The sequence below is a fragment of the Azolla caroliniana genome, unplaced genomic scaffold, assembly GCF_043228905.1.
Source record: "Azolla caroliniana isolate FFs.n. ecotype wild unplaced genomic scaffold, voAzoCaro1.0.p SCAF_15, whole genome shotgun sequence".
NCBI lineage: Eukaryota > Viridiplantae > Streptophyta > Polypodiopsida > Salviniales > Salviniaceae > Azolla > Azolla caroliniana.
This window is the reverse complement of record NW_028230450.1, coordinates 1,755,052-1,891,236: the sequence shown is the minus strand read 5'-3', so window position 1 is coordinate 1,891,236 and position 136,185 is coordinate 1,755,052. Positions and strand designations below refer to the sequence as shown.

At 39.7% G+C, this 136,185-nt stretch overlaps 11 protein-coding genes across 12 annotated transcripts; 7 read left to right on the top strand and 4 right to left on the bottom strand.

The window, feature by feature from the left end:
* Positions 1–20,721: 20,721 nt before the first annotated feature.
* On the bottom strand, positions 20,722–21,135 carry LOC147854316 (uncharacterized). The gene has a single exon (XM_087331520.1). It carries the CDS (start codon positions 21,133–21,135, stop codon positions 20,722–20,724), a length of 414 nt encoding a protein of 137 aa, XP_087187646.1.
* A 4,603-nt stretch (positions 21,136–25,738) lies between these two features.
* LOC147854315 (BAG family molecular chaperone regulator 4-like) lies at positions 25,739–29,298 on the top strand. Its single transcript, XM_087331730.1, has 4 exons — positions 25,739–26,157; positions 26,777–27,033; positions 27,539–27,685; positions 28,889–29,298. Exons 1-4 carry the CDS (start codon positions 25,878–25,880, stop codon positions 29,072–29,074), a joined length of 870 nt encoding a protein of 289 aa, XP_087187856.1. The 5' UTR covers positions 25,739–25,877; the 3' UTR covers positions 29,075–29,298.
* A 1,373-nt stretch (positions 29,299–30,671) lies between these two features.
* On the bottom strand, positions 30,672–36,278 carry LOC147854314 (uncharacterized). Its single transcript, XM_087331728.1, has one exon. The coding sequence runs from the start codon at positions 36,191–36,193 to the stop codon at positions 30,791–30,793; it is 5,403 nt and encodes a 1,800-aa protein (XP_087187854.1). The 5' UTR covers positions 36,194–36,278; the 3' UTR covers positions 30,672–30,790.
* Positions 36,279–40,146: 3,868 nt separating this feature from the next.
* Positions 40,147–45,944, top strand: LOC147854313 (uncharacterized). Its single transcript, XM_087331519.1, has 6 exons — positions 40,147–40,212; positions 42,619–42,879; positions 43,324–43,589; positions 44,278–44,399; positions 44,488–44,570; positions 45,642–45,944. The coding sequence occupies exons 1-6, from the start codon at positions 40,147–40,149 to the stop codon at positions 45,942–45,944; spliced, it is 1,101 nt and encodes a 366-aa protein (XP_087187645.1).
* A 7,253-nt stretch (positions 45,945–53,197) lies between these two features.
* LOC147854312 (putative N-acetyltransferase HLS1) lies at positions 53,198–55,847 on the top strand. The gene is made up of 3 exons (XM_087331309.1): positions 53,198–53,501; positions 53,754–53,899; positions 54,841–55,847. Exons 1-3 carry the CDS (start codon positions 53,286–53,288, stop codon positions 55,826–55,828), a joined length of 1,350 nt encoding a protein of 449 aa, XP_087187435.1. The 5' UTR covers positions 53,198–53,285; the 3' UTR covers positions 55,829–55,847.
* A 5,111-nt stretch (positions 55,848–60,958) lies between these two features.
* On the top strand, positions 60,959–64,073 carry LOC147854311 (pentatricopeptide repeat-containing protein At2g27610-like). Of its 2 annotated transcripts, none has more exons than XM_087331243.1 (2): positions 60,959–61,114; positions 61,188–64,073. In XM_087331243.1, the coding sequence occupies exons 1-2, from the start codon at positions 61,029–61,031 to the stop codon at positions 64,030–64,032; spliced, it is 2,931 nt and encodes a 976-aa protein (XP_087187369.1). In that variant the 5' UTR covers positions 60,959–61,028; the 3' UTR covers positions 64,033–64,073. The 2 variants fall into 2 exon arrangements, with proteins under 2 accessions (XP_087187369.1, XP_087187368.1); XM_087331242.1 differs by having other exon boundaries at positions 61,173–64,073.
* Positions 64,074–74,208: 10,135 nt separating this feature from the next.
* LOC147854310 (uncharacterized) lies at positions 74,209–76,397 on the top strand. Its single transcript, XM_087331517.1, has 3 exons — positions 74,209–74,755; positions 74,868–75,266; positions 76,004–76,397. Exons 1-3 carry the CDS (start codon positions 74,288–74,290, stop codon positions 76,229–76,231), a joined length of 1,095 nt encoding a protein of 364 aa, XP_087187643.1. The 5' UTR covers positions 74,209–74,287; the 3' UTR covers positions 76,232–76,397.
* Positions 76,398–96,672: 20,275 nt separating this feature from the next.
* Positions 96,673–106,590, top strand: EDA25 (CCAAT-binding factor). The gene is made up of 17 exons (XM_087331716.1): positions 96,673–97,874; positions 99,517–99,592; positions 99,737–99,859; positions 100,093–100,168; positions 100,264–100,332; positions 100,420–100,500; positions 100,587–100,658; positions 101,048–101,140; positions 101,781–101,909; positions 102,071–102,154; positions 102,765–102,908; positions 102,999–103,088; positions 103,270–103,352; positions 103,447–103,586; positions 103,886–103,985; positions 105,012–105,246; positions 105,323–106,590. Exons 1-17 carry the CDS (start codon positions 96,905–96,907, stop codon positions 105,962–105,964), a joined length of 3,207 nt encoding a protein of 1,068 aa, XP_087187842.1. The 5' UTR covers positions 96,673–96,904; the 3' UTR covers positions 105,965–106,590.
* Positions 106,591–108,866: 2,276 nt separating this feature from the next.
* Positions 108,867–110,394, top strand: LOC147854308 (uncharacterized). Its single transcript, XM_087331717.1, has 2 exons — positions 108,867–109,060; positions 109,454–110,394. Exons 1-2 carry the CDS (start codon positions 108,920–108,922, stop codon positions 110,162–110,164), a joined length of 852 nt encoding a protein of 283 aa, XP_087187843.1. The 5' UTR covers positions 108,867–108,919; the 3' UTR covers positions 110,165–110,394.
* Positions 110,395–110,922: 528 nt separating this feature from the next.
* LOC147854307 (protein translocase subunit) lies at positions 110,923–111,945 on the bottom strand. The gene is made up of 2 exons (XM_087331718.1): positions 111,753–111,945; positions 110,923–111,651 (listed from the first exon to the last, which is right to left on the bottom strand). Exons 1-2 carry the CDS (start codon positions 111,870–111,872, stop codon positions 111,496–111,498), a joined length of 276 nt encoding a protein of 91 aa, XP_087187844.1. The 5' UTR covers positions 111,873–111,945; the 3' UTR covers positions 110,923–111,495.
* A 2,029-nt stretch (positions 111,946–113,974) lies between these two features.
* LOC147854306 (PHD finger protein ALFIN-LIKE 1-like) lies at positions 113,975–118,032 on the bottom strand. Its single transcript, XM_087331064.1, has 5 exons — positions 117,436–118,032; positions 116,776–116,808; positions 116,305–116,527; positions 114,596–114,752; positions 113,975–114,418 (listed from the first exon to the last, which is right to left on the bottom strand). Exons 1-5 carry the CDS (start codon positions 117,533–117,535, stop codon positions 114,098–114,100), a joined length of 834 nt encoding a protein of 277 aa, XP_087187190.1. The 5' UTR covers positions 117,536–118,032; the 3' UTR covers positions 113,975–114,097.
* Between the last annotated feature and the right edge of the window lie 18,153 nt (positions 118,033–136,185).

Below are 136,185 nucleotides of genomic sequence, written 5' to 3'. Positions count from 1 at the left end.
TGGTATCTGCATCAGCCGACATATCCGAATCGGTGAAGCCGTCGAGTTCGGGCTTACCGGAGCCGAATCGGAGGCACACGTTTGTCGTGCCCTTCAGGTATCGGAGTATCCACTTGGCCGCGTTCCAATGCTCTTTGCCGGGATTGCTCATGTACTGGCTCACCACTCCGACTGCGTATCCAATGTCCGGTCTTGTACACACCATTTGTTGAGAAGCAAGCTCAACATGGTATGTGATGCTTATGAGAAATAAGCTATAGTAGCTATTTAGCTACTAGTGAACAAAAAGGTAAAACAGCTATTTAGCTAGTGACAGCTAATTAGCTAGTGAACAACTATTTAGCGACTGACAGCTAATTAGCTACTGGCAGCTAATTAGCTGCATGTGTAATAACTTATGACTTAGGTAAAAGTAAGTGAGAGTGAATAGAAAAGTAAGTAGTAAGAAAAAACAGAGAATAGTGAGTAGAGAACTCTTAGAGAGTGTGAGAGACCAGAAGACTGACGAGAGCAAGTTGAGCTCTACATGTAATAGAAGAAAACCATTTTGCTACTATAGAGGTAAGTCCCCTTTCCTTTCTCTGTCTGTTTAGAGCACGCTAACGATCCAGCACACTACGATCCGCCGCGCATACATAAGAAGAGCTCGAGTGCCTTCTTCACGTTTTCTTAACATGGTATCAGAGCAGAGTAGCTCGTAAGGAAGAGTATAGCAGTGCCTTAATCTGAGAAAGTTATTTCTCTGGTTGCTGATCAGAAATCAGAAAGTTACTTGTTGAAGTAACTAAAGCAAAACCCTGGTTTTTTGGAAGGAAAAAAAATGGCTGCAGAAAATGTAGGCCAAATGGTCACAGAGAAATTAGATAAAAACAATTTCCCGGCGTGGAAATTCAGAATGACAAACTTTCTGATGGGGAAAGGATACTGGGATTACATTGAAGGAGACCTAGAAGAGGCTCCGGAGATCCCAGAAGAAAATGCCACAGCAGCACAGATTAAAACATTTAAAGATTGGAATCAAGGGGCAAGGAAAGTAATGCATTGGCTATCACTCAGCATCTCAGATTCAATGCTTGGGCATATACAAGATGCTAAGCTCCCAAAAGAAGCTTGGGACAACTTGGTAAAACTGTTTGCTGTGAACACAAAGGCTAGAAAGCTCCAGTTAAAGACTGAGCTAAATACCTTGGAGAAAGGTAAGATGTCAATAATTGAATATGCCCTAAAAATCAAGAGTATATGTGAATCACTTGCTTCTATCAATGTGAAGATAGAAGATGATGACAAAGTGGAAATATGCTTAAGAGGCTTAGGACCTCAATACAAGAGTTTTAAAACTTCTATGCTCACAAGGGATAGTACCCCAAGTTTTTCAGATCTGGTCTCAATGCTTGTGGTAGAGGAAAGGAATCAGATGGATGATGCAAATAAAGGAAACTCAGAGAACGAGGGGCAAGCCCTCTATAATAATGCCGGAAGAGGCCGAGGAAGAGGCCATGGAAGATTTGGCTCAGCAAGAACCAACAATAATGGTTATCAAGGAAGAGGACAACAAACCATTAGAGGAAGAAACAACAACAGAGGCAGGGGGAGCAACCGAGGTAGAGGTAAGCAAACTTATGTAAATGATGATGGCTGCTGGTATTGTGGTAAACCAGGCCATACACAGGCTGAATGTTACAAGAAACAAAATGATGAGAAAAGAGGAAAAGGACAACAGAGTAACTATGCCTCTACTAGTGAAGATTGTGAAAAGGAAGGTGGTTTTGTAGTGCAACATGAGATAGCAGCAGTGGCTGAAAGCTCACAGAAATGTAATGAAGAGTTTACGTGGTATGTAGACTCGGGGGCATCTAACCATATGACTGGACATGCAAATTGGTTTGAGAGTTTAAGAGAACCAGAGGTTCCTGGTTATGTACAAACAGGTGATGACACAACTCACCAAATAAAACATGTTGGAGATATCCCATTGTGGGAAGAAAGAGGAAAAACCAAGTATATGTTGAATGTGATGCATGTTCCAAACCTTGCTAAGAATCTGATTTCTGTTGGACAGATTGTAGAGCAAGGTATGCAAGTGAAGTTTAAGCAAAGTGGATGCTATATAGAAAAGAATGGGAAGCTCATTGCAAAAGGAAAGAGACAAGGAAGAATGTTTATCTTGGATGTAGAAATGCCCAAACAGATTTCAGCCATGTTTGCAAATGGAACGAGTGTAATCTCAGATGTGGAAATGTGGCATAAAAGGATTGGCCATATAAGTATGCAAACATTAAAGAATATGTTGAGAAAAGATGCAGTGGCTGGACTGCCAAACTTGAAAAAGTGTGAAATGGGAAAAGTATGTGAAGCATGTCAATATGGTAAGCAAAACAGGTTGCCATTCCCTCATGAGAGACATGTAAGCAAAAATCTGTTGGATTTGGTACATACAGATGTATGGGGACCAACAAAGAATGCATCTATTGGTGGATGCAGATTTTATGTTACATTTATTGATGATTGTTCACGGAAGACATGGGTGTACTTCATGAAGGAGAAAAGTGAAGTATTTGACTGTTTTCGTAAGTTTAAATGCATGGTAGAAAAGCAGGCTGGTACAAGGATAAAATGTTTGAGATCTGATGGAGGAGGAGAGTATTTCTCCAATGAATTTTCTGTTTTGTTGTGTAATCAGTTCACATGCCGATATACTCCACAGCAAAATGGAGTTGCTGAGAGAAAAAACAGAACTTTGGTGAACATAGCAAGGGCAATGATGACTGAGAAGAACATGCCATTATACTATTGGGCAGAGGCTGTAAATACAGCAAATTACATTTTAAATAGATGTATTACATCAGGAGTACATGAGGCAACTCCTGAAGAGTGTTTTTATGGCAGGAAGCCTAGCTTACAACACTTGAAAGTGTTTGGATGCCTTGCATATGTACATGTGCCTGCAGAAGTAAGAAGTAAGTTGGATCCAAAAGCAGAAAAATGTATCTTTGTTGGATATTCAGAAGAACAAAAAGGGTACAGATGTTATAACCCTATGACTAAAAAGATTGTGACAAGTCGAGATGTGATATTTGATGAGTTGGCTAGTTGGTACAGCCCAAAACAGAATCTAGAGACTGATGAAGACTGTCAAGATGAAGACAAAGACAGATCAGAAAATGTAGAAGACTGTCACAGAGATTGAGACAAGGTTGGACAGCAAAGTCCAACATCAACAGAATGTTCTGGACCATCAAAAAGCTCAGATGGTAAATCTGATTCAAATTCCTGGAGTGGAAAAACTGGACAGAAAAAATCTGATGACAAAAAAGGAAAACAGAAAATGCCAGAGTATGAAATCCCGGATGACCTATCAAAAAACATGGAAGATGAAGATTCAGATATGTCTTTGGATGATTTCCTTGGAATACAGGAAATGAAAATCCCTGGTATGGAAAAGGCAATAAAGAATGCAAATCAGAAACTGAGAAGATCAGATAGAGAGAAAAAGACTGTGGAAAGATTTGGGTATGATACATATATGGCTATGCACTATGCATATATGTCTAAGGTGGTACAGATCCCTGACCCAAACAGCTTTGAAGAAGCAAAATCTGAGAAGAAATGGATGGATACAATGCAAGAAGAGATTGATGCGTTGGCTGAGAACAAAACATGGGATTTAGTGAAGTTACCAAAAGAGAAAAATGTGGTAGGCTGCAAATGGGTCTACAAGACAAAGCATGACTCCAATGGGAATGTAAGTAGACATAAAGCAAGATTGGTTGCAAAAGGATATGCCCAGATGCAAGGGATTGATTATGATGAGACTTTTGCACCGGTTGCAAAGATGGCAACCTTGAGAACACTACTTGCTGTAGGAGCAGCCAGAAAATGGATTTTGCATCACATGGATGTAAAAAATGCTTTTTTACATGGTAACTTGGAAGAAGAAGTGTATATGAGTCAACCACCAGGTTTTGAAGATAAGAAACATCCTGATTATGTATGTAAGCTGAAAAAAGCTCTCTATGGACTGAAACAGGCACCAAGAGCATGGCACAGAGAACTGTCAGATTCTCTGAAAAATCTTGGTTTCAAAATGTCAAAAGCTGATCCTTCTTTGTATGTAAAAAGTGAAAATGATTGCATTGTTATTATTCTGATTTATGTAGATGATTTGATTATTGGAGGAGATTCCGTGGATGAAATAAGAAAGTTGAAAAAAAATCTGGAAATGCAGTTTCATATGAAAGATTTGGGAGATCTGAGATATTTTCTTGGTATTGAAATCATCAGATCTGAAAGTGGTATATGTATGTTGCAAAAACAGTATGCAACAACTATGTTGAAAAAGTATGGTATGCTTGGATGCAAACCTATTGCTGTACCACTTGATAAAAACTGCAAGTTGAGGGCTGATTTGGGAGCCAAGATAGAATATGTAAACATGTACAGGTCTATGGTGGGCAGCCTTATTTATTTGACCATAACAAGACCTGATTTGAGCTATGCAGTTGGATTAGTCAGCCAATTTATGCAACAGCCAACAAAGCCGCATTTGGACTGCATTAGAAGAATTCTGAGGTATGTAAAAGCTACTCAGAACTATGGATTGTTTTACAGGGCTGATTTGGACATAAATCTGGAAGGATATACAGATGCTGATTGGGCTGGAAGCCAAACAGATAGAAGATCCACAAGTGGATATATCTTTACATTGGGAAGTGCAGGTATTTCATGGAGTAGCAAGAAACAGGCTACTGTTGCATTGTCTAGTACTGAAGCTGAGTACAGAGGAGCTGCAATAGCCACATGTGAAGAAGTATGGATCAGAAGACTGCTTGCTGATCTGGGAGTATATATAGATGGTGCTGTCACAATCTGGTGTGACAATATGAGCAGCATTCAGCTTGCAAAGAACCCAGTGTTCCATGCAAGAACAAAGCACATTGAGGTGCATTATCACTTTGTTAGAGAAAAAGTGATGGAAGGTGAAGTTGATCTGGTGTATGTGAATACAAATCAGCAGGTTGCTGATATCCTTACGAAGGGATTGAGTGTGGAAAAGCATACACAGTTTCGGAACATGATGGGAGTTGTAAACATTGATGAGATGGCTAAAAAGCAGAATGGAAAAGAAGATTGAAGAGAACCTCAAGCGAGAATAAGTTGAGCTTGAGGGGGAGTGTTGAGAAGCAAGCTCAACATGGTATGTGATGCTTATGAGAAATAAGCTATAGTAGCTATTTAGCTACTAGTGAACAAAAAGGTAAAACAGCTATTTAGCTAGTGACAGCTATTTAGCTAGTGACAGCTAATTAGCTAGTGAACAGCTATTTAGCGACTGACAGCTAATTAGCTACTGGCAGCTAATTAGCTGCATGTGTAATAACTTATGACTTAGGTAAAAGTAAGTGAGAGTGAATAGAAAAGTAAGTAGTAAGAAAAAACAGAGAATAGTGAGTAGAGAACTCTGAGAGAGTGTGAGAGACCAGAAGACTGACGAGAGCAAGTTGAGCTCTACATGTAATAGAAGAAAACCATTTTGCTACTATAGAGGTAAGTCCCCTTTCCTTTCTCTGTCTGTTTAGAGCACGCTAACGATCCAGCACACTACGATCCGCCGCGCATACATAAGAAGAGCTCGAGTGCCTTCTTCACGTTTTCTTAACACCATTGCGTACATCAAGCTTCCGACGGCAGAGGCATATGGCACTTTCATCATGTCCTCCTTCTCAGCCTTTGTCTTGGGGCTTTGCTTGCTGGACAGCTTGCAGTTTGCCGGGAGGGTCGATCCGACCAGTCTTGCTTCCGACATGTTGAACCGTTTAAGCACCTTTGTCACGTACTTCTCCTGTGACAGCCACAACTGCTTCTTGCTCCGGTCCCGGATGATGTGCATCCCTAGTATTTGTCTCGCCGGACCCAAGTCCTTCATTGAGAAGGTTCGGTGAAGAGCCTTCTTCAGCATCCGTATCTTGACCTGGTCCCGTCCGACGATCAACATGTCGTCCACGTACAGGAGGAGTATTAGAAAGTCTCCTCCTTCGAACTTCTTCACAAACACGCAGTGGTCGGACTGCGTTTTGAGGTACCCTTCGTCGGTCATGAAGGAGTCGAACTTCCGGTACCATTGCCAGGGAGCCTGCTTCAGTCCGTAAAGGCTCTTCTTCAACCGGCATACCAGGTGCTCCTTCCCTTTCTTCTCGAATCCTTCCGGTTGCTGCATGTAGATCTCTTCTTCGAGGTCACCGTGAAGGAATGTCGTCTTCACGTCCATCTGTTCTACCTCGAGGTCCATGCTTACCGCTATGCTCAGCACCGTCCGGATGGAGGTCATCTTCACTACCGGGGCAAATATCTCGTCGAAGTCGACGCCCTTCTTCTGCTGAAACCCCTTCACCACGATCCTGGCTTTGTATCTCGGGGGGTTTCCGGCATCTCCCGGTTTCAGCTTGAACACCCACTTGTTTCGAAGTGCCCGCTTTCCTTTCGGCAACTCCACAAGTTCATATGTGTGGTTCTCATGCAGGGAATCCATCTCGTCCTGCATGGCACTCAACCACCTGCGGCTCTGGGTGTCATGCTTTGCTTCTTCAAAGCTCTCCGGCTCCCCCTCGTCGGTTAGCAGCACGTGCTCTGGTTCCGGAAATCTCCGGGGGGCCCTTCTCTCTCTTAGAGGATATCTCCGTTCCGGAGCTTCCGTAACCGGTTCTTCCGATTCTTCTTCATCCGAATCCATTTCGGGATCGGGGCCGGTTCCGGTATCATTTTCATCTTCTTCGGCCGGTTCTGTTTCTTCACCGTCTTCGGCCGGATCCTCGAGTGCTAACCGGTCCCTTGCCGGTCGGGACTGCTCCTCGTAGAGTTGATCCTCACCGGTCGACTTGGAGCTCTTCATCTTCTTCTCCGACTCCCAGTCGGCGAGTGTCTTGTTCTCCATGAAGATGATATCACGACTCCGGAATATCTTCTTGTCGACCGGGTCCCATACTCGGTAGCCGAACTCGTCATCGCCGTAACCGAGGAATATGCATGGCCGGGTCTTTGGATCTAGCTTTCCTCTCCGGTCCTTTGCCACATGCACGTATGCGAGACACCCGAACACCTTCAGATGCCGGTAGGATACTTCCCTGCCGGTCCACACTCTCTGCGGCGTGTCTCCGTCCAAAGGTACTGAGGGTGATATGTTTATCACGTATGTCGCCGTCGAAATTGCCTCAGCCCAAAACCCCTTGGGTAATTTCGCATGCGCCAGCATACTCCGGACCCTCTCCATTATGGTCCGGTTCATCCTCTCGGCCAGCCCGTTCAGTTCCGGCGTCTTCGGCACAGTAAACTCGAGCCGGATTCCCTTCGAGCGACAGTACTCCGCGAACTGCCCCCGGTATTCCCCTCCGTTATCCGCTCGTATCGCTTTCAGCTTCTTGCCGGATTCCCTTTCCACTCTCGCGTGGAGTTCTTTGAAGACGCACAACACTTGGTCCTTTGTCTTCAACGGTGCCGTCCACAGCTTCCGGCTGTGGTCATCAATGAATGTCACGAAGTACTGGGCTCCGCCATGTGACTTCGTTTCTACTTGACACACGTCAGTGTGCACCAACTCCAATGGTGCGCTACGTCTCGTCGGTGGCCTTGAGTGGAAGGAGGTTCGGTTCTGTTTACCGGCCAGGCAATCGGTGCACTTCTCCAGGTGCACATGCTTCACTGGAATAAGGTTGTCTTCTGCAAGCCTCTTCATCCCCTTCTCACTCATGTGGCACAGTCTCTTGTGCCACAGCTCACCGGCAGTGTCGGCTGCCACGTTCAACTCCTCCGGACACAACCAGGCATTCATAAGGTACAGTGTGTTGACTTTCCGGGCCCGAGCCACTATCAGGCTCCCCTTGCTGAACTTCATTACGCAGTTCCGGATGCTACCTGTGTAGCCTTCATCATCTAGCCTCCCGGCCGAAATCAGGTTCAATCGAACCTCCGGAACGTGTCGGACATCCTTCAGCAACATTTTGCATCCGGTCGAGGTTGTTAACCACACGTCTCCTATGCCGGAAATCCGGCACGTACCTTCATTTCCCATCCGAACGCAGCCATGCTCACCGGCTGTATAGGATGAGAAGTATCTTCTTTCCGGGGTCAGGTGGAACGACGCTCCGGAATCGACTGTTGGAGACAAAGTCGTCTGTGCGGAAGATCAAGAAGCATTCGATTGCTATTGAATACCTGCGTATGACAGTTTGTAGGTCGTTGCACAGAGAGAGAGAGAGAGACAGAGACAGAGAGGCACAAAAGACTTTCTTATTCCATAAAGCAATAATACAACATCCAACCTTACAAAAAGGTTACAAGGTCACTATATATAGTGACCGACTTAGGGCAACTACCCTTTATGCTAATTACATAAATGGCCAAAACGGGATAGTGTGAATACGTCCATTATACACATGTATTCGACACTCCCCCGTAATGGGCGTATACATGGGTTATCTAAGATTACAGGTATAGACTTAGGTTCTCGGACATATCAGCTTTGTTCGAGTCGGCAGGGTCCGAAGGCAGAAGACCGAACTGGTCGGGTCGGAACAGTTGAAGCCGATCATTAAGGAACTGATGTCGGTTGTCGGAAACCATCCTACTCTGTGTCCGGCTCTAACCGGACTGGTTTGTCGTTACGCCCATCTGATGCCGAAGAGACCGAAAACGGTCTGCCGAAAGACACTTGGTCATTCCATCTGCGACATTGTCGGTTGTGGATATTTTCTCTAGACCGATTTTCCCTGAAATGACGCAGTCCCGAACGAAGTGATATCGAACGTCGATATGTTTGGAGGCGTTGTGGTGAACCGGATTTTTCGACAAGGCAACAGCACCTTGACTGTCGCTGTAGACAACTGGAGCCGAGTCATGGTCGACTTGTCGAAACGTGTGCGCCAGCCGACCGAGCCACAAAGCTTCTTTTGCTGCGTCGGACGCAGCTACATATTCTGCTTCGGTCGTTGAGGTCGCTGTGCACTCCTGAAGTTTCGACTTCCACGAGATTGCTCCATTGCCGAATTTGAAGCAGTATCCGGTTGTTGATTTCCGACTGTCTATACAGCCGGCGAAGTCCGAGTCGGTGTAACCGACTACGCCTGAGGTTCGGTTCGGACCGAAAAGAATGTCGTGGTCTTTTGTGCCAGCCAGATATCTTAACACATGCTTGACTGCGTTCCAATGCGATCGGCCAGGATTGTGCATAAATCTGCTAACGACTCCTACGGCGTGAGAAATATCAGGCCGTGTCGCGACCATCAGGTACATAAGGGAGCCGACTGCCGGTGCATACGGTACCGACTTCATATCTTCCCCCTCCGGACCGGATGTCGGGCAGTCTCGCTGAGAGAGCCGAAGATTCATGGGGAGCGGGGTTGAAGCAGATTTGGCTGATTGCATGTTGAAGCGTTCTAAGACACGTCGGATATAGTCGGTCTGAGACAGAAAAAGATGTCGTTTATCGCGATGCCGACTAATTTTCATGCCGAGTATGTGTCGTGCCGGACCGAGGTCCTTCATGGCAAACTTCAACCGCAGTTGCCGAATGAGATCGGCAAGTTCGCCCGCGTGGCGTCCAGAAATTAGCATGTCGTCCACGTAAATGATGAGGAAGATGGGTGATCCATCTTGAGCTGTGTTGGTAAAGAGACAATGGTCCTCATCGCTTTTTGAGAAGCCGATCGATTGGATGAAGTCGTCGAACTTCTTGTACCATTGTCGCGGTGCCTGTTTGAGGCCGTATAGACTCTTCCTGAGTCGGCAGACTAGATGTTCTTGGCCAGTTGCCACGAAGCCTTTTGGCTGCTCCATATAAATTTCCTCGTCAAGATCACCATGGAGGAATGCTGTTTTGACATCTAGCTGAATCAGCTCCAAGTTGTCGGCTGCCACTACGCCGAGTAGAAAACGGAGGGTTGTCATTTTCACCACTGGTGAAAAAATCTCGTCGAAGTCGACGCCATATTCTTGTCGGAAGCCCTTCGCAACTAATCTGGCCTTGTACTTTGGGGTGGTCGAATCAGACGTCTCTTTTAGTCGATAAACCCACTTGCAAGGAAGAGCACGTCGATTCTTAGGTAATTCGACCAGATCCCAGGTCTTGTTTGCCCGAATGGAGTGCATTTCCGACTCCATCGCCAGATGCCAGGTGGCTGAATCGACAGAAGTCGATACTTCTTCGTAAGACGTCGGTTCGCCGGCGTCGGTGAAGAAAATTCCAGGAGAATACCTCTCCGGAGGTTGCGACAGTCTCTCGGATCGTCGAGGTATGATTGGACTGGTCGCATCGGGTATCAAGGTCGGATGGTCCGAAAGCGGATTGTTCTGCTGTGCCGAGTCGGGGTTGTCCGAGTCGGTAGTGTAAGGTTCAGCTACCCGTGAAGCTGACCGTGTGTTGAGAGCGGGGCCTTCTTGAAGGGTCGGCACATCGGAAAATGTTACCCTTCGGACTTCGATCGGTTTTTCGACTGATGGATTCATAGCCGACTCGTTGAACACAACGTCCGAACTTCGAACGATTTGTCTGCGTTCGGGGTCCCAGAGTCGGTATCCCATTTCGCCGTCGGATCCATATCCAAGGAAAATGCATTTCCTGGACCGAGGTGCAAGTTTTCGGCGATCATCTTTCGGAATAAGGGCGTACGCCTCGCATCCGAAGATCCTCAGCTTGTCGTAATTCGGCTTACTGCCGATCCATAGTTCCTGAGGAATTTGAAGTCCTAGAGGTCTACTTGGCGACATATTGATTATGTGTACTGCCGTGAGTAGAGCCTCTGCCCAGAAGCCATCCGACAGTCCGGAGTGTTGGAGCATGGAAACTATCCGTTCTTGGATTGTCCGATTCATGCGTTCGGCAATCCCGTTTTGCTCCGGACTGTGTGGTGCCGTAAATTCACGTCGGATGCCGCGTTGTCGGCAGAATTTGACGAATTCTTCGGATTTAAACTCTCCCCCATTGTCTGTCCGAAAGCATTTCAGCTTTCGGTCGGTTTGATTTTCTACCATAGCGAGCCAATCGGTGAAGATCGAGAAGACCCGATCTTTGGTGCGAATTGGATAAGCCCACACCTTTCGAGTCGAATCGTCAATAAAAGTGACGAAGTAAGAGGCACCGCCGAGAGACTGATGCGGCATTGGGCCACAGACGTCCGAGTGGACCAAATCGAGAGGTCTCGTTTCTCTTGGTGCTGATGTCGGGTGTGATGCGGCTGCTTGTTTGCCATACTGGCAATGCTCGCAGAATTGATGGTCCGAGAAGGAGAGTTTGGGGATGTATCCGGCTCTAGATAGGTGCGTGATGCCGGCCTTGCTGAGGTGTCCTAATCTTCGGTGCCATAGTGATGACACAGGAATATCCACCAAAAACAGGTTACCCTCTCTGAGCGTAACATGTAACGGATACAATGAGTGTATCTTGGGTCCTCTAGCAAGCAGGAGGTTCCCCCTGTGGAGTGTCCACCCTCCCGAAGAAAAACCGGCACGAATGCCGTCTTCATCTAGTTGTCCGACTGAGATCAATGGCCTTGAGAGCTCGGGTACATGTCGGACATTGTGGAGTACAAGTGTAGAGCCACCTGCAAGGTTGAGCTCTACTGTGCCGATTCCGATGATGTCACAGTGTTGTGAGTTGCCGACTCGAACTGAGTCGGAGTGACGGATCGTATATTGCCGAAATTGGGATCGATGAGGAGTCACGTGAAATGACGCGCCCGAATCTAAGAGCCATGTGCTCGATTCTTCAGTCGTGAGTAGAACTTCTGATCCGACTGGATTTTCGATTGATAGTATATTCGGGTCGTCCGGTAGTACATCAGCTGAGAAGCTGACGTAATTGATCTCCTCATGCCGGCCACTCTTCTTGTTGTTCTTGTTCTTGAGTGCGCGGCAGTCGGCTTTGATGTGTCCGGGTTTCTTGCAATAGTTGCAGATTCGGTTATCCCGTGACTGGCTCCGTCTTCGCTGATTGTTCGGCGGCCGTGAGGAATCTCTTCCTCGTATGTTCGATCGGTCTGTCGAACCTTGTACTACATAAGCGTCGTCTGTTGAGTCTTTGGCGAAAGACTTTCTCCGAGCTGCTTCGGTCAGGATTGCGCTCGTGACTTCGGAGTATTTAACAGCCGTGGTTGACGCGTTGCACACGGTTGTGACGAAAGTTTCCCATGATGAGGGAAGGCTGCTCATGAGTATCATTGCTCTGAGTTCATCCTCGATCGCCGTCCCCTGTGACGAGATTTGGGAGCTTATGCTTTCGTACTCATTGAGGTGTGCTTGAACCGAATCGGATTCTTTCATCCGCAAGTTGTAGAGGCGCCGGATCAGAAACATCTTCGTTGCGGCGACCTTCTTTTCGTAAGTGTCCGACAGTGTTTTCCACAGTTCGAATGTTGTCGTACACGATTGCACCGTAAAGTATACCGATTCCGATAGGTGCATCCGAATCGTGGCGCGGACAATTCTGTCCAGCTTCTGCCACTCAATTGGTTTGTATCCTTCTGGAGGTTCTTCATTTTCGATGGGATCGATTTGCCCCTTGACTATGAGATAGTCCTGCATTTGTTCCTTCCAGAAGTTGAAGTTCGATCCATCGAACTTTCGTAGACTCATTTCTGACGAGCCGGATGTTGATGCCATCAAGTTCGGTTTTGGTTGACAAAGCTCGGTTCGGAGTTGACTACGAGCCTTGTTGGAGTGCAGCCGGTTGGCTCACCCGATATCGCTCTAGTCGGATTTGAACCCGAGTCGGTTCGGCTTCGGAACTTGCTCGAATTGACTCCGGTAACTTGAGGGACAGAACCGACTGGTCTTCCCGAATGTTGCCGAGTCGGAGTGAGCCCGGTTCGCTTCGGATATATATGCCGAATACCGATTATTGAAACCGATTATCTGGACCGATTCTGCTTCGGGTGACTGCAGCAACGAGAGAGACGGATCCAACTGATCCTCCCGAATGTCGATCAGCCAGATGAAGCACGAATTTGGGTTGTTGTCAATGTTGCACAAGGGGATTTCACCTCGAGCGGTTACGATCACAAGGAACGGAGTACAACCTGCTGGCTTACTCCAAGCAAAGATGATCTAACGCGATGAGATGCAGGCCTCGTTTTTCTTCTTCTTCTCTCTTTTTCGAATGACGCAGGAAACCGAATGCTGAGACGACGGCCGACAGCGGATTGAAGGACCGACTACTGTGCAGGCTCTGATACCAGATGTTGGAGACAAAGTCGTCTGTGCGGAAGATCAAGAAGCATTCGATTGCTGTTGAATACCTGCGTATGACAGTTTGTAGGTCGTTGCACAGAGAGAGAGAGAGAGAGAGAGAGACAGAGAGGCACAAAAGACTTTCTTATTCCATAAAGCAATAATACAACATCCAACCTTACAAAAAGGTTACAAGGTCACTATATATAGTGACCGACTTAGGGCAACTACCCTTTATGCTAATTACATAAATGGCCAAAACGGGATAGTGTGAATACGTCCATTATACACATGTATTCGACATCGACCACCCAGGTAGTCTCATCGCCGGCAATGTTTAGTTCACCTTCTTCGGTGATGAGCATGATCTCCTCTTCACTTGCCGCGAGTGTCGTCGTTCCTTTCCGGTCCTGCCCTCGCCGATCCGAACCATTCCGGTCCGTGGCTCCCCGGTAAGCACCGTTCCGTTCCGAAGACTTCTTCGAATCGGTGTCGTCGGCTCCGTTGTCTTTTCGGTAATGCCGACAATTCTTTCGGAAGTGCCCTGGCTTCCCACAGTGGAAGCATGTGGGCCTTCCTCTTGACTGCGACCGGGTCCCCGACTTCTCCCGTCTTTGCGGACTCCGGTTCCGTTGTCTTCCCCGATCCGATTCGGTAAGCAGCATCTTCGGATCGGAGGCCGGTTCTTTATCTCTCCGACGCGCTTCTTCGTTCAAAATGCTTGTCTTTACCGTTTGTAAGGACAAGTTATCTTCGGTGCAGGAGGTGCTGAGAGTCACCACCAAGTTCTCCCAGCTTTCCGGCAATGTACACATCAGCATGATGGCTTGCATTGCATCCTCCAACGGGAACTTGATCGCCGCAAGTTGGTTCACGAATCCCATGAACGTGCTTACGTGTTCCACCATACTCTCGCCGTCCCGGTACTTGAGGTTCACTATCTTCCTCATCAGGGAGGTCCGGTTCAACGCATTCTTCCTCTCGTAGAGGCCCGACAGCTTCCGCCACATCTCATATGCGTTGGTGTCATTCGCCACATGTTGTAGAACGCTCACGTCAACGTATTGCCGAATGGTTGCAACGGCTTTCCGGTTCAGAAGCCTCCATTCCGTCTCAAGTACCCCCTTGGGTATTTCCGACCTGTCGATCGGTTCATACAGGTCCCGAACAATGAGCAGATCCTCCATCTTTATCTTCCAGTCGGCGTAGTTCTGCGCATTCAGCACCATCATCCCCGGCTGCCCGCTGCTGCCGCCTTCCATTTTCTGCACTGCAGTCGCTCTGATACCAGATTGTTAGGAAATCGACGCTTTCCAAAACCTTCACCTCTCGGCCACAACCGAGGAAACACGAATCAATGCAGAAGTAAATCAAAAAACACAGAGAGAGACTCGAATGCACCGGATTTAGCGTGGAAAACCCTAGACGGGAAAAACCACGGGAGTGCAAGACTCCAACTATCACTATACGCAGGGAATGTACAATGGCGAGCTGCAAGGCGACGACCTTGAGCTCGCTGTCCTCGCCACAGGCGGCGGTATTACACAGAGGCGTCGACCTCTTCCTTTCTCTCTCTCTCTCTCTCTCTCTCTCTCGGCTGCTCTCACTTCGCTCCCTCTAAGTGGAAAACAGAAAAAAATGAGCAACAACAACAAAACTGTTTGCCTTAAGTCATATTTATACACATATGACTTTCGGGCTATTTACAAGTATAGCCTCGAGGGCCCTTGGCAAACATATTCACAAATATGTCCCCGCATCCGGATCTCTCTCCGGGTACATTCGTCATCCGGCTCCGTAGCCGGGGTCTTCATCATCCGGAACCGAAACCGGGTCTTCATCATCCGGATCCGAAACCGGGTCTTCATCATCCGGATCCGAAACCGGGTGGTCTTCATCATCCGGTTCCGATACCCGGACACCTGACCATCCCATCCGGAGGGACCGTAATCCCAACAAACAACAACAACAACAAGAGCCAGAGCAGCCACAACAGCCATAGGAGGAGCAGCAATAGCAGCCAGAGCAAGAGTGGCAAAGCGAGGAACCCTCGAACCTCTTGAACAAAGCATTATGGACATACTTGATGAAGAATAGTGGAGCTAACCCGTGGGTTCGACGTACAATGTATTGTCCCACGGGCGTGCCATGTGTTGGCCAGTGGCGGCCAAGTATGGAAGGAGGAAGAGGTGAGTTGGTTCCTAGAGTATAATTAAATAACTAAGAATTATGTTAGGAACGGACGGTTCCGGAAGAGGTATGCCGATTCGGATCCGGATCGATTCATAGCCGCTTGCCGATTAGGCACTGTTTTGTAGCACAGACCGGATGCTTATAAAAGGATCCGGATATAATTGTATGAACGCCGGAACATTAATATAAGAGCGTGTTATTATTGTCTATCTGATCTTTATTCCATCCCGCGTTTAATGTATTGATCTTACTCGTGTAACACTATGTGTTGTGAATCAGATCTCAACCGGACGTTAACCGGTTGAAGCCTATAGGAGTCGAAAATCCTTACCGCAATCACCCCTTTGGTGAAGTGATCTAGAAGGACACCCTGTGTTAGTGGCTAGTCCGGCCCAGGCATAACATTTAAATGAGGACACGGACAATAAGGCATGGAGAGAGAGCATGTGTGTGTGTCCAATATGTAAATGAGGAGGGTGCAATAAAGCATGGGAGGACAATGATTAAGGCATTGTGGGGACAATTACTTAATGGAAGTAGTGCACTTAAAAATCCATTTTCTTCAGGCCTTCAAGACGAGCATGAAACACACCTTATTTATATGGGCACTATCATAGACTGACATATTCGCATTCGTGGGGTTTCCCATTCAAATGCAAACGAATGAGTGATGCATGGTCGAGTAATGAATGGTTTTATAATATTCTTGAGACCATTTCGTATTCTCAAATATTGCGAATATCATGCATGGAGAATATCACGCATGTGTCAATCTATGGGCACTATCATCTAATAGAGAACATTGTAATTTTTTGTACAAGGGTTACTTGTGTCTACTTGATTATTATGTTGGCTTAGAAATGAGAGATTACCCTATCCATTTAATCTCTTGTTTCGTTTGGGAGTCAAATAGGTGGGAGGTGTAATTGAGGCTTGATCTCAAAGGATTTTGGAGTCTATTGAAGTGAGACTATTATTATGCATCTTTTTCAATTATGTTAACTTGATACAAACTACAAAATATAATATTGATTCAAGTTCACCTATACAAAATACGAATAGCAACCATGGGTTGATTAACGTTTATGGGGACAGATGTCGTTTTTACAAGTGATTACTCATCTCTTGTAACATCTATCCATTGAGTCTTTTTTATGGCTATCATTTAATGCTAAACAATATATGTACTTAGAACGTAGATGGTGGCAGACCTTTAAACCTAGTTGGCTTTCTAAATCACCACTTCAAGCAAAGGTCATCATTTAAAGAGTATTGATTAGGGTTTTGCCTTTGGGATAGCTCTAAAGAGATGTTGACTACCAATATCCAATTGCTTCTTTTGCATTGTTGAAGTGGAATGTAGTAGTCATCGTTTCATACAATGTATGGTTTGCTTATTTTATTTGGGGTTACATTTCTTTGATTTGGCAAGTATTTTCACATTGTTATTTGATGACAAGACTATGGGTGTTTGCATAATTCACTGAGGTTGACCCAAACTCGGAGATGGATATCATTTTTCCTATTTCTGCGATATTGGGGAATGCATCATAATTGAGGTATGTATAATGTGTTCGTAGTTGATGGTAGAGACATGAAATTACAACATATCTACAAAAGTTGAATTGAGTACTAATGTGGCATCGGCTTGACTTGAATTTTATTTTTATTTTTTTTTTTCAAAGTAAAGCTACTTTCCCATTAGTTAGGAAGGATTATTACATAGAGTCTATAAGGAGATTTATACACACATCGGGGAGACTTCCTCCGATCAAGCCAAAGAAGATGAGCCACTTACATTGCCTTGCGGCCTAACTTAATGTAAGAAGCTACCTATATCCAAGGCGATGCCCTTCAATGTTGCCTCGTACGAGTCGGCTCTTGGGGCCTACACCGAAGAGAGGGTGGCAGGTGAATAGGAAACAACCAACGTGGGGGCTGGTAGTTCCACCTCGGGCCACTCCCGCCTTGCATCACCATAGGTGTGTTTCGCCATTTCTGCCAAAAGCGCAAACGGGCAGTGGTCACGTCGTTGGAGTGGCTGCAAACCTCTTCCAGTTGCCCTCGTAGGCAGCTGATAAGCGCGAACCATATGTCCATGATCACTTCCTCCGGGGGCCGTACCGTACCTTGGAAGACCTTGAGGCAACGCGCTTTCCATATATACCACAAGGTGAAACCTGCGATCAACATCCAGATTTTCGGAAACTTAGGGGATGCGGGCTGCAAGCCTCTTTCAAAACGGATCTTGACGATTTTGCCTCTCGTGCATACATAGCACCAACTATCCGCATTGACGGCGTCCGTCCACCCTTCGACCGAGTGATCAATCCATGCCGCAGCGCTCCACGAGGCTGTTCCTTCAACTTCACATGCCACAAGGAGGCGAGTCACTCTATCCCATACCTTTTGAGCTTGAGGGCAATCCCACAAACAATGTCTCAGAGACTCAATAGGTAGAGAGCACAGTGGGCAGCCTAACGGGCCGCCACGTTTATCTAACCATTCGCCAACGGGCACCACATTATGACCGATCTGCCACCAAAAGAGCTTAATCTTTTCAGGCATGTGGAGACGCCAAAGACCCTTCCAAAAGGCAATGAGCGCCTCATCGGGGATGCCCAATGTTCGCCAGCCGTTGCGAAGGGGGCCGCCTCGCTGCAGTTGCAAAGTCCGACCCAATTTAGTGGTGTAATCAAAGAAGTGGTGGAGTCTATCGTCATGTTTCCATCTGAAATCCCCGGGGTCCCAATCCAGATCGACAAGGGGGCGACAACCGTATACCCTTAACCTCCAATGGGGTTCCACCTTAGCAACATCCGGGTCTGTCTTCCAGATGTTATCAATCTATGCCACCACTCGGATTGGGTGCCAAGAGCCGCTGCTCTGGCTGTCCCCAAAAACTGTATCACTCCCCGATCCGCTCATGCCCTTTAGCGACTTGACCATTCCAGCCTCGTCAAAGAGACCGAACCATGCATGTTCTCTCGCCTCCCCCATCGGAACCCTGTCAACTGCCTCAGCTATCAGTCTCCGCATTTTCGTAGCTCCCTTGAGGGGAGGGAAAAGGTCCTCTTGGGCTCTTCCTGAATCAGCCATGCGTCTCCAATCGTCTATAGATAGGAGGCCTGTTTGTGCCAACTTTCCCCATGCTAGGCCCTTAAGTTGCCCTAGCATCGTGTTGTCATTCGTTCGCACATGAGGATTCCAGAATAGTGGCTGTCTAGTCCATTCGGTCAATGTCTCCGGGGTGTGCTTGACCAAATGTTGTCGTATATGGCACCATGCCCGCAAGATGGAGTTCGTGACCCTATCCTCCGGATGGCAAGCCAGCCTGGGTGGGACTCCACTCGTGCAGCACCAATTCAAGGAGTCGGGCCAAGGCCTACCATACTTGGGAGTCCCTACTTGTAGCCTGTTGCGAAGAAGTACCTTCCAACACCCCTTACCTGGTAGGAGGCAGCGAACCACCATTTTAGCCAGCAATGCACGACTCTGCATTAAGGGGTCTATGAGGCCAAGCCCCCCTTTGGCCCGCGGTTGCGTTAACCAACACCATGAGACTCTGGCGGCAGCCCTTGGGTTGTCCTTACCTGACCATATAAACCCCCTAATGGCAGCCTTAATCGCGTGCAAACCTGCAGGGTCCATAATCCAGCATGAGACTGAGTGCCACATGGTAGCGAGCAGCACTTGGTTCGCCACAAGGACCCTACCAGCGAAGGACAATTTAGATCTACTCCACTGGTTCAACTTCTTACTTATTTTGGCGCGTACGTGGGCCAATTGCGCTCCCTTGGGGATTGACCTCCCCATCGTAAATCCAAGGTACTTGAAAGTCGTCCCACTAGGGACCCACGTAAAATCGGCATGGGGTTGCCATCTTGGTGTCTCCTGTTCGCTGAACCATAGACCTTGGGTTTTATTCCAATTGATCTTGGCACCAGCCGCCTGACAAAAGTCCTCGACAAGATGTTCAACCCGCTGTAAATTCTCCTCATCACCTTGCAAGAAAAGAACCGTATCGTCGGCATATTCAGATAACAACAAATCTTCAGTCACATTGGGGATGGGCAATCCCTGCAACCCGCTAGTTGGTGCTTGTAAGTAGGCGGAGAAAGCCTCGGTTATAAAGAGATAGAGATATGGGGCTAGGGGACAACCTTGCCTCACTGAGCGTTGTAGTTGGAAGGCGGGTCCCCTAGATCCAGCCATCAGCACGCTACTCGTAGCTGTCCGATAGAGTGCAGAAGTGCAATTCCTCCATTTTTGAGGTAGGCCCAAAGCTCTCATCACATTTTCCAAAAAGGGCCATAACACCCTATCGTAGGCCTTCTCGAAGTCTAGCATCAGAATAGCCGAGCTCGATACGGAGCGACCGGCCAATGCCATAGCTTCCCAAAGAAGCAACACATTATCAAAGATACACCTGTTCTTGACAAACCCAGTTTGATTGTCGTGTATGATGTCCGGTAAGAAGCTTGCTAATCGCTGAGCTAGGACTTTAGCGAGTATCTTGTATGTCGTGTTAAGGATCGTGATTGGACGCCATTGGCACAACTCTAGGCTTCGCTCTTGGGATTTGGGGATGAGATATATCATCCCCTCAGCCAGACCAATCGGCATCTTTCCTGAGGACCAAATCTCTTGGAAACCGGCTTCCAAGGACGGGATAACACATTCCCAATGAATCTCGAAGAAATCTCGTGAGAGACCATCGGGACCGGGGCATGCACCCCTTCGCAATCCCCTAAGTGCCTCCGAGAGCTCTAAACGAGAGATGGGACTATCGAGCACAACTTCCATCTCTTGGGTTACCTTGGGGTGAATGCAAGACATCACCCGATCAGCCAGCTCCGAGTTTTGCCGCACATGCATAGGTGCGAGGAGGTCACAATAGTATTGTGTTGCCATTTCCAGAACCTCAGTCTTGTCCTCCGTTATTGAGCCGTCTGGTTTTCGCAGCCCGTGTATACGTCCACCACCACCCTTGGGTGCCTTGTAGTGAAAGAAATGTCGGTTGACCTTGTCGTCTTTTCTAGCCCACCATGCTGCGTTTCTTCGAAACAACATTCGGTTCTTCTCCAAAGTCCTTTCCTGTACCTTCATCTTTGCTTCCTCCAGTTTAGCTCTAGACCATTTGCAACCAGGGTCTACCTGTAACAGCCGTTGCGCTGCCGCAACGGCCTTCCTTAATTTTGTTTCAATGGCTCTAACCTGTTGGAGGGCGCGCTTGGTCTCTTGTTGTAAAAAGGAGGAGGAGAGGGCCAATTTTTTTTGCAGATCTTCGCTGGCTGATTCACTGCCCATGGTGTCCTACCATATACTCTGTAAACCGGCCTTCACCTCTTCACTCTTCATGATCTTTATGGGGATCTTTACATTGAGACTGCCCTTGCTATCGTTGGGTGGGTTAAGGTCTAGTCTCACCGGCTGATGATCTGAAAAGGTAAGGCTTGCCAAGATAGCAAAGGAGCCCCCGAGCTCTTCGAGGGATGAGCTGATGTATATGCGGTCTAGCCGTGCAAGACTACCGCCCCTAGCATTCCCGACGGCTCTAGAAAAGTGCAGCGAATGTGAGCTTCGCCTAAGGGAAGAGCCCCATGTATCCTTCACCCCGATTTTGCCAATTAGGAAAGCCCATGAATCCAGCTCCGCACCATAAATAGGCCTCTGGGTCCCTCCTTTCCTATCTCCCATGTGCTCAGTCATGTTGAAATCACCTGCCATTACCCAAGCCTCGACATTAGGTAATGTTGTCGCTAACATCCTCCAAAAGATTGCTCTCTCGGGGGCTGAGTTAGGGGCATAAATGTTTAGCACCCCAATCTGTAGGCGATTCCATTTCAGAAGCACGTATAAGGCCCGACCCTCCACCAGCGTGCCAGAGGATGTTACTTCGTATCGGGCCTTATCGCTGATCGAGATGCAGACCCCTCCTCTTCGGTGGAGGTCACCCTACGCAGCCGACCACCATGTGGTCCACCCACCCGACAAGGGGTTTACTAAGCTCTGAGTTCGCTCTTGCGAGAGGTGGTGTTCCTGCAAAAGCAATATGTCAATATGGCCCCCTATATTAAGGGGATTCAACTCCTCCTGAAGTCTTCTACACTCTTGGTGTTGTCGGCCTCCACCAAGGCCCTGTACATTCCACGTTAGGATCCTCATCCGAAAATGGTGACGTTGGCGCCCATGTTCGGGCCGATCCCCATGTCATGGGGCAAACTAACACCTGTTTCGGGGGGTATGGTCTCCACTGCAGGCTGCAAATCCCCTACAAGATTCTCAGCCGGTCGTTCCCGACCCGCTTCAAATAGCTCCCGCGATACATTTGTGCTCCGAAGCGGTGGCACAACTTGCATCCCTCTATCTAACAAAGTCGTCGCCAAACCAGGTGTTGGTCTTCCTATCTTACCCTTTTCTTTGTCCTTGAGCTTGCCCGTCCAGATCCACGATTTCACTAATCTGAGGCCACTACCACATTCACGTTCCAACGGGAGGGGGGGTTGTGCCAACTTCTCTTCCGGGGTGGACGGTACAAGTTGGGGTTGCATCTCCATCGGGGTGGAGAACACGAGTTCGGGCTCCCGCGGGGGAAGGCGTGAGGAGTCGCACGGGGACAACATTGATGCCAACGCTGCTGGGTCGCCATCCCCTAACCCTTGAAGAAGTGTAAATCTGTTGGTAGCTCTCACCTGTAGGTCGGGTGCCTTGGCACTCCCAGAGAGGATCTTTACTCGTTTCAAGGGTTGCTCGTCCACACTTGCTGGTGACAAGGTGGCGGGACTTCTTTCAAAGGGGTGGTCATGAAAAAGGGCGGGAGAGGAGGCACCTAGGCCTCCAAGTTTCCCCTTCTTCTTAACGGGTAGCCAAGGAGCTTCTTCACCCTTGGTTGTCCCGACTTTGCCCGAGGGTCGTGGTCCCGAGCTTCCCTTTCCAATCTTACGAGGACACTCCTTAGCTAGGTGTCCTGTTTGTTTGCAAATGAAACACTGCCCCGGGAGTCCCTCATAAACCACTTTTACCACTGTGAGGCCTAACTCCTCAGAGTAGAGTCTAATCCTTGATGGAAGTCCATGGAGGGAAGGCACCAAGATACGCAACTTGGGCACCTCCGCGACTGTGTCTGCCATTGACGCTTTTTGAGGGTATGTCATCCCTACTTGTTCGCCAAAAAGAGGGAGCAGATGGTACAAATGTGGAGGGAGGCCAGGAAATGTTGCGGTGATCACCCTAGGGTTGTTGAGTTTCCGTAACTCTTCGATCGGATTGAACCCTGGTGACCATGGTTGGAGCAACACCTTGCCGTACTTCAGTTCGAGTACCTTGAGCTCGACCAATGGTTGCGCCAGCGAGTCATTACCTAATTCAATGTGGAAGAAGTTTTTCCCTAAACCCCTGACACTCTTGATTACCGGCATGTTCTCCAACACAGCCACCTGAAACATGTCCCGAACCATGCCCCGACTTGGTCTACCTACCAGAAACCTACATACGAATGAGGTACGCCGTAGGCGTTCAATTTCTTCCGCTAAGACACGGTTAGCCTCGGGGGACAGGGTAATGGCGAGATCTGATCCACCTTCTTCATCAAGCAAACTGGGCGCTGGTGGAAGCTCGATTCCTCCCATCATAGTGAGTTATGTGTCTTGCGAGCCTAGGTTGTATGTGTTGTTCTTCCCTTCCCCCTTTGTTTTGTGTTTTTTTAATGTGTTACTTTGCGTTTTTTGGTTGGGGGAGGGAGGGAGGATTGTGTGTGAGAGTACCTGGACAGCAATTGGCGTTGTGCTCCTCCTCTTGCTCTGTTGGACAGCGCGCGTGTTCCTCAGTGTGCACCTACTCCTGCTCCTGCTCGCCTTTTTCTGCTGCTCCCACTCCACGCTCTGCTGCGTTTGCTCCCGCCAACGCTCTATTGCTTATTACCTGCGGCTTGACTTGAAATTATTTCCCTGATGGATTGTTTGTCTTGCCTATTAGTGATCTAGAATGTCCCACTACTTGTGTGGTGATGACACCACTCATTCGAGGTACATACTAGTGTTTTTCACATACGTTTATTACCATAATTGTGTGCATTTACTATTCCCGGATAAATAGAAGAGAGAGAGGTCAAAAGTGGAGGAGAAGAAAATTGCTTATACATACTTTTTCCTTTAGTACCTTTTTTTTAAACATTTGAGTATTTATATATTTGTCTTTATTTTTTCTTTAAGCTTTATAATTCTCTTATTGCTACCTTGGGCCAACATTGGTATCGTCAAACAATTTACTTAACTCAAGCAATTGTTTAATATTTAACATCAATAAGTTTAGCTAAGGACCAAATCTATTCTCTGTTGACGGTTTGATAGCAAACTTGGAAATGGATCATTGAACTCATTGGGATCATCTCCTCCTTGCCCAAGGATCTACACTTGTGTCTACATTTGCCTCTAACTATATCAACACACTTCACTCTCTATAGCTATTTTGTCTATTTGTTGCCTTTGTGTGAAGACATGTGGCATATCCTTTTCACGCTTGATAGAGGACATCCAAGACCCTTGCTAGATCCACAATGACGTGGTTTGGAAGAAGTCTAGGTTCAAATGATTGACTAGAACTATATAATTTAAAACAATAAGTTAAAATCAAGGGCAGAAGGTCATGTAAACATTAACTTCTTTCTACTCATTAGATAGCCCTGAAAAAATCACATTGATAAAGATGAAACATTAACCTACATCTGATTTTGTCATATTTGTTTCCCATAATCCTATGATATCGTCAATCTCAATGAATCTATATCTTGATGTCCTCAAATAATTAGATATAGGATATTGATATTTTATGCATTTACAAAAAGAGCACGCATACTCACATACCACAAAACTCCACTTACAACAACCTAGTATGTTATTTTTCTAATCATGATTCATGAACAAGACTCAAATCTCGTCATTGACTAGATTACAACCATTCAACTTGATTTGTTGATTTTTGTGGCGCCTATTCACAAAGGCGCATATTTCAATTAGTATGGTTCTCATGTCAATTTGTTAAGATAGAAAGACGATCACTTTTTGACAACAGTTAGCAAGTTGATTATAGTGCCAATCTGTTCTCGTAGTTGTCACCAATCAACCCACGATTTGATTGACATTAATTTCTACTTTCTTGGGCCTACACTCTTATGCACGCACATGTACCCAAGTGCAAATGTTTATTTTTCTCTCCATGTTCTTTTTAACGATCTCCATTTCCAATAGAATCGGTTTGTCGTGGAATTGGTAATTGTGCATTCGAGAAAAGTTTGAAGTCGGCAGCAATTCCCAAATAATCCTTATCCAAAGACCTCCCTTGGGGGGGGGGGGGGGGGGGGGGGGGGGGGGTTGTTATTCTTAGTCAAGCGAATGGCAATGTGAATGTTGCAAAATCATTTTCTAGGAGAAAATTTAGTAATTCACTTGATCTCAAACAAATTTATTACATTTTATTTTCCATTACAGAATATTGTTCATATGTGGCTTTTTCTTTCATGTTCCGAATGTTTATACGAACAAGTGTATGCTTTGCCATACTAGGCTTTTTCACGGAATATATTGTTGTTGGAAGCGCCAATGTCATTCGAGAGGGATAAAGAATAAAGTTCATGATTGAAGCGCAAAAGGCAAGCAAATGGGAAGAAACCGAGTATTCTAACAATGGTAAGAAAATAGGTTTCTTTCGTGAAGAAGGGAATGCCACCGATAAATTATTGCTAGTTTTGTTTTTTTTTATGACGCCTTTTCCCATATAAGTTCTAACTCGAAGACTGATTGAATTGATTCACGTGTTAACGAATGTGAGCACGACACCTTAAAATGTGGTACATACCGGAAAGCGACATACTTATCAAACCGTGAGCTCAATGAAAGCCATTGTATTGAGAGCAGCTTTCATCGGTCGCGAGCGACAGATCCGACAGCCGGAATCCGTTTCGTGCTATCCCAAGCCGAGTCTGTTATGTCCGCAAGTGACAGGCAGGTTGGGCAGTGGACACGTATACCGACTTGAGGGGAACCCAACAGATCTCTCGCGTGCCACCAGGCCAGTCCGACAACGGATATAGCCTCCAGGGCTGCAGGCAGTAGTGGATGGGCCGGCCGGCCGTCTTTACGAGGCAAAGGGGGTGAGCGAGCACGTGTGTGTCAGGCCTCGGGTTCCTCAGAGCCAATGGCCTTTCGCCACGTAAGCTTTGTCCTGCCCAGAAGTGGGCTGCCCAATCAGAGTGCGCCACGTCAGGGCTCCTGCCAAGTCAGGCCAATTGGATAAGACCGGTCATTCTCTCTCTCTTCTTTCTCTCTCTTCTTTCTCTGGCTCGGCCTCTGCACACAAAGACAGAGACAGAGACAGAGACAGAGATCTGTATCTATCGAGCCATAGACAGAGCAGGCTCTCGAGAGACAGACAGACAGACAGACAGACAGAGACAGAGCGTCAAACAGACAGAGATGAATAATGCGAGGGGCTTGCGACGACCTTCTTCTCCTGGATCTGATCATCATTCCCATAGTGCGCATGAGTGGGAGCTCAGACCTGGTGGCATGCTCGTCCAGAAACGATCGGATCCTCCCCCTCCTTCTTTTCCTTCCTCCTCGTCTTCTTCTTCTTCTTCTTCTTCTGCTCTGAATCGTTCTTTCAACCCATCGGCGGAGGCTCCTTTGCTTTCCCTCAAGGTCTCCTATGGACAACGCCAGCATGATGTTGCCATCCCCTCTGAAGCTACATTTGGTAAACCCTAATCCTCGGTCAGCATCCCTCCCTTATTCTTTTCTTTCCTTTCCTTTCCTTTCTGCCATCTCTCTACACACTTCTCCATTTTTAAACCTCCCTTAATATTGTTTGTTTCATTCTGTGCTTTTAATAAAATAAAATAAAATAAAAGATTTGATCCTAATTTCCTTTCACAATTTAATCATTGTTTCTAATAATCATCCTGAATCTTTCAAATCTGTTTTCCCTGTTTGGGTTATTTCTTTCATAAGTTTATTTCGTGATTATCTGATCGCTATGTTTTGCAATGACCCACAAATTTACCTTTTTTTTGGCTAAATTTCATGTTAAATTTCCATTCTCGTCTCTAATTCTTAATCTCTTATCAATCATCATAAATTTGTTCTCTTTTGTGTGTAATTGCTATGTTTAACAACCATCCAATGCCACTTTATGTGATTGATATCTTATCGTTATGTCTAGCTTACTCTCAATCATCCTTACATTTGCCACATTTTGTCTCTAATCTTTATGTCTATTTAACAATATTCTTAAATTTCGACTTTCATTTACGTAATTGTTCAAATTATTTTTTTGTTTTCGTTTAACATTTTTCTTTATTTCGGATTGTATGTAGGTGAACTGAAGGGGATTCTAGCACCTTTAACTGGACTACGTCCTAGAGAACAAAGGCTTCTTTTCCGTGGAAAAGAGAGGGAAGATTCAGATTTCTTGCATATAGCTGGTGTTGATGATAAGTCGAGGATCACTTTGGTAGAGGATCCTGCCAGCAAAGAGAAAAAATGGGAGGAAATGAAAGGAAATGAGAGAATATCGAGAGCTTGTCAAGCAGTATCAACTATAAGAGAAGTGATAGATAAGCTTGCATCACAGGTAAAGTGATGAACCTTGTATAAGATAACACATTCATTTAAATCAAATGGTAATTGATTAATTTAAATGATAAGTCATTCCTTTAAATAGAAATGTCGCTAATCATTCCATTATAACGATAATTCATTCCTTTAAATGAAATGTTGCTTATTGTTCCATGAAAACTATAATTCATTCCTTTAAAGCGCAATGCCAATCGATTTGGTCAAAGGCTAATTCATACCATATAGTGTCGGGTGAAAACATTGCTCTCATTCACTAAAGATGCACGATGAACTTTGCATTGTGGATAGTTTAGAAAGGGAACAAAATCTGATAGAAACATACATGTTTGTATATATTTGTGTTTTGTTCATAAATTCTGATGATTTTATGCATTAAAGCAAACTGGCACCAAATTGTAAAGAAAACTTTCCTGAACACTGATATGAAATGAAGTTGGAATCATATAACATACATGTGCTTCGGTTATGGATCTAATACTTGTTTCTTTTGTATTGCATAGGTCAGCTCATTGGAGATGACAGTGAATGGTGGAACTAAGGTTGTAGACAGTCAGTTTACAATGCTATCAGAATTATTGATGAGGGAGCTTCTAAAGTTGGACACTGTAGAAGCAGAAGGAGAAGCAAAAGTGCAGAGGAAAATTGAAGTAAGTGGCTTTATGAAGGAAGTGTGATCTATACATTACTGATGAAGTATGAAGTTGATAAATCCACATTGTAGAACAAAGAGTTTAAAGGTGATTAACTTGACCAAGAATCCGTCTTAGGCACTGGATCATTGTTTTTGGTGTATGGGTTCATTTTTGTGGATTCTTGGTGATGGTTTTTTTTATTATGGATGCAGTATAGACTTTTTATTCTGAATTCTGGGTTACAAATCATTGTAATGGAACATTGAGAACCTTTTTTTAAAACTTTTGCTAACAGACCATGTGTCTGTAAAACAGAGGTGGAAATCTATCCCTTGATGCTTTCCTATGGAAGTAGTCTTTCTAGTCTCATTTGTTGATATGATTACCACCAGCAAAATAGTGAGATAGCAGATCACCTATGGGGAAAGGATATAATGAGATCACGCTTAGGTAGTAAGTTTGGGTGGTATGGGACATAGTCCTACAATTCCAATACTTAGTTCTTGGAGGGAGTCATGGTGCCTATTGTTAAGAGGTTCATCAGATTTATGTTCCTAGGTGGTCTTGTAGCTTGGGGAACCCTTAGGGTTCCATTCACTTTATCACTTGCTCATTTCCTTGTATCAATGGTCAACATGTAAAAGTAACCAACCCATTATATTGATGGTACACATTTCAAAGTTTATGGGATGCCACTAGTAAAGTTCTTCTCCGATTAGTGCTACCTTCCCTCAAAAAATAGACTATTGAAGCCTTTCACGCTTGGCTATTGTTATTAGGTGTAAATGCGACTAGGTATATAAGTTTCTCCACTCCTTCCTAGAACATTCCTGAAGCTTCTCTATAAAATAAACAATGAATTACACATATCTAGAAGATAATAGTATCTTGAATCTTCCAAGCTTGGTATCCTAATAGATAAGGTGCCAATAATCCTACAAGTCACTTATTGAGTTATGGTGGGAGATGATCCATTTAGTGATAGAGTTCAAGAGGGGCAGCATAGATATGCTGCAGACTAAGTTCCAGCTTATCATCTGAGAGAGAGAGAGAGATTAACTTTCACTAGAGTCTGAACTTGCCTGTGAGAGGAAGAAAGTTAATGGGGCAGGATCTTCAATGTTCTTGTAGTACAATGCCGTACAATTTGCACTGTTGTTGATGCTCTCTGCATTGATCTTTCATGAAGTATTTTGACAATGTGGTAGTTATACGCAGGTACGGAGGGTTCAAGGTTTAAGTGACAGGGTTGATCAGTTGAAGGTGCAGAACAGTAATCCCCTTCGTAACAATACTGTTGTGGTAACTAAATGGCAAACATTCAACTCAGGTGTTGGCAGCCTCTCAGCACCTCCCCCATCGAGATCATCAAATGTCAGTACAAATTGGGAGCTTTTTGATTAGATTTTACAACAAAGTGCAACTCTTTACAGGGCAATGCCAAATTTGAAATTGCAAGAATTATTTGTGGACTTGGGAATGATATAGCCGCTGCAGTGTGTTCCCAAAACATCTATATATTAATGTCAAAATTATCACTGTTTATTTATGTACTGAACACCTTACCATAACACAGATGCTGGCATATTTTTCTTACATAATCATATAATTAGACCAAACATTTCTTATATTTTTTCACAATTTTTATGCAAACAGGATGCTGTAAACACCTGTGGGAAGAACAGGTTAAGTTGGGAGGTAAGGTTTGATTCCTGGACATAGATCTATGAGTGAGTTACATGGGTTATGTATTTTGGAGTTTGGCAAAAAATTATCCTCACGTCGCTCTATATTATAATGACCTCAATGGGGTAGCTTTGGAGGGAAAGCATGGTTTCAAAACCTGTTTATGTTAAAGCATTAGGTTCTGTGGTTTTATGTAACGAAAGAAAAAATCACATGGATGCTCTCTTTACTGGGAACTCTAATTATTTACAAGCTTGAAGCTTGCAGTAATAAGTTCTGTAGTTTTATGTACCACAGGAAAACTCTGATAAATTCTCTCGTAGAAGAATGCTCATGAAAGGGGATATTTGTCACGTAGAGAAAGATATTTAGATTTATTGTCAAATCACTTAGTTTTCAATTTAAACTATCATAAATATAATTGGCCTGGGTTTGACAGTTCAAACTGTTAAGAAGACTATACATTGAACTTGTTTGTTGTAAATGTAATGTCTCCCAAGATTTCTTGAAAGCTTAAATTTGGGAAGATTTTAGGCTTGAAGATGATTGAGTTAAAGAGTGTTTGTATTATCAGTAAACTAAGTCCAACTCCTGTATGTTGACAGTGATATGTAGTCACCATAAATGTTTCATTTCAGAAATATATGGCCATACATGTGAGGTAGCTGGAATAGAAACTTTGTGGAGCTTTGTCAAATGGAAAGCTTGCAATTAGGGTAAGGGGTAGAGAGTGTAGCTTAAATTTAGTTAAGGTTGTTAAATTCAGGTAGAGAGAGACTTACCACTATAGAAGTGATGCATGGGATTAGGTTCCAGACAAGAAATTCTATCGATGCTTCTTTTCTGAATATTGCATCCCAGTAATAATGAATATTCAAATGAATAAATCACTGAAATTAGAAAATAGATTGGTTTTTTCCTTTATCCCATTTGTCTCAAAATGGGACACATTCAAAGGCCTGATGATTTCTGGAAGTAATGTTAAACGTTTTTCGCTGGTTTCATTCTTATATTTTCATCTGTTGCACATTTGCGTACTACGCAAAAATGAATATGGTTTTTATATCCACACCTGCAAATGCTCACAAAGAGGAGATATCCATTCCACAGATTAGCCATGAAAACCAAGGCATAGCTATACCACGCTCAAGAATGATCATGAGCAACACAGAACAGAGTTTGATTGCAATTAGTCCTCCTAAATCAACATACAAGTGAGGGAATTCTCCAGTGTATATGGGAAATTTTCCCTTGATTAGTTCTTGAACACAAATGTACATGATGTTCCTAGTGAAGATTCAACCCATAACTGGAAGGCACAAAAGCAACATTCTCGTCCATACTAAACATCATTATGGCCCACCTTGATTCCTTTCTTTTGTGGTTTCACATTTAAGATTTCCAGTTTTAGGGTTAACGTTTGCATTTAAGGGTTTAATGTACATTCATTATGTAATCGCCAAAAACCAGATCCATATCCATTCCTTGCTTGACAGCTAGAGTATGTATTTCCTGAGCCTTATCCATGGATCCTGTGCTAACGCAAGCTTTCAAGCCAACGAAGAAGGCAATGGCATTTGGACATATGCCCCCCATTTGCATTTGCTCAAAGCACCACAATGCATCATCACCAAGCTCATTCTTTACATATGCAAACATCAATGTTGTCCACGTAACTACATCCTTTATGGCCAATTTGTTAAATACATTCTCAGCTTCCACGAGAGAACCATGTTTCCCATACATGTGCAATAATGTGGCCCCAATCATAGGGCTCCCTTCCAACCCAAACTTTACCAACTCAACATGGATTTCCCGACCCTTGTTGAGTGCTCCTATCCCAATGCAAGCGTCTATTGTGCAAATAAAATTAACCTCATCTGATACCACACTTGCCAATTTCATCTCATCCATGCAACTTAAAGCCTCTTCAATAAAACCAGCATATGTATACCCTGAAATAAGAATTGTCCAAGAGACAATATTCGGGATCGGCATCTTATTGAACACTTTCCGTGCATCGGCAAAGGCACCGCACTTTGAATACATGTCGAGTAGACCATTCTTGATGTAAATATCCATGTCAAACCCTAGTTTTACAATCTCTATGTGCAATTCTTGCCCTTTCTCAATTGCATCATAATTGCTTGAATGTTGATCTTGCACTGTGTAGTTGAGAAATGCAGCATCATGATGACGGTTCTCTACTTGTTGGGCATCGTCCACCATTTGTATGCATACACAAGCCTTCAAACTGCAGTTAAAGGTGATGGTATCTGGAGATATGCCATCCATTTGCATCTGATCAAAGCAACGCAATGCTTCGTCTCCATGCATGTGCCTTACATATGCAAACATCAATTCTGTCCATGTAACAGTATCTTGCTCGGGCATCTGAATGAATACATTTTCAGCTTCAACAAGAGAACCACAATTTGCATACATGTTCAATATGGAGCCTCTAATGATCAGACTCCTGTCTAATCCGAATTTCAATATTTCGATGTGGACTTTACGACCGTTATCTATGTCACCTATCATAATACAAGCTTCTAAGGTGGAACTGAAATTAAATTCATCAGGTAACACATTATCTAAACGCATCAGATCCAAACAACCTAAAGCCTCTTTGGTAAATCCTGACTCCACATACCCTGAAATAAGAAACGTCCATGAGACTATGTTTGAGATTGGCATCTTATCAAATACTTTGTTTGCCTCAGGAAAAGCGCCACATTTAGAATAGACTTCAATTAGACCACTCTCAATGGAAGTGTCCACATCAAACCCAAATTTTAGTATCTCTATATGAAACACTCTGCACTTCTCAAGGGCATATCTGATTGTATGGCGTCCTACAGAGACACAAGCCTTCAAAATACAGATAAAAGTAATAGCATCTGGAGATATGCCATCAATTTGCATTCGATCAAAACATTGTAATGCTTTATCTGCAAATCCATTCATTACATATGCAAACATCAATTCTGTCCAAGTTATTACGTCTTGCATAGGCAATCGATCAAAAATATTCTCAGCTTCTACAAGAGGACCGCAATTACCATACATATCCAATAAGGCACCTCCAACAGTGGGAATCCCTTCAAGTCCGAATTGTAAAATTTGAATGTGAATTTGATGGCCTTTATCAATGTCTCTTATCATAGTGCAAGCTTCTAAGCTTCGTATTAAAGTAATATCTTCTGGTGGTAAACCATCCGAATGCATACAATCCAAGAAACCCAATGCCTCTTCACCAAATCCACAGTCTACAAACCCCGAAATAAGTGCAGTCCATGAGATTATGCTAGGAATTAGCTCCTTACTGAATAACTCAGATGCTTCTGCCAAACAATCACATCTTGAATACATACTAATAAGGCTAGTATGAATGTAAGGATCTACATCAACCCCAGTTTTTACAATCTCAGCATGCAACTCTCTGCCCCTATGAATGGCTTTCAAGCGTCCAGAAGCTTTCGAACCATAGACGAGAATTGCAGCATCAGGAGAAATTCCTTGCATACACATTTGATCCAAATGGTCTAGGATTTCCTTCCAGCGTCCATGCGCTGCATACCCCATAATAAGTGTAGAACAAGTTTGAATATGCCATTGTCCTAACCCATCAAAGATTCTCTGTGCATCTTCAAACAAGCCATGTTTGAGATATACCTCCATCAGATTACGGGCCATGAAAAGGTTGGACTGAAATCCAAAGATAACAACCTCATTGTGAATATCCCGAATCTTAGGTAAGGATCCTCTGATAGTTTTATAAGCCTTCAAGCAAGTGGCAAATGTACCAGAATCAGGCAAGACACCTTCCACCTGCATCTGCTCAGAAATTTGAATAGCCTCCGCACCCATCTCTTGGTAAGCATATCCCTCGATGAGGACATTCCACAACATTGTATCATGAAGAGGGAGGTTATCAAAAGTATCTTGTGCTTCCTCAAGTGACGCAGATTTGCTGTACATTTCCAACAGTGCTTCACCGATGTAGATGTCCCTTTCCAACCCCAATTTTGTAATATCCATATGCACATCGCATTCCATCCTATTTGCCCGATTGCAGGATCTTAACACATGGGTATAGGTCACATGATTTGGATATATGCTTTGACGTTGCATTTCTTTCAGACATTTATAAGCCTTCTCACTATTTCCACACTTCACATAAACATGGATTAGTGCATGCCATGTTCGTAGGTTCCTACAAAGAAGCTTATCAAACACACCTTCTGCATCTACAACCATACTGAATGCAGCATACATGAGCAACAAATTCTCTACAAGAAGATCATTAGTCTCTAGTCCACACATGAGAATCCTGGAATGTATCTCCTGACCTTGCTCTATAGATTCCAAAGTACTGCAAGCTTTCAACATTTGACTGAATTCAATATGTTGTGGAGAAATACCATCCTGCTCCATGAGTCTATAACTGTGGAGTACTTCCTTATGAAACCCACAATCAACATAACAACAAAGCAATGCACTCCATGCGCCAATATCTTTAACTATCAATTTGTCAAACACCTGCTGCGCTTCTAAAAGGCAACCACTTTTTCCATATAGATCAATGAGGCTACGTCCAACAAGAGAATAACTTTCCAGCCCCTTTTTGACAAGACATGCATGAATATATCGACCTTCATTCACCTTTTTCAAATTACTAGAACATTTCATAATGCATATGAAGGTGAGGTCATCAGGGGAGACACCTTCTACTTGCATCTGTTCAAGATAACCTAAAGCTTCCTTCAGGTGACCAATTTCTGCATACACTGCAATCAGAGCAGTCCAAGCAACAACATCTGGGTCTTGAAGCATTTCAAAGAGTTCTTGCACCTCTGTGATTAACTGGAAATTACCATACATTTCAATCAAAGCAGTTCCAAGATAAGGATCAATTTCCATTCCATCCCAGACTATGTAATTATGTATCTCTCGGCCTTTATCTATGTCACATAGACTCGCGCATGCTTTCAAGCTCAACGAAAATATAAGGGCATCGGGTGGCACATTTTCTGTCAACATTTCTTTTAGACATAACAATATTTCTTCATTGAGCCCATGCTCAGAATATCCTGAAATAAGTGCACCCCAGGAAGCTACAGTTTGACCAGGAAAACTATTGAACAATTTTCTAGCTTCAATAAAATTCCCAAATTTACTATACATCTCTATAAGAGCAATAGAAACTAGTGGATCTCTTTCCATGCCTTCTTTCAATATGTCAGAATGCACTTGAGAACCAGTATCTATGGCACATCCAATCCCACAATATTTCAAGATACAGTTGTATGCAACTGCATTTGGAAAAAGACCATCTTCTCGAATCTCTTCTAAACAACCCACTGCTTGCTCATAGCATTCATATGCAATGTATAATGAGACAAGAGCTGCCCATGAAACAGAATCTTTCACAGTAAGCCTATCAAACACGCAGTGTGCTTCTTCAAATGACCTACAATTAGCATATGCTGCAATCAAAGTGCTGCAAACGAATGGGTCTTTTTCATATCCCCGTTTGATGATCTCATGATACATTTCTTCAACAAATGAGACGGCTCCTAGATTACCACAAGCTTTGAGGCTGCAAACAAATGTGAAAGAATTGCCAACCATGCTCTTTGAATGCATTTCCTTAAAACATGCCAGTGCTTCCTCATATAACCCATGTTCTACATACCCTGCCATAATTGTACTCCAAACAACTAAATCACAAACTTGCACTTCATGAAACACATCCTGTGCTTGGATTATCGAACCAAATGTAGCATACATATCTATCAAGGCACTTGAGATAAACGGATCACTTTCAAAACCCTCCTCGATAACCAAACTATGTATCTCTTGGCCTTTGCTCATATCTCCAATACTGATACAAGATTTCAAGGCAAACATATATGTGATATTGTTGGGAGAGATACCCTCAAGTTGCATCTGAGCTAAACAAAACAATGCAATTTCTCCGAATCCAGATTCCGTATATCCACCAATGAGAGCAGTCCATGTGACCACACCCCGAATTATTATCTTATCAAAGACCCGTTGTGCATCCATTAGAAAACCAAATTTTCCATACATATCAACCAAAGTATCCGCTAGATATAAATCACTCTCAAATCCCTCTTGAATGATCTCATGATGCAGCTTCCTACCTTGATCAATGTAATTCATCATCGAGCATACTTTCAATAAGGGCACGAATGTATGCCGACTAGGATGTACACCTGATAACTGCATTCCCCCCCATATAGAGAGAGTGTTCTCAAATTCTTCCTTCTCAGTATATCCTTGCAAGAGAGCTGTCCATGAATGTTCATTGTGATAGAGCAACTTATTGAAAATTTGATGGGCTTCACAAACATTTCCACATTCAACAAAAGTGGGGACAAGATGGTTTCCGAGCTTATGATCTGCTTCTAGACCATTGCCACATATATGCAAGTAGAGAGTGTGGGAATGCTTGAAACTCTTCCTTTTTCTGCATTCTCCAAGCAAGAGGATATAGTTATCAATTGAGAACACGTGTGTGGGATCATCTACAAGGATGGTAAGAGCATGCTCAAGGGTTGGAGGTGGTTCGAGGGTTTGTTGCTCATTTGGGGAGCTGGATCCTCCTCTCAGATGGACTGATGGGGTACGATGACGACGACGAGGAAATGGATGAGGAGGTAGATGATGCTGCTGCTGCTGCTGCTGCTGATGATGATGATGATGATTGATGTGTAGATGGGCTGAACAGGGATTTGCTCCGGCGACAAAGACGATGTCACAATTCAAGAATTGGAAACCATGTGCCCATTGACACAGAGTCACCATCATTTCTGGCTATAATCATCCATGGAATATCTTTTCTGTGTGCAATGTGAGTGAGTGAGTGTGTGTGTGTGTCAACTCCCCTGCCCGAGAGCACTAACTCTCGGCTAGGATAGTCAAGCCATTGCTCTCTCTCTCTCTCTCTCTCTCTCTCTCTCTGTTTCTGTCTCAGTCTGAAAAACCGTTTTCTCTTCCCTCCTTATCTTCTTCATTCCATTCATTCATTGCTCGGATAGTGGTGGTGTCCCCACATTCGCCCACCATAATCTCTCTCTCTCTCTCTCTCTCTCTCTCTCTCTCTCTCTCTCTCTACCTTCTTTTACTTCTTCGAGCTCCTAAGCAGAAAAGATGAAATGAAATGACCCCTTCCTGACAACTAAATTTAGTGATCCTGATGACCTATGCCTCCTTCCTCCATACATGTATGTCACCACCAAAGTTGATTGACTCGCGGCCACTCTCTCGCCAACCATAAGAAATGATCATGGGGCCAACCATAAGAAATGATCATGGGGTTGCATCGACATAGACTGTCCATATCTTCTCAACTCTGAGCAACCTGCAATAGACGAGGAGGATTATTTGTCTCGATGTTCTATCCGGGGAAATTTCATCGCACTTGCCATTTGAACATCTCATGCAGACACAAATTTCGATGCCGATTATGCATCTCACTATTGATCGACGACCATACTTGGCATGTTAGGTAAGACACGAAACACCCCTCTTGATCATGTCTTTATGTTTGTATCCCTACTTTATCGATGAGGATGCCAATGTGCGTGTCCAACATTATGGGTGTTCAGTGTCAAGGATATAGCTTTGGGATGTTGTGGACATGGCAAGGCTCAAGATATCGAAAAGGAAATGGAGGCCTATCATATGTGAGTCAAAAACCTATCACAAATTTGATACGAAGGCCCATCAACACAAGGGGATTCTATGTAGTGTTATGTGTGTTGTTTGGAAAATCTAACTTTATTCATCACTCAAGTTACTTGTCTAGTCAAGGATGATTATGGTAATATGTTGGGAAGAAGGACCAAGATTAAATTGGGTCCTAGCGGTTGATGATGCATTTGCAACTAATGTTGGTATTTGGTTGAACTTTAATCAATCCTCCAAGTGTCAACTTAGACATGACAACAGTTATGTCAAGATTTGAACTCTTGACCTCTTGTATTATAGTCAAGTGTTATATTGTAACCAACACATCTAAGTACATAGTCATGTTATGTATATCTTCATAAATTATCTATTCACGTTCTAGAACTTTCTAAAAACTCCTAGAACGTATAGAGATAGACATGGTGAGGAAGATACAAAATGAAGGAATATTGATGACGGTAACTCTGGAAGCAAGAACGATGACGATGGTAACTCTAGAAGCAAGGGCGATGATGAAGACGGGTGATGCTTCCAGTTTGAAGGGATTCAAATTGTCACGGACACACCAACCATGGACTACGACGAAGCACAGAGGACACAAGGCTATGATTGATAAGGCTAAAAACATGGAACTGGAAGTGATGATGCTAGGAACTCTAGAAGCTGTGAGTAATTAGAGAGCATGAAGACAAATATGAAGATCAAGGGGAAAATATGGCATGAAACAAGGAAAACTAGATTGATATGTTAGTGAATGGCGTTGAATCCCTTTAAAGGGAGCAAGGAGATTACAAGTATTTATACATGTTTGTGGTTTCTACATGTAGTTCCATGCATAGAGGCATTTTCATGTAGAAGCTTATGGAGGTTTCTGGAAGCTTCTAAAAACTCCTAGAACATGAAATAACTAATATACTAAGTTAATTATCCTCTCCTTTACGGTCGCCTTTTCGAAAGCATGGTGTAGGGGTGAAGACAAAGATGAAGATCAAGGAGACAATGTGAGGTGAAACGAGAATACTATATTGATGTGTCAATGACTGGTGTTGAATCCCTTGAAAGGGACCAAGGAGGTTACAACTTACAAGTATTTATACTGTTGTGATTTGAAGTACATTAGAATATAGAATATTCTAGAACCGTCTAGTTCTAGAAGTTTCTAAAAACTCCTAGAACATGAATAGATAATCTATGAAGATATACATAACACGACTATGTACTTGGATGTGTTGGTTACAATATATTGATTATAATACAAGAGGTCAAGAGTTCAAATCATGATATAATTGTTGTCATGTCTATGACATTCCTTTTCCATCTCTATCATCGTATGTGTCTTTTAGATTCTTCTCATCCTCCACATCTCTATCTCTTAGTTTCTTCTCGTCATCATCTCTATCTTTCAAATTCTTCTCATCCTCCACATCTCTATCTCGTAGTTTCGTCTGATTGTTGTCTTGTATTTTAGTTTTTTCTCATCGTCCACATATCTATCTCTATGTTTCTTATCATCATCATCCCTATCTTTGCACTTCTTATAATCTTCCACATCCCTATCTTTGCATTTTTTGTCATTGTCATCCTTCTCCTTGTGTTTCCTACCGTTTTCATCTCTATTTATGTGTTTCTTATTATCTTCGTCCATTTCTCTACATTTCCTATCACCTTCATCCTGTCTCTATGTTTTCTATCATCCTCTGTATCTATGTTTTTGTGTTTACACAGATCCTCAAAATCTCGATATGTGTGTTTCTTATCCTCTTCATCTCCTTCTCTATTTCCATCATTGTCGTAGTCAAAGTCGTTGCCTCCAAAGACGCTTCATCAACATCATTCACTTCATTGCTTCGTCTTCGACATCATCATCTTCAGCCCTCTTGTTGTCGTCATCAACACTACTTTGCCTAGCCTTCATCATCATCAAGTGTTCTAGTTCCCGGTGAGGACCGTGCAGGGTCGCTCACGTCCGTTAGTGTTCGTGTCTCCGGCAAGGACCACACATGGTCGCTCATGCCCGTTGGTGTCCCAGCTCCCGGTGAGGACCGCACATGGTGGCTCACGTCCTTTGGTGTTTGTGTCTCCGGTGAGGACTGCACATGATCAATCACGCATGTTTGTGTTCCAATTCTAGTTCCTGGTGAGGATTGGACATGGTCTCTCATGCCCATTCGTGTTCTAGTTCCAGTTCCCGGTGAGGACCGCACATGGTCACTCGCGTTCGTTGGTGTTCGTGTTTCCAGTGAGGACAACACATGATTTCTCACACCCACCACTTCCCGTTCACCCGTACACCGTGCTTTCGAAAAGGCGATCGTAAAGGGGAGGATAATGTCACAGACTTGACAACAATTATGTCAAGATTTCAACTCTTGACCTCTTGTATTATAGTCAAGTGTTATATTGTAACCAACACATCCAAGTGCATAATCGTGTTATGTATATCTTCATAGATTATCTATTCACGTTCTAGGAGTTTTTAGAAAGTTCTAGAACTAGAAGGTTCTAGAGGGTTCTAGAATATTCTTCAAAATATTCTCAAGAATATTCTAATGTACTTCAACTCACAGTATAAATACTTGTCACCTCCTTGGTCCCTTTCAAGGGATTTAACACTAGTCATTGACACATCAATATAGTATTCTCGTTTCACCTCATCTTGTCTCCTTGATCTTCATATTTGTCTTAACACTCTCCATAGCTTCCTAAGTTTATAGTCTCATCTTGCACAACTTTTAGAGTTCCTAGCCTTGTCATTTCCTATTCCACATTCTTAGCCTTATCAATCATAGCCTCGTCATCTATGCTCTATCATAGTCCGTGGTTGGTGTGTCCATGACACCAAGGATGTTAAGGAACACGTTTTGAAATCAATAAGAGGTGGTACGTTAATGTTCCAAGAGATCAGTAATGCTTGTAATAGGGTTTTTCCTTCTTTTTTTAATTTAAACCATGTATGGCACGAGGCATTCTCTTCTTTTAATGTCTTGTCAATTGGAGCAAGAGCTTATACATCTAATGAATCCTTCTTAGCATATGTAATAGTTTTGGAGGGAAAATTGCAATGGGTCTCTATGGAGGATGACCTTCTCAATTTAGTAGAGTGGAAGCCTATTAGGGTGGTTGCAAAAATAGGGAAGGTATGTATTATTGATCTCCATCCTAAAAATGTAAACCCTCTGTAAGATATTTATGTTTGTGGTAGTAAACCCTTATTGGAGTTAGAGTGGGATCCATCCGAATGGTGGTGGAGAGACGCTAACGATAAGATGGTTTCTTTCTTTGACTACTCTGTAAAATTAGGTAGGTAATTCCAACGAAGGAAGAATCCAGTTATGTCGGTTGCAACTAAGGTATGTTTAAGTACTAGTATTCCTATGCATTCGGTATTGATGTTTTGGAAATGGTCGTGGGCTCTGCAAATTCCTCGCAAAATCATTACATTAAGATAGGTATATGTCCACTATGCACTTCCATTCAAAGTCCACTATGCACTTCCGGTCTTTGAATGGATGCATAGGGAAGAGGGATTCATCAAAACTTACTCTTTTTGGAACTGTATGGCTACATGTTCAATTTGGAAACGTATGTTGCGTCTCTTTGATGTTGCATATGGACCTAATGTGATTACATGGGGAAATGTCTTTTGGATGGATGTAGATGTGGATAAGCATAATTATGAAAGGGAAAAGATATTATTTACCCTTCAAACTAGGGGAAGGCGAGTTAAGAACATACCATATTCATGCTCAAATTGGTTGAATGTAGATGCCACAATATGGGCTACGATATCATCGATGGTTTGGTGGAATATTTAAATAGATTGATGCAAAAATGTGTTTCAACAAATAAAGCAAAATCTTGTTCATTGTGTGAAGGAAATTTGGGGGGGGTTCCAATTGATGGACTTTTGTGTTATGTCTATCCTCTTATGATTTCCAACTACAATAGAAACATTTATTATTATTGTTCTCACGTTATTAAATTGGAGTTTATTGGTAAAAAAGTCACTTGTTCTTTAAAGTCAGCGCATTTGTTGTTTGCTCATGTCTTTGATTAAGAATCCTATGAAAGTTGATGTAAAATGAATTTTGTTCTTCCATTTACCTACTTTAAGAAAGGAAAAATGTTTACTAATTAGATTACACTATAATTCATCTTTGATTGATCCGGTTTTATTTAGAAGCTTGTCAATGTTGTCACACACCTCTAGCCATAAGAGATGACGAAATGTATGGAAACATGGATACTCAAATTTATTGTTTTCAAGAAGAGGCACAAGAATGATGAGTGTGCATGACAGTTTCATGCTATAAACCTTAATAAACTATAAGCATACAAGCCACATTACCAATATGTGTTATTTCCTTTATAACCGAACAATCCTTTGTTATAAATAGGAGTTATGCCTCTTTGGATCTAGTGTTCATTGTTTTCTTGATCTTGTTTTTGGTAATTATGAAGACCTCTCTGACTCTCCATACTTGTTTGACTTATTCCTCTTATTTAGGTCACCTTAGTTTTCCTCATGATCATTACCATCTTGTCAATCTTATTGCCCCTCTTTTTGCATCTATAGCATCTCCCTATACTAGTTTAAGGTGTTCTAAACACTACAATTTTGTGTGATAGTAGAGCATTCATGTCAAACATACATTGAGGTTGTTTGGAACTCGTCATCCTAACTTAAGGTTGGTATGCCTTCTAGATGGAAGGCATACTAGTACTATAATATGCATGTCAACAATAGTTGTCCTAGCTACCACAATTTAATGTGATACTATACCATCCATAACAACTCTAAGATGGTTAGAAACTATGTGTATTGAACGTACAACTTGATACGCCTTCAACTTGTTGGAAGGCACAACATTATGTCGAGAACATTTGTTTGATTCGTGACATCTACAATATTGGTAATTCCTAGGGGCTTTGTTTTAGCATCGACAGCTACCAGTTTATAACAACCAATAGAGTTTTGATATTGGGTATTTAATTCACTAGCTAGACATTCATATACACATGTGCATATAGTGTTGAAAAGACTTTTTAAACATTCCTTCACTCTCTCTTTTTTCCAAAATGAAGCTACTTTCCCATTAGTTAGGAAGGATTGTTACAAAGAGACTGTACAAGGAGGCTTAAACATTCCTTCACTCTTGTTTGAGTGGTATAAGATCAATCTATGCTTATTTTCTTTCAAGCTCATTATTGTTCTCTTTTCTCTTTAGATTTTGTTTTCAATATTTTATAAGCTATGGTATTCATCCAATTTATCTATTTTGTGTGATTCTTTATCTTCACGTTGTCTTCTCCCTCACTCTCTTGTAGAATTTATTCATATATTGAAGACATAACAATGAATTTAAATGTTTCTTTTTCATATCTTCCTCTTACTGGACCTCATGTTTTCGTTTATTGCTTTTAACTATTTGAATGCCTAAGTGATATTATAAATGTAAGAGATATAAATGAATATATGCTATTCCTATCATGATGTTTGTCATTATAGTAAAAACTATGACACTCCTATATGGTTATGATAGGTAACCATGGATAAGGAGATTGGGGGTCGACAAATTGTGAACCTAAGGAAGGGTGAGACTGGGAAGGACAAAGGTTTGTTGGAGCTACAAGTTAGAAGTAGTGTCGAATATCCAATTCCACCTGGACGTGATTGTGTGGTGGTGCGCTTAACACATCGACCAATCAACCCTAGTGACCATAATAGCATATTAATCGGACGTCTCCTCCCACTTTGCCCCTCCCCTGTCCCTGGTTGTGAGGGCTTTGGCATAATACATCAGGTTTTTGGTCATCTATCAATAGTGTGATTGTACAATAGTCATTGGTTTCTTGATTATTTGTTATTGTGGTATAAGTATCCATCGAAATGCTCTTACGCAATTCTTAAAATGTTAGTACATCTTTGAATTATATTATACTTTTCAACGTTATAAGCTTACTAAAACATGAGTATCATGACCAACACATTGCAAATTTCATCGACATTCTCACATTATTCAAAGGTACTTTAATATTGATGTGTAGTTTTGTCCATCAACTTGCATATGAAAATGTACATTATAAATTATAGTATGTTGTGTGGTCGACTTCTACCATTCATGCCTACAAGGTTATGTTTGCTTAAATTTAGAAAATTGGAAGTTCGGTTTGATTAAAAGTAGAGAAAATATAATTGGATTATGATTATGTCATGTATGTGACTCACTAAATGTTCAAAGATGTAGATTGGTGAAGATGTGACAAGGTTCAAGGTTGGCCAAAGAGTGGTCCCACTCATTATGATAAAGTACTACGAGACTGGATATGGATCTTGGCAAGATTACATCACTTTACCCGAGAGCCATATTATAGCAGTGCCATCTGATATTAGTGATGAAATAGCATCCCAATCAATTATTAATCCATGGACGGCCTTTGGTTTGCTTGATGATATTGATGCACCTCAAGGGGAATATATCTTACAAACTGCAGCCGCCTCTGTTCTTGGCAGGTAACATATGTAAATGCCTTAATGTAGGACTCTATGTTAGTGATTAGTTCACTCATTATTGGGAAGTTGAAAATTCCTCACAACTTCTGGAAACATTGACAACTACCTTACACCTAAAGATAGAAATAGTGGCTAACTTATATAGTACGAGATTTATCCATAAATGCATGCAGACCATCCTTTCAATTATGAAGCCTATCTCAAAACAAGTTTGGAGATCGTATGAGTATCAATAGAGTTGTGTTTATATTAGAGGTAGAAAAATGTCTTTTATTATCAACAATCTAAATCTCAAAAAATATAGAAGGATACCATGATCAAAGTGATGTAAGTGTAACAAAGAAACCAACTTCCAAGTTCTGTGAGTGGAGCCCAGACTCACAAGAAGAATGCAAATTTCTTTTTTTGATTTTGTATAGAATGCAAGTTTTCACATCATGTTTTAGTGTAACATAATGTCTTATTTGCTTATCAATGCAACGAAATGTAAATAGACTCATTGATCAACATTATATCATGGATCAATTCAACTTATATATGTAGAGTATGTTTCCAAGGCACCTTTTACATACATTTTCATGTTTTGTGCAAAATCTATCTATAAATGACTCAATCGACAATATTATGGATTGATTTATACATAAATTTTTCAACAGTACTCCATTAACATGCATTTTGTTGTTAAAAGGCAATTTATACAATTAGCAAAGCATAAAGGGATCAAGACCATCAACTTAGTAAGAAGGGCAGAATGTGTTAACGAATTAAAGAGCCTCGGAGCAGATGAGGTTATAAACATTGAGTGTGAAGGTTCGACGGCAATCTTTATGTTTTTATTGGCATTCAAGATTGTTAACCTTCGAGACAAGTTTTATATTCAATACCATATTTTACGTAGATATTACCTTAAGAGTTAAGGAGATAACAAATGGGAAGCTAGCTTATGCTGCAATGGATGCTGTAGGCGGAACTTTGACAAAGGTACATAATTCATATTCTCTCTATGCTTTAAGTTTTTTTTATTTATGTGCCCATCTAGTTACATGTGTGCTTATTATTTGCATATGTTTTATGGTGCAACAAACTCAACTTAGAGCAACTCATTTGCTTTAGAGAGGTGTATTTCCACATTTGTGTCACATTCACAAAAGTTTTTGACTACTTGCAGTCATTTGGATGTAAGCCAATCGATGGTTTTGGTAGTTGATCCAAAACTAGTGTATGTACATTCTTTTGAGGAATGTGGGTACATTAAGTTTGTAAATGACCTTTTCACATAGATAGTATAAAGGCAACACATATATCCATGTATCCAACACAAACCTGCCTAAAGGTATCATTTCTTCTTTCTAGATCGTTCCTTAAATTTAATGTTCTATATAGATCAAGAATGATCAAATTGATGAGTAATCCATAAGTATGTTTGCTTGCTTTCTGTTTTCTCATCCATTTTGTCAATAATCGCACTCATAAGTGTACATGTATTACAATAGACTAAGTGTGGATACATGGATATACCCAATCTTAGTACACACATGGCTATAGGTACAACGACATGCATGCACACACACACATCTTTATATGCATGTTTAGCAAATAGTTATGTTAATACATGTACAAAATTGCATATGCACTTGTTTGCTAATTGTATCTATTGTGCAAGTGCTATAATATATGTACATTTGCATAGACTTGCGTCTCTATGATTATGATTTTCTATGTATGTATATATGTCCACTAAGTTGGATTAAATTTTAGTTTTGTCTAGTCAAAGTTAATATGTTCACAAGAGAACTGAAGTAGGATCCACTCATCCCTTTAACATCCACATGGTAGTCAATGATTAATAGCCCCGTGATTGTGTCATTCCATTTTGCGTAAAGATGCAACTAATAATTCATAGCACTTGATGATTGTGTACAAAAGTCTTCAAAATTCCCTTAAATTTATCCTTGTGTTATGTCGAACATCTAGTGCATTATTGCCTCTACAGAGATTTCATGGGGCATGATGTTATGTTTCGTATCTATTACTCACTTACAAATCCTACAGGATGTTGCGAGTAGTGTGAGGGATGGAGGAAAGGTATTCATATATGGTGTTCTATCAGGATGGGAGATAATGTTGAGAACACGTGATTTGATGAGGGGTGTCGATGTACGTTGGTGGATATTGACAAACTACGTGAACACAGATAAAAAAAGAGAATACATAGCATCACAAGTAATGAGCTTATTACAACAAAAAATAATGCAACCTCTTGTAGGGAAAATGTTCAGCTTGGAAAATTTCAAGGATGCCTTACTTGAGTCTAAGAGAGAGGGTCATGGTGGCAAGGTTTTGTTAGTTGGATAAAGAATCTACAAAAAGAAAAGTATGCGATGGTCCAAATGTGCTTTATACCAAACCATCAACATTGATATAAATTAATGTGGCTTCATTTAATTTTCTCCACCATTGATCTTTGTGATTCTTGGCTTAGTAAAATTGGCATTATTTTCGATCAGGATTGTCCTCAAACCTAGGATGCATGGTAGTACAGTTTTGCACTCTTTGCAAATGTTTAAACATCACTTGTTGTGCATGATCAGTTTTCACATTCATGATACACAAGACATGTGAATACTTCTTTACTTTTGATATTCGCTATATGGAAAATGAAATTCATATACATGTATCCCCTTACCCTAAGTATACAAATCTTTTAGGAATTTTAGGGGGTTAGAAAAGAATGAAATGGAATATCATTTTTAAATAGCAAACACATTGAGCCATTGATATTATTTTATCCTTTAAGATTATTATACCTAGAGAAACAGCATGTTGCAATCTAAATTGGGTATTTAAACATAAACTTACTGATAATGTATGAGTAAAATGGTGCATGGTTGATTACCGTCTAGAAGAACAATATATTGACATTTCAAATTACTACAACCCATAATAAATCAAGTGACATAGTTTAAGACTTAGTCCCACTAGTTTCAACATTTAGTATATTGTGTCTTCTCAAAATAGTAAGACATGAAAATTGTGTGTTTTGATGATGAAATTTAGAGACTTCATGGGGCCTTAATGCTCAATTTGTGGTCTAGGTAATGAATTTATTTAAGATTCTCAATTATGATTTCTGGAATAATAGAAAATGTTGTAAAAATGATCTTAGCCAAGAAATCCAATGATATCATCAACTGACATGCATTATAATGAAAGTATGCACTCATTCAATTTAAACCATGACCTTTCCAAAGAAAACTATTTTCAGTTGGACTATTTTCATACAACAATTAGATGGTTTTTGAACATTCAAATGAAGACATGCATTATAGACATATTTGTCCTACAAATCACAAACAATCAACAACAAGATGACATCCATTTAAAACATGGATGGATGTTCCAAGAAGCATAATGTCATTGATTTATATGATTTTTTGGTGCTGAATCTTGATACATACATGTTGCCATGATAATGAATGAAACTCCCACTCATGCATGTAACCAACGATTCTAACGCCAAATGCAAGCTTTTACATCATTCAATTATGTTTCCTTGTTGATCTATGGGATTTTCGGATGATGAACCTAGATGCATCATGCATGGGAAGATGATTGCACGATTGATGATAATGCACAAACTTGTGGTCTCCATGCATGTACCCCCAATCTAAGACTTGAATTTGAAGCTGAATGTAAGGTTTCACATCTTCAAGAATGTGTATGTGTATGTGTATGTGTATGTGTATGTGTATGTGTATGTGTATGTGTATGTGTATGTGTATGTGTATGTGTATGTGTAATGTGTAATGTGTAATGTGGATGTGGATAGAATAGTCCATGGAATCATATGAGTTGGCCATGCACTCTATACTTTAATAACTGAGTGAGACATTAGAAGAAGCAATCTAAGATTCTCTAATCATCAAGAGGGTGGCAGAGATCTGCAGAATCTTCTTGTTATTTTCTTTCTTTCTTTCCCAAAGAAATCTAGACTGTTAATTTTGATTTCCACCCCCCCCCCCCCCCCTCCTCTCTAAAATAACAATAATGATTTGACCCATATTTCTTCTTACTTTCTTATTTTTATCCTTCAAAACATAGAAATGTTGATCATATTTACACTCTTCATACTCATAATCTCACTTCTCACCTTCGACATGACTCGTCGTTTGTTGGGGTGCATATCTTGCGGCCTTTTCAATGATTATTTTTTTGTCGAAATTTTAGCCTAGTTTGGGTCTGGATTTTTTCCCTACACCTGAAATTTCACTTTGGTCGAGGTTTTAGGTTAGACCATACCTTGCCTCATAACCCCCAAGTCACACCTAACTTGTTTGTACCAAATGCTCAAATATGACTTCAATGTCAAATAATCGGGGTTGGCACCTTAAACTCAAGTCAATAATTAGGGAAGATCAAAGACTATATATTATCAAAGTCAATGGATTGTATAGATAATTTAATTGAGCTTGACTCTTAAGGGTAGTTGTGGAAGGTCTCCGTAATGTATGATGCCTTGAGTTAATCCTCGATTGTTGATGTGTCAAGATGTACCAACCTAAAATAGACCAATTGTTAGAAGGAAAGAAACTCGCCCTATGTGAGTAGTATGAAGAACCAAGGGTGTGGGTAAAGGTTAAAAAATGGTATCTCATATTGTTACATCGACAATCAAGTTTGTAACATTGTGCTTATGATGAAGAACAAGGAACATCAAAGTGGAATTATATTTCAAGCCACGTGATCTTCATGAGGACACCACACTCTAATGGGTTGTGCATGAACTTAATAAACCTACCATATCATTGATTATGGTAGCACTTAAAGTGTTAATGCACCAATCACGTGTTATCATCCATATGCAATTCAAAATCAAGACAATCAATGGACCTCCACCACAATCATAGCCATGACTTTCAAATTGAGAATGGAGGAGAGAAGTCAGTCTATCCTATTGACTACATTTGCATCATCAACATCAATGGCAACTTTATAATGATTAACAGCATGCAACACTATGATGCATAAATCGTTTATAGTTATATGGCAACGCTTCACATTGTCAATTAATAAATGCACAAATCTTAAATAACTTATTCATATTAGACAAGGCCCAAGCTCACCTTTTTGGCAAAAATGGTCCTTACTTAACGATAGGACTCTTAAAACAATGTATAAGCCAAAAATGGTCACACTCCTTGGATCGAAACACGAGAGACTTCTTAATATGCTCTTTTCAGCCTTGTAATATTCATGCTATCGTAGTCCTAGGGATGATAAGACATCCTCATTAGTCTCCCTCCCTCCCACTCTCTACCCCAATTTGGAAATCTAGGATGAGGAGCACCTTATATTATAGTGTCAACCATGCATAGTCATTGAACAATGTGCCTGAAATTGCCCAAAGCACCAAGGCCTTGCACAAGTACTTAAGTTTATCACACCAACCCTACTTCTCAAGCACATATATATGCTCTACACTTAAGCATACTAAGCAACTATAAGAAAATCATAAGAGCATGTGAATGTGACTACACATTGTCTAGTTATTGACTAGACTCTTTTGCAACTCACATTTGGATCTTATTAGTAATGCTATTAGTTTCTATAATATGATAATACTTCTCTCTCTCTCTCTCTATCAATTTTTGAACCTAGGGAAAACAAAATAAACGTTCGTCATGCCATGGGCCCACACATCATGCCTCGCAAAACTTAAGATATGGAATACATGTGTTCTTCCAAATACTTGTAATTTGATATCTCTATAAAACATACTTAGGAATCAAGATAGATACATAAAACATCTATCAAAAGTTGGTTGGGCAAGCTATCACTTCTCCAATTTGAACTCAAAAACCTTCCCATGTGGCAAATAAAGATTTGTTTCTTCAATGCAATATTAATTGAAGACTTGATATGTGGGAAGTTATATGTATACCCCCTCAAGATGGAACAACATTTGGGTAACATGCAAAAGATGTTTTTGGTAGAACTCACCTCGGAGTTAAGGTAATCACTCCTCATTTCCAAGTTATTACTTGAAACTAATAGGGTGGCAAGCATTAACTAGAAGGTCTCATGAATGTTGCATTAGCAACAAACTTGGGATGTTAGCAACAAAATGTAGAAGGAAAGCAAAATAAGATTTAGAATCTTTGAGCTCAGTACATAATAAATTATCAAAGAGATGAGATATGGAGATAGTACTCGAACTTCCCATTGATGAGATGCTCACTATGGACCTTGAATAATGCTACTTTAGATGTAGTTTGGCAAAAAATCAGATCAGGATGACAAGAATAGTAAATTGCAACGTTATTGAGCTCACATGATATATGGTAACATACCTACAAAACATTATGGGTGCACCTAAACACATTTTATAGTCATGCTTTCAAAATGAGATAGATGACCAATCCCCTCAACATCGAACTTGAAATTGAAAATGGAAAATGGAAAACCCTCACAATATTAGACCACTTTTGCACACTTTGGCCCCAATCAAGAGGCTGATTATGGTGCACATATCATACTACAATATGATTCTTTAGGACCATGTGCTAATGTTTCCACCCATTAATTATCTAATCCATAAAACTCTCACGAATTCTTAGGTTAGACACCCCCTCACACGCGGAACATATATACGCTCTGCATTTAAGTTTAGGGTCTACCACAAGAAAAAATATATGAGCCATATCATGTGGTTGTCTGCTCACCCTGACAAAGAATACTCTTGTATCACTCATTCCAAGTCTTATAGACAATGTTTTTTGGCTTGCCAATTCACAAGGCAAAATTTTATAAGAACTCGTGCTAGTTAAAACTAAACAACTTGCAAGTGGGCACAACACTAAATGAATATTAGGTAATGCATTTCCTCGTTAAAACTTGCGTGTGTTTGAACTTCGTCCATGCTTTATCTTAGTCATATAAACTCAATAATGATGTCATTGATAAACACATTGACACTGTTCTATATCTATAAAAAGTCTTGGTAATATTTTGCTTAGTAGGAAAAGACAACTTGGGAGTCAATGGTTTTGAATTTTTTAACGAATATTGACTTCACAAGTACATACTTGAAACATACACCATGTTTTATGTGAAAAGACCAATAATTTGTTTATAATGCATTTTTGAGTGATGAGCATTGGAACCACATTGATATAGAGGATAAAAAATGGGTTAAAATGTCAATTGTATGATCTCAAGGCTCACAATCAATGAATAATGTTTCACACCCATTTTCTTGGAAAAGTTATCTTAGTTTATGTGGATTTATGTATTTTAATATATTTGTCACTATATTGTTGTTTCTAGGAGAAAACAATGGGGGCAAAAATTGCATGAGTAGTAGATCTTCATTATGGAGGTGACAAATTACTAGACTCAATAGTCTCTTGTCTTATTCTTTGAACTTCAATAAACGATAGTAAAATAATAATTGATCTATTTGACACATCGAAGAGACACATGAAAGGTATCTAGCTTCGGTCAAGGAAATGAAATCCACCTTCAAAATTGGTAAGAATTGAGTAGTTTTGTGTGTAAGTATTGTATGATTGAGGAATCATTGTGAGGAGAGCATAACTCACCATTTTAGATGTACTTATCTTTAACCTTTTGTGACCATGGCGATAAATCATAGATGTTCCGGACCTTTTCTTTTCTTTAAGATCCATATTTCCTATGCTTAGAACTAGGGAAAAAAATGACCATTAGCATCATAGTGCCAAGTTTGCGAATTTCGAGTTCCCTCGTAATTTGTTTTATTTTCAATTCATGTGCCCTATCTTCTTGATTCAACTATTCATGCATCTTACCGATAACATGCCTCAAATGTTCTTGGTCCTTGTATCATTAGTCACGACCTGCAGAGTCGCAACCTTTGAAAGGAATCTTATCGGAGACCAAAATAAAAGAAAATGAAGAGTGTCTTTTGGGTTCCACATGAAGATTTAAATGTTGAACCTTGGAGTTGCTTTGGGGTTTGAGCTTCATTACACATATGCTCTCACAACACCCACTTGCAACTATGCTCCAACTTGGTTGACAAGAATGTTCATTTTGCCCAATATTTTATGTTTTAGGTAGATGCAAAACATAAAAAGACAACTAACTTTTATCATTTGTGTGGATAGAAGTATCTATAGTATATATAGAGAAAGAGTAGGAGAATAACATGTTAATGTGCAACACATGTGCATATTGTGTTACATGCTCATGCACAAGGGCGCACTAATGTGCACACATACTAAAACATAACATCAAACCCATTACGCAAGTTAGTACCCACCATGTTAAGGTTACAAACCCCGAAATTTACCACTACATTATCATGTTGATCTAATATCTATAATAACTTATGTATGAACAACTCACACAATGAATGCTTGCAAAGGGAGGCTCATTGCTATGACTATATACCAAATAATGAATGCTGACAAGGCATGTTTGTGAATGTATAAGCATAAGTTCATGGGGACATCTACATTCTCCTCTAAAGATATATTAAGGCAATCATTCCACATTGGGCTTTAACATGTAATTGTTAAGCATATATAAGTAATATAATGTATCTAAAAGCGCTCAACAAATCCACATTCTAAGCATTTGATGCGAATGTTATACCATGACAAGAAGATTAACTTGTCTTTGGACGGTATGGATGAATCATGACACTCACGAGAGTCCAAAAGCTGTGAACCAAGTGGATTGTAGCCTAAAGAAGATATTATAGGTATATATGCATCTAAATTCTAATACTTGTCGCCATTGGTATTTTTCAAGTCTACCAAAAAATATGTGGAAAACATCTACAAAATATATGCTACATACATAAGAATCTGGGGTATGTGCAAACATGTATCAACCACAGTTTCCAAATAGCAAATCTTTTTGTAATCTGTCTTATATGGGGAAAGACCACATGAACATAGGTGTGTGTGCTTGTGGGTGCGCACACTTGTGTCCAAATACACACATCGATGGGTGCATGTGCTATGGATCAATTAAACACTTAGGAATCGAGACGATTTACTGTATATACCCATGTGCCCATGGGTGTCGACTCGTAACCAAGTTTTTGGTCTACAGAGCCTTAGTACTTGAGTTAGTTGTTAAGAGAATCTATTCTTCTTGCTCTGCACTCTTAAGGGTAGTACCTTTTTTGTTGCTTTTTCTGTTTGCTTCCATGCACGTGCTAAATTAAAATCATCTTCTATTAGCACGTGTGACTATTAATATGCCCTCCATGCACGTGCAAGAAAAATACTTTCTTTTTTGGAACTAAATTATTGCTTTCATTCACACTAAGTAGATTTCCTCTTTATCTTCAGTGTTCACACACACACACACATCCCGATTCCCACCCCTTAGTAAAAGAAGAAAAGCAAACAAGAAAAGTCACAACTATAATTCATATGCGTGTGAATAATGCTACTAAGATATTGCTATTATTATTACTAGGAGAATTTTGATCTAATAAATGCATATAGTTATGTGAAGAGTTATTTGGGGCTTTTGACTTGGTTAGTTCTGTTTTTTTGGCTTATAAAAAGGCATGCATAGTTCTTTCACTATTCAATCAAACCTCTCTGTGTGTTTAGTATACTTGAAAAGATTATTACAATCAAATCTGAGTAGCAAGAGTAAATAACATAAGTTTATATTAGAGTTAATCCATTAAGCATGGCCATCAACAATGTTCATATGAACTCAATAATGATCAATATTAGAGCTTATGAAGAGGCCATAGATTTGAAGAAAGCCGATGAGTTAGAGAAGGTTTGTGAGGCTGGCCCATCTAGTAGTACCAATGGTGGAAAGAAAAAGATGTCTCTTTTCACTGACCTCCTAGGTGACCCGCTTTGCAGAATTCGACAATACCCCTCCTTCCAAATGCTAGTAAGTCTCACTACAAAGTCTTTATCAATCTATGAGTTCATCTTATGAAGTTTTTCTTGTACATAATATAATATACTATATCAATGTTTTAATTCATTTCACTCATACCTTCAACAAATGCATAAGTTTCTAATAAAATCATGAGCTCTACTATGGATACCTATTTGTAATTTTAGTGGTTTGCCATATTAGTTTGGTTATAAGATGTATGGAATACTCGATGCTCATGTAAATAAACACATATAATTCTAGGTGGCGGAAACACTACCCGATAAGAAGATGGTGGGGGTTGTGAGAGCAGGAGTGAAAGAGGTGGTGTCGTCGTGCACTACCGATAATAAACCCACTTTTGTGTCCATTGCATATATCCTTGGACTTAGAGTACATCCTACATGCAGGTATATATATATATATGCATACCATTATAAGTAATGCTTTCATATGACTATAAGAGTGCTTTTAAGCTCTCTTCAACTTGTTGATTTCTTTAGTCCACATTTTTTATAACAAGTTCATCTTTACTAGACTATTTTGCCACCTAGCCAATATTGTTATCCCCTCAAATATTGACATTTCTTTGATGTTTTAATTAGTCATGCTATATTGTTGTTACTTTGGATGTTTGGTTATATGGATCCTATTATCTCCCGATGATTATTTTATAGACATTAATAACAAATTGCTAAGAACTTTTTATATAAGCATGTTAGTGCTAACATGTAGATTATGCTCATCCCATAACATCAAATGTTGAAAATGGATGCGAGAAAACAATATTTTGCTAGACATGCATGGAGCCTCACATGCCATCGATCGAAGTTCATTATATCTCCAACATTGTCTATAGGGGAGAAAACAATGGTATGAGTGTTGGCCATTATGTGTTGCAATACTAGACCTCATGTCTTTGGGCATTTTGTTCTTTAATAATGTACCAATATTCCATCTCATGGAGTCATGGTAACCACACCACCACAACTGATTTATACGATTGTAACCAACTAATGCTAGCATGTATACCTATAGTTATTGAGTTTTGTGAGGTTTTGTATAACTTCAATCCTTATTATGTATTGTGAATTGGCGTGAAGTGAAGTTTGAAGATTCGATTGGCATTTTTACGAGCGAGGGCACTTGAGGATCACTCCCATTGACTATATATATTATTAGATGACAAGAGGCTCTTAAGTATGAAATCAAAGGCTTGAAACTTATGTCGAAAACATCCAACTCCAACCATATGGTGTTTGTAAATTTAGTAGAAAATGCCTAGGGAACCTCTATTGAGTGACTAGTTTCTTGTAATGATATAACATGTGATATGTTTTGTTAAATATAGGAGGATGGGCATTGGTGAAGGCTTGGTGAGGAAGATGGAGGAGTGGTGCCGAGACAAAGGGCAGGCGGAATATGTGTACATCGCGACCGAGAGAGACAACGAGGCGTCACTCAATCTCTTCACAAAGAAGCTGGGCTACATCAAGTTCCGGAACCCGGCCATTCTCGTGCAACCCATCTACGTGGCGGAAAAGAACCTGAGCTCCCGAAGCATCGGAGCTTGTCAATTCAGTAAGAAGAAGAAGAACCGGAGGACTACGAGAGGTGGTCATGTGTCGGTGGTGGAGTTAAATGCCGAAGAGGCGGAGAGGTTATACACGGGCGATGACTCCGCGTGTGCAAGATGGGAATTCTACCCAAGAGACATGGCCACTATACTTGCAAGCAAGCTTCATAAAGGAACATGGCTAGCCTCCTATACCGAATCCGAATCCGAACCCGAATCCGATCCATCCGAACCCAAACCTGAATGCCGAGACTCATCGGAGCCGTCATCGTGGGCGGCCCTCAGCTTGTGGAAATGCAATGAGATCTACCACCTCCAGATGAAAGGAGCATCCCTATGCGTCCGGATGGCCGCTGCCTTCGGGCGATTCGCCGGCCGCATCCTTGAGTCGTGCTCCCGTGGCACCGCCCCTCCCTTGCCCACCCTCCCCGACCTCTTCGACCGCCCCTTCGGGATCCAGCTCATCTATGGCGTGCTCTCGCACGGGCCCCGCGGCCCAATCCTGGCACGCCACTTGGCGTGGCACGCGCACAACCTTGCTAGGAGAGATGGGTGCGCGGCCATCGCCATGGAGATCGCGGGGTGTGATCCGCTTCGCCAATGGATGCCACATTGGACCGAAGACGAGGACCTTTGGTGCCTCAAGCACCTGAACACGAGCACGAAACCATCGAGCCACGACCCCGCTGCCCACGTGTCGGCATCCGATTGGTCCATGTCGCAACCGCCCCCTTCGCTCTTCTTAGATCCTCGCGACTTTTGATCGGCCCCTCCCAAACCCCCCTTGCTGGTTTTCTATGTGTACTTTTTTTTTTGCTAAATAGCTCAAATTGAATCTTACAATTCATCGACCCACACCCGATCTTGTTTTTTTCCTTTGACAATCTTATGATCATCGGCTATCGGGTATCGAAATGTTGATTGAATCAACATTGAATGCCTTAGAGTGCATTTGTTGATACACATGTAGGAATCCGACAATAGAGACGGACATTGGCATGCATAACAAAAACCAGCTAGTAGGAGCCACATATTGATGAATGTAATAAGCTTGGATCCACATCTTGATGAATGTCGGACACTACGTAAACTAATAGCTCCCATAGACATTGAATTTCAATTAGGTTTAGGTTTAGGTTTAGGCCAATGAGACGTTTACAAAAGTCTTCTAGCATTGCTCGTTGCTCGTGCGACAAGGCCTTATTGCGAGCTAGGGTAAAACAAGAGACTAAGACGTTTTGCATTTGCATCCGGTTACTAAAAAACATTGATGATGTACCTGATGCATTGTAGGAGTTTTCGTAATTAATTGACCTTCTAACTTAAATTTCAACCAAAATATTTGGAAATCAATTAATTGTGGATTTTAATAAGGAGCATAGTAGTGTTTTTCTCTCTTAGGCCATGCTCACATTCTACTATCCTAGTAATCTAACTATATGAGTGATACACCTCTAATGTTTGCCACACTCTCTTGTTTTCAAAAGAATGTTGATTAGGAAACATAATTAGCCCAAATATATTTGGTGGTATGTCATCTACATAGTGGCAAAGTTCCCCAACTATTTTTATGACATGTCTAAAGGTTCATAATGGTCTCAACTTGGGCCATTACATCTACCAAAGTTCTCAAAGTTTGGGGAGAATTATTTGCCACTGGTTTTGTATTTCCAACCTAACAAGACAACTGACGAGAACAAGACCTCAATAACATTTGGTTATGTAAGCATGCTTGTAGGGCTAGGAGTTTTTGAGGAAGTGAAGATCGATTATCTAGTGATCAAGTCATGTACTCATTTTCAGATAAGTAAAACGTTTACTACTTTCTCAAAGGAACTAATGAGGAAAGATATTTTTGCCAAGGGATTCTTCTAGATTTTGTAGCTTTGAACTATTCTCCTTGATGATTGGATCATCTTCAAAGAAACATATGACTCAAAAAAAGCTTTAGATGTTGAGTGTGTGTGTGTCATGATCATCCAAAAGAAATATGTTTTGGGGTACTTCAACCCAAGACTATGATAATTACTTATCATTACCCCACTCAACATGCTCTATTGTATTCATGACAACCATTGGAACCTTCTATATAATAACTATTATACCCTTTTGCATGATGGCAAACAAACACGCTAGCCAAGTGGCAAGAATAGATGAAGGCTAAATGCTAAGCATGCATAGAATTAGAGATGTTATTTATAGGAGGGTTTTAACCTTGAGAGACCATTCGGGTTCAAACCCACACAACTCAACATAAAAACAATACTAAATAGGAATAGGAAATGTAAAAGAAAAATAATTAAATTTCTCATTTTATAACCTTTGAATATGGGTTGTCGAGATCTAGGGGGGGGTTCCCAATCTAGCTTTGTAGTAATTGTGTTTTCTATTTCCATTTGCAGATTTGACAACACCACATAAGTTTCTACATCCCCTACTAGTGTACCCCAATCTTCTTTTGTAAGAAGATTCGCTTAGATATGAATTATGGAGAGTTGAATAAGGTCCATTTTCATAACATGTATGCTCTCCCATTGACCTCAAGTCTTTTTAGCACATCTTAATAGGAACAAAATATTCCACACCCTAACTTTGTTAGGATTCGTCTCAGGGATGCTTGGAATACTATTTTTGCATTCATATAAACAAATCAAGTACATAGTTATGGCTTTTAGTCTCATGAGTGTGCCAACAATTGTTTCATATGTGGCAAATGTTATGTTTCTAGATCTCCCTAATATCTTCACCATCATCATGATATTATGATATTTTTAGAGATTCTAGAGCTGGCATGCTATCCATGTTTGCAAAGTTTTACAATTGTTGTGAGAATATGCTAGAGAAGTGTAGTTCCAACTAGAACCAAGTGGAATTGTTGGGCATACTGTATACATGGTTTTGCCAAAAATTCTCTCTAATGATTCAACAAAGATTTAAATTGTTTTGGAGTGGGAGACACCACTTTTAGTGCATAATGTCAAGTATTTCTTGGGATTTGCAAATTTACATTGCGTTGTGGGGTCGAAATCCAACTTCTTCATCTCTCTATTATATACTTCTTATATATCTCTTAATTCACTAAATGCCATAGTAGAATGTAGGGGTTGAACCCATGACCACCTGGTCTCCATTGGACAACCTTACCAACTGAGCTACATCCATCTGGACTCTCTCTCTCTCTCTCTCTCTCTAACACACACACACACACACACACACACACACACACACATCTCTACTCCATTATGTGAGAGTTGCCATCATGTTCTTTAATTATTCACATTGTGTCAGAGGATGAGGGTGTGAACATCATAACCCATCTACTCCATGTGTTGTGTTTGATGCCATCATTAAAGAATAACTTGCTCATATGCATCTATGCATTCGACTACAAATGTAGTAAGGCTACTCAACTCGATTGTGGGGCTCACCATGTTTTTATTTTGAGAATATTGGAAGAAGTCAACATAATGTGAAGAAGAAATTGTAATCAATAAGATGGATAAAGAAATGGGTAGTTATATCCCTTAGTGAATTTTGATCACAACTTCGCATCATAGAAGAACAAGATGCACCAATACCTTGTCATACAAGGCTATTGGGGATACATTGAAGGGGACCTCGAAAAGTTGCCCGAAATAATGGACACCAACTATCCAGGATGTACTACCTCATAACTTACATTGTGTCAGAGGATGAGGGTGTGAACATCATAACCCATCTACTCCATGTGTTGTGTTTGATGCCATCGTTAAAGAATAACTGGCTCATATGCATCTATGCATTCGACTACAAATGTAGTAAGGCTACTCAACTCGATTGTGGGGCTCACCATGTTTTTATTTTGAGAATATTGGAAGAAGTCAACATAATGTGAAGAAGAAATTGTAATCAATAAGATGGATAAAGAAATGGGTAGCTATATCCCTTAGTGAATTTTGATCACAACTTCGCATCATAGAAGAACAAGATGCACCAATACCTTGTCATACAAGGCTATTGGGGATACATTGAAGGGGACCTCGAAAAGTTGCCCGAAATAATGGACACCAACTATCCAGGATGTACTACCTCATAACTTGTATCCAACACCACATGCTTGGCTATGCGATATCTAAAGAAAGGAAGCATGTTAAAACATAATTATCTTTACCACCAACACAACCACTCACAACCCTCAACTCCAACAAGAGTTGAACAATATTAAACAACAGAGTATGCCAATCAATGACAATACCCTTAAGATCAAGTCATCATGTGATTTGATTGCCTCTATAGGTAGAAAGATAGATATATTTTTTCAACATGCATAAAGAGGCCAATATTGACCTACAAGAGCTAAGTACATACTAAGTTTTCTTAATGTGTGTCTCCATCCTAATAAGGGATATTTATACTTTGAAGTACAAAGTCTTGATATGGGAATGAAGCATACAAGTATGAGGTCAACCTATTGGGTGTTTTGTTTAGTGTGACACTCAAATAATCACCCCCTCTTAATATGTCATCATGGTTTTCACGAATTGCTATATATGTTGAGCATGTAAAAAAAGGGGTATTCATCCTCTACTAGCCCTCCCTCGCATAACTTACATGCTTTTATATTGATGCATTTTGACGCCATAATGAAACTTCAATATCTAGTTTGTGTACTCCAATACAAAGAAGTGTGAGGCCTCTGTCTTGGTTGTCTTTCATATTGGTTTGGTATGTTAAGGATAGTCATTTTTACAAGGGAAAAAACACATTTTTTCAATATTTAATCTATGTCACCGACGAAGTAAAATCAAAACAATGGGATAAAGTGCACAACCACGGATAGCCAAATGCTCTACACACACTCAAATGGCAATTTAGACCATGGAAGACGAAGAAGATTGGGCAACAAATAGGACAATGCATAAACATCCAACTCCTAACATGATAGTTGAAGCGGAAGCGGAAACCCTAAAAGAAGAGGGACTTTTGAAGGTTAAGAAAATCACCAAAACAAATGTACTGTCAATATTATAGTAAGAGTAAGCTTGACCATATCGAGGTGGATTGTTGTAAAAAGAAAAGCGATACCATCAACGGTTAGAAAATCACTAATTATGTTGCCAATTCTGATCCTGATGGCTAGTAAGGCTTGTTTGTGATGAAGCACAAGGAAATCACTAGCAAAGTCAAGGATGTATGGTTCATAGATTCAAGTGCATCCAATCACATGAGAAGTCATGGTAAATAGTTCCATGATCTACTAACACCTGAGCAATCTAGTTACGTATTACGAAATCGCCAACAAAGGTGACGAAATCAGGAGATTTCTGGAGGTTTATGATTATGAAATGGCCAATAAAGGTGCAAATGAGCTACACATGGTGGCTCAATTCAATTGAATGGTGATTGTAGAGGTTCGAGTAAAGGTAACGAAATTTCAAGAAAGATTTCATGTAGATTGGAGTGGGTTTTGTCAAGCATTATTAGACAAGTATATGCTTTGATGATAGCAAGTCTACACTTATGAAGAAGACCTTTCTCAAATGGACCGAGAAAGGAGGGAAAGGTTTCTCGGTATTAGAATTACTATGAGAATTTGAGAAGTACAATGATTGAGAGCTTCTTTAGTTAGAGAAAGCGGGACAAGAGAGACAAAGCGACCGTTCGGAAACAATGAAGACTTACTGGATTATGTGTTTTCTCGGGCGCTTGCGGGGTCTGAATAATTCCTCATCGAGGACTCCGACACGGTGATTCAATTTCGTTTTCGTCCGGCCAAGTGTGAAACCAGACTTCCCAAATTCCTGGGATGCAATTTCGTCCGCCCCAGTGTGAAACCAGATTTCCCAATTTCCTGACAATACAAATACATATCCTCTGTTTCTGTTTCTGTTTCTCTTCTCTGCGTTTGTGGGCGAAGAAGGATGAGGAGCTATGGCGTCTCAAGGCTTTCTAATACCCCGCGGGTTTAAGCTCGTCGATCCGTCATGAGTTCCTGCATCGCCATACCCACCACACTGCCCCTGCTTGATTTGGATCATCGACGCCATGCCCATAGAGCCCTCCCTTTCAGGTATCTTCTTCATCCCTTGTCCTTCCTCTTTAAACCATACAATCCCTGTCTTCACAAGATTTCAATCTTGCAGGGATCCCATTTTACAGATCGAATCTAAGAGCAGAGGCGCATATGAGAATCTGCGTGTTAACAACACAGGAGGCATGGAACAGGATACACATTTCAAGGTAGAAATGCATCGACATGATTTCTCTATGTATACTGAAACTATTGTTGAACATGTAAGCCTTGGAAAAACTAAAGAAGCATTTGAATGCTACGAGAAAATGAGACAACTCAATGTGACACCAGATAGTTTCACATTTGTTGCTCTTATAAAAGCATGTACAAGCAAACGTTGTTTGCTTCAAATGCATGCTCATTTGATTGAATGTGGATTGGAGCTGAACATGTTCATTGGATGTTCTCTTATTAACATGTATGCCACATGCTTTTGCCTATCAGAATCTTGTATATTATTTGATAAGATGACTATGAGAAATGTAGTGGTGTGGAATGCAATTATCACTGGGTATGTTAAGTCTGAATGCATTTCGGATGCTTTGGTAGCTCTTGGGAAAATGAGAATTCAACATGTTGACCCTGATGAAGTCACATTCATATGCATTCTCAAGGGTTGTGCCTCCGTTGCCAATTATAATAAAGGTAGAGAAATGCATGCCTATGCCGTTGAAAATGGCCTTGTATTGAATGTAGCTGTTGGGAATTCCCTTATCGACATGTATTCTAAGTGTGGTAATTTAGAAGATGGATGCATAATTTTTCATAGCATGTGTCAAAGAAACATGGTAACATGGAATACCCTCATTTCGTCACATATCAAGCATGGATATTTTCACAAAGCTATTTTCTATCTGGAAAGAATGCAGGAACATGGTTTCAAGCCTGATTCGGTTACTTTTCTCTCAATTTTGAAGCTTTTGTCCAGCTTTGGAGATTCTGAGCACGCGAAACAGGTACACATGGCCATACTTGAAAGTGGTTTTGAGAGTGTTTTGAATATTAGTAATGCAATCATAGATATGTATGCTAAATGTGGAGACCTAAAGGCTGGCAATAATATGTTTAATAAAGTCGCAACACCTGATGTTGTGACATGGACATCATTGGCCACAGGGTACGTACAACATGGGTTTTACCAAGAAGCGTTCCAAATTTTCAACCGCATGCAACAAGAGGGTATCCAACCATTGGAGTCTACCTTTTTATGCACTTTAAAAGCTTGCTCTGTTCCAGAAGGTTTGTGCCAAGGTAGGCATATTCATGCTCATTTAATTGAACTAGGCATGGGTTTAGATGTATCTTTGGCTAATACGTTGATTGATATGTATGGCAAGTGTGGGAATCTCGAAGATGCATGTATCATGTTTAATAGGATTCTAACACAAGATGATGTTAGTTGGAATGTATTAATTGGGGCTTATAGTGAGCATGACAAAGATAAGGACATCCTCAAGCTTTTCGAGCAGATGCAATGTAAAGGAACTAAACCAACTACGACAACATTCGTTTATCTTCTGAAAGCTTGTAAGAAACTGGTTAAAACATATCATGGTTTATGCATACATGCCCTTATAATTGAATGTGGGTTTGAGGAAAATTTATATATTGGCAGTGCTCTTGTTGGCATGTATGCTGAATGGGGATGTGTGAGTAATGCATCGATAGTCTTTCAGAGATTACCCCGACTAGATATTGTAACGTGGACTTCATTGATGTCAGGTTATATAGAGTATGGATATTGTATGGAAGCTCTCCATCTCTTCCAATCTATGCAAAAAAGGGGTCTTGAACCAACGCTAATTAGTATATCATGTGCTCTACAAGCATGCATGAAAATGTCGGCCTTGGAACAGGGAAGACAGATCCACATTTATATCATAGAAAGTGGAATAGAAACTGCATTCATTGCTGGTGTTCTTATTGATATGTATGCAAAATGTGGTAGCCTTGACATGGCAGATGCAATATTCAATAGAATTCAAGGAGAAAGCATTCTTACATGGAACGCCTTGATTGGAGGTTATGCTCAACATGGGAATCATAATAAAGCTTTCCAACTCATGGTGGATATGCAAGAGGCAGGATTGAAGCCAGATGAGGAGACACTTCTTAAGGTCATGTGCTCATGCCGAAGAATGGGGTCGATCAATCAATCATGTATGTTACTCAAGGCTATCATTCAAGATCATGGAATCTTCCCCACTATCAAGCATTATAACGCACTGGTAGATCTCCTTGGTCATGCGGGACTATTGAATGAAGCCTTGGACTTGCTCGAAAGCATATCGATGGTGCCTGACGTGATTGGTTGGACTTGTTTGCTTAGTATGTGTAGGAAATATGGAAATGTACTGGTAGGAAGGATATGTTTCGACCGAGTTGTTGTTCTTGAGCGTGGTAATGCGGCACCCTTCGTCCTTATGTCGAGTATCTATACATGTTTAGGCCTTAAAAAGGATGCACACGAGGTTGAAGAACTAAGATGTAGAGCAAATGCTTGGAAAAAACCAGGTAAAGCCTATACTCAAGTCAATGGGCAAATTCACTCTTTCAATGTAGGAGATAGGAGCCACTCCGAAACAAATGCTATATATGCTAAACTTAATAGCTTGAGCATTGAAATGAAAGACCGTGGATATGAGCCACAAGTAGACTTCTTGCTGGACAAAAATTCAGAAGACGTTGAAAGCCTTCTTTGTGGACATTGTGAGAAGCTGGCAATAGCATTTGGGCTGATTTCTTCAACACCTGGCACAACATTGCGTGTGTCGAAGAATCTTCGTATGTGTGCTGACTGCCATTTAGCAACCAAGTTCATATCAAAGATTGAAATGCGAGATATTATAGTGTCAGATGCATATTGTATTCATCACTTCCAAGATGGGATATGCTCTTGTAAAGATAACTATTAAAGTGTAATATAATATTAACATTCATTATTGTTCTTTACTAATCTAGGCTTGTGCACAGCAATTCTTGCCTTGGGTTATGTGCTTTGTAGGCCCTGGCACAACTATTCTTTATGTAGATGAGGAGATTGGTTCTTATTAAAAGACCTGAATGGAAGAACCCTCACGGTATCATCATAATACTATAATTATTTCAATAAAAAATTCACCAACTTGTACTGCTTGTGCAATCTTTTTAAACTTAGTGTTGGGTGATAAGTATTCAATCTTGAGGTAATGGAAAGCAGAAACAGCATTACTCTTAGAGTACCATCGAAGAGCAAGAGGCCAATGAAATCATTCTCGAAGATCTTGCAAGGAATGAAGCTTTGCAATCTTTCTGTAATCTGCAAAGAAGGTGCTATAAACAATCCTGCTTCAATACAAGTGGGTGTGGATTTGGGATTATAAACTGCATGAAAATATGGATGGATTCTCATGACAACTATAGCTATATTTTGGTGCTTTTGAGCGTCATTGATGGTAGCAATCCTATACAGTTTCATGTGATTAATTTAAAACGACCGAGTTAAAGGCATGTTTTTGTTAAATAAAGGGAAGAGTACCAGGATACCCCTGGAAGTTCATCTATTTACCAGAATGCCCCTAGAAGTTTCAAATTTACCAAACTACCCCTATGTCCAAAAAATTACACTTTATAAAATAATTATACACTCAAATATTTGGTAAATAGGGTTAGTTTGGGTCCATTTCTTCCATCTTTGGTAAATAGGGCTTGTAGATTTGAGTGTATATTACTTTATAAAGTGTAATTTTTTGGACATAGGGGTAGTTTGGTAAATTTGGAACTTCTAAGGGCATTTTGGTAAATAGACGAACTTCCAGGGGTATCCTGGTACTTTTCCCTTAAATAAATTCACAAGGGTACCTTATTGAAATTGTAAAATTCAATCATGTAAACATGATGGTGTGATGGTAAAGCTTGTGCTTTGCTACATAAAGCTACACTTTCAAAGGGCCATGCCTCCCTCGCGGCTATGGAGACATAGCTTCTTTTTTGTAAAGATTACCAAACTACTTATTGCATTTTCTGAAATTACCATAATACTACCTTCTTTACTACATTGATTATTTGTAATTGAATTAGCTTTTCTTTGATTGGGTTGTTTGCTACCAATTAGATAATATTTGGAAACTACTCAATTAGAACCGAGTGATTAGGTGATTAATGACATTAATTGCATAATTGGGATTAGAGCCAATTCAAGATATTGGATGAAACCAAAAAATTGAGCTTATTGAACGTTAGTAATGGAAGATGAATATAATTAGGTCAATCAGTATTGATAAAGATTACTCACTCCTTTAAGCTTATTGTTCAATCGATTTTTCACCCATTGCTAATTGAGTCATTAGGCGTTTAAGTGGGGGTCCTACTGTTCTTCATCGTAATTGACTTGGCTCGTAGATGATTGCATTTTTTGAAGTGCTAGCCCATACAACTCAAATACTCATCTCTTTCATTTCACAAAATCGATGATTAACTTGCAAATTTTATTTCTTCACTATCCAAAACACTCCCTTAACAAAAGCTTGGCCCAATTATCTAGAATTCGCTTCTCAAAGACCTTCTCGAGATGTGTTTGTTATCCGATATCTACTTTTTGTTAAGTCACTTGGACTAAAAATGCAGTTTAAAAGTAGGGGTAATGTGGCAATTTCAGAAAAAATAGGGAGTTCTCTAATCATTCCACATTGGAGTGTTGGAAAAACATTTGGTTATTCTAGGGGTATATTGGTGTTTTCCTTTTTGAAAATCTTTTTGGTGTCACTCTTATGGTTATAAAATCTAGTTTTTGTACCTGTAAATAATTTATTACTTTTATATGTTTATATCGTCAAAACGGCGATGTGTTAGGGCTTTGTGATGTACTAAATTTGGTGCCCTTCTCTAGAAAGATTTAATGAACATGTGAAGACAATATTTACCCCCTTGTTTCTTAACTCTTGTTTGTTTACCATGTAATACAATGTTTAGGAGATTGTAAAATGTCATTTCACTAACTAACGCAACATTTAGTGTGTGACTCTTAGTTTAGACCCCTTACAAACCACAAATTGACATGATTTGGAAAAGATTATCTATTAGCATGGGGCTCATGAAAAGCTCAAGAATTATCATGAATGGTAACATTTAGGGCATTTCTGTACTATAAAAAGTGGGCGAGATATTGATTTTGTTGAATTGGCATCAATAAATGATGCTTTGAAACATTCAAGTGGCAAGGAGTTGTTTAACGGATTTATTAAAGGAACTAGTGTTCCAAAACCATGGGACACCATGCTCATAATCACTTGGGGATGTTATTGGTAATGAGAAACTCCCAAATATGAACAAATTTTATGTTCATAGTGCTCATTTAAGACTTGAATAAGAACACAAACACACCCACGTTTGGGAAGCTTTCAAATTATTTGTTGATCCATGGGATGTTAAAAGAACAAGCATAGTACGAGATGGGAAAGCCCTTCAACAATTGATCAAAGTATGTATATGTCTTTAATGGAAACCTATGTACACAATCCGCATGGTAACACTACTACATACATAAAGGTTTTCGATAGTCGATTGACCACGGAAACTCTAGACAAAAGATCACGAGCAAAGGGAATAGTTTATGAAATTCCGACACGTTCACGGCGAGGTGGTTGGTAAGATTTGTTTACGAGGCAAGGGGTGAAGTCACAAGGTACAAGCTTCTAGAGTGGCACTATTTCTCTGCGATAAAATCACCTTGTAGATATAGACCGATAGTGGGGAGGAAGTGAAGGGGTGGGAAAGATGACAATAAGCATTAAGGAGGGAGTGAGGAGTAATGAGAGGGAGAAGGTACATTGTTCCTTGGAATTGGCGACACGGTCGTTTTGTGGTTGGAGGAGAATCCCATGTAGATATAGATATGTGGTCCCACGCACACCCTATACTCACTCGACAGAAACACACATTAAACAGTAGCATACATGTCGTGTACACATCTCAATCAAGATTATGCACATACATAACCTTTAGACACATGGATATGCATTGGTATATCGCTACATTTTTATATTTGTTATGTACATGATATCATGTATGTATTATTTTTCGCATAGGCGTATGTATGGACGGTTATGTGTTGAGAGACATATTTGGCACGAAAGACGGCCAAATTAGAACGGGCGCTCTGAATGGCCGGGCCGGCCGGTCCATTTGCTTCTGTCCATGGATTGCCCAAAAGCCAAGTGTATGTAGCATGTGCGTCCCATTTGTCCACACACACACACACACACATGCATGCATACATATATACATACATTACGTACGTATGTACCTACATACACTAATACATACATACATATATACATACATTACGTACGTACACACACTAATACATACATACATATATACTTATATGGATACATACATACATGATACATACATACATACATACATACACAAATAGATGCATATATACATATTTACACACACACACACACACACACACAAATTCATGCATAAATACATACATACATATGAGGGAAAAAAAACATAGTTACATTTTTGTTTTCTTTCTTTCGCTTTTTGCGTTTTTCCCTCATGGGGGGCAATTAAATGTGAACGTGAGAGAACCCGCCGACGTCAACAAAAAAATGCCCGCACGTCCACGTCAAAACGGCAGACGTCAACGTCGAAGTTGACGTCAACGTCGAAGTTGACGTCAACGTCAACGTCAGAGGAGCCCAAAAATCCGCATGGCGGACGTGAAAATGACACCTGCCCTCTCATTAATTAATTAAATCGCGCGCCATGACGTCACCCCCCCCCCCACACAAATTCGCCTCCATACTGTTTTTTTTTCCCTTCACCTTCTTCATTCTTCATTCTTCTTCTGCTTTTCGGATTTACTGACCATTTCTCATTGGGCCCACTAGTTCTGATATGACTAAGTAAGTATATATGTATATCATATCTGTATATGTATACATATAAATATAAATACATACATACATACATAGAGAGAGAGAGAGAGAAAGGCCTCCTCCTCTCACTATGTATTTGTGCATTAACCATCTCCACACACTCGCTTATACCCATTGGTATCATCATACACACACATAGCTTGCCTAACCTCTCTTGCCAATACCCCCTCGCGGATGTACCGTAGACATATATGTTTTTGCGTGTGCTCGGCTTCAAGCTTGGTTTTTATAGTGGGACACCGATGCATCGTAAATATATGCATATAGATAGTATGGTGATAGTATGGAGATTGAGGGGGGAGGGGGGGGAGGGGGGGAGGGGATCGATGTATCGTAAATATCCCATGCTCTCTATGCCCAAAGATTGTCTTCGTACCCTCGGTTAGATTGCGTCGATGTCATTTGCCTCGAAACAAATCTTTCAAGAAATATACGACCACATTACGAAGCATGCATTGTTCATAAATAAAGTGTTAGTTAAGTCCCTTGTTATTGTGATCTCGATAGGAGGCATTACATCGTTCGTAAATACACTGAGTTAGTTACTCTGCAAATAAGCTCTTCCCTTGTTATTGAATCCTTCTTGAAATAGCAAACGGCTTTTCGATATTAGTGTTGAGATTATACCGCTCATGTGAGTTTTTTATTAGATACACTACTTTTTTGGTTAATGTTGAGCTATAATTCAACACCCTTTGGCATCCATGAACCATCATGCTCTGTTAGGTTCTCATAACATGAATAAGAAATTTAACTCGACAACAACAAAGGTGATTTCTTTTGTTAAAAGTGGAGGGGTGGAGGGAGTAAAATTGATTGGATTCAAGATCTAAACGACGGCATTGAATCCATAACCTAATTAAGATGGTATGGAAGTAAATGCAAGTGGGCCTATAATGTTTTAGAGTAATGAAAAACCATAGGAATCATACCCAAAAAGAAGCAATAACATGTTGGAGTCTACATTGCACGGATGCAAGAGCATTGGTACTAGGATATTGGGAAAAAAATGTAAATTCCTAACATTGGAAATTCTACATAAACAATATGTATCATTCTAGATCTTTTGGAACATTTCGTATTGCATTGCACACACGATAAACTACCACAAACTATGAAAAATGTTATCCTCCCTTAAGTCTTTTTCCTAGAGGTTAGTTTATCGCCTTTGGCAATCTCACTAAATGCTTGCATGCCATGCCCATCCATCTAAAAAATGCCGACTTCTTACTAGTGAAGACGACAACTACTTTCAACTTCGCAAATGCAAATTAGCTCTTGCCTCCTAGAGAAAAATAATAAGCTCTAGCCTCCTAGTGTCTTGTTTACAACATAACAAAGTGTTGCTCCCAATGTATTCCAACATAACAATGTCTTGGTTACAAAAAAATCCACGCTAATTATAAACAAATTGCACTCTCTTTTCATTTTATTCCAACTGAAACCTTAAATTACATCCATTTATTGACCATATGGAGTCCTGAAGAAATTTGGCGATGCCGATTTAAACCTTTTCTACCCTTGCAACATTCCTCCCATGCAATCGATCATAAATCTGGCAAAATCATATTGAATTCACTCATACAATGGCGGAAAGTTCTTTCTAGCTCGGATCATTCCTTGCGGAAGCAATGTCAAATACGTCGCATTAATGTGAATTCATGCATTAGAACCGATTCAGGGCATATATATATATATATGGGGAGGGGGGGGGGGGCATGGAATCAACCTTAACGAGGAGGTGGGGACACTAGTTCGATTCCTCGTTTTCCACCTATTCTTCCACCAAAACAACCCCCATGACAATCTTCACTGGCACAACACAATAATATCGGTATTATGTTGCGCATGTGAAACAACCCTTACAACACAAGAGCATGGAGGAGAGGAGTTTTTGCTTCTTCTTTGCTCTCTTCTAAGTTTCTCTCATTTTATTTTAGTTTTAAACACCTAAATCGCATTTATGTAGAAAACGAATTGAAAAAGGCAAAAAGGAAGAATGGGTGGAGGGGCGATCTGGAGTGCCAGCTCAGCATGGGGGCGTGTGCCAGCGTGGCAGGTAACGCCTGGTTTTTTTTTGTCTGGGTGGGGCCCACAAGGGTGCGCATATTCCAATGCTGATCTGGCAGAACTGTGGCCCTAATTGGCTCCGCATTCCAAGGCCGATGTGGCAGTCTTACTTTACGGCTGCCCGGCCAAAACCATAAAAGAAAAAAAAAAAACCTGTCAGAAAAAAAAAACAAAAAACAAAATCAATTTTTAAAAACAATATAAACAAAAGAAATTAAAAAAACCAGATGGCTCCACGTCAGCGTGGATTGGACGTTTGTGATCCGATGTTGGGCCTCCTTTTTATTTTCTAGACCTTTTGCCCCACCCCCCACAAGAAAACCAAACCAAACCAAAACAAAAAACTGAGAGGTTTCTTCTCTTTTATGTTTCGTCCGGACATTCTTGCTTGGATCTAGGCCAGGCTTCCCTTGGTCCACCTCATTGTTTCTCCCCTCGTGATGAACACTCCTTTCGGATCTCGTCGTCTCATTGCTATTTTTCTCAACCCCCCCCCCATTGTTTTTATTGCCGCTCGATCGTGCCTCTTTTTTCTTCTTTGTACGGTTTGCCGATGTTCCTCCTGCCCCCTCAGGATTACAATGATTCCTCCACAATTCTGCTGTGGGTTTTGGTTTATATGCAGGTTCGTCATTGGTCTTATAGTCTTTCTAACAATCCTTCGCGAGTTTCGAAACCCCCTGCATGCTTTTTCAATAATATAACTCACATCTTGTTTTTCTCCGTGCAGCACTTTGGATATTGAGGCATATCCTCATATGTGTCATTGTTCCTCATTCTTGAGAGATTTGAGTTTGTCATGAAATGGCATGGCCAAACATGGCACAAAGGGTTTCCTTCACATTGTAGTATTGAATGCCAACTCTTTGAAAAAAGTGTTTTATAAGGTTTATCCCTACTAATCATCGCAATAGTGTGGCCGATAATAACATTGGATGTGTGAATAGATATGGTACAAACAATATAGGAACGAACATAAAGGTTATCAGCTTTTACACATCGGTACACGATCGCTTAACATTAATTTTCTATTCTTATTGAACCAACTTGTAAAAGTGCTAGATACGATCTCAATGGAAAAGAGATAGACTACATATCATTTTCATGTAACTCGTATATTATGCATGTTTCAATTTATATCGAGCATTTTGACGTACATTTGCACACTCTTCATGGGCATACTAACGAGAACCATCGTTGGTGAATTTAACACAAGTTACTAGCTTGCAATAAACTATGAACAATAAAAATAAACTTAATGAGGATCGGCGTTGAATGAAACACACACCCATATACCCATAATAACTAGAATGCTTATCAGAATTGTGCAACATTACAATCTTCATATTGGGTGCAACAATGTTATACAATGCAATCGATCATCAAAGGTACATTCTAGATGTGGAAACTAGAGCAAGCCATTATGGGCGCAATGTCGTGCACCAATAATCTTTATTGGTGATGCAATAGTACTGTGCACCCACCTCAATCATTGTCTCATACGTAGAATTACCATGTTGATTGTCGATTCAACATTACAAAGGGCACTAAGGTCAATCATTATTTCACATGAACGAGTACAATATTGATTGTCAGTATTGCAACAATATGGTGTAATAACCTCGAGCATGTGAAGGTACATGATGGATGTTGAAAAATTGTCGTCAATTGCACGGCTTCAAAATAGTCTGATAAAAATCTATATTATGACTATTGGAGTAGCAATTTATCAATAAAAATTTGTTAGTTTCTTTTAGCTAAATTAGGTTGTAAGGTGCATGTCCATCTACATGCTAACAACTTAAACCCTTGAGTGGTTGATTCTGTGCACAATCTTGTGGAATTGAGTGTGATATGACAACTCTCATAACATCCAAGGGATATTACATGAGTTCTAGATAACGGAAACATTAAACTAAAAGAGACATAATGTTGGGTTGACCTCCAAACGTGTCTTAATCCATACAAAGATTCAAAACCGTGTACAATTATTGTGTTAAAAATATTAAAAATCTCTATAAACGAGCACAATTGTCTTTTGGCATATTTGGATTGAAACTAGCACGATTCATCTTATTCATTTCATAAGTGGTCTTTGCCCCAACAAAGACTTCATGTTTTGTAACAATGGCGTTGTAATGCCAATGCAATACGACCAATTGATCACCAATCTCATTTGCAAGAGAAGGAAGGTTCACATCGACATAGTGCATCTACTAATCGCAACAATGTGTTTGGAAAGACAAAGCAAGAAGTGAGGTGAACATGGCCTATGAGAGAAAAACAATATACATCATCATAAAAGGTTTAGCAAAGAGGCCAATGTGGCATACAAGCACGAAGCAATATACATCCTTATAATTGTTTGCTTGTTCGAAGAGATCGATCAAACTAAGGGGGGAAATGCTCGATAGGACGCTTTAGCAAGCCCACTCACATGTGGAGGCACCTCATCGGCATTCTTGTAGAAGGCGACTCATTTAATGGGGCAGCCCGGAGTAAAGTGCTCATAAATCCAATCTCTCTCTCTCTCTCTCTCTCTCTCTCTCTCTCTCTCCCCACCCAACCTAGATATTGGGTGAGATCCACCTAGGGGAAGGGATGGGGGGGGAGGGGGCCATAAGTTTACCTCATGGTGACATGAATGTACAAAATATTTCATGAAGTTTTATTTTTGTTCTTTTGTTTGGGCAATCATTACTGCTTTGATGTATGTGTATTTTTATGGAGGGATAAAAAATAAGAAGGAGGAAAACAAGGTGGGTGTACAATCTACATACATACATACGTATATATATACTATAGAAGGATGACATACATGTATGTACATATAGGGCCTAGGGATTGTTAGATCATACCAAATATACGTATAAAATGTATGTATATGTGGATGAGTATGTAAGGATGGATGTATTATGTATAGAGCTAGTAGCTAGCTAGCTTTGAACCCTATCTATATAATAACACCTAAAAGAGGAAACCTTCTTTGTTTTTTACCACACAATGGAAAGGCAGCGATAACTCACCTCCTCCTCCTTCTTCCTTCCCATTATTAATTAATAAAAATGGGGGGGGGGGGGGGGTGACTTAGTAGTAACGTATTTATTTATTTATTTATGTTTTATATAAATATTAATTAATTCCTTTTTATTTGAATTTGTTTTATGTTTAATTTTGGGTGGTTGTTGGATTTAACTAATACATACATATGTATGTATATAATTTATATTTATGAGATTTTGTTGTAGAGGAAATTTGAAGTAGTATTAGTTGTTTTTTGTTTTTTTCGTTAATTAATTAATGAATTAAGTCAAGTAGAAAGACTCTTTTTTAAAAAATAATTCTTATTCTTCTATTTTTTCTTATTTTATTTTAAAAAGCAATACTTTTTTTTAATTTTAATTTTAATTAATTATTTTATTGCGGGTGCGAGCGGGGCAGCAGCGCCGCCCTTTATACGTCTTCTCTTTCTCTCTCTCTGTCTCTCTGACATTACGACACTCATCTCGCACGTGCCGTATTGCTTTGTCCACAAATGCTGCAAATAAATAAAACTTAAATTAAAAAACAAATCCAATAATGCGATCAGACATTTGTTTTAAAAAAAAAACAAATACTCAATCATAATAATCATAATAATAACAACTGATATTATTTATATATATTGTTTTTACTTCCCATATATATGTATGTATATACAGGATAAAAAGGTCGTTGTATGAATTATACGTATACGTCTCCGCCCCGGTCTGTAACCGTATCAGTAGACCGTATACCGTAGGCCTGCTTCAAAATCTATGAGAAATAGCCCTCTTTTTCTACGTCGAATCTAGCGCCTCCCTTCACTCCCGCCCATCATCATCATCATAATCAAACTCATCATCATCATCATCATCATCATCATCATAATCGCAATGATCATATCAGAATAATCATGCGCAATTAAACCTGCTCTACCTCCTCCAGTTTTGGCTAAAGTTCTCTCTCTGCGTCTCCTCTTTTCTTTCATCTTTGCAGCCAAGCCTTCTTCCTCTTCTCTGCTCACCATAACTTCTGCTTATTCTTCTAACTCTTATATATATAATATATATATCGATCTTCTTTCTCTCTCTGTGTGTGTTTGTGTTTGTCTATATACGTATATGTATATATTTTCAATCCCGCTCAGATGCGCATGAATTCTTGTCACCTCAGGTGCCCTCTCGATTACTCCATGTTCCGCAACTCCTGTAATTCGAGCTCCCATCATAACCATTGCTCTGCTGAATCGACCATTATAGCAGCAGAACCTTCATCATCCTCGTCTTCGTCTTCATCATCATCATCATCATCATCATCATCGTCCTCTCTTTCTGAACCGATGATGTGCAGAGAGCTACGCGAATACGACTTCCTACGATGCATTGAGGAGAGCTCCGCAAGGTCCGTGGCGATGGACGCGGACGTGGACTGCACGCTCCACCTGGGGACAGGGCGATCGGCGGCGGGCGAAGAGCCGGAGCCGGAGCCGGAGCCGATGAGGGTACGGTCGCCGCAGTCCACGTGGCGGGATGCGGTGGCGGCACGTGGCAGGGCGAAATCACAGCAGAGGCCCGTCCTGAGCAGCGTCTGCAGGCAATGGCAGCAGAGCACGCAGGCCAGTTTCTGCTTTCTGCTTTCAGCTTTCTGCTTTTTCTGCTTTCTTTTAATCATTGCTCGACATATGAATCTCTTCGGCAGTGTTTGAAAAATTCGTTACTCTTGTCCAGGCGTCGTATGAGCACCGGGCCCGGCAGCAGCCGACGTCACGTGGCGGCGGCGGCGGAGCCACGGCGTCACGTGCGACGGGAGTGATACCGCCGCCGGGAATGTTCTCCAGCGCCTTCACGAGGGAAGCCAAAACGGCGGCGCCGCCACGGCCCGCCGCCGCCTTTCCGTGGGCCCAACGCCATCGGGATCACATGCTCAGCGTGCTAGGGGGCTTTCCTACGCTGCCTCCCATCAATTTCTCGTCCCCGGCTCCAATTCACACCCCGCCTCCTCGGGACGGTCCCCCGAACCCCGGCCCGGCCGGCAATCCGTCGCCGTCCAACTTCGTGATACGTATCTGCGCCCAGTGTAAAACAATGCGGACGCCCTTGTGGAGGAATGGTCCCCAAGGTCCCAAGGTAAGAGAGAAAGAGAGATCTATGGCAATCCACAATGTATTAATAAAACCGTAAGGCAAAATCTCTACCTGCAAACATAAGGCTTTAATATGAATGTGTCCATCTAAGTAAAAAGCTCCTTATTTTGCACATTGCACTAAACAATGCCAAAGAGGGAAGCCAATTCTTTTGGAGGGGCGGACATTTTGCCACGGATCGTTAGGTTGTCCGTAAGATCGCGAGGGACATTTTGTAAGGCATCGATCGATAGGTTGTCCATAAGATCGCAAGGGACATTTCACCCCTGCATTGATGATGGTCGAGTAACGAAATATGAACATTGGTTAGAGGCAGATGGGGATCGCTCGTAAAAATGCTATAGTTCGAATCGAAGGTGTCCTGTCGGGGCGGAGACATTGTGGGCATGATCGAGATTATAAGGCATTGGTCGGAAGGACCCCCCTGGCATTGGTCCGATGGAAACCTCCTGATAGATTTTGCATGGGGAACAGAAAGGGGGGAAGGACGCACTTTTTTTTGGAATGTATCCAAAGTTGAAGGTTTGGTAAAAAGAGCTATAATTATTCTTGGCAAAAGGGCTATGAAAAGCACAGAAAAGGCAGAAAGCAGAAAGCAGAATCATTTTGTTCTTTGGTTTTTTGTTTTTCTGGATTTATTCTTTTTGGGGTTTTTTTTTTTTAAGCTACTCATTTCTTCTTCTTTTTTGAATATCTGGTGATTTTTATTTTATTTGGCAGTCACTGTGCAATGCATGCGGGATACGATACAAGAAGGAGGAGCGGCGGGCTGCGGCGGCGGCGGCGGCGACCACTGACACTACTGCGGCCGTTATGTCCGGCCACGAGAAATGCGAGCCGTCGGATGCGGTGGCCGCCGACCAAGGGCCCAGATTCGCCGGCGCCAGCTGGCCCCCACCACCGCAGGCCGAGAAGCGGCCCAAGCTAGGGCACAGCCTCCGCCTCTGAAGAAAAATAAATAAAATCTCTCTTCCCTTTTCTTATTAGGATTTTTTATCACCACATTATGTAATCCTCTCTCCTTTAGTATATCATATTTAATTTATTTTCACACACACACACACACACACACACATACACCAGCTAGAACAAGAGCAAGAGTAAAAAGCAAAGACTTAAGACTAAGTGCAATAGCAAGAGTAAGAGCCCATGGGGCCATGCTCTCTCTCTCTCTCTCCCTAGCCCCGGTTTAGGGGGTCTAGGGTTTAGGTGTCATATCAATGTAACACCTCTCCACTCGTCAAAACATGCTTCGATGCCACACTCCTTCTCTTGTCACGAGTAAAGGAAAAAAACAAACAAACAAATGGGCCAATCGGTTGGCACTCATTCACTCGGTCACAAGAAAAAAAAACCCTTGCAACCCCCAACTTTTAACTTTTTAAGCCCCTTTGTCTAATGCCAAGACAATTGCAACATCTTTGAGTCACAAATAGTCCCCCTCCCTCTTGCACTAACTTGATATTGGCTATAGGTGCTCCTCCCTTTTCAACTGCACTAACTTGATATTGGATATAGGTGCCCCTCCCTTTTCAACGGCCACATCTCTTTCGCTTACCAACGTCCAAACATGGCATCTTATAATTTGATATGTTGGACGAAAGTTCTCATGACTCGTGTTCATCGGGTACAACTGGTACTCGATTCTTGTTTGTATGGTAGAGCCAATGAGCTCTTCTAACTTAACGTCAACAAGTGTAAATGATGCCCGAGTCACCCATATACCCTCATTGTGTTGATGGCTTGCAGAAATGAAATTATGTTTTCTATTGTTTCTCCTTTGTTTACTTTCATATCGTGTGTCATGGGTTTATAGGTTATTACAACAAGTTGGTTTGCCATGTTAGACCTCGAAAATCAAATGTACATAAATTAGTTTACGATAGCTTATTTCACTTATAAATATTCTTGACGAGTTCCCTTATATGTGATATGTTCTTGAAATAATGTACAACCTTTTACTCTTTAATCCTTGTTAAATAATTTCGACAAGAGGCAAGACTTTTGGGCTATGTTTATAAATTTGTAACACAGTAAAGGCATATCGGATGTTGACAACCTTTAGGTTTTTGAGTACCTATGAATTTGATGATCTACCACATTCATCACATGGAAATTATTATTCGAGAGTCATAAGAAGTGTTTATATGTGCATGGTAATGATTTTGATATTAGTTCTTGAGGTTTGCTTTGCAATGCGATCATCAAGGAATGTCCATGATCAATGCTTGACTTCTAGAGTAATAACAAAATTCTACATTTCTTGTTTAGGAAGCAAGTGGATCCATAGGAATTATTCCAGGATCAGCTATCTCTAACCACGACCCTCTGAAGTTACAGGTGCGTATCCCTCCTGCAATGTTATTTGAGGATAATCATCGGACGTCAATCATACAAATATGGTCAAAATACAATTTCTCTGATGACTGTTTGCTTAGCAATATGACTCATGCCATACTCGATACAATGATTCTATTCACAGAAATAGTTTCAACATCAATTTATCACTGCGATTCAGAGATTGCTAACTTGCGTCATGCTTTGGCAACATTACAACAACTTTTGGAAAGGTATCCAACTTCATCTATATTATGTCGTGATTTGCAGCAAGTAAAAATCAGTCTAAAGGAAAAACAGGAAGCACGCTCAAGTTTCTTTTATCATCGTAATGTTGCTCGTTGGTCGCAAAGGCAAGATCGGGTCAATGAGGAATTCTTTAATCAATTTAAACGAAAAGCTAGACCTCTTTCTATTACTTCTTTGAAGCGGCTTGATGGATCCTATACATCATACGGCTCTGAGATGCGAAGTATAGTCTCGGATTATTATCAGAACTTATTGTTGGCTGAATCTTTTACGACAGATAATTTGTATAAGCGACAAGTTGTTCTTGCAACTATTGAACATAAGGTTATAGATGTAATGGCCTCTCAATTATTACAACTGTTTACATCTCAAGAGGTATTTGTTGCGGCTAAATCCTTAGGTAAAGATGTTTGTCTCGGAAAAGATGGAATAGGAATTGGCTTTTATTTGCATTATTGGGATTCTATTGGTTCTCTCATTACTAGAGTAGTTAATTTAATATTCTCAACGGGTAATATGCCTGAGGAATGGACAGAAGGGATCATATATATGATTCCTAAATCGGATGCTCAATGTGATGAAGTCTCCAAGTGGCGACCAATAACATTGCTTAATGTTGTGTATAAGATAGTGGCAAAAACTATTGCAGTTAGACTACGACCTATATTGTTGTCTATTATTCATGATACACAATGTGGCTTCCTACAAGATAGAAGTATTTTTTATAATATCTTTTTGTACTGGGAAATGGTTGCATTAGCTCAGCAACATAAACAACAACTTGCAGTATTATTGCTTGACTTTGAAAAGGCATATGATAAAGTGGATTGGGACTTTCTTGAGGCAGTGCTATCGAGATTAGGTTTTCCAGCCGCATGGATAAAAGGTGTTTCATCCCTTTATAGGCATGCTTCTAGTTCTATTTTGTTTACTAGAGAATACGAGACACTATTTCCTATATCCAGGTCTGTGAGGCAAGGATGCCCTCTTGCCCCATTTCTTTTTATCTTGTTTGGGGAAGCTTTGTCCTCCTACCTAAGATCATCAACTACTGGTATCAAAGGATTAGTATTACCTATTACACAATCCACTGTACTGGATGTTGAATTTGTAGATGATATAGCCCTCTATGTTGATGGGGAGATCAGTAATCTCGATCGGGTACAAAATGCTTTGCAAGTTTTCTCAGATGCTACAGGTGCATCACTTAACTGGACTAAGTCAGTTGGCCTTTCAGTTGGTGCAAAAAATCATCCTGAGTGGTATCCAGGTCATGCTTTCCGATGGCTTCATCGTGGTGAGCCAGTTCGATATTTAGGATGTATGGTTGGAATAGATTTAAGGCCATAAGTAATGCTATCTCCATTGCTATTATCAATAAAACATAAATTAATGTATTGGGATGCCCAACAATTGTCTTTTGCGGGTTGCGTTGTAGTAGCAAATACAATACTATTGGCATCAATGTGGTTTATAACATATGTGTGGCTATTTTCTAGATCAGCAATGACAAAATTGCAAAGCTTGATCCGGAATTTCCTTTGGGGGGGAAAACATGGCTCTCCGAAAGTAGCCAAAGTTGCGTGGAATGGTTGATTCAACCTAAAATTAATGGAGGGTTGGGTTTGATAGATCCTTTGATGCAGTCAAGAGCTCTCTTGACTAAGTTTGTTATCAGAGGTTTGTTGCCAGGATCAGAAGCGTGGAAAGGAATGTTTTTAAATCAGTTAATGCAATTAACTCCTAAGACAGGAGTATGGTCACCCTCTTTAAAGTGGTTGTTCTTGAATGACATGAAAACACCAAGGAGAAATCTTGCATCCAATAGATTTTTGCTAAGAATCATAAGAGCATGGGATGCAATTAAATCATTATTGCTAAAGGACAAACCTTCTACTTGGTATGCATTACTTAATCAACCTATGCTTGGCAATTCTCTATTTTGGGATAATGCAGGAAAAGTATTGGGCATGCGTCCTCACCTTGCTTGGGGTAAATTGGATAATGGGCTAGCTGCATCTGTAAGAACGTGAACACAGTTTCAACAAATGTCACAAGAAGATCGACTTGTACATCTACAATCAGTTCATGGTGCCAAGATAATGACGGCAACCTTATCAGTAACATATTCTTCATTTTTAACAACCTTCCAACCGAGGCAGGAACATCTATGGTTTGGATGCGTCACAAATGATATATTGATGGCTATTAAGGGTGTTTCACCTAATGGGCACATGTCGTATTTTCAGGTCCTAGACAACAATAGATTGCAATCTTATACCTTTGATTGCAATTATCTACAGGACTTACGAAGTGCACCAGTTAGAGTGGTTGCTAAAACCGGAAAGAAATGGATCCTTGATCCTTATCCATCAATTGCTCATATGTGTGATATCATGTGGTTATATTCAAAAGAACTTGTTGCAAGATTAACATGGGATCCATGGGGTTGGCTTTGGTCACACTCCTTGGGGGAAAAGAATCGTAAAGGTCCCCTTTTTTCAGAGTACTCAGTAAAACTTGGAAGATCATTACTGCTCTCTCAGAATGTAAAGATACCAGCAACTCAGAAACATTGGATCAATTGGGGTGTTTCCACTTTGCATTTGAGAACCTATTGGAAATGGATATGGTCATTCAAGGGGCCAACTAAATTTATTCTCTTTCGATGGTTATTCTAGTGCATATGGCTCTACCAGTTGGTCATGCATTGAAAGGGAATGTGACACCCAATTTGCGGCAATGTGCCATTTGCCATGAACCTCAAGAGACTACCAATAATGTCTTATGGTCTTGTTCTTTTGCTCAACAAGTATGGAAGAAAGTCGTGTCTTTATTCCTAACAATAAATGTAGGTTGCTTATTCTCATGGGGATTAGCGATGTGGGGAGTATTACACTCCGGTTTAATGTTGTATGAGGCAAACGATGTTCATGAGGCAATGACAATACATAATAGAAGATTGATATTAGTAAGGCCCTTCCAGCAACCTCGAAAGTAGGTGCGATCTGTCCAAATTTGGAAAACTGTGTCCACAATAACATTATGGGTATTATGGAAATATCGATGTAACCTACTTTATGATGGGGTAGACATTCATCTCTGAGATGTGTTGTTTGAGTTATGGGAGAACTTGATGGCTGTAGTCTGTGGTCAGTATGACAATATGCAGGGTTCCCCAGATACTGTGAACAAGAAAAGGACAAAGCTTCTTCATTTATGGAAAAAGGTGCCCCTGTTTACAATGGTAGCTCAAGAGCCTCAATGGCAATATTGACTTCCATGGACTCTTTGAATATCAACAAATGTAAACATCCTCGTAGTTTATATCATTGTATAAAGAAAGTTGTAACCTTCTTGGTAGCTAGGTTCAAGTTGTAGCCTTCGGGCGTTTTGTTCTTAATATTATTGAAGAAAATCTTTTATATAACAATATGCAAGGTTCCCCAGATACTGTGAACAAGAAAAGGAAAACGCTTCTTCATTTATGGAAAAAGGTGCCCCTGTTTACAATGGTAGCTCAAGAGCCTCAATGGCAATATCGACTTCCATGGACTCTTTGAATATCAACAAATGTAAACATCCTCGTAGTTTATATCATTGTATAAAGAAAGTTGTAACCTTCTTGGTAGCTAGGTTCAAGTTGTAGCCTTTGGGCGTTTTGTTCTTAAGATTATTGAAGAAAATCTTTTATATAAAAATAAAAATAAAAATAAAAACTACATTTCTAAGTGGATGTCATTAAAGAAAATATTAATTCTTTATGTAGACGACATATTTCATGTGAACGAAAACCAACTAATTGGAAAGCACTCCATTGCACTTCTAGAGCATGAATAACCTTAGTAGTACAATCTAAAATGACTATAAAATAAGAACTTCACATATCATAACTATCTAACAATATGCTTTGAAATTAAAATTGACAATACTTAGTTGTTGTGAGTTGAATTTACAGGCTCGAGTCTCTTGTTTGTGAACAAAAACACTTGCTTTCCCATAGCACCTGCTAAGGCATACTTTCGCATCAACCTAATGGGCCACTTTCTCATCAATGGTTTACCGTATGAAAAGTGCTCAATAAGGCTCTCCAAAAGAAGAACATACTTCTATCCTCATGGAAGCTACGAAAATGCTCTTTTTATCTAAACATGAGGAAATGGCTTATCACATGTCACTTGCTTCTTTCCTTGTTGCAAGTATCTTTACTTATTTTCCCATCTCCCATTACCCAAGTTATTTTGACATGTTTCCCAAATTTGCGAGGAGGAAGTGATGTAGTTGACTATGTATTTGTGAAAGAATGTAATGCATCCTTAGTGAACACAATCAAAATTGGCCTATTGGCCTATTGTTACTAGACTTAGCTATACCAGAAGCTCTTATACTTGCACATTGCAACAAAAGACACACTATGTGACCTTGTTATCTAAAAGCTAAACTTAATGTAAAGAGGGTTGAAAGTTCTATCATGAACCTCTCTCTTAGTAAAGATGTGAGAGTTCTATCAAAAATCTAATCTTGCAACGCTCATCTCAAAATGTTCAAGCTTGTAAAAGATTTTTAAAAAAGCACTAACATTGTATCAATATTGAGGAATAGTGATGAGAAAGAAGACACAATATTATAGCATTGCCTCAAGGTGTCTTACATTGAGGGCATGTCTATATGTCCGCAAGGGATCTCTCTTATTTTTGGACTCTTTGGTTGATGGGTTGAGACCATCGTATACCCTAATGGTGGCCAATCATGCAAGGACAATTGTCCTTGAGCTGCTAGTATCATAAGGCCCTAGTATCCCGAACTCTCACTCTTACATTGCTAGGACTATTCTCACAAGGCATAAGTGTTAAGAACTTGCATATGTGCTAAAAGCAAAGGATTACATATGATGACACTAACCATACCTCGATTAATTAGAATCATATAACACATACAAGAAGAGGGGTTATTAAGGCTTGTATAATACTTAGTACTTAACCCTAATCACTTGGGAGAAGAGAGAGGTCAAGCTCAAGCAATAGAAGGGGCTCGAGATTGTCGGTTAGAAAAAGAAGCTCAAAAGTCACAAAAAGTGACTTTTATAGCTTCTCCACATAGGGTTTGTCCTTTCTCACATTGAGTTGGCCATTTGGCCTAAAACTTTAAGAGCAAATATGTTCTATCCCCCGGATGGGAAGAAGAGAACAAACTGAATTGAGGACACATGGGTAATTTGGTTGAGGCCAAGATCGAAATCGAAAATCGATTTAATAGCCGATTCGGAGGACAATATTTGTAAATAGTCCAAATGTGCCCCTTGTGGGCTATAGTTGTAAATAGTCAAAAAGTTGTATTAGTATATATATACAACTAGGGCAAAATTTAAGAGGTTGATCATTATTAGTTAGAAGGTTGTTGCCCTTGTAACTGTGAGTAGGAGAGAGAGTGTGTGAGTAACTCTGCATTCGTCAATTTGACGAAGACAAGCTCAAGGTTGTTGCCTCGGAGCCTCCTTGTATTCCTCCCTCATTATTAGTGTTTCTGTTTTCTTGGGGTTTGCGAACCCGCATGGCTTTTGCCCTTTTCGGGTTTTCCACATAAAAGATCTTGTGTCTCAGTACTTGTGTTTTTTGCCTTCTCGTTTCTGTTTGAGCACTACCTTTTCTAGATCTTTGCACCTAAACATTTGGAGTGTAACCAGTTGTGGCCGGTCACGATCTTAACAAACTGATATCAGAGCTATGGAAGACTCATTCGGCGGCATGTTCAAACTTACCGGCTCCAACTATTCGGTGTGTAAGTCGAAGATGCGGGACATGCTCAAAGACCTTTGGCTGCCAATGCAGTTCGAAGATAAAAGGCCAAACAAGATTGATGTAGCGACTTGGGGGAAGTGTTGCATCTGAAGGCGGCCGCATATATAAGGTGTTTTATGTAGACATGAGTATATACAACAACTTTTGTGAAGAAACAAAAGTCGATGTCATGTGGAAGAAGATAGGCGTAATGTTTGAAAATAAGAATGTCGTGAACCGAGTTTGAGGTTTCAGAAAAATCGTGAGACTCCAGTATCAAGACAACCCCAACATGGCAGAGCATAATAATGTCTTCCAAGGATTGATGAACCAAACCACCCCTCTAGAAGTACCTCTGGCCGATGAGGTATTAGCATTATTGTTGTTGGGATCCCTTCCGGACAGCTGGGAAATGTTGGTTGTCACATTGGGCAACGTGGGACCAGAAGGGAAACACTTATCCCTAGAGCAGGTGAAGTCGAGCTTATTGAATGAAGAAGCTTGCCGGAAGGACCGAGAGGCCAATACCGACCCGACGGCCCTTGTCACGGAAAGTGACATGAATCAAGGAAGAGACCGAAATCGAAGTCCCCAGAATCAAGATAACTCGGGGATGAGATCGAAGTTGAGGGGGAGACCCACGTGGTTCTATTGAGGGAAGCCGGGGCACTTCCAAAAGAATTGCCGACACTTTCGAAAGGAGAAAGAGGGAGCTGATGGTGCAGAGCCGAAGAAAATCTCAGATAGAAAGAACACCTCAACCATCACCGTGAGTGAAGAGGAGATGTTGTTCATTAGTGAACAAAATGAGGTCAATCTCGCCAGCGAAGAATCCACATGGGTGGTCGATTCGGGTGCGTCGTTTCACCTAACCCCCAACCGAAAGTGTTTCTCATCATACAAGGCCGGAGTCCACGATCTTGTAAAAATGGGAAATGAAGGAGCAAGCCAAATCGGCGGCATACGAGATGTGTGTTTGGTAACGTCAACTAGGTGCAGACTTGTGTTGAGAGATGTACGAGACGTTTCGGAAGTTCGACTGAACTTGATATGAGTCGGTCGACTGGATGACGAAGGCTACATGGGTAGCATCTGGAATGACGTCATGAAATTCTGCAAGGGAAACCTGATTGTGGCTCGAGCCCAAAAGACAAACACATTATACTTGATGCATGCTCAATTATGCCGAGAGGAAGTCAATGTGGTAGCCGATACAACCGGCGAGCTATGGCACAAGCGGCTATGTCACATGAGCCAGAAGGGGATGTGAAAGCTTGTCGAGGATAACCTCTTACCGGAGGTAAAGAAAATGCACCTTGAGAAGTGCATAGATTGCTTGGCAGGCAAGCAGAACCGAACCTCCTTCCGATTGAGGCCCCCGATGAGGAAGAAAATGTTGTTGGAACTCGTGCATACGGATGTATGCTACGTGGATACAAAATCGCATGTTGGTTCACAGTATTTTGTGACCTTCACACATGACTATAGCCGGAAGTTGCGGGCTTCCATGCTGAAAACGAAGGACCAGGTGTTATCCGTTTTTAAAGAATTCCACGTGAGGGCCGAGAGGGAAACTAGCTGAAAACTGAAGGCAGTTCGAGTGGACAATGGCGGAGAGTATTGTGGACCGTTTGAAGAATATTGCCAAGCGCAGGGAATCCGGCTCGAGTATACCACACCGAAGACGCCAGAGCTTAATGGGCTGGCTAAGAGAATGAACCGAACCGTAATGGGAGGGTCCGAAGTATGCTTGCACACACAAAGTTACTGAAGACATTCTGGGCTAAGGTGTTGATGGCGACAACATATGTGATCAATCGATCACCCTCAATACCCTTGGACGGTGATATTCCACAAAGGGTGTGGAGCGGCAAAGACGTTTCGTACCGGCACTTGAGGGTGTTCGGTAGTCTTGCCTATGTGCATGTTGCAAAGGACCGGAGGGGGAAGCTAGACCCGAAATCTCGGCCATGTATATTTCTCGGCTACGGTGACGACGAATTCAGCTATCAGCTATGGGACTTAATTGAGAAGAAGGTGATTAGGAGCTGAGACATCGTCCTCATGGAGGAGAAGACAATTGTCAATTGGGAGATTGAGAATTCCAACTATCGAATCGAGCCAAGTCAATGCTTGACCAGATCGAGTAGAAGTCAATTCAATCGAAATCGAATCCGAGCCAATCGGCCGATTTAATACTCTGAAAAATCGAGAACCGACTAAAGAAAAAGGAGAACCAGCCGAACAAGGAACCGAATTTGACTCGGACGAAGAAGTTGAAGAAGAACCACCCGTGCCGAATGGAGGCTGAAGATATCCCCTAAGAGAAAGAAGGGTTCCCCAAAGATTTTCGGATGAAGAGCGCGTACTGCTAACCGATTAGGGGGAGCCAGAAAGCTTTGAAGAAGCAAAGAAAAGTTACCCACAACCGAAAGTGGTTAAATGTCATGCAAGAGGAGATGGACTCCTTGCATGAGAACCACACATACGAATTGACCGAGTTGACGAAAGGGAAAAGGGCACTCCGGAATAAGTGGGTATACCAGTTGAAACTGGGAGGTGGTGAGAATCCACCCAGGTATAAATCTTGAATCGTGGTGAAAGGCTTTCAATAGAAGAAGCGTGTAGATTTTGACGAAATATTTGCCCCGGTAGTGAAGATGACATCCATCCGAACGGTGTTGAGCATAACAGCCAACATGGATCTCGAAGTTGAACAAATGGATGTCAAGACAACATTATTGCATGGCGATCTTAAAGAGGAGATATACATGGAGCAGCCAAAAGGATTCAAAGAAAAAGGTAAAGAAAACCCGGTATGCCGATTGAGAAAGAGCATGTATGGGCTAAAGCAGGCACCTCGGCAATGGTACCAAAAGTTTGAATCTTTCATGGTGGATCACGGTTTTGGCAAGACACAAGCTGGTCATTGTGTCTTTATCAAGAAGTATGATGGATGAGATTTTCTCATCCTCATGTTGTATGTTGGTGACATGCTGATTGTTGGATAGGACCCGAGGAAAATCGGAAGTTTGAAGAAGGCCTTGAGTAGGTCGTTCTTGATGAAAGATATAAGTCTGGCGAAATAAATCATGGCAATGCACATTGTTCGGGATCGAACAAAGAAATTGTTGTGGTTGTCATAGGAGAAGTACGTGACAAAGGTGCTCCAGAGATTTGGCATGGTAAGCACGAAACCGGTCGGCTTGACACTGCCGACGAACTACAAGCTAAGCAAAGATCAATGTTCGAAATCGAAAACCAAGAAGGCCAAGATGTCAAAAGTCCCTTATGCCTCCGCAGTCGGAAGCCTGATGTACGCGATGGTTTGTACCAGGGCAGACATCGGATACGCTGTCAGAGTTGTCATCCGATATATGAGCAATCCCGGAAGAGAGCATTGGGTAGAGGTCAAGTGGATACTTCGGTGCCTAAGAGGCACCTCGAGCGTGTGTTTCCGATTCGGCTCGGGTAACCCCACATTGGAAGTTTATATGGATTCAGACATGTCGGCTTATGTGGATACCAGTTGATCAACGTCCAGATACGTAATGATCTATGCAGGGGGAGTTGTTTCGTGGCAGTCGAAGCTATAGAAGACCGTGGCATTGTTGACCACGGAAGTTGAGTACATAGCCACAACGGAAGCCGGTAAGGAAATAATTTGGATGAAGGAATTTATTGAAGAGTTGGGAATTCAACAAGAGGAATTTTGACTCCATTGCGATAACCAAAGTGCCATCCACCTTGCGAAAAATGCCGCCTACCACTCGAGGACCAAGCACATCCAAAGGAGATAGCATTGGCTCCGAGAGGGAGTAGAAGAGAAGGAGTTTGCTCTAGTATAGGTACATACAACGAAGAACGGGTTGGACATGCTAACGAAGGTGTTGTCAGCCGAAAAGCTAAACGAGTGCTGACAAAGGGTCGGATTGGTGAAATAACCCATGCTGGAATGAAGGGGAAGTTTTTTGGGAAAACAGGTCCCTCTGGATGGGATGAAGAGAACGAACCGAATTGAGGACACATGGGTAATTCGGTCGAGGCTGAGATCGAAACCGAAAATTGATTTAATAGCCGATTCGGAGACTATATTTGTAAATAGTCCAAATGTGCCCCTTGTGGGCTATACTTGTAAATAGCCAGAGAGTTGTATTAGTATATATATACAACTAGGGAAAACTTTAAGGGGTTGATCATTATTAGTTAGAAGGTTGTTGCCTCTGTAACTGTGAGTAGGAGAGAGAGTGTGTGAGTAACTCTACAGTCGTTAGTTTGACAAAGACGAGCTCGAGGTTGTTGCTTTCGAGCCTCCTTGTATTCCTCCCTCATTATTAGTGATTCTATTTTCTTGGGGTTTATGGACCCCCGTGGTTTTTTCCTTTTCGGGGTTTTCCACATAAAAGATCTTGTGTTTCAGTACTTGTGTTTTTTGCCTTCTCGTTGTTTGAGCACTACCTTTTCTAGATCTTTGCACCCGAACATTTGGAGTGTAACCGGTTGTGGCTAGTCACGATCTTAACAATTTTGGTAGGAGAAGTTGGGTTGGGTCAGGCTAGGGGGGTGGGGTGGGTGATGTAGTGAGAATAATGTTTTTGGGTGATTGATGTGGGGAAAAGGGAGACGCATTAATAAGGTGGTGAGGAGCATAGAGGTGTTGAAAGGAGGAAGATTGGAAGTCTTGTGTGTGTGTGTGTGTGTGTGTGTGTGTGTGTGTGTGTGGTGATTGGGGTGGGTTATACCACCTCAGAGTAAACTTGGTAGGATGAAGGCAAATAACTACTTGTGTCTAGAGACAAATCATAAGGGGCTTACTAAGGTGAGGTGTAAACCAACAAGGGGGAGAGGAGAAGTTGGTGTAGCATCAAGAAGCAAGGGGGTTCATGCGGATTTGGGTTACGGATTACAATGAATGTTTTGATGAAGTCCAATCTAACTCATAGTCTCCCAGTTTTGGTATGGTGATGGTGGCGTGAGCATGATAAACTTAGCTGATGAAAAAGGAGGGTTGGGGGAAACCTTGTGGAGATGATGTGGTTGAACTAGTATAGAGGGAAAAAGTTGTGAATGCGGTTACTTGTGAACCTGAGAAGGCTAGGTGGTTATGGTGTTAAGCATAAAAAATGTGCAAGTGCTCAAGAATCAAGCACCTGCACTTTTTACACGTGGACGAGGATGAGGAGGGTCATGGTAAGTTGTTGATGCAATGGGAGATGATGATGGAGGAGGTAATTTTGTTTAGTTTTATTAGTCATGGGCCTACCTTTCTCGAGTTGTCTTCATGCAGTTCTGTTGCATGCTCTTTAGCAGGGGCATTTCTTTACTAGCTTATATTGCATCTTCTCGTCATGAGCTCAATTTTTCGGTTCTGCATTACCAACATATGTTTCAAGCTTTCTTTGCAAAAGTTTGTTGATCAAATAGTCACTATAAGCAGTCATGACACTAGAAGATGAAGATGGATATTAGAACGAAAATGAAGATGCGTGTGAGGGTGGGAGGGGGGTGTGAAGCTAAAGGTGGGTATAGCAATGGACCAAGAGTTTATGGGAGGTGTGGATATTCTCTTTTTTTCGTTGCTTCTCGAAGAGGTCCATGATTCCAGAATTGAGTAAAGACCACAATCTTTGTAAAGAATTGAGTGTATGATTTTGTGCAACGAAAACAAATTAGAAGTGTGTGTGTGTGTGTATGAGAGAGAGAGAGAGAGTCGACACAAGATAGACAGAAACTTAGAAAGATGTATTGAATTTCAAAAGAATAATAACCAACAAATACAAAGAAGAGGAGAAGGTGCTTATATAGTCACCGTCTCTCTATATTCTCTTACTACAACTACCTATTGGGAAAGAGGGAGAAACTTAACTACCTACTAACTATGTGTCATAAGAGTGATGTCTATGACACATTAGTTATTGCTACATAGTAATGGGGTGTTCACACACTTGAGTATTCCTAAAGTGTGTTCACACACTAGGGAAGTCGAGTTTGATTCTCAACAAGCCCCTTCAAGCTCAAATTCCAATTATTGGAAAGTTGACTTTCGTCTTGTTGGATCCGGCTTCGATAGTGTCTAGGTTCGGCTTCGACTTTGAAAGCCGGCTCACTCTGTTTCCTTTGTTCATTCGGCTCCGTGTCTAAATTTCATCTGAGTCCGGCTTGAAGGTGTGCTTGATGGTGCTGACTCATTTTGCTTTCGACTCAAGCTCACTCCCCCTCAAGCTTGGCAAGTCGAAGGTTGAAAGACCAAGATCCGACGTGAATTGCCGAAACTTGTTGGCTCATAAGGGTTTTGTAAAAATGTCGGTCATCTAAAGGTTTGTGCGGATATGTTGAAGGTTAACATCTTCGGTGAGGGCACGTTCTCATATGAAGTGATAATGCACTTCAATGTGCGTAGTATGAGCGTGAAAGACCAGGCTCCAAACCAAATGAATATTGGTTAGGTTGTCGTAGTATAGGAGGATTGGATCTTTGATGGAGATGTCCAAATCCTTCAAAATCCTCTTGAGCCATACGACTTCACATGCGGCAATGGTCACGCCCATGTATTCAGCCTCTGTGCTCGACAATGCGATTGTTGGTTGTTTCTTATTGCTCCATGATATTGCTCTACTGTCGAAGGATCACTGCATATTACATGGTGTTTGCATAAACTGGCTAAGGAGGTCGACCATATAGATGAGGTTGGGTTGTGTGATGGTGAGGCAGATGAGGCGTCCAACAAGTTGCCAATATCGTGTTGATTTGCACTCTGCGGTGCCTGAATCAACATTAAGCTTTAGGTTTCGATCCAGAGGGATCGCCATAGGTTGGCACTCAATCTTGTCGAACTTCTACGGTAAGTTCAAAATGTAGTGTCGTTGGGAGATCACAATGTCATTAAAGGTCTGAATTACTTCTATACCTAGGAAGTAATGGAGCTCCTTCATATCCTTCACGTTGAATTTGTTGGAGAAGAGCATCTTGATGTTGTTAATGTCGGTTATATGTTCTCCACCCATTACCAAGTCATCGACATATATTATGATGAATAATTGCCCTCTGGAGTCAGTCTGAATGAACATGGAATTGTCGGATTATGACATTCTGAAGCCGACTTGATGAAGATAATGAGTGATCTTCGAGTGTCATGCTTTGGGCGCCTACTTGAGGCCATAGAGAGGTTTTTTGAGTCGGCAAACAAAAGTTGGATGCAATCTAGACTTGAGGCCGATTGGTTTTACCATATACACCTCCTCGTCTAATTCGCCTTGACGGAAGGCGTTCTTGACATCCATTTGATGGAAGTGTCATCCTTTTACTGCCGCAAGCGCAATTACGGTTCGAATGGTAATCATCTTTGCCACCAAGGCAAAGGTCTCTTCATAATTGACCCCATGGGTTTGCTCATAGCTTTTTGGGACAAGTCAGGCTTTCTATCGATTGACCATGCCGTCAACATTGTATTTCACCTTGTAGATCCACCGACAACCGATTGCTTTCCATTGTGGTGAAGGAGGGACAACGTCCCAAGTTTCGTTCTTGCTGAGTGCTTGCATTTCGTCATTCATTGCTTTGACCCATCGTGGATCTTGAGCGGCTTTGGCAAAACTCTCTAGCTCCCGAATGGTCACCACCTTCATCATAAAGGCATAATGATATGCCATATAGTCGGTAATCGACTGACTGGGTTCTTCTCTCGATTGGAACGTCAGAGTTTTTTATCTGTTCCTGCAAATGCTTTCTTCACTCCGGATGTTCTCGTGATGGGCACATCAAATTCACCATACTCATTGTCTAGTGAGTGAGCCGATTGGTTTCCGTCGGGTTGGTCATCCTCGTATTCAAGCCTTTTGGCCTTCCCTTTGTCCGATTTTGGACTTGGTCGTGACGTGATGTGATTGCTCAGAGGCTCTTGAGGTCCACTCAGACTGGTTGAGCTTGGACTTTCCTCTAGTATAAGCCTTAGTCGATCGTCTTCCTTTGAGTCTATGTTGAAATCGGCCGCAACTAGTTTGGATGGAGTTGAGTCAGTTATGTACCAGGATGTCGATTCGTCGAATACAATGTCCAAACTCACACGAAATTTTCGGGTAGATGGGTTAAAGCATTTGTACCTCTTTTGTTCAAGTGAGTATCCCACAAGGATGCAAGTCTTTGATTTCGGATCAAGCTTCTACCGCTTTTCATCAGGAATGTGCATGTATGCAATAATGCCTAATATCAGTAAATGGGATAGATCCGACTTTCTTTCATAATACCTCTCGTGGGGGGGTTATGTCACGACATAGGTTAGGTCATGCACTCCGGATGTTGTGCACTGGTTCATTAGGTATACGATAGTATTTGCCGCTTCAGCCTAATACAATTTAGGCAAGTTTTTCCTGTTCATCATCGCCCTAGCCACCTCGAGGATGTGCCGATTTTTTCTTTCAACTACTCCATTTTGTTGAGGTGTATGTCGGCAAGTAAACTCCCACCAAATTCCTTCTTATCGAAGGTATGCTATGAAAGCACCAGAGACGTATTCTTTGCCTCTGTTTGACCGAAGACATCGTACATGCCGGTCGGTTTCCTTTTCAACTCTGCTTTTAAATTTTTGGAAGTGTAAGAACACTTCACTCTTTTGTCGCATGGGGAAGATCCATGTTTGTCTAGAGAAGTCTTCAACGAAGGTGATATTATAACGACATCCTCTGAATGTTGTTGTCTAAACTGGACCCCACACTTCTGAGTGAATTATGTCTAGGAGGCCTTTGCTTACATTTCTCTCCTTCAGAAACAGGTACCGATATTGCTTGCCAAATTGGCAAGCTTCACACACTCCAGAAATTTCCTTCTTTGTAAAGGTCGATAGTCCAATATGACAACTCCTTTTGACTGCATTCCTTTGAGCTCTTGATAGTTGATGTGGCCGATCCTTTTATGCCACAATTTTATGTTCAAGTCAGCTTTAAGACCCTTTGCAAACATGGTCGATTTCACCTCCTATGAGTCGAGAATGAACACTCTGCCCTCTCTTCGTCCGTGAGCAATGAGTCGGCCCTCTTTCTCAATGAAGAAACCTTCGTGATTGAAGTGAACTTGCATGCATTGCTCCACAATTTGGTCGATTGAGACCAAGTTCTTCATTATAGTTGGAACATGCAATATGTTTTTGATATATGTTTGGTTGCCTTCTTTGTTGGATAACACATTGCCGACCTACTGTATCGAATGAATAGTGTCGTCTCCAACCTCAACGTAGTCGGGTTGATATTTCTTTCTTTTCCCCACACCTTCCGCCCTCCCCCAATATTTCCTCATGCACACCTCATCTCCCTGTCTCATAATTCCTTTGCTATTTGCCCACCTCCTTCGTATTTGCAACTCACAAATTTCCTACCCAATCAACACCCACCCCCTTAGCCATCTTTATGACATAGGCTTTACTTCTTTGCCCTTGATTGAATTTGATTGCTTCTTCTACAATCAAATATTATAACATTGCTTTTTCCACATCAAATTTGTGTGCGCCCTCAAGTTTCTCGATGTGCATGAGATGGTTGATATCCTTATTGCCAACCATAATTTATAGCAAAAGGAAAATGACCAAAATATTAAGCAAATCTAGGCCCAAAACTTGTGAGCTTACTTCTATTAGTGTGTAAGGGGCTTGCTCACAAAAAGCCTACGTGTGGGCAAAACATGATGAACTATAGCCTATTGTTGATCTCCTACCCATGGTGAATGTTGTATCCCCTTGTTGATCTCCTACCTACGTTGACATGTACTGAATTGCACAACTAAAAAATGTGACTATCGCGTTAACTATTGGATACTCTAAAAATATGACCTTTTGCGTTCATTGTCACCTGCTCTGAAACGTGACCTATCGTGTTGCCTGTCACATGCTCTAAAAATGTGACATGTCATGTCGACTATTGCTTGTTTTGAATCCATGATTATCATGTTGTTTGTCATCTACTCTGAAAACGTGATCTCTCGCATTGGTTGTTGTCTACTTTGGAAATGTCGTTTTGTCGTGTTGATTTTTGCTTGCTCTAAAAACATGACCTATCATGCCGACTATCGCTTGTTTCGGTACTAGTTAGATAGGAGTTATGAATAGATTAGTGTAGCATTGACATACAAAAGATTGGAAAGGCAAAGGCAGGGATAAAGAAATGTGCAATCTTTCTTTCCTTGGGTGCCACCCCTTTAGGTATATATATATATATATATATATATATATATATATATACATGTTAAAGGGTGCTAAGGGCGTGTTCACAGCCATGCACTAGTAAAAGACATGATGGCCCTTTATTTCTAACAAACCAAAGAGTTTGAGTGAGTTCATGTAGTTCTTGGTAATCTAGCTTATGTGATTTGATTTAATATAATCCGTAGTCCTAAGTATCTAGTTGTCCTTGGTCTACCCTACTTTGAGCTTCACAATCCAAAGGTTGATCGGAGAAAACGAGCAATCCTCAAATCTAGAAACAACGCATATGATTTCCCAATTGTTACAAACTCAAGTTCAATGTGCTATCAAATCTCAACAATTTCTCCACAAAATGACAAATACTTACTTCCAACCAAGTATAAAGATTTCAAAAAGGTATTTGATAAGGAAAAAGGCTCGTATGCTCAACCAAGAAAAGGCTAGTATCCAATAGAGCTTCAACCAAGAAAAAAGTCATGGTGGGAACCAATTTATAACCTAGCATCATAAGAGATTACGATTCTTTGAAAATATATAGAAGAGAATTCAGAAAATGGATTCATTCAACATTCCAAATCATTTGTTGGTTCATCGTTCCATTAAGATGATACATTTTTTTCATGCTCAAAGACCATCATATAGTCAGGGGACACATGATCTACTTATATGCAAAGTGTTTAGGGATCTTGATATTCTAGATGACATCATCGATGATTGAGGGTAGCAATTCATCTCTAAGTTTTGGAACAATTGCTTGGACTCCTTTAGATTGATTTCAAAGTCTTTTCAAGGTATTGTTGAGACATTGATAGTTAAATCAAATGTAAAAATCAAACATTTGAGCAATAGCTTTGTCGGTTCATCAATTACCAATAAGATGATCTTCATAAAGTTCGTTTACAATAATTTTGTATTTTTGTTGACCTTCCGGCCGGTACAAGGAATGCGGAACGGTGAAAACATCGGTGGGTTGTAGATAGGCCAAGATGGGAAAGGAATGACTATGGAGGAGAGAGGGAGACGAAACCACTAAGAACGATTTGAGCGCACCCGAATCGTAGACATAACTTGGTGTAAGCGAGGATTAGAAGAGATAAGGGGAGGGGAGAGGGAGATGAGGAATCAAACACTAATAATAAACTCTACATAAGATTAAAACACTAAAAAAGATTAAAACATACCCATAAGCTTGAGAGAGAGAGATTAAAAGCAAAACTAATTTTCATTAAGAGAGGGTTTAAAATGAGATGGGGTAAATGGGAATGGCCACGAGCAAACTAGTTTCGCCCCCTATGGGGCTCATCAATGCTAAAATGACCATTAGGGGTGGATAGGTTTATATAAGGAGTTTTAGGTGAGGCTTTAGAGAAATGACAATAGGGAGTGGGGGTGTGTGCTTACAAATATGATTGAGATATAATCCATTATTTCCCAACATGAGATGTAATCCCTATTGGACAACGATTGAACGTTTGGAAATCTCAAAAAATCTCGTTGTTGAAAATTGCTTACTTCAAATCCAAGAGGTTCAATTTGTGTCTTCCCACCATTTATATACTACTTAAACCACACAAGAATTTCACAGATCATCATCCTCTTGAAGAAGGTTTAAGTTTCGAGTTGGAGGTCGTGAATGGCTATTATGAAGTAACATAAAGACCACTTGCCTTGCAACAGGTTGGATTAACAATGCCTTGGTCCATACGTTATCACTTACCAAACCAATGATGTTGTGTTTTGTCCCTATCTCCCCTTCATACACTTCTCCATGTAGTCCATGCATTACTTTGGGAATCATACTCTAAGCTCCATTCTAGGTTGTTTCGTCCACCTTTTGTTGAGATTGTTGATGATCTAGAGTATGAGGTGAAAATGAAAACCCTTTCGGACTTCAAAGTTATGCACAACAAACCATATTACTTTGTTGGTTGGTTAGGTTATACACCTAATAACTAAACTTGGGAGCTTGTTGAAAATCTCACGAATGCTACAAAAGTTATAATTCCAATTTTGTACTCTAGTTGTAAGGCCCAATTAAAACATATCACTTACCCATGCATTTGCTTCCATTCTTTTCAATTTGAGCATTTCGGCCTTGATTCATCAACAATCTCCTGCCATTCGTCATGCATTGACAATCTCTTGGTGTTCATCCTACATCGAAGATTTCTCTTTGAGGGACAAAAGCAAAGCCATGACAAAGATTAATGTGGACCAGGGCAAGTGGAGATACAGTCGACAAGATACACATGGTAGATCCAATACACACACTCAATACAGATTGATAAACATACTTCATATAGACTGATAGACATACAAGGCCATGGCAGGTGGAGATACAATCAACAGGATACACAAGGAACAGATACAATACATACACTCGATACAGAACACTGATAGGCATACAAGGCCATGGGTAGGTGGAGATACACTCGACAAGATACACAGGGACAGATACATGACATACGCTCGGATACAAATCGATAAACATACAAAGGCGATGGTAGGTGGAGAGGCACTCGACAGGATATAGAGGGACAACAACAGATACAACAAGACATACACTCGATACAGGCCACCGATAGGCATACATGGCCATGGGCAGGTGGAGATACAGTCGACAGGATACACAAGGGACAGATACAAGACATACACTCGATACAGAACACGGATAGACCGACATATACAATAGGGCATATACAAGACAAGGCATACACTTGGCTATGACAATTTACCCTAATGTTTCTAAACTATGTTTACCCTAATTCACACACACACATCCCCTAAGGGTTTATGAAACAGGGGAAGCAGAGGAGAGGAACAGAAACAGGGGAAGCAGAGGAAGTGAAACAGGGGAAGAAGGAAGAGAGACAGGGGATGAAGGAATAGAAACAGGGGAAGCAGAGGAAGTGAAACAGGGGAAGCAGCAAGAGAACACACAGGGTAAGAAGGGTTCAGAAACAACGGAAGAAGAGTAAGAGAAACAAGGGAGAGAAGAAAGGAACCGAGACAGGGGAAGGAAGGAAGAGAGACAGGGGAAGGAAGAAGACGTGAGACGGTACACACGCCATGGTTGCCATCGCCAAAGAAGATATAAAGAGTATCCAAGCTGATGTCTCTTCCTTCTTGACTGGCCTTGGCTTCCCCCCTGCTGGAGGTGATGATGGAAGTGGATTCAATGATGTTGATTTCAGGAAGACAGGCCGCATCCGGCCTGACGATGATGGCAAGCCCCAATCCAAGAAGCAGAAGCAGAATAAGTCTGGGACATCAGAAAAGAAAGTGAGGAAGGAGAAGAGTTCATCCAAAACTGATAGTCAAGATGTTCCTGCTGAAAAGCTTGAGAAGGAAGAGAAGAAGAAGAAGAAGAAGGATAAGCCTAAAGAGAAGAAAGAAAGGAAGGAGAAGTTATCTGAAGCAGATGACGAAAGTTTTCGTGTTGAAAAGTTCGAGCTAAAGAAGAAGGATAAGAAGAAGAAAATATTCTCTGAGGCTGAGGAAAATTCTCCTTACAAGCTCCCAAAGAACAAGTTTTACAATGGTAAGAAGGCTCGAGATGAAGAAAAAAGGGAAGATGTGAAATTTTCTCACTCTGGCAATAAGAAGAAACCAAATAAGAATGAACTTTCCTCGAATGGGAATAGTGCAGATGAAGAATCAACATTAGAATACCAGAAAGACTCTTCTTCTAAAGCGGATTCGAAGATATTCTCGAAGATACGTTCTCTTCTGAAATCCTCACCATGGTTCGAAGCATTGGAATCACTGCTTGAATCAGTGAGAAACAATGAAAAACGAGATCAGAAGAGTGTGGGTGGAGAAGAATGGAATGAACTTGTGAACAAAGCTCAAAGGAAAGGTGAAGAATTTATGGAAAAGGCTGCTATAGAGTATGAGAAGTTGAGAGGGAAAGACAGTGACATGAGATGGCTCATGATTGCTCGGAAAACAGGAACAACAGCAGATAAAGTGGCCGCTCTCACTGTTCTTTTGCAAGATGATCCGATCGCAAATCTCAAATCCTTGGATTCCCTCCTAGGTATTTATTCATTATAGAGTTTCCTTCTGTGTGTTCTATACTTTCATTTCTTGTTGTGAGGGTGATCTACAATTCTTGAATTCCATATGTACTAAGTCTGTATTTTTTAGAGCTTTTTATTTTATTTTCTTTATAGCTATCCCAAATCATTGGATTTTCCCTCCTACGTATGTGTTTGAAGAGATTGTTTTTCTGGGATTTCTAGATATGTTGATGTCAAAACTGTTGATACTGTCCTAGGGTTGTGTGTATTTAGCTATTTCTAGTTTTGTTTGTTATTTTTGAGAGAAATGTCAAATGCGTAGTTTCCCTCCTAGGCTTGTGTTATTGGAACTTATTGTTTTCTATACATTCTTTTGTTTCTTGTAAGGGTGATATGAAATCCGCAGACGCATTCCTAGATATAATGTCATGTAGATTTTCTTGTTATGCATTCTTCTATTGCTTGTTACACTATGTTAAGGACTCTCTTCTCTGCTGATTAGCCAACTTTTCTTTTCATGTGTGAAGTAATGAGAAATTGTGAGAGTTATAGGAACTTATTAGCGGAAATTCAGAAATTTTGTATTCTTTCTGTCAAATATTGTTTTTTCAAATAAATGTTATGAAATAGCAAGTTCAAAAGTTATAAGAAAGTACTTGGAATTTTGTTGAGCTTCAGAACGTTTAGCACAATTGCAGGACTTCTCCAATTTTTGTTGGGTTTTGTTTCCTTATAAACGTGTCTAATTCTTAAGTTAAAAAATTCAATTGGTCGTTTGATGAATTAAGCCACCTTTTTCCTGAGTACCGGAGAGATGCTATTAACATGAGTTTATACCTGCTTTTGGACATTAGAACTTGAATGACTTATCGTTTCCTAGTTACAGTTGTAAATACTAAATAAGTTAAAAAAGATATTCAACTATGTGGGGAACCTAATGAAGCCACAGTAAAGGGCTTAGAAAAGGTGAACAATCTCTTTAGTATTTTCTGATTTTTCACAAGAAATAATAAGAACATTCGTTATTTTTCTATGTTTATGATTCAAATCTGCTGTTATGTGTGGCAAGATTTCACGGTTCATCAGGTGTCATTGTGCCATCTGCATGGCACTTGGTCATATGGCTTTGCCATTTTAAACATGTCTCTATTTCTCAATGATGATGATAATAATAATAATAATAATTATAAGAAGAAGTTAACTCGTCAACAGGTCATACAGTTTCTTGAAAGAATTGTTGATGAGAAGGTAAGTTAATCACTCCAAAATAAATAAATAGAGAAGATAAGATATATACAGGTTGAACACTCCAGGCAGCCTAAAAAGTGATTCAGAATGTAAGACTGATACAACGGGGGAGAAATCTGTTGATCACATATGGTTGGTTGATAAGAAGGACGTGATTTTATTTATAGACCCTCATAACACATTTTTATGCAACTCCCAACAATGGTTTTCCTGGTTTGGCTGAAAAGGTTGGGGAAGATTCATAAAAAAATACAGGCAGGTATTTGTAGGTCATGACCAGCCATGTTGTGGCTAACATTATTGTATTGAATGTGACCTATTTAGCTTGTCATCGAAATTCACTTTTGTATCTTTGTATTTTGGCTTATTCAGATACTATTTTATTTCGGCTAATGTCTTAGTTCTTTGTAGGTATGGTTACTTCAAAAGGTGGTAAAAGACATGCTGCAATGGGCATAGATGCATTAAAAGAAATATTTACAGCAAGGTTTGTAAGCATTTGGTTTGCCTTAGGCTTAGCAAATTAGGAAAAACTATGTTATGTGTTGCTTCTATTAGTTACATTTTCTTGGTGGTGTAATACTTTTTCTCTGCATTGTAGAACAATCTAATAAATTTGTTACTATGGTAGTCTGTTGCCAGATCGGAAGCTTAAGTATTTAACACAACAGAATCTGGAGCAGGCTCAAATGAGTACACATGAAGGAGACAGATTGTTATTTTTATGGTATTGGGAGGATTGCTTGAAACATAGGTATCTTCCCCTTTGTGTACCTATTGGCCGTTCAATTTGCATAGATGAACATGGATTGTATGAGATGACCATGGTATACTATCTAGTTTTTTTCCTGGATTTATCTACGATGCTTCTATTTTCTAAGGTGTATCATATAAGTGTATTGTTACCCAATACATCTGTTCATGAATTCAATACATATTTACTGACTGAAACATGTTTATGAGCTGGGTTCTGCTTTTACCTCTCAGGTATGAGAAATTTGTCGAAGCACTCGATGAAGCAGCAAAAGACAAACTTCCTTTCTTGAAGGAGAAGGCTGTAAAGGTAACTTTTGATGTTGTGTTGTTTTGCTATGAGATTGATTGGTCCTTAAAGTAAAGGCGAATATTCTTTTAAGCTTGGAATATTTATGTCTGCAGACTATTTATGAACTTCTAAAAAGCAAACCTGAGCAAGAAAGGAGGCTACTTTGTGCCCTTGTGAACAAAGTGACTACACTGCTTCTATATACTTCTCTTGTCAATATATGTGTAGGAAATCATAATCAATCTGAAATATCTTCTAATCTTTTGTAGCTCGGCGATCCAGAACGGAAGATTGCATCAAATGCAGGATATTATCTGTCTTGCCTTCTTTCAGCACACCCAAATATGAAGGTATTTACTGATCCTAATGGAAGTTTGCTTTGTGTATGCATATAAAGCAGTCTAATATTTGGTACTTATTATGGATATTATGTCAGATGGTGGTAATCGAGGAGGTGGATTCCTTTCTTTTTCGACCTCGTATGAGTTTACGCTCCAGATATCAAGCGGTAATACTTCCTCATTGGTATGATCATTGCTAATGCACAATACTTTGATAGTAATATCTCCCAAGTTTTTAATGGCTTCAATTGGCATCATTGGCTTAAAAGATAATCATTTAGAGACCTGAAAGTAAGTTGCAGAAACTTAATGGACAGGGCCTAAGTATGTACAATAATTATAATTAAATGAATAAAAACGGATTGGTTAGTTATACGGCAAAAGAAGTAGCTGGTTAAAGTATGTATTCATTATTACATGTATCTGTATATTCTACACTCATGATCTCCATGATGGCACTAATCAATTAAAGCTTCACCTTCATGCTCAATGTAATCAGATGCATACTTATATTATGAACTCATGACAATTTTTTTTCTAATGATTGTTCATACAGGCAGTGTTTCTAAATCAAATTGTTCTGAGCAATAGAGGAGATGGACCTAAGCTCGCAAAGCGCTTGATCGATATATACTTATCTCTCTTCAAGGCATGTATTATGTGCAATTTTTGTTAGCTACAGAATGGAAGGTAGGATGTGCAAGACTCCAGAAAGTCTAGTACTTCTGAATGCATTAGTTTTTGGAATAGGAAGAAGAGGGGGAATAAAACCCTTTGATCCATAGGTACGAGTGATGTTCAGATCCCCCCCCTCCCCCCCGAAGACATTGTGTGCTCCCAGCGTTCACGAGAGCATTATGGTTTGAGTAAATTTTGGGATTATGAAGCAACAACGGGAAGAAGATATGGGTCATAACCTAGGTGGTGAAGGCAATGAAACATTTAGAATGAATGATAGTCTAAAACTTACAGAGGATCTGATTGCTCATTTTCAACTCATTTTCAGTGTACGGTCCTTCTTATTGCATTTTTTCATCGATTTTTTCCTCTTTAAGCTCATTGTATTTAGAATTTTTTCTTTGTAATTGATGGTTCTGTAAGCTGGCATAGAAAGTCATGGTTCTTGGGGTTATAAGGTGCGTCGACTGGATTTTGTAGGCAATCATTGTGTTTGTTTATGGGCCACTTTAGTTTTTAGGTGCTATCTTAAAGCTGTTCTGATATGATAATTAATAAGTATTCTTATATTAAGATGACATATTAAACTGTTTTGATATGATACATGTTAGGTAATAACCGCTTCTCAATCAAAAAGTTCCGAGGACAAGAATACAAAAAAGAAAAAGGGCCATAATGAGGAAGAAGAGGAAGCTGATGCGGTGGAGATTGATTCTCGTCTTCTATCTGCACTTTTGACTGTAAGGGAGTTCTCTTGTGATTAAAAATTCTAAATATTTCTATCTTCAGGATATGCTACTCATTACTATGTTCCTACAATCAAGATCCTTTGCATAACATTTTAGATTACATTTTAAAGCTAACTGTGTCTTCCTGGTTATTATCTGTGAGACCCTTGCAGGGTGTTAATAGGGCTTTTCCGTATGTAGGCGCAGATGATGTAGACGTTCTTGTTGAAGAGCATACTCCTATCCTCTTCCGGCTGGTATATCTCAAAGATGAAAGTCATTGTTGTGAATTAATGTTGTTTTCATTAAATCATTTAACATCTGGTACAGACTTTCATAACTCTTAGAGAGCATGTGTTGCTGGATTTGATTTGATTTGGGTGAAATGCTACCTCATAGAGTGATCTTGAAAATTGACACATCTTTCCAAACCGTAATTTCTGGTTTTTAAATGTATAATATACAATAAACACTTGTTTCAAATTTATCGTTTGTTCTTTCTCGTATTTAGATATGTAAATTTAACTATTGTGATCTCTTTCTCAGCCTTCTACCTGGGCGCTAATAGACCATTGGGATATAATTGTTGTTGGGCCACTTAAGAACGAAAGGATATATTATTATTTAACATTTGTAATTATTGTCATGTTTATTTTTAATTGTTGAAGTAGTGATCATTGTGTTTGATCCTTGATTCAATATTGATAGCAAAATGTTCAATGATTTCACATTTTGAATTGATTCACAAAACATTTTCAATTTAAGTTTGCTTTGCATTTGTGGAATCTCTGCATTAATTCATTGTCTTATTTGATTGGAGGTTTGGATAAAACATGTGGTAATATTTGTTCGGAATTATTTCAATAGGTTCATTCCAAGAGCTTCAATGTTGGTTTACAAGCACTTATGCTCCTGTATCAGCTGTTGGCAAAAAATAATATTGTCAGTGGTCGTCTTTATCGTGCTCTATATGCAGTTTTGCTGTCACCTTCACTGCCTAAATCTACAAAGGTACTTATACCAAATGACTAAATACATAAGTTTGATGGATGCCTTTCAAGAGAATAAGTTTTCTGATTGAAATACTCTTATGTTGAATAGTTGGAGATGTTTCTTAGCCTTGTATTCAAGGCTGTCAAATCAGACATCAGCTCAAAGAGGATGGCTGCTTTTTCTAAGCGACTGATGCAGGTAAATAGCACTCAGTATCTGAAGATAAAAGAGAGATTCCGTCATAGTTTTGAATACTTAGAAACTTTACAGAGTCGCTTTTTTCATATACTCCACAATGTTCCTCATATTTTGGATTACAGTTTGTTGAAGGATGCGTAGAATTTGCTATACAATGCTAGAAAGAGTCTTCTATATGCAGGTTGCTCTACAGGGAGCTCCTCAGTTTGCTTGTGGGTGTCTTCTACTATTATCGGAGGTTCTCAAGTCAAGACCTTCTCTTTGGTAAACTGTTATCATGTTTGGAGCTGGAATTCAGATCGTGACAAATTTGTGGATTTGTGTGATTTTTCATGAATTTTTATTTGTGTTGCTATAGGCATGCAATTACCCAGCCTGAAGATGGGGATGAAGAAGTAGAGCGCTTTAAGGACATTGTTGAAGATGAGATGGTTCAAGATGGAGATGAAATGGTGAAAGATGGAGATGAAACTAACTTTTTTCAAGACATCTGCGAGGGTATTCCCCTCTCTACCCAATTGAAACAAGACTTTGTTTTGTAATCCAGTGTCTAGTTCATAGTTCTGTCTATTTCATCATTAAGAAGCTTGGATGGTGATGGGTGTTGCTTTTCTAGCCCAATTGGAATGTGACTTTGTTTTGGAATCATGGATGGAAGTGGTATTGCCTGTGTAGCCCAATTGGGATGATTTTTTTTGGGAATCAAATGTCTAATTCATTATTATTAAAAACCATGGATTGTAATGTTTATAATGCATCTTCCCAACTGAATGTAAATCGCACTCTCCTTTTTGCAGATGCTGCAGCTGAGAAAGTTTCTGCTGACACATCTCTGCACAAAATTGAGGGCGTGAAAGAGGGACAGTACAATATGCGGCATCGAGATCCTTCATTTTGGTATGGATATATATATATATATATATATAATGTGTGTATGCTGTCAAAATAAAAAATACTTATCAAGATATATGTCATGTACATATGTATAATCATAGATTGACATATTCGCATTCGTGGGGCCTCCCAAATGAATACATACGAATACGAATGCATGATAAAGTATTCGTTAAAAAAAAAGACTTCATAAACTCCCTTCTTAGTTTCTCAGATATAAAAAAAGGGGTCTTTGACAATAAAAAGGGACTTGATTTAATAAACATGGTGATTTCTTTCTTTGAGGTTTGTCTGGGCCAGTTTTAGATGTTGAATTACAGAAATCGTACATTGTGATCTGTTTGGTGAAATTTCTGGTTTCTCTTAATAATCTGTATGAATTTTCCTAAACAGAGATTAAAACTTCTTGTGGAGATGCTTCCTATACCTGATATGAATAGAGTCAAGGAGTTTTGTAGACATCTGTTTAGAGAACTCTTTAACTCTGTTCAGATATAATAAATCTTTTTTTTTAATCTCATTGTAGGAACACCACAAAGCATTTCAATCAATAGCATATAGTATGCCCCCTGCTTTGGTCATGGGTTATATACTACTATTGACAAAAATGTTAAATGTTGCATCTGGTGCATTATGTCATAAAACATTTGCTAAGCTCATACTGCATATGTAACTGCTACCTCTATGACCAGTTGGTATTCCTGGTAACACGAAAATTATACATAAATGAATCTGTAGATGCAATATAGTGATGTCTAGGTAGAGATTAGTTTTTTCTACAATTACTTCCATGGCTAGTTAGTGCGCCAAGTTACAGTCCAATAATCAACAGTGAATTTGTTTTTGCAATGGCAATGATGCCTAGACTAGGATAGTTTTTCTTAAAGAGGTTTGAATCTTAGAAAAACGATTTCCTAGTTTTCTTTATAGCTCTACTATCTTATAGGCTTTATTCCTACTTCAGCAAGTGATTTGATTTTTGGCAAATGTATTTTAGCTACAACAAGTAATTGTTTTCCTGATTCACAGCAATGCGGATCAAGCTTGTTGGTGGGAACTTACAGTTTTAGCATCACATGCACATCCTTCAGTTGCAGCAATGGCCAAAACGCTGCTGTCTGGTGCGAGTATTTTATATACCGGAGATCCATTAAGGGACCTTGCACTAGGTGTTTTCTTGGATCGCTTCACAGAGAAAAAACCAAAATCTCGTCGGAAAAGTGAAACATGGCATGGTTCTTCTCTGTCAACGCCAACTAGAAAAGTAAACTTTCTTTTTAGCTTCAAAATGTTACACATTCTTTCACGATACAAAATTTACATCCTTTTATGTCTTGTAGGCATCAACACAGTCAAATATTTTGCCTGTTGGAGCCGAGTTCCTTGAACTAACAGAAGGAGAGGTTGCTCCAGAAGATATAGCATTCCACAAGTTTTATACTGCCAAAGTAAATAGAAAGGGAAACGCAAACAAAGAGTTTAAGATGAAGGAAGATATGGCTCCAAACAATGATGACAATGACCTTATGGGTGATGAGAGCGACGATGATGAAATAGAGGATCTTCTTGAACAAGAAGAAGGTGAGGAGATGGGATTGGATGATGTGACTGATGATGAAAATGATTCGGAAGGGGAATGGATTTTTGAGGAAGATGGTGCTGCATCTGAAAATAACATGGATGGAGAAGATAATAGCTCTGGAGAAGATACTGCATTCGGCAACATGGACGAGAATGAGGATGATATACCGTCTGACGATATAGAGAGTGATGAATTAAGAAGCTCAAAGCGAGCTTCAAAGAAAGTGTTGAAGAAAAAGAGAAAGCAAGAGTCAGTACCAACATTGAAAGGGCAGAGAATGAAAAACAAAGATGGTTCTAAGAAATCTCCTTTCGCTAGCTTTGAAGAATATTCACACATGCTGGATACTGATGATGCCAGCATTGTTCCAAGGCTAAAGAAATCCAAGCGAGCAAAGTGAACTATGATACACATATATAGTCACAATGGATCTTGAGTGTGTTTTTGTCTATTTGAATACTTGCTGGACCTTGTCTCAATCATTAGTTTACAAATTCTCATATAGAAACATGTGCCTGATAAGTATTTCAGCCTTCTTGGTTAAGAACCTGAGGTATGAAACGTCAAAATGGAAAATGCTCCACTACAAGACATTTTGGGGACATGTTTTAGAGACACAGACAATGTTACAACTTCCATATGATCAAGTATAAATAATAAAAAGTTCAAACAATATCATACGATCAAGATCATTTGTGGGAATATAAATAAGATTCAAAGTTCAAGCAAGATTCCAGGATGACAAACTGAGATTGAGGGCTATGCAAAGTTGGCGTTAAATATCTGAAATTTTTCCAAGTTAGGGCCAGATGATTTTCTACAAAACCACATGATATTGCTGATTAAGACTGAATATTGAATCAATATTCCTTCTTGGTGTCAACCTAGAATATGATGAATATTTTGTAGTTCCACAAATGTGGTCTGTTATTTTGAGTTCATTTTTGTCCCTATGGGAAGAGGCTTTTTTAACCTTACTTCAACCAATGCTTGCTTTTGAGAAAATGGCCATTTTGTTTATAAGATTATGTAAATCAATATTTCAAAATATGTATACAAGATTAGATTCATATTTGGGCTTGTAAATGAAATGCATTGGAATTGTAATTATGAAGCCAGTGTGTGGAGGCCTACTTGGTGGCTCTGCCCTGTTAAATGGCTGTTATACAAGGGCTTCCTAGTATGGTACCCACCATTGTTAACATTGTTAACATAATTGTGTAGCATAGTTTAATGTTGCTTTGGTTGTGTATTTCTGATCAGCTCCTAATTGAAGATGGGAATCCCATCTATCCTTTGGTAAGGGTGTTGAAAGTGGGCTGGCACTGCTCTAGCTTCAACTTTACGGTTGATTATGGATCAAGATAATGCTGACAGGATCATGCGTGTGGAGATTGAGGATAAATATCCCGGAGAATGTGATGTCCATTGCTTCAACAACTAGATTAAGCCCATTACAAGTTGTATTAAAACATGAACCTCTTTACCCTCTATTGTATTCACCTGTTCCTCACATTCTACATGAGTTCAATTTGTGGAACACTTTACATGCACAACCTACTTGTATACACCTTAGTTGTCAACATTGCTATCGTATGAAACTCTTGAAATATGTTACTATGAAGTGATAGAAGTACACTAGGAATGTACAACAATGATGCAAGTCTAGTGGTGTTGGAAAAAGCAATGCAAACAAGGATTTGGTAAATGTTTGCCATCATTTCAAAGGATGACATTATTATTTTTGAACATTTAAAATGTTGCCAAAATAATTGTTAAACGACTCAATTTCATCCTATTTAAGAGAGACACTCAATAATTGTCGTGAAGAAATATTTTGTATATGTAAATTTAGTAACACATGTCGAAATTGACAATTAGCGCAAAAGATAATTTTAGATGCTCTTCTTTCAAAGTTTAAGGCGTGTTTGGGGTATTTTAGTATTCTAAGGAACATAATGACATCTTAGAAAGCAATGCCGTCTTGATGTCAACCTTTAAAATATGATTGTATTTTGGTGCTTTGGTTTTAGTGTATCACTTACGGATAATGTTTTGAGTCCACTCAATATGAGTTTTTATTTGGTTGATTTCGTGAGGAATATAATATTTCTAATGTCTCAACCCATCGTTGAGGAATATTTGCCTTTTGTCTTCTAGGAATACTCAAACATACAAACTTTATTGTGGGGCATACATATCAACCTAACGGACACGACTCGTTAGGCTTTACTTTTTGTTCACTTTGGAATGTTGAGTTGTTGAGTTCACCATATACACACTATTTATTAGAATGGTCGCAATCAATATATGATGCTATGAATGCAGAGTCAAAGTTTCGCCCAATACTTCTATACACATCCTTGTGAGAATGGTGTAAAGCGGCATATATGGTGCAAGGAAAGCACATTCAAACATACCTAATGTCAAGGCGTGCAATAAATACTACTAATTCTCACAGACATTAGAGCATGCCTTTTGGTATTGGCACCTAAAGCTCATAATCATGAGATTGTTGACATGTCATAATCTACAATGAGCACAAGGCAAGGCCCTTTCTTTTCCAGATGATAAAACTTGTGTTATTTTCTACACCGACTTCCAAGTTGAACACGTTTTTCCTTATACTTGTGATGAATCTATCATATGGAGGACGAAGAGTCCCCCTCATTTACGATTATACATCCTTGGGGTCTCTTTTCTTTTGGGGGGGGCTTTGTCATTTTGCATGAACTGCAATGTATAATATCTATATCTATATCCTTTTGTTTTGATTGTGACGATATTGAATTCGTGTCCATTGGGATGTTATCATGAGACAGTGGAGGGAAAAAGAGGCATCGTAAGTTGCGAGGCAAACACGTTACTCGGAACAAGGGTAGTCAAACAGAGGGATATGGGTGGTGACACATCTTTGTCGGATATAGATATACGATATCATATATACATTGTGGTTCAGACAAAAGTCCTGGTACTCACTACTCTAGAGCCGCAAAAGTTCCGAGCAGAGGTCCCCGACACCTCCCCACAACATAGTGATTGTCGAGAAGGTACCGGAAACATCAGCGGCTCCATTCGAAGCCATCCGATCGCATCTTTTACTTTCTCTTTCTCCGGTACATGGAATTGCTAGGAAACAGATTGATTGATGAGTAAATCTACTCATCAGATTGATGAGTAAATCAGAATGTGATAAGAGTAAAAAAAAAAACAGTACCCATTAAAGCTTATATGTACTATACATATAATATATACACACACATACATACTGTTTTCTTATGCTCTGTTTTTGTTTTTTGAGTTCCTGTGAACTGTGTGTGTGTGTGTGCTTATTGTTATATTATTGTTCATAGCCATGTCTGCAGATATGGTGAGGAATTTCTTTCCCTCTGTGGTGCATCTCTACCAGACCCAACCCCTCTTCCACAAACTATGGAGCTTTGCCTTCCCTGCAGAGGTGGAGGAGCTCTGCCCTCGCCCACATATGGCCTTTCAGGTGTCTCATCCTCTTCTTCTTCTTTTCCATTTTATTGTCCGAGTGACTCTTAGTTTGTTGAGTTACTGAGTAGTTATTCGACCTACTTGATTAGGACTAAACTTCCTGATCTGTTTTTTAAATTCCTCACAAAAACAAAAATGATTCTATTGAAACTACCCGAACTTGCTGGAATTAAGAAAATAGACCTTTGATTCAACATCAAGGTTTTAACATGCTTTTTACTGATCAAATCTGGGTTGAAGTTATCCTACTACCAGAAAAAAAAAAGAACTCTTTATTTCCATCATTCATAGGCACAAAACCCTAACAAAAACAATCACCCTCACACAAGAAACGAAATCCTAATTAAGAAAACCTCCAATAAGATCCTTCTTTGTGGATATATGTTAGGTGTCAAGGGATCTTTCCCTCACCATTCATTGGCCACTGGGATCAATCTTCTGCGTGGCCGGCATCGTGATGGGGCTTTTGTACTCCTTCCCACTTCTGTCTGATGCATATCGGAGCCGAAACCCGAAAACAGGGTCTTTCACATGGGGTTTGGCCTTCATGTGGTATGGATTAATGAGCCTGGGTGGCCTTATGTTTCATTGTATTCTTACTACCAGTCATTTCTTCTACTTACTTGATGTTGTTTCTACGGCATCGTGTTGCATGGCCATCATCTCCGGCATCGGCATCGGCATTGCATGGCGGATGAATCCACATGCCCCGCCTCCCGATGACACACGCCTCGTGTGGAGGGCCTGCATGTACTCGGTCTTTGTACTCGTGATTGGCCTGTCCGTTCTAGGTGCCCAATACATCCGGGATTTGTTGTATGTCTTACCCTCCCTAATTGCCGTTGGGTTTGGTTTTCATTTCTATTTGAAGGTCATGTTCACACGCCCCGGCCCCTCCATCCGCATGTTGGTCTGGCTCCATTGCTCTGTCCTAGCAGCATTGCTGTCACTTGGTGCTGTTATCTTTGACTCTTGGCTTTGTAAGACTTTTGGAGCAGAATTCAGTTGTCTTCCTTGGTTCTTCCTTGGGGCAGACATCGCGTTGCCTTGTCTCTATCATTCAATCAAGCAGCTTCAGCCCCATGCAAAGAGTTCATGACAAGAGCTTGTATTCAAATGTTTTTGAGTTTCCATGGCTCATGTTGTGATGGAGTGAATGAACTCATGAAGCTTATTTGCAGTTTCCTGAGTTAAATTGCTGCATTTGTTTGTAATTAATTTGATTATTGACAATTCATAAATGTAAAAATCCATACATCCATACCAGTTATATGTGTAAGTATCATACTGCAAAATAATTTCGAAAAGGAAGCAGATTCATTTTGATTCTGTCGTTTTCAGGGGCCACAAAAATGTCTAAGCATATTGAAGAATGTATATTCATCTTAACGATGCCAATGTTAGATTAATTTATGTTCATCTTAATGATGCCTGTGTTAACACCTCGAAAGAACCCCAGATATTAGAATGTAAAGTAACATTCTTTGGCATGTATACAACAGAGTAAATAGGGCTAAACCCGACTCCACATATTTCTTTGTACAGGGATTCGATAATTGCCTAATTACAAAATATAGCCGTGCTATAATTATGGATGGTGCTTCTCTAGCACAACCACAAAGAATATATCCTTTTAAGTTCTATAGAAAAAGAGGACTCATGGTGTTATTGAAGTGATTTCCATCCCTAAATGCAAGCAGTAAGGCCCTAATTTCCAAAACCAGGTCGAAGATTCGATACACTTAAAATTATGGAGTGATTGAGTCAATGCACTTTATGATCATAGAAAGTAGTTGAAAATGGGCAGAAACATGTCATCATTAGTTGCATAATCAAGAATCCAAAAATTGAAAATGATTAAAAATGCCATAACTACTCCAACCATTAAATGGAATATGAGAGAAGCATGTTTTGTTCAGCTCTCTCGTGCTTTAAAACATGGGGATACTTCATCACAAGTGTGTATGTATGTATGTATTCGTATTGTGTGATAGATGTGCGGATAGGAATAAAGTTTATATGTCAAGAAAGTCACGTGACCAAAACCATTTAACTCAATGGACAAGCATTGATCCTTGAACACATGAAAGAAACAAACAAAGCATTGATTCTTGTAACTACTTGAAACAAGCATCAATCCTTGAACTTTACAAAACCTTGCTATGTATCTGAAGCTTACATATTGAAACAATTATTGAACCAAAACTTTAACTCAAGGCTCTTTTCGGTACCTTCACTTAATAAGGTGTTCTGCTGATGAGTTATTTCCGGTTTGTTCAACTACCAAAAACTGTAAACTCTCAGAACTTTTTTTTTTTTTTTGGCATGTTTCTGTAATGATACTATTCTCCTCCAAGTATCCAAAACTATGTAAATCACCTTCACAAATCGGGTTCAAACTGGAGATGTGCATCATAAACCAGCAAATGCTTATGACATAGCATGGGCATGTTCAGTTTTCTCTTCCTTAGCTTTCTTTTCAGTCCATGCACAAGCTGTTGCTGCACCTTCTTTCCATCGCGTATTTAGAGCTTCCAACTTCTTTGCTTTTGCAGCTTGGCATCGGCATTTCCACAATAAGTTTCTGACACCGCTCCGTTGTTTCAAAAGAGAAGCACACAGTCCACAACTTCATAGTGTCTCTAATTACATTTGTATACATTCTTTGAGCAGCCATAATTGTAGCTTAAAAAACTGCCTCTTTGGGCCATTTTTTGCTTCTTGTGATTCCTGTTCCTAACACTACCCTTGTTTGGCTGGGATGATGGACATGGCTCATTTTCCCCAAAATTCACCCACCCATGCATAAGGGTCTAAGTTCAAATTGCAAACAATAGACAAGCTCTCTCTCTCTCTCTCTCTCTCTCTCTCTCGACTAGAAGCTATGGTTGGGGTACCTTTTACATTGGGACCACGGGCCACATCCACATCGCAACCCTTTGACCTCCCGCTTCTCTTCGAGAGACTTGGATGGAAATGAAATTAGGCCTAGTATAACAACTTTTCATTGTAGAACATGTTTTTTTTTAGAACTACAGTCTTCAAAGAGTCTATACAGCCATTTCAATCATCACCCAATCGGCTCTCTCTCTCTCTCTATCAAGAATAAACATCAATATACCTTCTTCCAATTCTGCTAGGATGGGATACATTGAAATGAAGAAGCTCAGTACACACACTAAACAAAACCTCCTTTCATGTCTCCTCTCATGAGTCTTTATCATGCATGTATCACATTGCTACTAAAATCCTCTATATGGTTTAGACTCACGTCACAACTTTTCTTGGGTCTCATAAGCCACAGTGGAAGCTTCAATGAGCTTTTGGTTAGGGTTCTTCTAATTATCCTAAATTATCTACAAAACCAGTACGTGTGTGTAGTTTTTGCAACCTATAGAAAACTTTATACGTTATAGCCCAAAAACTGACCATGAAAACACACACTAATGCATAAATAGATGCAGGTAGGAGTTTTTTCTTTCTGTCACACAAAGTGCCTTTGCAAATGATACAATTTTCTCTTTTAGATGAATCAGAGCATGATTGTCATCCCTCATCTAAGCAAAATCAGCAGCAGTAGAGAAGAAATAGGTGTCTAACTGCTTTTGTGTCTCGATAATGTTCGATGGAACAGAGCATCCATGGTTGCTGGAGAATATGGAAATGATGGGACAAGATGGATGGAGGATAGGTCAGTAGGAGGAAGTTCTGAAGCAACCTTCTAGCCATAACTACAGACAAACAGGGACATCTTATTTGACCATAGATTGCATGCTTTGAAGATCGCCGGTAGTTGCTGTTAGAGACAAGCAGTTTGCTATTGAATTTAAGTTGATGGATTATCAGTGGAAATTCTATTTCTAGCCATCAATAAGCATAGACTGCCTCCTTTATCATTTGCAATCCTAATACTGTACTTTTTGTCTAATAGTGGACCTTTTATCTCGTTTGTAAAGTTCATCATTTTTTCAGAACAAATCTTGGCAGCTAGTTGATTGAGGTAATCATTCTCTGAGTCATCACATTTGTTTGTTCTCTCAATTCCCTAGCTATTGGATTAAAAATCCAAGCTTGCTTTGAACTGGCTTTGGAAGGCAGAGGCGCACTGTAGATTTGGGCATGAGAATAACAAAATCTAAGATGTGGTTTCAATATTTTATCGTTATTAGGCAGAGACGAGGCATGAGAATATCAAAATCATGGTCTTAAGTCAAAGCTGCACAAAGAAGTCAGCATATATTAAAATGTGATAAGAAACACCGACTTCCATCACCAAATCAGACATCTTCCATTAACTCATTATTTTTATGACAATGGAAGTTTACTGTAAGCATTAAAAATCATATCATGTAATCTGTACCCATCTATGGTTAAATAAATAATCCTGTCATTAACTTTACCTTAGAAAAAACATGAGGCCATCAAAATTCATACTATCAGGCTGATTTGTCAACCCTATAAATCATTATTTCTATGACAATATACACATACCTATCAAGTAAAAAACACACAGGATCTTCATTAAAAGCAACGATGAAAGAAGAGCGGAGATGTGTGCTCACCATGATCCAATGGACTGCCGCAAATTGACAAGAATAAAATAAAATCTAGATCTGGCCTGTAGAGAATAGGAATGAGATGTTACCATTTATATACTTCTTGCTACACTAAAAGTCAAGAAGCTGACCCAAAAGCATGGGATATAACAGAATTATCGTATTTAAAAAGAAACCATGCTAGGAGCGCATTTTGGATCGATTCCTCGATAAAATAACTTACATAACGAAACAGTACCCAATTGTGTTAAAGTGGGTAGTTAAGTTAGCTTCCAATACAAATCGCTCCTGACATATGGGTATGTATGTGAAAACCTCTTGAATGGCCATCTCTCATGAAGCTCAAAATAAAATTTCATAAATTCCCACATTGACTGCTAATCTTCCAATAGATTGATTTGCTTTGTTGTTTTTCCGTATACTCTTTCATCTAGTATCACATTATCCATGATACATGATACATGATACATCCATATTCATGCACGCATCCGTTTGTTATTGCAAAATGGGCATTTATATTGCTTAATATGCTCGGCTCTGGCGGGTGTAATCTTCACACATTTGCCATGGAACCATCTCTCACAAATATCACAACAAATCCAAAATTCATCAGGACCATAGCTTTCACCACATATGCCACATAGAGTACTTTCATGCTCATCTTCATCTCCTTCGTAAGTATCCTTTTCTTCATCAGCAGCATCGGCATCATTATCAGTATCAGTATCATCTGGAGCTTCCTCTTCATAATCTCCATCATCAAGTGATGGAGGTGGGGGAGGGGGTTTGGTTGACTTCTGCAACAAATAATAATATAATAAGAACGCAACCAAAGAACTATTCTTTTATTCTCATCATGATTATTACCAAACAAACATCCCTATGCCTGTAATGTTGTAAAAGAGCAAATTTTGATTCCCATATATCAGAATTAGTGAATGCTCATAAGATAAAGGATATTCTTTTTAACTTACCACCTTTGTCGATGAGGAGTTCGCTTTTCCATTAGATTTATGGCTGATTGTGACCTTATTCTCTTTGGCAGAAGCAATACTTTCTCTGAGAGGCTTTTTCCCCGTCACCACATCGAGAACTGTGGGCACATCATTGATCAAATTGAAAAGTTTTTTCCTGAGTACATAAAACCTGTTCAGTCCTCGAGTTGTCCCAAATGGGTTACATATAAAGCATTTTAAAAAACATGGTCGTGGCAAGAATATCCTAGATTTTGGAAGTGCCACACAAACAAAAACTAAGTTTGTATCTCTGAATCTAATAAAACATTACATGTTCCCATATGGGTATTTGAAACCAAGTTGAACTTACAACAATCCTGAGCTTCAATACTTGCTCGTAAAATGATTTTGAGCTTAGAACTTATCGGTAAGTGACCAAATATATTCTTACATGAGTTTAGTATCTAATACCAATTTGTAAAAAGAAAGTGAAAATCATCTTAAGCATGTAGCTACAACTAAAAGATACTAAAGAGGGAAAATCAAGTCTACAAATATCAGCTCTATAGAATATGATATACAAGGGGTAGAAACTATGAAAGATTGAATGAACCAAAGCAAATTTTATACAAAGTTGAGTATCACGTGTAACCAAATAAAGTCTACTTCTAACCAGAAATGAGACAGTCAATTAGCTATAAAGATATCTAAAAAATGAAGTATAACTATCTGTTGATAAATGATTCCTTATTAGTATCACTTCTGCTAAAGCAAACACATTGGCAGCGAAATAAAACACGAATAAATAGAGAATAAGAACAAAATGCAACTAAAGAAGGCCATTCACATAGCTACCCTTCCACATCACTGATGTGCAGATGCAACAACCCAAGACTAGATATGGGGCATTTCCAGTCTTGCAGGCCCTCAAATAATCTTTAGCTCTGATGCGGCATAATTCTGACATGATGACTTTATGTACATCCATTCCAATCACTAGAAACCACTATCTCCATGCCAATCATGAAAATCTGCTACAAAGATGTCATTGTTAACTTTTTACTACCCTCACAGAAGGATTCTTGCTACCTTCAAAGTTCACATGCTTTCACACTAATCACTTTCCATGCTAATCACTAAAAGAGGTACCAAAGATGTCATCTTCAAATTTGTACTACTTCTGGGGCCTCAATGAAGGGCAGTTCACATGTTTTAAAAATTGCAATTTCAAAATGAAGAACACATGAACTCATTTAACCTCTGAAATTATAGAAAAGAAATACCAACCCTAGTATAACTCACAGAATTGACACCATTCCATACAGTTAAAATACAGAATTAACACCATTCTAAAATAGACTCCCTTTTATAAGTTACAAATAGTACATGAAATAACAAGAATCATAACTTTCAGCATTGACAACATACTATAAGATGGAAATACTGAATAATGACAATGATGCAAGTTGTAGAATTGGACCATCTCCTAGAACACAAATAATGAATGCATTTAACAATAATCACATAATTAATATACCATTACACATAAGTTCCAGCGTTGCACAATTCCATAATATACAAACAAATAACAACAATAACAAAACTTCCAGAAACAACACCAGTCAATTAGCAAAAATGGATACTGAATGAAGATAATAAAACCTTTCCAAATTGGCATAAAATACCATAAAATACAATAAAAGAAGAAAGATTTCTTGATGACTAACCTATCATTCTTGTCGAATCTCGCACCAAAGTAGAAGGCAACAGAGACAAGCCATGCATCGCTATGCACAGCAACGAGAGAAATCCAGTCCTTTCGTTGCATTCCATCTCGGGCGAAATTGATACCTAAAGCAGGCTCCGGAAGCTCTGGAGGAACCTCCTCTGCTGGTAGATTTACTTCCCATGCTTCGTCGGGAAAACCATACAAACACAAATTCTCCTTCTCTGCATACAAAGGGAAAAAAATATAGCATTGTGTCAAAATCTTTCTCTTAACATACAAACCGATCAAATAAAGATGCTACCACAAAATTTCCCATATTTTCGTCGGCAGAATTTAAAGGCCAAAATAACTAAATTTCAAAGATTTTCTTGGTAGAAGTTAAGTTGCGACCCCTTGCCAAATTTTTTTTTTAAGGAATTTAAACAATTTTAGCCTTTATATGGCAAAAACAAAATTGATCTAGACTTACCAGGATCGCACTGCTCACAAAATTCTTCCACATCTGCAGAAACAGCAAAAATATTAGAGTTAGGGCAAGAGGGTAAGATGCAGATTTGAAACAAATGAGGTCAGGGTTTGACTCGTTAGAATCAAATTACGGTTGGTCAAAAGACTTGTTTAAAAACAAATCAGGGTTTACGGGAAATATTCATTTCAAACGCAACTTGGGGGTTAACAGAACGATTTATCGAAACAATAGATAGGGTTAATATTTCCTACATACATGAATTAAGATTTGCTAGAAACTATTTAAAAGAAAATTTAGGGTTCGTAGAAATCTGTTAGAATTAATGACTTCAGGTATATTGTTAAAAAAATTTGGGTTCAGCAGAAACCTGTTAAAAACTAAGTTTGGAAAGAAAGGTTTCTAAAACGGAAATTAGGGTTTAGCAGAAAAAGGCAGAAACTATAGTTGGCAGGACTTTGTTAGAACAAATGAGTATTAATTTAATACTTTGGAACAAAATTGATCAAAACAAAATTAGGGTTTAGATGGGGAGATTCTGAAAACAAAAATTAGGGTTTTAGAAGAAAGATTTACAGAAACAAAAAGTTTTGCAAAGGTATTTGCGGTTTCTAAGAAAGAAGGTTGTAAGAAAAATTAGGCTTTCGCAGAAGATATACGGACCAGATGTGAGGGCTTTGAGGACGCCTGAGCGACGGCCAAGAAAATCTTTAAAGACGTCATCAACAGTGCGAGGATTGGGGGGAAGGGAGGATTCGTCCATTGGATTTACAAGCAGAGAATCGGGGGTTTAGTTAAGAAAATGAGGGTAATGTTTGAGAATCTTTATACGGTCAGGATACTGTTCAGATTCTGTAGAAACTTAGGGTTTCAGTGTAGGTTGAGCCTGTTAAAGAAAATTAGGTTTTCGTTGAGACCATGGTAGAAAATTAGGGTTTTGCTGAGACTGCTGTAGTAATAAAATTAGGGATGGATGGAGACTGTGGTCGGAAAAGAGAATTAGGGTTTTGTTTAGACCGTTGTAAAATAAAATTAGGGTTTGGTTGAGACTGTGGTAAGGAACTGGGGTTTGGAACAGAATTAGGGTTTTTCTGAGACCGTTGTGAAAAAAAAAATTAGGGATCGATTGAGACTGTGGTAAGGTATTAGGGTTTTTGTGAGGACGTTGTGAAAAAATTTAGGGTTTGGTTGAGAATGTCACAGGAAATCAGGGTTGGGAAGAGAAGCAGCGTTTGGTTGAGACTGTTTGTTGTAAGGAATTGGGGTTTGGAAGAGAATTAGGGTTTCCGGTTGAGAGTGAGGAGGGAATTAGGGTTGGGTGGAGGCTGTGGAATTGGATGGGGGCAATCATTGGGAGGGAAAACCCCCTTCATTCATCAATGGACTGTAGTGGTGGCTCTTGCCATTGCCATTTTTGCTCTGCTCTGCACACACAAACAGAACCGCAGAGAACAGAGAAGAGAGAGAAAGAGAGAGGAACAAAGTAATTGGTTTGGAAACCGGTTTGGTTCGGCTTGAACCATCACATACCAATCTCAAACCGGTTAAGGAAGCTAAAGCCTAAACCGGAACCGAGTCGCCAAACCATTTTAAAAACGGTTTAACAGCTGCGTTCAGGCTTGACCTGAGCCGTTCTCGATTCCTAAACACCCCCCCCCCCCCCGAAAACACCTCGAGCTCGAGCTCAATATTCTGGCAATGTAGATCTGTTATTTTACAACAAATTTAGGGATTGGAAATGAATGGCCTTCTTCCAAGAACTCATGATATTCGCAGAGGTTGCTTGCCCGATTCAAAGCAGGCCATTTGCGTAAGGTAATTCCATAGATCTTTATGTTCCGCCTCCGAAATGGAACAGAATTTGTCCCTTTTCCAACACGTTATCTATGTGCCCACGACATGGCATGCATGCACCATATGTTTGTTGTACAAGAACTCTCGAAATGTAAAATTCTCCCGAAACGTTTGATAAGAAACTACTCCTTAATATGATTTGGCAAGGAAACTGGGGCTTTCTTGTCGACACTCTGCCAAACCTTTAACTAGTAGTGTGCTCATAAATGGTGGATGAACCTCGTGGTTGGATTGGGACATTTCTCCCTCCCATGATTCTATCCTATGTGGCATCATCCATGCCTACATACACATTTTCCCCACATTAGTTTTGTCCAATCTCTAACTTGTAGACAAAAAGTTCTCTTGCATATATTTCCTATCATGAATACCCTCTGCCAAATCAGCTCTGGAATGTTTTTGTCTACCTAGTCAAAAACAAGCATAAAGAAGCTCGAGTTTGCGTTCTTCAACTGTAAAAACAAGGTTGATGAACTAATGACATATAATGTAATCAAACAAGCACTTCTCGATCATTCCATTTCCGAAATGCATTTATGCTTTCATCAATGAGACTAGAGATAGATTGACTTGTTAGTTTTCCTCCTACAATTAATCTCTCTAAAAAATAAGCCTTACTTTTAATGCCCTAGAGGTTCTCTAGCAAAATGTATATGTAAGTATGTTATCATTCGAAAAGGTACAAGATTTGGACGTTTGCTAACCAAGGCTTCTATCTAACAGTGTCGATGCTTCCTCTTGTTATCTTCGTCCAAGAGGATTTGCATGGGTCATTTAATGCTTGAAAAGGTATCTCCAAAACAAAAACAATAGAAGAATGTTTTGAAAACATTGCATGGATAATGCTAGTGAGGGGAAAAAACTATCCCAAATTCTTATTGAAAAGGATATGGCATGAAGAGGGAAGTGCCAAAAGTAGTTAACAAAGTTTATGGTATGCATAAAAGACGGGATAAATTTTAGCATTCGATGGAGTATACTTTATGTTCTGAAACATGGGCTTCATGAGAGGAAATATGTGTATTGATAAGTAATTAAGTTTCCTCTTTAATCAAAATTAGCTGACAAACATTGTCATGTATGATCTATCTCTAGACTATCAAATTATTAACATATTGCCTTTTTAAGAGAAAATGCCAACAAAATAGAGCTTGTACGATGCAAAACAATCGTGTTGCTTTTGCAGACAAGGTTAACTCTATCTAAAGTTCCCCATGTACTAACAACTTGGTATTTTCTCCGATGCTACAAGCACCAATGATTTGTAGTTTATCTTGTGTACTTCTATTGCTCCAAATAAAAGCGGATCACGTTTCATCGAACGATAAATTGACGTGAAATGGATTGCATTGTTGCAACAACTTACAATAATCACAACTACAACTGGCATTGAAATATGTATTTGTTTTTCCATTCATTGAATTTCCCTTTTCTTCTTTGGAAGTGCCCAACTTTTAAAAAGGTTTGCATGTGATTTTAGTGTAGCTTGAATTCGTGCTTTGCTTCACGTTAAAGCATATCCACATGATGAGGTAAGTGAACCACATAGTATCTCATTAACATGGCCTCTTCTCTTTACTTACACTATGAATTCGAATGGAATGAGTGGGTATGTCACGAGATATGTAGTGCTTAAGAGGTATGGTATGCATGCATGCATGCCTACTAACCAAACCTCTAGAGAATATCTTCCATCATCAAGCATTTGTGTTTTCAAGTTCTTTTTCGATTAATTGTAGATGATATATATATTGGCATCTAAAATAACCATAAGAATGAGCCCATTCCTATTTTCAAGAAATCATGTAATGACAAATGGATTCTTATGCAAAGATTTGTCTTATGTAAACCTAGGATTGAAACCATAATATACATTTCCTTTTTCAACTCAAAATTCTAAATTCTTATGTGTGCATGTTTTCATCTTGAAAAGCAAGACATATATGGAGTGTGTTCTAAGGGAGTATTGACATCCACGTGACATAATTGTTTATGCAACCACTTCCATGTCATCATTAAATATGCAAGAACATGTCTAGAGAATTTTGGGAACTAGACTTATTTAGGTGTATGATTGCTTCAAACTAAACAGAACATGATATTAGGCACACTAAACAACAATATGAAAGTGCATTGCATCGGAGGCATTGGATAGCCCCCCACGTATTGGAAGTGACACTTAAATTGCATGTAGATTCACAAGCAATATAAAATTCCATCAAGCTTGTGTTTTTTGCAATCTTAAGGTTGTGGATTAGAAATCCTACACATTTCTAGTTTTATATAATGCACGCTAAAGATGTGCCGCCACATTTACACAGTCACTTTCCACGACCCAAGTTGTTGAAAACAAAAAACAATTGTTACTATAAAAACCAATACTTAAACATCATGAATGTGATATGTTTTAAAGTTGTTCTGCATCTAAAGCATAGATCCCTTATCAAACTCAAATCATCTAAACACTAATCACCAAACCCCTATTCCCATGACCATTTCATATGCCTTAATGAATCCTAGAAGCCATTTCATTCTCTAATTCCTACACTATCTATTCTATTGTGAGATGCTCAAAAAGAGCTTGTGGCCGAGAGCAACATTGAGCTTTCACACTTCTCAATCTTTACATACATTTTTTGACCTAGCATTTTGAGGCTCGTACATTAGAAAAATTCTAACTAGCTCACTACCCCGACATTAATCGCCATCAAAACATTCATGTTGAACATACATATAAATGTTTTTCGAGCATTTGAGCTTGAATAAATGATTATATATTGTTTTGTATCTCATGAGGTGTAGAAGTGGAATTAATTTTAGTTTTCATTCAGGCCAACAAAGAAATGTGGTGGGCGGCAATAGATATGGATTGTGTGCACATTGATCATGCAAGCATATAATTCTTCTCCTCATTCTAGAGCTAGAGTGTATCCTCTTAAGCCAAGTCCTTCCCCATTAAGGGTCCAAGTCTCAAGCACTCTATGTTAAGTAGTGGGAGCCCTTGTATGAAGTTTATCATGTTGGTAATAACCACGTGTGTGGTTTTTGTCTACTTTTATCTTCTACTCGTTAACTTTGTTTAACATGTGATTAAGTCATTTAAATAAGGTGAACATATTTTGATTATTAGAGAGTAAAAGGTTGTTTAAGTGAATCTCACTTAGGTTATTAGTGTCAACAAAGACGAGCTTAGGGATGATACATATATGCATCATCCACATAAGGGTAGATGTTAGTCCGAACCCACCTAACGATCGTGGTGTGGAGAGAGGAATCCAACACTAAAGAAATGTATTTTGGAAGAGCTCTGATGTTGAACAAATGAAAGAAGGCAAATCAAAGGCACAAACGAATGTTGAAATCATGAAAGATGGTGTTACATATGTAAGACAATTATTAACGAATGAGCTAGACTAATGGGATGAGTGAACAGGTGAAAGAGGAAAGAAGAAGAAAGAGCGATGAAGAGAAAGATGAGTCTATAGAATCCAATACACCCAATAGCTTGCTTTGAACTCCTTGAGCATAAACACAACGGCAACCCCTTATTTATACAATCAGGTATGCAAAATGTAGGCCATGAATGTGTGTCACTTTGCATTTCTTTATGGAAGACATGCATAAAAGTCACCTTGTGACCACACCTTGAACATTATAACATTAGACTAACCATACAATATACTAACACACATAATCTACTAGATGTTCACATCTAGTATCATGTTGGTCATAACAATGTGAGCTTCAAAATTATGAGTGACAACATCCCAAAGTCACAAAGGAAAGAGACGCAAGGTCACCAAAACTATAAAAGAGATGAACTTTGAAGTCACGAACAAAAAAAACTTCCATGTCAAGAACAACGATAATGTTTGGAAGTCATGAATGATAGAAAAATGAAGATATGGAAGAGTCACAAGTCATGATCAAAGGTAGCATTAATCTAAGACACGACATGATAGTTTCTCATCAATAAATTATAAATAAATTGTAAAAACTTTATTCTTGAGCACTAGGAGCATGGTGATAGTCCACACCATAGTATGAACCATACGTACTATATGTGCATTTGCAGTCGAGAATGTTTCAATCATTCGAGTATGGTAAACACCCTCGAAGTATGGTAAATACCATACTTTTGTATTCATTATTTATTATAAGGTAAACATTTTCACTACTGAATGTTTCAGACATTGCATCTACTATTCTCATTCCTACATTTCATCCAGGTCCTTCAAGAATTTTTTGTTGTTTGACATGATACCCAATCGTTCTTCCATCTCTTTGTACCTTGAATTAACTTCTTCCATGAGAGTGTTGTCTTCCTTAATCATCTTCTGTTTGTCTACATCTCCATTATGAATGGCCATATCCAGTCTTCACAAGATGAAGACATCGATGGAGCACTTGTAGTACCATAGGCGCTGTGAGGAATCTTGTCCCACAAAGTTTGATCATCTATGGACATGTCGATGCTTCACGAGTGTATCTACTCATTCTCCTTCTGCTCTGGCCTATGAGCTTTACCATGATTTTTCCTACACAAAGGCATGGTAGCGATGAAGAAGACGTGAAAATTGTCGCGAAGGAAGAGAACGGAGAGGAAACGAGAGACATAGGGAGAAAGATGGTGTGCAAAGATTGTGGATATGGAAAGCTTTGATGGCAGGAAGGATGGCTATGTAGAAAATGAAAAACTCTAGCTTTCAACCAATTAAAGATGCCCAATTCTTAGAGGAAGCTTTGCCATTGTTATTGAGAAAAACTCTTCTCCATCGTAGTGTAGAAGGCAGTATTGAGATCTCCATCACAAGGTGGCTCTCACACAAAGAGTCCACGCACAAACCCCACTCTCTAACACGAAGGTAGACAGACAGACAGAGAGGGAACGAGAGAGACTTCTTCTCAAGGGAGGGTCGGTCGTAGGGCGTGCCAAGTGTTTATGGGTGGGGGGTGGAGCCATTCCCAATGGGGTTATGCTTGAGAAAGAGGGAGAGCCCAGATGGATGTAGCTCAGTTGGTAAGGTTGCCCAATGGAGACCAGGTGGTCATGGATTCAACCCCTACATTCCACAGTGGCATCTAGTCAAATAGAGATATATATGAAGTATATAATAGAGAGGTGAGGAGATTAGGTTTCGAACCCAAGACATAATGCTCGTAGTGTTATTGACTTACCAGTAGGGTAAGCTAATTATGATAAAAGAGAGAGAGAGAGAGAGAGAAGAAGAAGAAGAAGAAGCGAATTTGTTTTTATTGTTGCGCTCTCTATCGGCAATGGAATTGGGCACAAAGATAAGCATTAGAAAGCTCTCGATTAGAGCTTCGTAAAGAGATATAGCAAGTTAAATTTGGTGGTGTATACAAGAAGTAGCAATAGAAATAAGGAATCTTGTGTTGTTGGCATCCAAATACTCAACACACATTGCGGGTCTTCTGTTGTCTTCATCATCTTCGACCTCTTCAATCGAGTGAGTTCCGGTTGTCTCTCTTGTTCATGGAAAATTGTTTTCATCCAGGATCGTAATCACATCAAGAATAATGGATATAAACATGAATTCCTCACAAATTGTGGGGGACATCGATATGGAAACAATTGATCACAAAAAGAGTAATGTAATGGTTGAATGTAATCGTGAAAGGGAAGACATTGGAAGCTCTAAGAGGTTTAAGGGTATTGAGGAAATTAATGAGAAAAAATTTACATATGCCGAAGTAATACATGTAGATAAGGTTGACAAGGATCATTGTAATTGGGATAATTTATGGGGAATTGTCAATACCTTGTTATCTGATATTGTGGAAGAAAATGAAAATGAAGCGAAAGAATGCATTGATGTGGAAGTTGATGCTAAGGCATTGTTGCAATCTTTTGATGTATTCTACGATCGTGCGGTTATATTAACTTTTATCTGGAAACTCCCATACATTAATTGGATTAAACAATGGTTGAACATAATCATGTCACCAAATTGTGTTGAAAATAAATATGCAGGACCACGAGGGTTTTATGATGTAGTATTTCATTCACCAAAACATCGAAGTGCATTCTTGGCTAAAGTTCCTGTGTTTTTTTATAAACGCTTGGTGCATGTAATGCAATGGTGCCCTGTAGTGGGCTATCATGCTTTGTTAAAATAAGAATGCCCTGTTTGGGTAACAATGGATTGTAAACATGCTTTTTTATGGTCACTTTTACCAGAGTTGATGAGTCAAATGGGTAAAGTGTTGGTATCTCCACATGCAAATGCTACAAATATGTGCCGATTTTGTGTGTTATGGGATACAAGTCGTAAGAGGCCAAGATGGGTGCGTATGAACACGCCTGCTATGAAAAGACTTTGTTTTAAATTGAAGTGGGAGACATTTGCAAGTCATTGTTTTGGATGTGGTGAATGGGGTCACTTTATGGCGGAATGCCATTGTCATTGACCTTCAACTATAGAGGTTGGCAATGAAGGGAATGGTAAGGAAGGACTTGGGAGAGATGTTGGTGTGTCAGATATTGTGGTTGTCGTGGATGAAGGAACATCATCTAGAGCAGGTTATAAAGAGGTCTCACTTCAAGGTTTGGGCCCTAAGAATAAGGGAACTCAATTTATGGATATGGAAAAACAAAGTTAGTGGTTATAGATAAGGGGGGGAAATCGTTGGATAGAGCTAGTAATGATGTCGTTGACTAGCAATGGGCCCGGTTCAATTTCTATTTCTTGGCCTTGAAACCAAACCAAACCGTTTACAAAAAATTTAGAACCAAACCAAACCAAATTATCATAAATTAAAACCAAACCAAACCATTTTTTAGAGATATTGATTATCATACATATTATGATAAATCATCATAAATTTAGTTATCACGCTTATTATAAATTTGGTCATCATACCTGACATAATTTGGTCATCATACATATTATAAATTTAGTCATCATACTTATCATAAATTTGATAATCATACATCAAAAGGAGACTCTACTTATAATGTATATAAAATTTAATAAGTTAGAGCCTAGAGGTTTAAAATTAAAAGTTGAAAGTTAGAGCCTAGAAATGAAAATTTAAGAATATTTTTTAACCTTTAAACCTTTAAACCTTTAAACCGAAACCGCTAAACCATTAAACCATGAAATTCAAAACCGAACTAAATCATAACATTTGAAACCAAACCAAACAGTTTATTTATCTTTGAACCAATAAACCGTTGAGCCAAGGTTTCACGGTTCGGTTCGGTTCGAGCTGAAACCGGGCCCATTGTTCAGCATCAAGTTGAAGGGGAAATCAATGAATATGCAACACAATAGTTTGCCCACTACTCGTGAGATTACTTGAAAAGGTAATTCAGGAACTAGGGAGGGTCCTCGAAAAGTTCTTTGACAACGACAATTTAGGGATAAGGGATTACCCCTTCAATGTCAATTTGATTCATTGGGACAGGTTGTAAATTCATCGATTTCTCGAGGTTTTCATCAAGCGTGAGGACTGAAACAAAAGATTTCGATAAACAACCCTAAGGATGTGGTGCATGAGAATCCATATGCAACATTGGAACATGCTTTGACTAGTTTCATGACATTGGTTGCTTTAAGGGAGCAAGTGCACCCATTACGTTCTTCATTGAATGAAAGTGGTAACATGGAATGTGAGAGGGGCATGTTCTCCTCATAAGAAGTATATATTATGGGACACTTTGTTTAAGTAAAGAATGGGATGTATTATGTGCAGTTGAGCACAAGTGTCATGAGTTAGTAGGATCCACAGTTCATTTGCGTGGATATTCATCATTCTATGGAGGACATCTTAATAATCATTATTCATGTGTGGTATTAATTGTGCGGGATAAATATTTTCCTCAAGTGGTGGATAATGATCCTTATGGTCGGTTTTTGGTTCTAGAAATCACTTTTTTTGGTGTGGTTGGGATTTATGCCCCTAACCAAGCCACTCAATGTATTGCATTATGGGGCTCACTCCTTCAAACCCTATGTGTGGGCCGTCCAAGATTACTTATGGGTGATTTTAATGTCTGAACATTCAATCATGGATGATCTTGAACAACTTGCTTGGGATTCATTGGCTATGGAGGTTTTGAAGTTGGATGTTGGGACATGGTTGCATGGGAATGATCCAGGTTTTACTTTCCAATATGCTCAACATAGACAAACATGGAGTTGGGACATGGTTAGATAGAATATATGTGATGCACGATGATTCTTTTTTACCGACATCACTTCGTATGACAATTCTATAAGATGTAGGAACTTCAAATCACTTTCCTATTTGTTTGGAGGTTTGTAGTCATGCAATTGATATGTATAAATCCTTGCTTGTAGTCATGCAATTGACATGCAATTGACCAGAAGGTCATGGGTTCAACCCTCACCATTCCATGTGGCATCCTGTCTATGACAACAATGGGCTTTGGACCTCTCATGTCTCGCCTCATATTTTTATTAGGACAAGATGCGGTGTCTCAAGTAATGCTTAATGGAGGAGTTACATCATATATTCCCCTCACAAGATTTATTCGTCAAGGATGCCCTCTTAGCCCATTGTTGTTTGCTATTGTTACTCATGCCTTGTTAGTGATGCTACCAAGGCTTGCAACAAATGGTAACATTGTGGGTCTACATCTTCCGTCTAGAGGGCAACTAGTAGCACAAGCTTTGGCTGATGATTCTTTCATGTTTCTACAAACCTCACGAGAGAATCTTGAGAAGGGGATGCTTGTATGGAACCAATTTGCATTGGCTTCCAGATTACATATTAATTGGAGAAAGTCTAGTCTCATATCATGTACTAAAAGGGATTTGGAATGTTTAGGATGGCAAGGATCGTGGTTAAGAAAGGCTCTATTTTTCGACACTTGGGCTATCCATTAGGAATGAATGTTACAAATGGTCAATTGATTGAATGGATGTCTAGTAAGTTGAGGGATAAGTTCATGTATTGAAAGTCACAATCTTGGTCATTTCATGTAGGCTTGAAGGTTGTACAATGTATTATGGAACCTATGATATTATATTACTTGTCATTGTTGCCATGGACAAAGAAGGCATTGCATTATGTTTTGTAACCTCTTCGATATTTGTTGTGGAAGAAGAGGGATAAGATGGGAATCACTTGGGTTGCGTGAAATCATCTAGCAACCCCTAAGTGCTTGGGGGGAGCTGGAATATTGAACTTATCTATGCATATGATGGCTCGTAGATTTTCATTATTACAAGACATGTGTTCAAACTCACAACCATGGATATCTATTGTTCAATATTTAATTGAGAACAAGGGTTTAACACATGGGAGGACAACGATTAAGGCTTCATGGTGGCAATTACTAAATGGATGTATTTCACTTAGGATTCCAGGATCTTCATGTGTTCAACACTTGGTTACTTTATGGCAAGAAGCACTCTTGTTATGTGTATGGAAACCATCATCTAGTAGAGAGCATTGTAATTCTTTGTAAAAAGAGTTACTTGTGTCTTCTCGGTTATTATGTTGGCCAGGAAAGGAGAGATTGCACTCTCAACAAGTAACAAGGGAGCTCTAGAATGGAGTTGAACCAATTTGGTTTATCCCTGATTATTAGATGCATATATAAAAGTCCTTATAGGGTATTTTAGAAAGTCCTAGAATAAAGAGTGCACTAGAATATTCTAGACTATAGAGCACTCTAGAATATACTCTACATTCTAGAACATCGTGTACTCGAGAATACTTTATAATGTTTTATAATATTCTATATAGGTTATAAATTCTTTATATATATAAATATATCATTACAATGGCTAAGAATTCGACACATATATAATAACGTTGTGGGTTCGAATCCGTGTAAACCCAAATCGTATATGAGTGGCATCATAACACTATCAACTCCATTCTAGAGCTCCCTTGTTACTTGTTGTAACCCATCTTATAGTGCAATACAATATTTTTACAATACTCTCTCTCTCTCTCTCTTGACAATTGATACTCCCTCTCCCTCTCCCTCTCTATCTTTATCTCTGTCTTGACAGTTTGAACCAATTTGGTTTATCCCTAATTATTAGATGCATATTTATAAGTCCTTATAGGGTATTCTAGAAAGTCCTAGAATAAAGAGCATGCTAAAATATTCTAGAACATTCTAGACTATAGAGCACTCTACAATATACTAGAACAATCTAGAACATAGTGTACTCTAGAATACTTTAGAATGCTTTATAATATTCTATATAGGCTATAAATTCTTTATACATATAAATATATCATTACAATGGCTAAGAATTTAACACATATATAATAACGTTGTGGGTTCGAATCCTTGTAAACCCAAATCGTATGTGAATGGCATCATGACAACAACGTAATTGGCATTCTAAATTGCCACTTGTAGCAAAGGTCTTCATTTGGAGAGTTTTGATTGGAGGATTGCCTTTGGGATTAACTCTAAAGCGTCGTGGACTAGCAATGGGTAATTACTTTTTTTGCATTGTTCAAATGGAAGATAGTACTCATGGATTTATACAATGTCTGATTGCTTGTCTGATTTGGAGTTACATTTCTCAAATTTGGCAAGTTTTATCACAGTGTTATTTGACACCTAGACAATGGGTGTTTGCACAATTTACATAGGTTGACCCAAAATCAGAGATGGAGATCGTTTTTCTATTTCTGAGATATTGGGGATTGCGTCATAATTGGAACATGTGCAACACACTTGTATTCGATGGTAGACATGGAGTGAAAGCATATCACAAAAGTTGAAGGGAGTACTAATGTGGCAATTTTCTTTATTGGAGCAAATGGAAATTCTTTCCTCAGTGGAGTGCTCATCTTGCCTATTGGCAATTCAACATGCCCCATGGATGGGGTTTTTATATATATACAAGAGGTAACCATTACAAATAAGAATGAGACAAGTAGGGAGTTACACTACATACCCACCCTCTCATCTTTGTACACATGCACACAAATGTGTATGTGTTCATACACATATTCATCCTCACTCACACTCATATACATTACACATACACAACAACCACTTTATTGTGTTCCACCCTTATACCTCCTCGTACAACTCCTATGGGTAATAGATAACATACGCATTCGTTTGCATTCATATGAAAAAGAATGTTTGCCAAGGCATTCGAGTATATTACATACTATGGCCCACATCATCTTATTAGATGAAGCAACCATGGAGACAAGAGTACCTAATACAATAGTAAAATCAATGCACAATGAACCTTTGGGAGAGGCCACATTCTCACACAAGTTCATACCAAAATCCTCACAAGGTTTATGGTTAGGTATGATTTTGAGAATGGGCAAATTATTTAACAATATGTTGTCCATGGAGTTTCACATTAGAAGATATTCAAAAGATGATCTACTTCCCATGAAATAATGCATCACCTATATTCGACCACCGCCCAAAGGTCATTCCATTTAGCCTAGTATTCTTTAGGGCTAATGAAGGAGAGTGATTGACAAAGATACCCAAACCATTGCATGACATTTTTTAAGCATTGGCCAAGATCATAAATCTCAATGTCTCAAATAATGTTTGACAAATCCATCTACATTCCATGTATTAAGAAAACTAGCTTGAAGTGCTTGATTGGGCCAAACTGCACATCTCCAAGTCAAAGAGGACAAGGAGAAGCCATAAACTATTTTAAGTTTCCCTTGGTAGGTGGTGTGTGATACTTGTGCACCAAAGTTTTTAGTTGGCCCCTCTTCATCTTCCAACAAATGAGGAAACCTTGGCTTGAAGAAACCCTCAAATCAAGGTTTCCTAAAACCCAAAGTTCCTTGAGCTGGGGTTTCTTTGAGGAAACCTTGGTTTGAGGAACCATCGCTCATCACATCTTTTATTGTCTTGGCTTTCCACACCTTCTTACGCATTCTCCTCCCCATCTAAGATCCCTCATTTGTTCTCTCTTCCTTTCCTCATCCGAGCAAGAACAACTCTCACAAACAACCCAATATGGAGTAGAAGCCGACGGAGAAGTGACCTAATATCCATTCTCATACCACACACAAGAAACCCTAAAACTCAAGAAATAAAAGAAGAAAAGCGAAGACCCAAAATGATCCAACCTCCAAAACAATCGAACCCCAAAATGAGCCCTCAACTCCCCTTTTTGCAATGAGAGAAGCAGATCACCTATTGCATTAAATGTTTACCTACTCTATCAAAATGCCAAGGGATTAATAAGAGGCCAGCCGCCACACACACATGCTAAGATTCAAGCCCAACACCCTCTCCCACGGAATTAATCAACCTTAATCGTTAAGCCATTAATTTAATATAAACATGTCATGGTGTACCAAAAAAATATTGTTTTTTGCCAAAAGAAACATGGTGACTTTATTCTTTGCACTAAAAATTAAGAAAAAAATAATTTTGGCAAAAGAAAATCTTTTTAGGCAGTGGATTGGGGGTAGTACTAAGTGCAATAAAGAGAAAATGGAGGAGAGGAACTTACCATTTTGGTGGATATTTCCCCCCCTCACATTAATGTTTTTATTTTATTTCATATTTGAAGCTCTTCCTCATCTTTCTTTTTCTAATCAAGCATTCTCCTACTGGGATCTGTATCTTATGCATGAATCATTCTCCTAACTCAGATTTAAAGCTTCTTCCATGAATCGTTCTCCATTTTTAGATTTGATGCTTCTTCCATGAGTCCTAAGCAGTTTTCAAATTCAGAGCTTCTTCCATAAATCATTCTCGATTTTTAGTTTTGAAGCTTGCCTCTTATGTGATTTCTTATTATATTCATTTTCCTTGTAAGATCATTGTATGGTCATATTCTCATGTTCATCTTTCTTTTTCAATTTCATTGTTTTCATATATGAAATCATGCTTTTCTTGTTTATGAAAGTTTTTATGTGATTCCTTGTCATATTAAATTTCATATTCATATTCCTTATAAGAATGTTACATGTTCGTCTTTCTGCTTTGATTTCTTTGTTTTCATATGTGAAATCATGATATCATTGCTTATGTAATTATTTATATGATTCTTGTTGATTTTTTACTCATGCAAGTCCCATTTGGTAACATTAGTCTACTATTTCTTACTTTAACCTTTATTACCTTAATTACTTTCCTTAATTACTTTCCTTAATTACTATTTTTAAATAATAGATATACATATTAGAAATGGTAGTCATAGATGAGATTGAGGTGTCTTGTTTATTTTATTGACCAATGTACAAAACCGATGTCCGAAAGGAGCAAGAGACATGTTGTTCTTCACATAGTCCTTACTTATTGGAGGTAACAAAGAGGATCATAGAAATATTATTTCTAGAGTGTTATACCATTAAAAATTGAATGAGCACATGGAGGATATAGGATTTAGGGATCACAATATTTCAGAGGAGATTGTAAAGTCCATAAAATTATCTTTACACTTAGTGAAAGGGGTAGTAGGTTTAGGAAAGTTTGGATATCACAATGTACAACAAGCATGCCACAATGTAATAATCTTCAACGTCTTCATTTTGTACGAAATTTGAGCAGTGCAAAATGATATCTAACTTCCAATAAACATGCCAAGTCCTCACATTGGTCATAATATACAATATTCTCCAAATGTTCATTATCTTAAATATCATCTAACCTTTCAATCTCAAGTTTCTACAACTTCCATGACTCCACAATTGATAGATTGATGTATTCATCCCAATCTTCACCTATACACAAGGAACAAAAGCACGATAAACTATAAAATAATACTTGTGTTGTGTCCTTGTGACTAAACCCTAAAACATTGTGGGTCTTGTGTGTCCCTTTCATAGTTTTACAACCATATGCTTTACTTTTGTCCACCTCATTAACAAGCATCTCAATAAACAAAGTATTCTTACCATCATCTTCATCTATCATGTCGGCCATTCTACAATGTCATGTACACTTTGTAATTGAGCACCGTTACTATCCAATTGCCCGCTTGTAAGAGCTTGCTTAATCACAACCCCTATGCCATCATGTTCTCCCTTTCCATGTCCAGCGTCGAAGTAGTTCTGTTACATCTTTATGTTGGTTAATGAGAAGTACTTAAAAATGTACTAGTGTGGGGAAACAAGTAGCCCATACACATGACATGCAGCACTACATCTCGACTACTAGTAGTAGTATTGTTGCACACTTTAGACCAACCTAATCGTACTAAGTTGTTTTGAAAATAGTACTAAGTTGTTTAAAAATATTGAACACAAGCAAATAGACTAATAGTACTAATGCACATGGGAGAGTAGACTAACAACACTAAGTTGCTATTTAAATATATTTCTCATAATTGAATACACAATTAGTATTGATGTACAAGGGACAGTATACTAATAGTACTAAGTTTTTATTGATAATATTCAACATAGGAGACTAAACTAATAGTACAGTTACATATAAGTTTTTATACAAATAGTACAAAGTTGTCATTAAAGAACAGAAATCATAGGATACTAAAATTATAGTGTTGGTGCCAAATTGATCATAGACTATAGTACGAAAGTGCTAGAAAATATTGACTAAGTAGTTATGAGTGCTATATCTTTGCAAGTTGAAGACCTATGAAGTATTAGTCAAACAGACTTAACACTACAAGTACTAAACATACAATAATATGTACATTTTTTAGTTGTAACTTGTAATACAAAGGCTTCTAGACTAAGACTACTAAACTAGAGACAACTCAAGTACTAAGACCCAATATCATAGTACTAATACAAACAAGTATCAAAATTATAATTACTAACTAATGTCAAGTAATTTCCCATGCAATGAAAAAGAAAGATCATGCCACCTTAAACTACGAGGTAACCCCAGTAGATTAAACCTAGTGTTAATTAAAGGCAAGACCTAAGGACAATAAATCTTCATGATGAAGCTTAAAACAATATTGCACAAATAGTGTATCACGCTTTTTATCATTTGAGATGTAGAATATTTATTTCTTATGTAATTCACCCTCTTGTCTCCCATAGCAAACATGTAAAAGTATTGCACATTGGTCATTGTACTAATGCATTGATTCAACCTCATTTTGAACTTTAAATGTGTACAACAACGTCAGTTGGTAAGTTATTTATAGATTCTTTGAATTGTGAAGTTTGCCAACAACTCCTAAAAGTTATGTGGAATGAACTCCTCAAGTTGCTTCTTAAACTTTGCCGCAAGGGTAACATCACGTCTCCTTATATACTTGCTTAATATGCTTCCTAGCTAGTCCTTTCCCTATATTTTGTGTCACATACTCAAAAAGAATCATTCCACAAAATGTGAGTTTTCCACATCAAGCTCACGTCTGCAAAATAATGGTTGTAAGCAAACTTTACATGTTCTTAAAAGACATGAAAGACTATACCACTTAGATTATTATTGTTTTACCCAAACGAAGATCTCCATAACTCAGAAACTTATGCATAAGTCATGTTTCGAGCACTAAATCTATTATGCTCCCCATTTTGACCATTACACATGTGCAATCACACCCATCCCCGTGTATACCCTTAGAACGGTGTTCACTGCAAGCCTAATAAGTCCATTTTAATGCGGTACACACAACATGTGTTCCTCTCTTTTAACTTTCTAACAAATAAAAGGTTTCAAACCTTATAACTTGTGAAATCCAAGATTGATGCTTAGATGTTTTTCTTTGAAGTTCATGAATAAGTTAGCCTACATCAACAAACATATAGTCAACATAAATAGAAGTTTATAATCAACAAATCAATACATATCTAAAACCAAATAGATAGAAAAGAATCAATCACCTCTGTCATCTCCAAGCAATGTCTAGGGTGAATTTTGTACTTAGCTCAACTTATTCATTGTCTACACACATCCTTTTCACTTAATGAACCATGTGTGTTATTCATCCAAAAAGAATCCACTTTCTCAACAATCTCTTGAAACAAGGCATCACTTCATCATCTATGGCTAAACCCCACCCAAAAATCGTTTTGATTGTATATTTCTTTGATGCATCCTCACGTTTCTCCATTGAATTCCAAGGGTTAGTGCAACTTTTGTATCACTACATTTCTTTTTTGTTACCCCATTTACAACCATGTGAAGTGTTTCTCTCTTTGGATATGAGAGCGGCAAGAACCATATAAATAATTTCATAACAAATGATAACATGATTTCATATATAAGTAATTAACTTCAGAAGTATGAAATTTTTTTTTTTTTTAAAAACAAACAAAAATGCTCAATTGGAAGAAGAACAATGAGGAAGAAGAAGAAGCTTCAAATAAGATAAAAACATATATTTCCCCCCAAAATAGTAAGTTCCTCTCTCAACCACTTCCCCCCCATTTTCTCTCTTTATTGCGCTTTGTACTACCCCTGCTCCACTCCCTAAAGAACTGTTAGAAATTGTTTTTATTAATTTTTAGTGCTAATATTATAAAAAGTCGTCATGTTTTGTTTGGCCAAAAGAGTACTTTTTTGGTACATCATAGCATGCTTTCACCCCTCGCAATTATGGCTCTCGACATGCGACTTGAGCAAAGGCTTGTTGCATTATGACCCTTGCAAAGCTACTGAACCGCTTCACCTCCAGTATGTCTCTCATGAGCATCTCAATGCATTATATATGCTTTAGCATTGGCAACTCGCCCATGAACTAGCCATGGTGGGTCCACCAGGTAATTTGCAACACTAGCCTTACCAAACAAAGCATTGTGAGTATAGCATGATAACTTGGACAAACGCCACGGTGCACCAAGTCAAGGCCAAGCCCAAGCATCAATAAGCACCGAGTCTCACCCTTGAGATCCTCTAAAGAGAACATCTAGAGGGTTGAGCTTTTATTTATGTGCCTTAATTCATGTATCAACTTTTCTACTTTGAAATACGAATATCCTTTCTTCGAAAGGAGACATACATCAAGAAAACTTCTGTACTCGCTAAAACAATATCAATATAACTATTCTAGTGCCCAAGAGGTGTACTAAATTCTTTTGCTTGCAAGTCTTGTATGTGTCTTCTATAGGGTACATAATGTAGTCATGATTTCCAATGGTTATTATTCTCAACTTAACAATCGAGAATCAATTGCTTTGTGATGCCTAGTTTGAAAGCAATTTGTAGAATGCCTTTTTTAGGATGAAAAGATAATAGTGCTTTTTAACAAATAAATGGACATTTGTTAGAATTAGTTCACATTTTTGTTCATTTAAAGTTATTTACTGTTTAATCCTTCCTTTTTTTGAAACTCTAGCATATACACCCACCCCCCACCCCCCCAATACATTGCCAAACAAGAGCCACATTGTGATGTAAATTATCGACTTACAAGCTTTTGCATATTTTCAAAACAGCACAAGTTGAGAGAAATCAACCAATTTTAATAGAATTTATAGTTTTCCTTGTTTAGTATTTTAAAAGCATTGTTATACCTTATGATATCTTATTAGTGACAAATAGCTCATTGCAAGTATTGTTTGACGTAGTTGTAACATGTCAATGTTAGTTAATGGCATGCGATAATGGAAATCATAGTATGGGAAGTCAATGGACTTTAGAATGTGATCCAATACCATATTGCATCAAACAAAGAA

Bases quoted from the DNA above. Each gene is read 5' to 3' on its own strand.
- LOC147854316 (XM_087331520.1), bottom strand. From the start codon at position 21,135: ATGGCAGGTGATTTCAACATGACTGAGCACATGGGAGATAGGAAAGGA.
- LOC147854315 (XM_087331730.1), top strand. From the start codon at position 25,878: ATGAATAATGCGAGGGGCTTGCGACGACCTTCTTCTCCTGGATCTGAT. The intron at 26,158-26,776 runs GTAAACCCTAAT...GATTGTATGTAG, and splicing joins CCCCTCTGAAGCTACATTTG to GTGAACTGAAGGGGATTCTA. The intron at 27,034-27,538 runs GTAAAGTGATGA...TGTATTGCATAG, and splicing joins TAGATAAGCTTGCATCACAG to GTCAGCTCATTGGAGATGAC.
- LOC147854314 (XM_087331728.1), bottom strand. From the start codon at position 36,193: ATGATGGTGACTCTGTGTCAATGGGCACATGGTTTCCAATTCTTGAAT.
- LOC147854313 (XM_087331519.1), top strand. From the start codon at position 40,147: ATGGAGGATGACCTTCTCAATTTAGTAGAGTGGAAGCCTATTAGGGTG. The intron at 43,590-44,277 runs GTAACATATGTA...TGTTGTTAAAAG, and splicing joins GCCGCCTCTGTTCTTGGCAG to GCAATTTATACAATTAGCAA. The intron at 44,400-44,487 runs GTTCGACGGCAA...TATTTTACGTAG, and splicing joins TATAAACATTGAGTGTGAAG to ATATTACCTTAAGAGTTAAG.
- LOC147854312 (XM_087331309.1), top strand. From the start codon at position 53,286: ATGGCCATCAACAATGTTCATATGAACTCAATAATGATCAATATTAGA. The intron at 53,502-53,753 runs GTAAGTCTCACT...ATATAATTCTAG, and splicing joins ACCCCTCCTTCCAAATGCTA to GTGGCGGAAACACTACCCGA. The intron at 53,900-54,840 runs GTATATATATAT...TGTTAAATATAG, and splicing joins AGAGTACATCCTACATGCAG to GAGGATGGGCATTGGTGAAG.
- LOC147854311 (XM_087331242.1), top strand. From the start codon at position 61,029: ATGAGTTCCTGCATCGCCATACCCACCACACTGCCCCTGCTTGATTTG. The intron at 61,115-61,172 runs GTATCTTCTTCA...TGTCTTCACAAG, and splicing joins CATAGAGCCCTCCCTTTCAG to ATTTCAATCTTGCAGGGATC.
- LOC147854310 (XM_087331517.1), top strand. From the start codon at position 74,288: ATGCGCATGAATTCTTGTCACCTCAGGTGCCCTCTCGATTACTCCATG. The intron at 74,756-74,867 runs GCCAGTTTCTGC...ACTCTTGTCCAG, and splicing joins AATGGCAGCAGAGCACGCAG to GCGTCGTATGAGCACCGGGC. The intron at 75,267-76,003 runs GTAAGAGAGAAA...TTTATTTGGCAG, and splicing joins ATGGTCCCCAAGGTCCCAAG to TCACTGTGCAATGCATGCGG.
- EDA25 (XM_087331716.1), top strand. From the start codon at position 96,905: ATGGTTGCCATCGCCAAAGAAGATATAAAGAGTATCCAAGCTGATGTC. The intron at 97,875-99,516 runs GTATTTATTCAT...AGTTCTTTGTAG, and splicing joins ATCCTTGGATTCCCTCCTAG to GTATGGTTACTTCAAAAGGT. The intron at 102,155-102,764 runs GTATATCTCAAA...TTATTTCAATAG, and splicing joins CTCCTATCCTCTTCCGGCTG to GTTCATTCCAAGAGCTTCAA.
- LOC147854308 (XM_087331717.1), top strand. From the start codon at position 108,920: ATGTCTGCAGATATGGTGAGGAATTTCTTTCCCTCTGTGGTGCATCTC. The intron at 109,061-109,453 runs GTGTCTCATCCT...GATATATGTTAG, and splicing joins GCCCACATATGGCCTTTCAG to GTGTCAAGGGATCTTTCCCT.
- LOC147854307 (XM_087331718.1), bottom strand. From the start codon at position 111,872: ATGCATGGGTGGGTGAATTTTGGGGAAAATGAGCCATGTCCATCATCC. The intron at 111,652-111,752 runs AGCTACAATTAT...CGGAGCGGTGTC, and splicing joins CCCAAAGAGGCAGTTTTTTA to AGAAACTTATTGTGGAAATG.
- LOC147854306 (XM_087331064.1), bottom strand. From the start codon at position 117,535: ATGGACGAATCCTCCCTTCCCCCCAATCCTCGCACTGTTGATGACGTC. The intron at 114,753-116,304 runs GTTAGTCATCAA...TTATGTACTCAG, and splicing joins AGATTCGACAAGAATGATAG to GAAAAAACTTTTCAATTTGA. The intron at 114,419-114,595 runs GTAAGTTAAAAA...TATTTGTTGCAG, and splicing joins ACTCCTCATCGACAAAGGTG to AAGTCAACCAAACCCCCTCC.